Source organism: Pristis pectinata, chromosome 25 (assembly GCF_009764475.1).
Source record: "Pristis pectinata isolate sPriPec2 chromosome 25, sPriPec2.1.pri, whole genome shotgun sequence".
Classification (NCBI taxonomy): Eukaryota; Metazoa; Chordata; class Chondrichthyes; order Rhinopristiformes; family Pristidae; genus Pristis; species Pristis pectinata.
Genome location: NC_067429.1, coordinates 31,084,760 through 31,191,839, shown reverse-complemented (window position 1 = coordinate 31,191,839; position 107,080 = coordinate 31,084,760). Strand labels below are relative to the sequence as shown.

The 107,080-nt window shown below is 47.1% G+C and overlaps 1 protein-coding gene across 4 annotated transcripts; it reads right to left on the bottom strand.

Annotated features, from left to right (window-relative positions):
• Window positions 1–1,071: 1,071 nt before the first annotated feature.
• LOC127583128 (1-phosphatidylinositol 4,5-bisphosphate phosphodiesterase delta-3-like) lies at window positions 1,072–56,869 on the bottom strand. Of its 4 annotated transcripts, none has more exons than XM_052038908.1 (15): window positions 56,638–56,869; window positions 43,269–43,418; window positions 40,562–40,790; window positions 34,237–34,366; window positions 29,349–29,574; window positions 28,433–28,634; window positions 23,409–23,553; window positions 22,260–22,412; window positions 12,319–12,447; window positions 11,575–11,719; window positions 10,866–10,982; window positions 8,426–8,604; window positions 5,784–5,919; window positions 4,432–4,581; window positions 1,072–4,003 (listed from the first exon to the last, which is right to left on the bottom strand). In XM_052038908.1, the coding sequence occupies exons 1-15, from the start codon at window positions 56,717–56,719 to the stop codon at window positions 3,915–3,917; spliced, it is 2,262 nt and encodes a 753-aa protein (XP_051894868.1). In that variant the 5' UTR covers window positions 56,720–56,869; the 3' UTR covers window positions 1,072–3,914. The 4 variants fall into 4 exon arrangements, with proteins under 4 accessions (XP_051894868.1, XP_051894871.1, XP_051894870.1 ...); XM_052038911.1 differs by lacking the exon at window positions 56,638–56,869 and adding an exon at window positions 56,154–56,256; XM_052038910.1 differs by lacking the exon at window positions 56,638–56,869 and adding an exon at window positions 55,874–55,929.
• Window positions 56,870–107,080: the final 50,211 nt, after the last annotated feature.

Below are 107,080 nucleotides of genomic sequence, written 5' to 3'. Positions count from 1 at the left end.
TAGTAAGGGCGTCAAAGGTAACAGGGAGAAGGCAGGAGAATGGGATTGAGAGGGAAAAATAAATCAGCCATGATCGAATGGCGGAGCAGACTCGCTGGGCCGAATGGCCTAATTCTGCTCCCATGTCTTATGGTCTTATAGGAAGCAGCTTCCTAGATATGGATAGCAGTGTCCATTCTCCAGGCTTTGTTGTTGGAGGGCAGTGTTTTACAGAGAGGTCAGGTTGGTAGAGGACCATCATTTTGTGGATGCTGAATACAAGGCACATCCTTTCGTATACTTCAGTCAACAGCTTCAAGCTGGTTCTCTGAAAGTGCACGACAGCATCATCCGTGTACTGCAGCTCGATAACTGGAATTGGGGTGACCTAGGTTCTGAAGTGGTAATGAGGAAGGTTGAACAGTTTCCCAGGTGTGTGTGTGTGTGCGTGTGTACACGCGTGCGTCTGTGTGTGTATGTGTGCCTGTTTTTTGCCTGGTGAATGAGTGCATTGCGACCTGGTTCCAGGGCCAAGATTTCAACTTTAAATCATCATTACCAAGAGGTGTAAGTGAGCTCTCAGCACCAGCAGAGACAGCGGGAGAAACAGTGAAACAAAATATCAGATTCTGGAAATCTGAAAATGAACCCACAGCAACTGCTGAGAGTCAGCTGGTCAGGCAGAATAGAATAAAGCTGCCCTGGACTCTGCCTCAAAAAGGTTCTGATGTCTTTCAGCTTTTATTTTTTTAAGTAGACCAGCACAGTGAAATAAAACATCTGTTCAGCATACTAACATCAGAACTGATATAATGTTGGACTGCAGCCCCTCTGTCTGCTCATCTGCTTGTTCTGTGGTTGAGGTGAAGCTCTTCAGTGCCAGAGGTGCAGAGGTGAGAGGTGCAATCGTTCAGAAGCTCCTTAAACTGCACATCATCAACAATGCTTCCTTTGATCACACCCCACACCCTGCTCACCCTCCCAACCTTATACCTACTGCAGTCGAACCCCAAACTGCAATGCTTGGTGCGAGTAAAAGGCTCTGTGGAACTCTATGTAGTTGACAGATATCCAACACTAACAAGCCAGAAGTCTGGTTAATGATCATTTATTTTACAAAGAACAGTACTGCATTCCAGACTGCCGTGCACAGTCCAACGCTGCTCGTATTATTTACAGTAATATTTTCTTGCTTTAATCAATCAATGTTTTTCGTCATTTCCTCAGCACTTTCTTCACATGCTTCTTTGTGTTTCCCTGTCATGTACAAAGCCACAGTGACCATCCTCTAGAGCCGAAGGGCCTGTATTGGGCCGAAGGGCCGGTATTGGGCTGTATTGTTCTATGGTTCTATGGAGTGACCTTGGATATTTGATCCTTGCTGATTGGTGTCCTGTCCTCCCTTCACTATACTTTCCAGTAGGGGTTTGTTGAACCAGAGCCACTTACCATGTCCCCAGCTCCGGGAACACTACTTCCCGCCATGTGCCCCAATATCTGCTCCTTCGGGGATTAACCAACAGCTTTGTGTGTCAGAAGGCCCATTAACTCACCTGAACCATGAGGCAGCTCTCCCCTCCAACAGAAACCCCAGCTTTCTACCATGCCTGCCATGTTCTGCTCCCGAGGCTGTCCAGGGGAACAAAAGGAGACCACTACCTCCCCCAGCTTTCCTCCACATTCCTTAATAACCCTTACCTAACGACGTCTACCAATTATGGTTTTGGCATTTTCAATTGACTCCCAGCCACAAGAGCTTTGGGAGGAGGGAGTTCCACATTTTGGGCAAAGAGGGGCTTCCCATTATCACCCCTAAATGGCTCCGCTCCCATTTCAAGGTGTTCCCCTTGTTCTGAATTTAGTCCATCCTGAGAAATAGTTTCTCTGTGTCACTGGCAAAAGGACCAAAGATGAGCTGAGGGAAATATTTCCACGCGGTGAGTGGTCATGGTCTGAAGTATACAACCTGAGAGAGTGGCTGAAGTAGATCCAATCACGGCTTTCAAAAAGGAATTAAAGGTGTTCTCAAAGGAAGAAGAGCTGGGGATAGGGACTGACTGGATTGTTCTTACAAATAGCTTGTATGGGCTTAATGGGCAGAATGGCCTCCTTCTGAATTGTGCCGACACATCAAGTCCCTTAATCATATTAAACACCACCACTAAATCAGCTGTAAAGTTTCCATTTTCAAGCAAATTAAAGCCCAGTCACTACCACTGGGTCTTCTATCATCCTGTTGGATATCATTCTGGTTACATTTTCCAGTTACTGGGCCCAGGTTCAGGGATGTCTGGGAGAGGAAGGACAGGCATCCACTTGCCATGGTTTAAGTCTATGCCTTGAAGCCAAAGAGATTGTGGGTCCCAGCAGAAGATTTCAAAGCCTGAGTACCTAGTTATGGGAGGATGGTCACTGCCCTTTGAGGAGGTACACCGCTGGCAACAAAGGTCAATCTAACATCACGAGCTTCCACTCCAAGGAAAACTTCAGGAAAGTAAACATGGTCCTTTGAGGAAATACCAGAGAGATCCAGGTTTGGATTTCTTACGTTGAGAAGTGAATTGAAAACTCTTCCCTTTCTATCTCAGAAGATGTAGAATAAAATTAGGGAATTAGGAGGAAGAAGGAAAGTTAAGCAAACTTTTCACAGAAAGAGACAGTATGGTGGGTTACACGGGAGAGGGAATTGAGAAGTTTCCTGGAAATGGTTGCTCTGTGACTCCCGATCCATGATCTGAGGTGACAGCTACCAGCCAATGGAAAGCTGGAGACCTCTGGATAGGGAAGGCAAGAGGGGGATGTCCCTGGAGCACGTTAGTGAAACAGGATCAGGCTTTTCAGGAGACAGCATGGCTGGAGATGGACCAACAGGGAGGCCCACATGTGGGAATGATGAGGCTGCAGTGGGGGCAGAGCCTTACCCAACACACTGGGGCTGATGTATTTGGCAGATGCCTTGAAACCTTCACATCAACCCTTGGGATCAGAAGGGGCCCTCACTGAGAATCCTTGCTCTCTGCTGATCTTTGAGCCCCACATCTCTCCAGGTTCTACCTTGGCAAATATCCCCAACTCACAACCAGCCCCAATGGTCAAACACTCCAAACATTCCCTGACCACATCGTATCCTGCACACAGGTAGTTGTTCCCCTGCAGTGACAGTGAGGCAGGGTGGGGGACAGGATAGTATTGGTATTGACTTATTATTGTCACTTGTACTGAGGTCTTGCATACCGATCGTACAGGTCAATTCATTACACAGTGCAGATACATTGAGGGGGCAGGGCGCTCAGCTGGCTGGAGATTGGCAGCCTTTAGGTGAGGGTGGGTAGAGGGTCACCGATGGGGGGGGGGGGTTTGTTTGTGAGCCAAGCCCAATGCAATCACATGGCCAGACCTGGGGGAAGGAGAAGAGCGATCAGTAAAGGGCAGGGGGTGGGGTTGGTTGCTGGGACCAGGATAGTCACAAGGCGAGGATGAGATCGGTGGTACTGCAGGGAGTACTGCCAGTGGTCACGCCTGGAGCAGCTGGGATCTGATCTGGGATTCCTGCATCTGACCCACGGGAACAACTCACGGAGAGACGTTCTGATCAAACTTCTGGAGAGATGTGAAATGGGGGAGGTTGCTTTGGGAAATGCAACGAAACGCTTGGCGTTACTCACCCACCCTTCAGCCAGTACATTCTCGGACATGGGAGAGCTTTCAAAGTCTGCACCACCCATGCAAACAGAACCAGGTCCACTCGCTGTTCTGACCTATCAACGTACCTCTAGTTTAAAGCCTCTCCCCTGCGTTACTGTGTTACAATACGGACTCTATCACTGTATACATTGTCAGAAGGTCCCGTCATTTTGATTGCAGCCTCCACTGCCCAGCGCCTGGCACATCTGCACCAGTTCCTTCATTCAGTCCGTCTTTCAGCGCGTTCCACACTATACGCTCTTAATCCTGACGCGGACAAAGAGAGTGGCGGGTGAGAGGGGCGCGGAGTCCCTGGCCAGCAGGTGGATGTGGCGGTAACCTGCAGAGATGAACAGAACTCCCATTAAACCGGCCCCGGGCCCTGGGAAGGGGTGAGGGTGAGGGTCAACAGCCCTCGGTACCCTGGCTAGGAGTCAGATCTCCATCCCCTGCACCCGCCCCACAGCCGTGATCCAGCCTGGATCCCCCAAGCTACAAATCAATGGTCTGGAGCTGGGTGGTCGAGCAAGGGGGACATGACCCTACCTTCTGGAGCTGGGATCTGGAGCCTGGGTGGGTGAGGGTGGGGAGTGGGTGAGGGTGGGGGTGGGTGGGGAGTGTGTGAGGGTGGACAGTGGGTGAGGGTGCGGAGAGGGTGAGGGTGGGGGTGGGTGGGTGAGGGTGGGGAGTGGGTGGGTGAGGGTGCGGAGAGGGTGAGGGTGGGGGTGGGTGGGTCAGTGTCTATTGGGACAGTGCACCACTGTTTACCTTCTTTCACACTGGTGAACGGGACTGTGAACTGCCCAATGAAGTCGTTGCTGGAAGACGAGTCGTAATCTTCGACCAGGAATCGGATTAGCGCCAGCTCGGGAACGCTGATTGTAAACTGGAGCGTTTCATTCCACATCGGGTTAAAACCTGCAATTCCACAAAGGACACAGCGACCATTAACTGTTCCAGTTCCAAGTCAATGAACTACATCCGAATTCCAAAACACTGCAGCAAGGTTGCCCTGTGCCATCAGGAATGGTGGTTCAAACTTCCGTTCTGTTGTCAATTGGGAGAGGAACACACAACATTCCAGTGAGGTCAGCTCCTCACTCTCCCAGATGCAAGGATGAGGCTTCCCTTGTTGAGGTGTCCAGGACACCCAAAACAAGGGGTCAGCCATGCTGGAGAGAGGCAAGAGGCAGAGGAGATTTACCAGGATGTTGCCTGGATTGGAGAGCATGTCTTATGAGGATAGGTTGAGTGAGTTGGGGTTTTTCTCTTTGGAGAGGAGGAGGATGAGAGGTGACTTGATAGAGGTGAACAAGATGATAAGAGGCATAGATCGAGTGGACTCAGAGACTTTTTCCCAGGGCGACAATGGCTAACACGAGGGGGCATAACTTTAAGGTGATTGGAGGAAGGTATAAGGGGGATGTCAGGGGTAAGTTTTTTACACAGAGAGTGGTGGGTGTGTGGAACGCACTGCCGGCGGAGGTTGTGGGGGCAGATACATCAGGGACATTTAAGAGACTCTTAGATAGACACATGAATGATAGAGGAATGGAGGGCCATGTGGGAGGGAAGGGTTAGATAGATTTTAGAGCAGGATAAAATGTCGGCACAACATTGTGGGCCGAAGGGCCTGTCCTGTGCTGTAATGTTCTGTGTTCTATACGATGGGCAAACAGGAAGCGTTTGTTTGCTGATCTGGACTCCACACCAAGACACATGGGCTCACTGTACGCTCGAGGGCAGGGGCTTTAGCCTTGGGAATCGCAGCCCTGCTGGTTATAGAAGGCAGTGAAGGACCCCAGGTTTGCCAGCCCCTTCTTCCCCACCAGACAACGACAAACAGTCCTGCACAATCCATGTGATGTTACAGAGAGCTCCACGAGGTTCTTGCGCAACTCACCAACTATGAGCCATCAGCTGCTATAGCAGGTTGGTAGAGAATAGTTAACAGCCCCAACACATTGAGATCCTCAGACACACCACTGACAGTATAACTCGCACTAAAAAAGCCATAGAGTTATACAGCCCTCCAGCCCACTGAGTCTGTACCAACCATCAACCACCCAGTCCCACTAATCCTACATTAATCCCATGTTGTACACACATCATCAGCCTACCGTTATTTTCAATGTGTCTTGTCCTCTTTGTGGCGTTATCTTCAGGCACACCGTGCACTTCCACACGCACCAGGGGGTCCACTATGGAGTTCTTTTTGTCCTTATTCACTTTAGGGAGCTGCTGAGCTGTAATAACCTGAACACAAAGGGAATGAGCCAATTTTTTCCCAGCAGTGAAATATAAAATGATTTAAGAAAAGGCTAAGAGGGACTGGGAGATGATGAGCTTACAATAACTGTGACTTATAGATGAAAGGTGTAAAACATAGATAACATGTACCAGTTGGACTTGGCACTGAGGAAAAGAATCTAGTCACTGTTTTACTTGGAGCAAACAGTCCAATTATTGTGTTATACTCTGTGAAAGCCTAGTTATTGGTATGCTGCGGAGGAGGCATTGCAATTACACTGGAGTGAAAGTCCAATTGTCTACAATTGAATGAACCATGGCAAAAGCGTCCTTTGCTTTGTAAACTGGAGTGAAGATCCAATTCTTTTTATATGCTTAAGTCAATAATTAATTCTGCCCACAATGGAAGGATGAATGAAACTTCAGATACTGGAAATATGAAATAAAAACAAAAAGTTACTTTGAAGTTGTGGGGGTGGGAGGCATTTAAATTCTCTACTTTACACCTATTCTGACCCATCTGTCTGTGAGCCCTACAGTGTTACAACAAAGCCCAACCGAAGCTTGGGGAACAGTTTCTACATGTTCCTTTATTTGTGTTCCCTCTCTCTAAGCCCTCATTAACTTATCAACCAAATGGCTTTATCAACAGTTTTTCACCATGGCAACCCGGCCTCACCCTATCGATCCACCCACCGTTCCTGCAACTTAAAGCTAACTTGTTTTCTCTCTTTCCCAGTTCTGATGAAAGGTCATCGACCTGAAACATATACTCTGTTTCTCCCTCCACAGGCGCTGCCTGACCTGTTGAGTATTTCTAGCACTTTCTGTCACATTTATGTCACATTTTCAGCAAACAGTAAAGTTCTGGTAATCTGTTGTCCAATCATTCAGGAACCCAATGGTTCAGCATCCAGCTCACCAGGTGCTGTTTCCACTGCTCCCTTTACACTAATCGGGGCCCCTTTTCCAGCACTCACTGGGGCCCTGTTTCCAAGCTACTTTTAAACTCATCAGGACTCTATTTTTGTTCTATTCTTTATCCCAGGGTGGAAATGTCAAATACTAGAGGGCATAGCTTTAAGGTGGGAGGGGAAAAATTTAAAGGAGATTCATGAGGCCAGCTTTTACGCAGAGAGCGATGGGGGCCTGGAACACGCTGCCAGGGGAGGCAGTGGAGGCAGATATGACAGCAATGCTTAAAAGGCACTTAGACGGGCAATGGACAGGCAGGGAATGGAGGGATACAGACCATGTGCGGGCAGGTGGGATTAGTTTAAGTTGGCATCATGGTTGGTGCAGGTATCGTGGGCTGAAGGTCCTGTTCCTGTGCTGTACTGTTCTGTGTTCTGTGTTCTGTGCACTGAGCCCCTGCTGCTTTGTTTCCTTGCTCTCCTTAAACTCACCAGGTTCACTGAACAATTTATTTTGCAGACAGCTCTGTTATAACGTGATAGTCACGTTCCTAAGAAATCTCATGTTATAGAAAGTCGTGTTATAGCAGAACAGGCTGTCAAAGCACTGATTCAAAAAGGGTTTTCCTGATCACGGTTGCACTATAACCAATGCAGCCTGCATAACGCAAATAGTTCCCAAATCAAGCAATCAAGTTATAATCAATTTGTGTTAGGGAAACACACCTTAAAGCAGAACTACCTGCACTATTGTGTAATATTTTAAAAAGTGAATTAGAAGTTTGTTGGGGTATCAATAGGGGTAACACCTAATAGTTTGTAAATTTTGCCAGTCCAGAACCACCAAAGTCTCAAAGGGTGTTGGACTATCGGAGCTTGACTGTACTTGGTTTTGGATGAATGACCTGACCGTGTTGTCATGGAGTGAAGGGGCTGACTGCAGTGAAAGAGCCCGTTTTTTGTGCTAGAGTTCAGGGGGCCATTAGACCTTTGCTGAAATGGAAGAGTTTCTGCGACTGGGGGGTGCACTTTCTCAAACAGCAGAGGCAGCAGAACATCCAGTGATGTGCCCAAGCAGGAAGGCGATGTCCATCGAGCCACAGGACAGAAGCCACAAGCTGTTCCCACTGGGATGTCAGCCTCTTCAATCTCACACCTTGTATGCCTGTCATGACACCCATTAAATACTCACTGTTCTCCCAGTCCCTTGATAATATTCTGCCCTTAAGCAAAGACCACCCTTTTAATTCACTCACTGGGGACGGGGGCTGCTGAGAACATCCCATATTAACTTCCCTGGACAAGTGGGTGCTGAGCCAGAGTCTCGAACTGTTGCAGTGCGGATAACAGCACCCACAGTGCGTCAGGGAGGATTGACCCATTGATAATGAACAATCGGCAATTTGCTTTCGGGTCAGCAAGGTGTGTGACGTCTCGACAGAAGCCAGCACAAATCAGACTTTAATCTTCCACAGATAACAGTGCAAAGACAGTCAACTCGTGAATTTAAATGATCCAGTTGGTTTTTATCTTGGATTATGACTCCTCCAAAGCACTCACAGCTTTGGGTACAAGGAAACCAAGTGACATCAGCTTACGTCGATGATCAGCTGCTTCCTGTCGAGGCCTGACCCTTCCGTGGGCCGTGAGGGGTCAAACTGAATGCTCCTGTTCCTCATGAAGCTGGGCTTCAGGATGTAGCCCGACCGACCGTTCTGTCGAAACTTCCCCTTGTTTAGATCCATCTCCATTCCGGGCTTCTGGAAATTCAGGGCCACTGCAGGGGAGAAATACAGCAGCATTAGTATACAGAGATGTGGTAAGTAAACTTTCATTGGATGGTTTACAAGACTAGAACTGTTGTTTGAGATTCCATGTATTTCATAATAAAGTCTGCTCTTGGTTGTTAGTCTGGCATCCCTCATCAACAGCTTAAAAAGCATAGAGTCATACAGCACAGAAACAGACCTTTCAGCCAACCATGTCCACGCTGATCTAAGTCCCATCTGCTCTTATCCCATTTACCAGCACATGGCCAAAGTCGTCCATGCCCTGGAGTAGCGCTCACACGCCGCGCTCACACGCCGCTCTCACACGCCGCGCTCACACGCCGAGCTCACACGCCGAGCTCACACGCCGCTCTCACACGCCGCGCTCACACGCCGCTCTCACACGCCGCTCTCACACGCCGCTCTCACACGCTGAGTTCACACGCTGCGCTGAAGCATCAGCCTAGGGTTCTGAAGCAGGACTTGAACCTACAACCTTCCACCTCCGAGACAGGGTTATAAACTGAGCCAAGGTGATAGTAGTACATGTAAACTATGGATCCCAGGTACAAGTCACGTTGTCCTTCATGGATCGTAGACGTGACTAAACCACGAGCACCTCCAAAGTGTTGTCAAAGGGAAAACACGGGTACATCTGTGAAGGGAAGATCTTGCCTCACAAGCCTGATAGAGTTCTTTGAGGAGGTGACCAGGAATATTGATGAGGGCAGTGTGGTGGATGTGGTTTACATGGATTTTAGTAAGGCATTTGATAAGGTTCCTCATGGTAGGCTTCTTCAGAAGGTCAGAGGCCGAGGGATCCAAGGAAGTTTGGCTGTGTGGATTAGGAATTGGCTTGCATGTAGAAAGCAGAGGGTTGTGGTGGAGGGAGTGCCCTCGGATTGGAAGGCAGTGACTAGTGGTGTCCCGCAGGGATCGGTTCTGGGACCTCTACTTTTTGTGATATTTATAGATGACTTAGATGAGGGGGTGGAGGGCTGGGTTAGTAAGTTTGCGGACGACACTAAGATAGGCGGTGTTGTGGATAGTGTGGAGGGCTGTCGGAGCTTACAGAGGGATATTGATAGGATGCAGAGCTGGGCTGACAAGTGGCAGATGGAGTTCAATCCGGAGAAGTGTGAGGTGGTACACTTTGGAAGGACAAACTCCAGGGCAGAGTAAAAGGTAAACGGCAAGGTACTTGGCAGTGTGGAGGAGCAGAGGGATCTGGGGTTTCATATTCACAGTTCGTTGAAAGTTGCCTCACAGGTGGAAAGAGCAGTTAAGAAGGCCAATGGGATGTTGGCTTTCATAAGTCGGGGGATTGAGTTTAAGAGCCGCGAGGTTATGATGCAGCTTTACAAAACTCTAGTTAGGCCACATTTAGAGTACTGTGTTCAGTTCTGGTCACCTCATTATAGGAAGGATGTGGAGGCATTGGAGAGGGTGCAGAGGAGATTTACCAGGATGCTGCCTGGATTGGAGGGTATTGAATATGAGGAGAGGCTTAAGGTGCTAGGGCCTTATTCACTGGAAAGGAGGAGGATGAGAGGAGACATGATAGAGGTATATAAAATATTGAGAGGAATAGATAGAGTAGACAGTCAGCGCCTCCTTCCCAGGGCACCAATGCTCAAGACGAGAGGTCATGGCTTTAAGGTTATGGGTGGGAGGTTCAGGGGAGATGTCAGAGGGAGGTTTTTTCACCCAGAGTGGTTGGTGCATGGAATGCACTGCCTGGGCTGGTGGTGGAGGCAGATACATTGAACAGGTTCAAGAGCTTGTTGGATAGGCATATGGAGGAACGTGAGATAGAGGGATATGCGGGAGGAAGGGGTTAGGTAGTGTGAGGGTGGTCTGATGGACGGCACGACACGGTGGGCCGAAGGGCCTGTTTTGTGCTGTATGGTTCTATGGTTCATCTGGGCAGCTGTAGAATGGAATCATGAGTTTCAAACTACTGTATGCAGAAAGCTCAGGAGGAGTCTGAATGCTGTGTTATTTAAGAGGCTTGATGCTACTCTGGGAAGGTGACAAGGTTGATATTAGACTCATGATGACTTATTGGAACTGGTCTACTTGGGAAGCGGTAGAGAACACAGAGAGGTGACATCTTAGGGGCTATTTGATCAGCTAGAATTTGCAGAGCCATTTCCCTCTGCAGCACTAATCATCTCCAGATCTACAAGGGTTCCTTCGAGCGAAGGACCATCAGCAATGTCCAGTTGCACTCAGGAATAAGATACGCAGGTGGGAGAGAGGGCCTGACCCAGTTGACAGCCGCCATTCCACATCTCCTGAGGGTTGAAGTTGGAAGAATCGACTCGGGAACCCAGCGGGTAGACCTTGGACAGCTGCAAGGTGTTGTGAGTGACAAAACTGAACCCTGGAAAAAGAGGAAAACAATCTTCAGAGGAGCACATGAGAATAATAGAGATAATATCTGACAGACACCACTGAGACTTGGAGTGGTTTTATCAGTTGCATTACACCCTGGGCAACATGTGAGCACTGTGGCCAGGTCACACTATGTGGCTGCAGTTACAAGAGGGAATTTTCTGCGCAATGCCAGCATGGGCATTTTCACGAACAAGACCACACCCCTGGACTCGGTCGCAGTGGTTAGCAACCCCCATTCATACCCTGCACAAATGTCCGACCATTAATTCCCTCGATGACACATCCCTCAGAAGTACCAACTACATCTCAAACATGATGAATACTCGCTTCATTGAACATCAAATCGTGGGCTCAAAGCGCAATTTTGTTCTGTGCTGTGGGCAGGTACAGGCTCTCGGTTGTCCTTGCCCAGTCTGGTCTCCATCTGACTCCAGACCCACAGCAATGCAACTACCACCTGTGAGAGGAGCTGGAAGCACAGTGGAAGGTAACTCAGCACCCTCCTTTCCAAGGGAGTTAGGGGTGAGCAACAGATGCTGACGGTCATATCCTGGGAAACAATAAGAAACCAGGCTCACCATTTTCAGCAATCAACCTCTTGGCCTTGGTCTCGGAGAAGGAGGATGTCTCGTGACAAGTTTGCCGACTCCAGGTCTGCTCAAAGCTCTGGAAATGGGTACTCTGGCAATAAATCACCAGATCCGACAGCTCCCTCGTGAGTTTCTGCAAAATTAATGAAGTTTCACTTGAACCTGGCAGGGAGTCCACTCCCGGGCTCCATCTGTAAGGTGGTGTCTAACCAACCCAATTCAGGAGATACAGAGTGGTGCGACTGTGGAATGCACTGGTCAGGAGTAGTTGAGGTGACTTTAAGAGGAAGCTGGATAAGCGCGAGGTGGATACATGAACAGTGTGGGAGGAGGCGTGTGTGGACACAAACGCCTCTTGGACCAAATCCTTCACTGCTCTGTCAGCTGTGGTCACTGATGTATTTACAAGTTGTGGTCTAGTTGAGGTTACCCATCACTTTGAGAAGATGTTTGAAGGACTCTATGCACTTACAGTGATGGCTAGCTATTAGCCCAAAGACAGCGCAGGACCCATGCTCATCTCCTCAAGTCATCAGCTCGTACAGAAATGGGCCCTTCAGCCCAGCACATCCATGCTGACCATCATCTGCCTATCTATACTAATCCCATTTACCGGCACATGGTCCGTGGCCTTCTACACTTGGTGATTCGAACGAACAGGACTTCTGCCAATGCATGTGCCTCCTCATCCTCATTCTCCCCCAGCCTCTGCCCCAAAGTACTGCACTCTACCTTCTTGTTTTTCTTTTCGTTTTTCACATTCTCTTCTTCGCAGTCGTCTGCTGCTTCGTCCTGCGGCACTGCAGTGGGCCCAGAGTTCCTCAGCTTCTTCCCCTTTATCAGAATCTTCCGCTTGAGTTCCTTGCAAAGAAACGACACCACATTGTGACCCTGTGACTCTCAGGACGACCATTACTCCTCAACTCAGATTACAGGGAGTAGGACTGGCACATACTAACCAGGAGGGAGAGCAGACGACTCAGCCCCTCCAACCTGCTCCTCCATTTAATAAGATCAGTTCTGATCCAACAGTAACCACAATTCCATATTCCGGCAACCCTTCACCCCCTTGCTTATCAAGAACCTGTCTACCTCTGCCTTAGACTTTGCTCCCACCGCACTTTGAGGAAGAGACTTCCAAAGACATGTGACCCTGAGAAAAAAAATTGTCTCATCTCTGCCTTAAATAATGATTATTTTTAAACAGTGATCTTATTTGTAACAGTGACCCTTAGTTCTAGATCCTCCCACACAATGAAACATCCTCTCCAGATCTTTGATCAAAAACTACTCAGGATTATATAAAGTTCCATGAAGTTCTCCCTCACTTTTCTAATTTTCAGTGGATGAAAGCCTTGCCTGCCCGACCTTTCCTCAGAAGATAACTCACCCCTTCCAGTCTTGTAAACCTTCTCACAGCTGCTTTCAGCACATGGACATCCTCCTTTAAGGAAGGAAGCTGCACGCAATACTCTAGATGTGGTCTCACTAATGAACCAGAATCAGATTTATTATCATTGACTTATGACATGAAAGTTGTTGTTTTGCAGCAGCTGTACTGTGCAAATTCATAAAGACATAAAATTACTATAAAATATAATGCCCGGTATAACTGAAGCACAACACTTCTACTTTCATATTCAATTCCCCCCACGATAAACAACAACATTTCACCAGTTTTCCAAATTACACCTTTGTTTCACCGGTCATGGCCCAGGACACACAAATCCCTCTGTCCCTCCGACTCTGTCATCTCCCACCATTTCCATCATCTGCTTTTACGTCCTCCTAAAATGGACAATTCCAGATATTTCCAATATTATGTTCCATTTGCCAGCTCTTTGTTCATTCACTTAACCTATCCACATCCTTGTTGTTCATATCTTCTTCACTTGTTTTAAACAGTCATCAACAGAGGCTTAACTCTGGTTCATTGCAGGATGGAACTGGACTTTCTGATCTTAATCTTCTCAAGCTGGAAAGTCATATAAAGCATCACCTCACGTGTGCACTGTTGTAGCTGTCAGCTTGGATCAGCAACGGTATTCTTGCTGATGAAACAGCAGGCTCTGGGTTCAAAGCTCACTCCAGAGATGCAAGTCCACGATCTGGACAGAAGCTGAGCACACGAGCAAGAGAGCACTGCAGTGCTGAAAGTGCTGCCTTTCAGGTGAGATGTTAAACTGAGGCACCAGCTGCTCTCCTGGGTAAGTGTGGAAGAGCTTTTATTGCGGAAAGCAGGAGCGTTCTCACTGGAAACCTGGCCAGTGTTCTTCTCTCAACCAATACAGCTACAGATAATGAGCTCCCTGGACTCCTTTGTAAACTGCCTTGAAATCATTAATGCCCACATCCTATTTTACAACAGGGGCCTCATTTCAAAAACTGCCTTATTGGTTTTAAAGAACATTAAACCACGTTGGGATCACAAGAGATGCCAAAATGGTACAAAACATCTGTTGATAAAACACTGCCCATTCCCACACTGACATGTCCGTCCACGGCCTCCGCCACTGCCAGATTGAGGGTAAATGCAAGTAAGGAAAATATCTCCTCATATTCCACCTGGGCAGTCCCCAACCTGGCGGAATTACATCAAATTCCCAAACTTCCAGTAACTGCTCCATCTCTGTCCCCTTTCCCCTTTTTTCTTACCTCTCTCTTCCTGATCCCACTGGCCCCCATCACCCTCTCTTTCCCGTCCCCTCCCCTACCCTCTCCCTCTGCCCATCACCCACACACCCCTCCCACTGGTTCCCCTCCTCACCTCCGTCCCTCTATCCCATGCTCCACCTTCCCCTCCTATCAGATTCCATCATCTTCAGCCCTTTGCCCTGGCAGCTTCTGACACCATTCCCACTCTCCCCACTCCCTCATCTGCCTGTCAACCACCCCCCCCCCCTCACCTGGATCCACCTATCACCTGCCTACAGGAAAGACATCAATAAGCTTGAAAGAGTGCAGGGAGACTTTACAAGGAGGTTGCCGGGACTTGAGGACCTGAACCATAGAACCATAGAACACTACAGTACAGAAAACAGGCCATTCGGCCCTTCTAGTCCGTGCCGAAACGTTATCCTGCTAGTCTCATTTACCTGCACCCAGTCCATAACCCTCCAGACCACTCCCGTCCATGTATCCAATTTATTCTTAAAACTCAAGAGTGAGCCCGCATTTACTACATCAGATGGCAGCCCGTTCCATACTCCCACCACTCTTTGAGTGAAGAAGTTCCCCCTAATGTTCCCCCTAAACCTTTCCCCTTTCACCTTAAAGCCATGTCCTCTCGTACTTATCTCACCAAATCTAGGTGGAAAGAGCCTACTCGCATTTACTCTGACTACACCCCTCATAATTTTGTAAACCTCTGTCAAATCTCCCCTCATTCTTCAACGCTCCAAGGAATAAAGTCCTAACCTGTTCAATCTTTCCCTGTAACTCAACTCCTGAAGACCCGGCAACATTCCAGTAAATCTCCTCTGCACTCTTTCAATCTTACTGATATCCTTCCTATAGTTAGGTGACCAGAACTGCACACAATACTCCAAATTTGGCCTCACCAATGTCTTATACAACCTCACCATAACATCCCAACTCCTGTACTCAATACTTTGATTCATGAATGCCAGGATGCCAAAAGCCTTTTTTACAACCCTGTCTACCTGCGACGCCACTTTCAGGGAATTATGTATCTGAACTCCCAGATCCCTCTGTTCCTCCGCACTCCTCAGTGCCCTACCATTTACTGTGTATGTCCTACCTTGATTTGTCCTTCCAAAATGCAACACCTCACACTTGTCTGCATTAAATTCCACCTGCCATTTTCTGGCCCATTCTTCCATTTGGTCCAGATCCCTCTGCAAGCCTTGAAATCCTTCCTCGCTGTCCACTGCGCCTCCAATCTTAGTGTCATCAGCAAACTTGCTGATCCCATTTACTACATTATCATCTAGATCATTGATATAGACAACAAATAACAATGGCCCCAGCACAGATCCCTGAGGCACACCACTAGTCACAGGCCTCCAGTCTGAGAAACAATCATCCACTACCACTCTGTCTTCTCCCACACAGCCAATTTCGAATCCAATTTACAACCTCTCCATGGATACCCATTGACTGAACCTTCTGAACTAACCTCCCATGTGGGACCTTGTCAAAGGCCTTACTAAAGTCCATGTAGACAAGATCCACAGCCTTTCCTTCATCTACTTTCTTGGTATCCTCCTCGAAAAACTCTACAAGATTCGTTAAACACGATCTACCACACACAAAGCCATGCTGACTACCCTTAATCAGCCCTTGGTTGTCCAAATACTTGTATATCCGATCTCTCAGAACACCTTCCAATAATTTATCCCCTGCTGATGTCAGGCTCACTGGCCTGTAATTACCTGGCTCAATTTTAGATCCTTTTTTAAACAACGGAACAACATGAGCTTCCCTCCAGTCCTCTGGCACCACACCCGTGGCTAAGGACATTTTAAATATATCTGCCAGGGCCCCTGCAATTTCTACACTAGTCTCCCTCAATATCCGAGGAAATATCTTATCTGGCCCAGGTGATTTATCTACCTTTATTCGGTGTAAGGCAGCAAACACCTCCTCCTCTTTAATCTCTATATGTTCCATGACTCTATTGCTTGTTTCCCTTCCTTCCATATCCACTATGCCCATTTCCTGTGTAAATACTGATGCAAAAAAGTCGTTTAAGATCTCCCCCATCTCCTGAGGCTCCACACATAGACGACCACTCTGATCTTCTAGGGGACCGATTTTGTCCCTTACTATCCTTTCATTCTTCATATACTTGTAGAAACCCTTTGCGTTTACCTTCACATTATCTGCCAAAGCAACCTCATGTCTTCTTTTTGCCTTCCTGATTTCCCTTGTTAGTATTTTTTCACTTTTTCTATACTCAAGTACCTCATTTGTTCCCAGTTGCCTATACCTGCTATACACCTCTCTCTTTTTCTTAAGCAGATTGCCAATATCCCTTGAAGACCAAGGTTCCCTATGCTTTTTAACTTTGCCTTTAATCCTGGCAGGAACATGCAAACTCTGTACTCTCAAAATTTTGCCTTTGAAGGCCTTCCATTTACTGAGCACATCCTTGCCAGAAAACAACTCATCCCAATCCACTCTTCCTAGATCCTTTCTCATTTCCACAAAATTGGCCTTTCTCCAATTTAGAACCTCAACTTGAGGACCAGACCTGTCCTTATCCATAAGTAACTTGAAACTAATGACATTATGGTCACTAGACCCAAAATGCTCCCCTACACATACTTCTGTCACCTGACCTGTCTGGTTCCCTAATAGGAGATCTCTTCACTCAGAGGGTGGTGCGAGTGTGGAACGAGCTGCCAACAGAAGTGGTGGATGTGGGTTCAATTGTAACATTTAAGGAAAGTTTGGATAGGTACATGGATGGGAGGGGTTTGGAGGGATATGGTCCGGGTGCAGGTTGATGGGACTAGGCAGCAGATCAGGTCGGCATGGACTAGATGGGCCGAAGGGCCTGTTTCTGTACTGTAGTGCTCTTTGACCTGCCAGATCTTGCACCATCCCTTCCCCCCACCTTTTTATATTGGCTATCTCCTCTCTTTCTTTCATGAGGTGGTCACCCTGGAGATCAAGAGAGAGACCAGGAGTTTGCCCAACAAGTTGTTCAGGAGACCACCAAGGGCTCTTTAACCAGTACTCAGTTCTGAATCCTGAGGGGGCTCAGCCAGAGCCAGGACCCCAGCACCAGGGGTGGCTCAGCTGAACAGGAAGGAGAAAGATCACGGGGCAACTCCAGAGATGGAGGAGCAGACGGGTGTTTCTGTGATGGCAGATGCAGGATGGTTCCAGGATGGTCTGCTGTTGCCTCTGGTGCAGGGTGAGGGATAGTGCTGAGTGGCTGCAGGATGTTCTGGAGGGAGGGTGGTGAGAGGTCTAGGTCCATAGCAACACCAACAACAAAGGGATGATATCCTGCATGCAGCATTTAGGAGTTAAGAAGGAGATCAAGCAGCAGCAGCTGGAAGGGAGTAATCTCTGGATTACCCCTGGTGCCACGTGTCAGATGGTGCAGGTGATTGTGTGGCTGGAGAGATGGAGCAGGAGTGAGCGTTTTTGATTCCTGGGTTATTCGGGCCAGTTGTGAGGGAGGTACAACCTGTACGGGGAACTAGTGAGGCCTCGTTTGGAACACTGTGTGCAGTTTTGGGCCCCATATCTTAGGAAAGATGTGCTGATGTTGGAGAGGGTTCAGAGGAGATTTACGAGGATGATTCCCGGAATGAAAGGGCTTACGTATGATGAGCGTTTGTTGGCTCTTGGACTGTACTCACTGGAGTACAGAAGAATGAGAAGGGACCTCATAGAGACATTTAAAATGTTGAAAGGACTGGACAGAATAGATGTGGCTAGGCTGTTTCCCTTGGTGGGTGAGTCCAGGACCAGAGGGCACAATCTTAGAATTAGAGGGTACAGGTTTAAAACAGAGATGAGGAGAAATTTCTTTAGCCAGTGGGTGGTGAATTTGTGGAATTCCTTGCCAGGTACAGCAGTGGAGGCCAGATCATTGGAGGTGTTTAAGGAAGAGATAGACATATATCTAAATAATCGGGGTATCAAGGGATATGGGGATAAGGCCGGAAATTGGGGTTAGAATAGTGTAGTTTTTTTTCACCTGCCCCTACCCCTCCCCATTTCTTTTTCTTTTTTCCCTTTTCCTTGGAGCAGACTCGATGGGCCGAATGGCCTACTTCTGCTCCCTTGTCTTGTGATCTTGTGATCTTCACCACAGCAGGGACCAATATTGTCATGGGAAGGTTCACCAGTGCCGGAAGGATTGGGCACAGGAAGGTCACTTTGAAGAGGAGGAGAAAGACGCAGAAAGGATTAGAAGAAACAAGTAACAACCGAATAATAATCAGAGACTTTTGGAACAAAATCGGACTAAGAGAGAGTACAGGAAGGCCTAAGGCAGGGTTACAGGACATATATGTAAACCTAAGAAGCCACTTCAGCAGGTAGATGAGCTGTAGGTGCAGTGAATCACAGGAGATTATGATGTTGTCACAATTACAGACCTGGCTCAAGGGCAGGAATGAGTTCCAAATATTCCTGGATACAAAGTGTTTGGAAAAGAGAGAACAGGAAAAAAGGAGAGGCGACATTGATTAGGGAGAATACTGCAGTGCTGGAGAGAGGGTGTCCTGAGGCAATCAAGGACTGAAGCTATCTGGAATTAAGAAATATCAGGAGTGCAATTCCAGTCTATGCACCAGCCACTAGCGGGAAGGATATTGAGGAGCAAGTATGTAGGGACATTGCAGAATTGTGATAGACTTCAACATTCAAGCGTTGACTGAGATAGCAATACATGAGGAAAATGACGGGGAGGAGTTTCTCAAGTGTGTTCAGGAGAACTTTGTTGATCAGCAAGTTTCTGTTATAATGAGGAAGGCAGCACTGCTGAGCTTGTTCTGGGGAATGAATCCGGCCAAGTGGACAAATACCAGTGGGGAAGCATCTTGGAAACACCGATCACAATATCGCAAGGTTTAGGATGTCTTTGGAAAAGGATCTAGACCACTTCTGGGTAACAGTGGTCAATTGGAGAAGGGCCAGTTTTAATTGATTGAGTAAAGATTGGGCCTGAGTAAAATGGAATCAAAGCCTGGCAGACAAAACAGAAGCCTTCAAAATAAAAGGTTTTGGCCACAGTGCAGGTACATTCTTTCCCATGAGGGAAAAGGGTTGGAAAATTAAAAACAGAGCTCCATAGATGACCAAAAGTTGGAGAGTGAAAGAGAACAGAAAAAAAAGAGCACGTAACAGATGCCAGGACTGTAAACACATGAGAACCAGGCTGATTACCAGAAGTTCAGAGAGGAAGTATAAAGAAAAATAAAAGAGGCAAAGATAGAGAACGAGAAAAAGACTAGCAGCAAAAATAAGTGGGAATCCAAAAATATTCTACAGGCATGTGAATGGAAAAAGGGTTGTAAAGGAAAGTGCGGTGCTGATGAGAGGGCATAAAAGAAATCTCCTCATGGATGCAATGGGTTTTACCAAGCTATTGTCAATGCTTTGCATCAGTTTTCACCAAGGAGGCAGATGTTGCTAAAGCCTCAAAAAAGGAAGATGTATCAGTGTCTGGATGGGCTAAAAGTTGATAAAGGTTCATGAAAGACTAATGTGGATAAATACCCTGTTCCAGATGGGATACATGCTCGGGTGATGAGGAAGTAAGGAAGGACAGTACAGAGGCCCTGGTCAAAATCACCAGGACATCTGTGGATTCAGGGATGATGCTCAAGGACTGGAAACTGCAAATGTTACACCCTTGAACATGAAAAAAAACTGCAGATGCTGTAAACATGAAATAAAAGTAGAACATCTGGAAACACTCAACAGGTCAGACTGCATCTGTGGAAAGAGAAACAGAGTCAATGTTTCCAGATGTTTCCACATTCCCAGTTTTGACAAAGGGTTTTCAAACTGAAACATTAATTCTGTTTTTCTCTCCACAAACGCTGCCTGACATAAGATAAGATTTCTTTATTAGTCACATGTACATTGAAACACACAGTGAAATGCATCTTTGCGCAGAGTGTTCTGGGGGCAGCCCGCAAGTGTCGCCACACTTCCGGCGCCAACATAGCACGCCCGCAACTTCCTAACACGTACGTCTTTGGAATGTGGGAGGAAACTGGAGCACCCGGAGGAAACCCACACAGACACGGGGAGAATGTATAAGCTCCTTACAGACAGCAGCTGGAATTGAACCCAGGTCACCTGCACTGTAATAGTGTTATGTTAACCGCTACACTACTGTGCCTGCCCCCTGAGGCATTTCCAGCATTTTCTATTTTTATTTCAGATCCAGAGGTTGGGGAAAATTAGAAATAATGAGAGGTGGAATTAGCCTGGACAAGTGTGGATTGATTAGCGAAAGCTAGCATGTATTTGTTGAAGGGACGTGGTGCCAAATGTAACAGAAAGAGCTGATCAGAGAAACAGGGATGATTTGGTCTACATGGACTTCCAAAAGGTGTTTGAGAAAGTACCACATATTGGTCTAGAAGGCCATGGAATAAGAGGAGCTGCCACGGAGGGTAGAAAATTGGAAAACAGAGTAGTAGTGAAAGAAGCTTCAGAGAAATAGGCGGTGCCTCGAGAAGGCGGCATCCATCACTAAGGACCCTCACCACCTGGGACGTGCCCTCTTCTTGTTACTACATTGGGGAGGAGGTACAGGAGCCTGAAGACCCACACTCAACGATTCAGGAACAGCTTCTTCCCCTCCGCCATCAGATTTCTGAACGGTCCATGAACCCGTGAACACTACCTAATCATTCTGTTTTTTTGCACTATTATTTCTGCAATTTATAGTAATTTATAATTTTGTAATTCATGGTAATTTTATGTCTTTGCACTGTACTGCTGTCACAAAACAACATATTTCACATCATCTAAGTCAGTGATAATAAATCTGATTCTGATTCTGAGGTTGTTCTTCAGACTGAAGGGTGGCGTACAGTTGAGTTCCCCAGGAGTCAGTGCTAGAACCTTTTTAAATACATGTTGATAATTAGGACTTGGGTGTAAAGCACATAATTTATAAGTTTGCAGATGGCACAAAACTTGGAGGCGTAGTAAACCATGAGGAGGATAAAAATAGATTTCAAGGGGATTTAGACAGGCTGGTGAAATGGGCGGATAGGTGGCAGATGGTACTTAATGAGGAGAAATGTGAAGTGTTGCATTTCGCAAGAAAAAAAGAACAGGCAATGTAAACTAGAGGGCACAATTCAAATAGCGGTACAAGAACAGAGAGATCTTGGAGTTATACAGTACAGCATAGATAAGGTATGTTTCTTGAAGGTGGCAGTAAAAATTGAGAAAGTGGATAAAAAAGCAAGCCAGATTCTAGGCATTGAGTACAGGAGCAAGAAAGTCACAGTGAACCTTAATAAAACACTAGTTTGACCACAGCTGGAGGACTGCGTCCGGTCTGGGCACCAGACTTGAGGGAAGTTATGAAGGTTTTGGAGAGGATGCAGAAGGGATTTACCAAAATGATTCCAGGGGATGAGGTATTTTCCAGACTGGAGAAGATGGGGTTGTTCTCCTTGGAACAGAAGAGATCTGATAGAGGTTTTATTAAATCATGAAGGATATGAACAGAGCAGATGGAGAGAAACTGTGTCCGTTGGTGAAGGGGGTCAAGAACTGTGGGGCATAGAAGAAAAGTGATAAAAGAACCAAAAGTGACTGAGGACAAAACCTTTCCCTGCACACGGTGAGGTCGGAGTCTGCAGTACACTTCCAGGGGGAACAGTGGAGGCAAATTCAGTTGTAGAATTTAAGAGGGAGCTAGATAAACATCCGAAGGGATGGAATTTGTAGAATTGTGGGGCAAATGTGGACTTTCACATGGTACAGACCCGGTGGGCTGAGTGGCCTCCTTCAGTCATCATGCTGGTAGTCTGTGCCCACGATGTAACTCACTCAACAAGTGGCTCCTATTTTCATTCTGAGTTTATGACCACAGATAGTAAAGTAATGGAGGAGAAGTTGATTTACTAATAGTAGAGGGTGGCTCCACAATACCCCACTCACACTGCATAAAGTGACCACGCAGGAGAAACAACAGTCCTGGCCCACATGTTTACCTCAGGTGAGGGAAGCTCCTTTGGATCTTTACCATCGATCGTGGCCGTGACCAGCATGTCGCCGAGGATTCCCTTCAAGTGCCGGGCCATGACTGCCTGCTGCTCCTTGCCACAGTGGTTCTCCAGGGACAGGATGACAGGATACGGAGAGACCTGCGGAGAGGTGAACATCCCATTTAGCAAAGGCATGTTCAATATGCAATTCTACAGACACTGTTAACCTTCAGCAGGTTACCAGGGCAGGCACGGTAGTGTAGCGGTTAGGGTAACGTTATTACAGCGCCAGTGACACAGGTTCAATTCCCGCCGCTGTCTGTACCTTAGGGCCTTCCCTGGTAATTCCTGTGACTGAGGGTCAGTTGACAGAGACCGTGTCCAGTGTTAGAGCAGAGCGCTTGTTCCCTGAGCAAATGAATCTTTGCTGTGTGCATTACCATTTCTTATCCTATCAGTCCATGTAGGTCCAGACACACTTTATGCCATTACTGTGGATCATGCATGGAGCTAATATAATCATTGTACTCCAGTGAAGATATCGAAACATTGCACCTTTAGTTTGCAGTGGATGCCTCAGGAATTTGTACGTTCTCCCCGTGTCTGCGTGGGTTTCCTCCGGGTGCTCCGGTTTCCTCCCATATTCCAAAGACGTACAGGTTAGGAAGTTGTGGGCATGCTATATTGGTGCCAGAAGCGTGGCAACACTTGCAGGCTGCCCCCAGAACACTCTACGCAAAAGATGCATTTCATTGTACATGTGACTAATAAATCTCTCTCGTTACCACACAGCAGTGAGAAACCCAGTGAGAATCAATTCCTTCAGTACGGGCCTGTTCGCCAGTGACTATCAGCTCTTTCAGTGAGCTGAAGCATCCACTAAAGGTGCAATGTTTCGATATCTTCACTGGAGTACAATGATTATATTAGCTCCATGCATGATCCACAGTAATGGCATAAGGTGTGTCTGGACCTACATGGACTGATAGGATAAGAAATGGTAATGCACACAGCAAGGATTCATGTGCTCAGGGAACAAGCGCTCTGCTCTAACACCGGACACGATCTCTGTCAACTGACCCCCAGTCACAAGAATTACCAGGGACAGCCCTAAGGTACGACAGTCGGAAACCAGGACGCTCTCTGTCGTCTTACCGTGAAGGCGTAATCCCGGATCGTTGTGATGACGCTCTTGAAGAGGATTTTTGAGGTGAGGGTGTATCCATGGTAGATGATTGGCTCTCCGTTCGGCCCCTCCCAGCAGTCCAATTCCACACAGCGACAGCCCCTCAGCAGAGCTCTGGAAAACATTGAATGTCCACGTATTGCACACACTGAATTCACGTAACCACTTTATTCAACAATGGAGGCGTGGAGCCAGCTGGGAATGGTGTCGTTCATGGGATAATTGTCCCAAACGACCTTTCACTTTGGTGATGTGCACTTCCATGTCATCTCATCGCCCTGTCCATCTCTGCCCAACATCGTTCCACCACCCCAAACGGTCCTTCCATATACACCCACCCACCCATTCCATGGTCATGTCCTCCAGCCAGCCCCCTCACACGGCTCTCCACTCCCCGAAACCGCCATCGGGATCACAGCGCTGGTGCTGGATCCACCCATCTCCCACGTCTGCCTCTGAACCACATCCCCTAACTCACCGCTGCCGTTGTCCCTGGAGACTCTCCCAGCTTAAACACAATGACACCCTCACGTTCCCAAACGTCTCAACGCACCACGATATGTTCGCAGCCCCTGGTCCTGCTCCATCACACTTTCACCCTCTTACCTGGCCTCCGTCCTCAGTAAAACCCTTGCCTCTGGCCCAGGGAGTTGTGGACACAGCTCAGCACATCACGGAAACCAGCCTCCCCTCCATGGACCCTGTCTACACTTCTCACTGCCTCAGTAAAGCAGCCAACTCAATCAAAGACCCCACCCAGCCCAGACATTGTCTCTTCTCCCCCCTCCCATCGGGCAGAAGATACAAAAATGTGAAAGCACGTACCACCAGGCTCAAGGACAGCTTCTATGCCGCTGTTATAAGACTATTGAACGGTTCCCTAGTACGAATAGATGGACTCCTAACCTCAAAATCTACCTGTTATTGTCTACCTACACTGCACTTTCTCTGTAACTGTAACACTTTATTCTGCATTTTTCCCTTGTACTACCTCAATGCACTGTTGTAATAAAATGATCTGTATGGATGGCATGCAAAACAAAGATTTTCACTGTAGCTCGGTACATCTACCAATTTTCCAGGGATAGCCCTCACCTGCAGTTCTGGCTACCGTCTGATCTTGCTGAACCATATATTGGATCTTCTTGTCCTCACAGGAATCAACTTACAAAGGTAACTATCTCCCACTGTACTGAAATGGCTCTTATCAAAGTCACAAATGGCATCCAACCTGGCTGGCTGAGGCAAGTTCTACCTCTCACCACTGTCTGCAGTCTTTGATGGATTGATACAGTCCGTGCCAACCATCAAACTCCCACCTACACTAATCGCACTGTTCCCTCTCACATCCCTATCAAATGCCCTCAGTGCTCCTGCCACACACCCACAGTAGAGGCAACTTGCAGGAGCCGATTATCCTACCAACCCACTCGTCTCTGGGATGTGGGACGAAACTGCAGTACCTGGGGAGACTTAGGGAGAACGTGCAAACTCCACAGACAGCACCCGAGGTCAGGATTGAACACAGATCACTGGAGCTGTGAGGCAGCAGTGCTAATCTCTGTGCCACCGTGCCAACTGATTTAGTGACACATCCTCCTTGACTAGCTCTGTCCAATGTCCAGCTCAGCAGCACTGCCCTCACCTGGCTACACACTTACCTCTTTCACCTTACCAACAGAACAACCTGGAAAGACGTCTTTTTGGCCTCTCATTGACACCCAGCTCCTCAGTAACAACATCCACGGGACTGACAGCAGATTCCACAATCAAAACACTGACACCCTCATCCAATTTATCAGCCTTTCCCACCCTCCTCTGCCTCCATATTGTCTCCATATTGTTTGTCTGTCTCTCAACCTCAGGTGTACTGAAGACTGAAGCCATTGGCTTTGGCTCCATGGTATCACGGTCCCTAGCCATCAGCCTCACTCCCCATTCCCCCACAACTTTACAAAACGATGGTTAGACTGCATTTGGAGCATGGTCCACAATTCCTGCCACCGCACTATAGGAAGGATATAATTGCACTGGAGAACATGCAGAGGTGATTCACCGGGATGTTGCCTGGGGTAGAGGACTTTAGTTATGGAGAGAGATTGGACAGGCTGGGTTTGTTTTCCCTGGAGTGAAGGAGGCTGAGGGCTGACCTGATAGAGGTGTGGAATTTTATGGCAGGAACAGAAAGGGGAGATAATCAAAATCTTTTTTCCATGGTAGGGGTGTCAAACACAAGGGGGTGTCATTTTAAAATGAGGAAGGAGTTTTGAAAGGGATCTGAGGGGTGAGTTTTTTTTACACACAGTAGGTGCCTGGAACAGCTGTCAGGGGAGGTGGCAGAAGCAGGTATGATAGCAAAGTGTAAGAGGAATTTAGACAGGCAGATTAACAGGCAGGATATGGACCATGTGCAGGCAGATGAGATAAATTTAAGGCACAGACACGGTGGGGCAAAGGGCCTGTTCCTGTGCTGCACTGTTCTATGTTCTATAACATTCCAATGTCCTACAAATATTGGTAAGTGGAAGATGGTGTATTTTGGTAAAATTAAGGAGGCACCATATTCATTGGAAAATAATGCCTAGAAATTGCATATGCACCTTTTACAAATGGGTAAAGCATGCAAAAAATGTGCGGAAAAATTTCTTCTCCCAAGAGGTGGTGAATCTCTGGAATTCTCTGCCCCAGCAGGCGGTGGAGACCAGACCAATAGATATATTTAAGGTAGATGTAGACAAATATTTGAAAGATCGAGGAATTGAGGGTTCTGGGGAACTGGCACAGAAGAGGAGTTGAGGCCAGCACAGATCAGCCATGATCTTATTGGCGGGGCAGGTGTGGCCTTGTCCTGCCTCCTTGTGTTCTTTTGAAGTGTTTGCGCCCATTTCCTCTGTAGAACCATAGAACACTACAACACAGAAAAAAGGCCATTTGGCCCTTCTAGTCTGTGCCAAAACATTATTCCACTAGTCCCATTGACCTGCACCCAGTCCATAACCCTCCAGACCTCTCCTGTCCATGTATCTATCCAATTTATTCTTAAGAGTGAGCCCGCATTTACCACGTCAGATGTCAGCTCGTTCCACACTCCCACCACTCCCTGAGTGAAGAAGTTCCCCCTAATGTTCCCCCTAAACCTTTCCCCTTTCACCTTAAAGCCATGTCCTCTCGTACTTATCTCACCTAATCTAGGTGGAAAGAGCCTACTCGCATTTACTCTGACTACACCCCTCATAATTTTGTAAACCTCTGTCAAATCTCCCCTCATTCTTCAACGCTCCAAGGAATAAAGTCCTGACCTGTTCAATCTTTCCCTGTAACTCAATGCCTGAAGACCCGGCAACATTCCAGTAAATCTCTGCACACTTTCAATCTTACTGATATCCTTCCTATAGTTAGGTGACCAGAACTGCACACAGTACTCCAAATTTGGCCTCACCAATGTCTTACCAATGTCTTATACAACCTCACCATAACATCCCAACTCCTATACTAGGTCCTGCCCAGTGGGAACTTGGACCAAGCAATCCCTGTCGCCCTGGCACAGGCGTCACTTCCCCACTCTACTTCACATGCGTGATTGTGTCGTCAATGACCATGCCACTTATCAATTGCTTACGGACAGTAATTGCATCAAAAATCAGATCTACGGTCTTCATTTTTAATGGTCATTGACACAAGATGTTCACTGTGCTGAAAGTAGTGAATCCTGTGAGGTTTGGCTATTGATGGTATACATTATAGGAACCCCTGGTCATTTTACTGCAATGGAACTCTGATGCCAGCAGTGCTGAGAACAGATCGAAGCATCCATCACAGAAACCCCCAGGTCTCAAACACCTCAGTCAGAGGCAACCCCCCAGTACAGGGCACCCTCCTCTTCAGGGGTTCCCACCTGGGGATCCGTTCACCATTACCTTCCTTCCCCACCCCTGTTTCTGCTTATCTCCATAATTCTCTTTAAGATCACACTTAGAGTACTGTGTCCAGTTCTGGTCACCTCATTATTGGAAGGATGTGGAGGCGTTGGAAAGGGTGCAGAGGAGATTTACCAGGATGCTGCCTGGATTAGAGAGTATGGATTATGAAGAAAGACTAAAGGAGCTAGGGCTTTACTCATTGGAGAGAAGGAGGATGAGGGGAGACATGATAGAGGTATACAAAATATTAAGAGGAATAGATAGAGTGGACAGCCAGCACCTCTTTCCCAGGGCACCAATGCTCAATACAAGAGGGCATGGCTTTAAGGTAATGGGTGGGAAGTTCAAGGGAGATGTCAGAGGGAGGTTTTTCACCCAGAGAGTGGTTGGTGTGTGGAATGCGCTGCCTGGGGTGGTGGTGGAGGCTGACACGTTGGTCAAGTTCAAGAGATTGTTAGATAAGCATATGGAGGAATTTAAGATGAGGGATATGTGGGAGGAAGGGGTTAGATAGTCTTAGGAGTGGTTTGAAGGTCGGCACAACATGGTGGGCCGAAGGGCCTGTATTGTGCTGTATTGTTCTATGGTTCTATGGTTCTATCACCGACTTGCCTCCCAACGTGTGAAAGGTGCAGCGGGTGTTTAATTGCAAAAGTTGGGCCACCAAAAATGGGTGATCCAACTTTGAAGCATGTGTTGAAGTAGTGAAGCAATCAGCTGGGGAGGCAGTGGGATGTACACGTGGGGGGCTCACTGGAAGTGACGATGGGGGTTAAGCAACTAAAGCATCAGGGTTCACTTCAAATGGGAGAATATAAAACTCAGAGGAAATGTCTTCACTGGAGAATGGTGAGATTGTGGAACCCACCACACCAGAGTAATCAGGTGAATTGTAAAGATGTATCCAAGGGCAGGTTGGATAAATATATGAACAAGAAAGGAATAGAAGGGTATGTTGAAGGCATCCGATGAAGGAGAGTGCCGGGGGCTCTCATGGAATACACCCATAGGCCTGGACCAGTTGTGACAAACGTCCTGCTTCAGTGCAGTAAACTCATGTACTTTGTGATTACCTGATGTACGCCTCAGTACTGCTTGGTCCTCCCAGCTGGTCTTCCATCAGATAGGTGTTATGAGAGGTTGAAATGAAGTAGTGGCTGAGTGGTTGGGTCATGTCCTGGTAGACCTGGTCATGGTCGGGGTTAAAAATGTTCCCTTCAGGAGACAGCAAGTACATCATGAAGCCATCTAGGGTCAAGGCCTGGTTCAGTTTGCCTGTAGATAGGAAACAGTTTCCAGGTTACTACCTCTGAGACAAATGTTGCAGGGTCATGTACCGGTACTGCTGTACCTAGGTGTCTTAGGAATCCAAATCTAACTCTTCAAGGACACTGGGGTTCTGCCAGAACTCTGCAAACATTGACAGCAAATGAAGAGAGTGCCCCTGAACATTGCAGTAACGTGTTCCCCAGTTTGGAACCTCAGGAGTCCCATGGTTCTGCGATGATGGGAAAGTGGACTTAAGATTTGGAAGCATGAAGGATCTATACACTAGGACCTCATCGAATCCTCCCTGGCCCACCCTTATCACAACTGTGCAGTGAGCATTATATGTGAACAATTCACCTGTTTCCAACTTTCCATCTGATGACACTCCTTACCACCCCTCTCTGTGACTCATCCTCAATGGGAGGCAAGTCAGAGATCTCTAACCTTGACCCTTTCCTTATCATACAACAGAAACACAAAACTCAATCCTAGGCATCCCCCTCCATTTCCTACCATTTCAGGCTCAATCCTCCCATTATCAAAAACACCTTTCCCAGTTCTTCCTCACAATTAACAGGAAAGTAAAGCTGTTTAAAGGGACAAGGCCAATTAGCAATGAACCTCACATCAGTGCTCAGCTTCTCACAGCCCCACCAGAAAAGATGAGATAATGTTTGGATCAAGTTGGACACACACAGTGGCCTTCAACATTTGCCATACCGTTATCATGAAGTCCATATTTCTGCATGACGTTCAAACAATTTTCCTTCGTAACCATCTCCTTCTGTTCTTTCAGGAAAAGTTCCAGCCCATCAATGGTCAGCCTTTGCTCCTTGCCTGAGAAATGCTGGAAGATTTGTTCCAATTCTGGCCGCTGCATCAGGAGCTTGCAGAACTCCTCGATCTCATGTTCTTCTAGTTTGTTTGTCTTGGACTTGTCACATTGCTGAAAGAAGGTTTGCCCAGGTTTAGAGTGAGATATTGTCATTGGTACAGAGAATGTGACAGGAATATCAACTATGTTCCATGAATTATTAACACATAAAGATAAGGAACAGCTCTGCCAGAGCTTTGCTAAATTAACCAGCAGCTGACCTCTCTGATTCCAAATGGGTTTCATCCACCTTCTTCATGCTTCACTGACACAACATCGCTGTGGGTATTGCCCAAGAAAAGCAAGGATTGTAGCACACAGGTGCACGTGGGCGAGTTAACACACAACATACCCGAAATCGTCAGAGAGCAATGACACGCTGTCACCACGTTAACAAGATACTATTAAAAGCTATTATTAAAAAAGATGTTATTAAAAGCTTTTATCTATTCTTTCCCAGGACACCGGCATTGCTGGCACAACCAACACTTCCTGCTCATCATCTGTTGCTCTTGAATTAAATGGTTTGTTGGGTTATGAGTCAACACATTATGAGTCACATTTTCACCAGGCCAGCTAAGGATAGGAGACCTTCTTCACTTAAGGACATGGGTGATTCAAGTGGCAGTCCAGTAGTTTCTAGATAGTTTTAATTTAAATGTTTTCTGTTATGGTGGGATTTGAACTCAAAGCTTAGAAATGGGACCAATCTGTGCCAGTAATGTTGAAGAGTTAACTGTTCAGGGAAATTGTTCTCCTCATTTCTTAAAGTGTTTGCCCCCATTCTGCACTTATGTCCCACTGACCCAGACAAGTGCTGTGATCACTGACCCGAGTGGATGTTTCACCGCCTCATAATTTCACACACGTGTTGACACCAACACACTTCGGACTTATCATGAGAAATGACCAACAAACCTCACAACCTATGACCTGCGTTGTTCACTCACTGTTAAGCAAGGAGCAAATCACACAAAGGTAAGAAAAGTGATCTGAAGAGTTCCTCTGAGCACGCTGGTGGTGCCTTCACATTCGTTTCCAAGCACTGGCCTTCTGCACATGGCCAGCACAGAGGAAGATGACTACACCGAGTCCCTCAGTGCAACTCCAGTGTTAGGCATCCAGTTCCCCACCACCCCTCTCCCCTGATATCCCACAGATTCCCTCCTTCCCATCCCCACCCACCCCCCACCTCCGGGCGACCTTGACCTTCCCAATGTGGCTGCACTGGAGCATTCTAAGTGCAATAAAAACAGAAAACCCTGGAATCACCCAGTGAGTCAGACGGCATCTGTAGAGAAGCAAAGCAGAGTTCATTTCAGGTGGGCCACCTTTTATCTGTTCTCAGCTGCTTCACAACTCCAGCGACCCACATTTCCGCCTGACCCCCAGTGCTGCCTGAGTGGAGTTTGCACATTCTCCCTGTGACCCCACGGGTTTCCTTTGGCTGCTCCGGTTTCCTCCCACATCCCAAAGATCTGCAGGTTGGTGGGTTAACTGCCCACTGTAGATATCCCAGGTGTGTAGGTGAGTGGTAGGATCTGGGGGGAGTTAATGGGAACATTAGGAGAATAACAGGGGATTAGGATAATTGGGTGGCTGATGGTTGGCACGGACTTGGTGGGCCGAAGGGCCTGTTTCTGTGCTCTATGCCCATCCACAGATGCTGCCTGATCTGACATGTATTACCAACATTCCCTATTTTTATTCCAGTTTCCAGGATCTGCAGCTGTTTTGCTTTTCATGCACTTTATTCGAGCTGACCTGTGCTCCAGTGAACAACACACGCTGTAAATGCACAGCTCATGCTTCAGTGCTTTTGAATGGGAGAAAACCATTCCAGTGATCAGTTACAGCAAGGAACGCCCAGTCTCACAATTATTGCAGTGGCTGCCCACCCCACCCCCCCTCCCCTTCTGTCCCACCGAAACACAACATCCAGTCAACAACCCATAAATGGGTGAAATCCAGTTTCCAGCCTTGTATCTCCCAGGCAGCAGCTGAGACCAAACTACGAGACCAGTAAGGTTAACGCTGTGCTATCTTCTTACAAAAGACAGAAGCTCAAAGGGACATGAACTTCTTGCTTTGATCGGCATAAACAGATTAGAATTAAACACTCATAACATTTGCTGATAAATCCATCCCCTGGGATCTGTTGGTACCAGTAATCTCCTAGTCATTTTATGGACAGTATTAAAAAGCATTAAACAGTTTAACACCATTGCCTGGTTTTCAAGCTCATTTAAAGGGACCCAGATACAGGTTGTCCCATTAAAAAAAATGCATATTTAGCTAAACAGAGGCTAAAACCCTAACCAAGGCTTTGGCCAATCTGCTCCGTTAATCTGCTTCCAACTATATTCACTTTATATTCACTTATACCAAATGGCCTAAGAAGTAAAGTGAAGCCAATACGTAGTCACTGGTGCATGACAATGGCAATTTAACAAGGTGTCAGTTCATTCAACAGGTTAACAGGAGGGCAGTTCAGAGACAGCGATAGAGCAAGATCATCTCAACCGTGTGTCTGTAGACTGAAAACCAAGGGGGATAAGAATTCACCTGTTCAATCAAACTGCAAAGTTTGCATCTCACTGTGCCTCTCGGTGTACGATAGCATTAGTAACGATAGTTTGTGGGCGTGATGTTTTATGCATTTATTAATCAATATTCAAATATTCCCTTGAAACGCCAAAGTGTCACATCCAACATCTACCGGTGTCCTGGCATGGGTTAGAGAGTTATTGAGTTATGCAACATAGAAACAGGCCCTTTGGCCCAACTCGTCCATGTCAACCAAGGTGTCTTCCTGAGCTAGCCCCATTTTACTGCATTTGGCCGATATCCCCCGAAACCCTTCCTGTCCATGAACCTGTCTGAATGTCTTTTAACTCATCTTAGACCTACGACTTCTAGTTTTAGACTCTCCTACCCTGAGACAAGTCCGTGACCATCCACCTTATCAATGCCCCTCAGGATATTATAAACCTTTATAAGGTCATGCCTCAGCCTCCTGCACCCCAGGGAGAACAGTCCCAGCCCCTCTACCCTCTCATTAAACTCAAGCCCTCCAGTCCTAGCAACATACTTCTGAATCTTTTCTGCACCTTCTCGAGCTTAATCACATCCTTCCTACAGTATGGCGACCAGCACTGCACACAGTACTCCAAGTGCGGTCTCACCAATGTCCTCTACAGCTGGAGCACCACACCCCAACTCTTGTACTCAATGCCTAATGAAGGCAAGAATGCTATATGCCTTCTTCGCCTCTACTTATTGTCTACCTGCATTGTACTTCCTCTGTAGTTGTGACACTTTACTCTGTACTGTTACTGTTTTTACCTGTACTACAGCAATGCACTCTGTACTAACTCAATGTAACTGCACTGTGTAATGAATTGACCTGTACGATCAGTACGCAAGACAAGTTTTTCACTGTACCCCAGTACAAGTGACAATAGTAAACCAATACCAATACCAGTAGTGTCGCCACTTTCAGGAAACTATGTACTTGTACCCCTCTGTTCTACAACATTCCCCAGGGCCCTGTCATTTACCATTTAAGTTCTGCCGTGGACTTCCGGAGCCCTCCCACCGAGAGGACCAAGCCTCATCCCTCCCACCATTGAAGCAAGCACTTGTTCCTTGCCAACACTCCCCCTGGATGAGAAACCACTGGCTCTGTTGTAGTGCAACCTTTAAGGACTACTTCCTGAGGTCAAAGCTGTGAGGAAAGGTGGAGAATGTCTTAGTGTCAACTCTTCTGTCTGACGTCTCTCAATTCCAATCCGTTGAACATGGAACCACATCTCTTCATCCAGGATTTCTTCTGGCATTTCCAGCCTCCTCACTTCAAGGGGAACCTGCTGAAACCACCTGGGGGTGTGGTCCCTGGTTATCCCAGTCAGGGCTGGTCTACGTGAGGTCAGCTTTGCAGATGACTGTGCAGCACTCTGTCTACACTGCGAGAGAGCTGTGTTTGACCCCTTGAACAACGTTCAGTGTGAGACTTCAGCTTCATTAACAGCTGCTTCTTCTGTGGCTGAATGTCTGCAGTTGTGATTCTGACCAAATCTCACCAGAATCAATTTTGAGGGTCGCACAACTGTTGACATCATTTGGGGGATCTGTACACCAGTGCCAGGAAGTCAGTGTAAAGCAATGGTAAAGGTGTCAACCTGGGCTCCATGGGAGCACCTTAGCACTTAGTCAGAAGGCTGTCCAAGTCCCATTGCATTGTCAGCACTCCAGTACAGTACTGTCTCTCAGTTAAAAGGTTAAACCAAGATATGCCTGCTCTCTCAGATAGATGTAAACAATTCCATGATGGCCAATATTTATCACTTAAGCAATATTGCTTCAAAGCAAATACCTGGGCCTTACCTGATTGCCGTCTCTGTGGGTGTTTGGGCATTTACTTGGAACAAATTGGCTGCCCTGCCTCCTACATGACAGAAATACCTTCCCGTCTGCAGGATTTGGAGGTCCTGAGGTTGCGAAAGCACTATAGAAGAGCAAGTCTCTCTTTCTTCCATGCTGACTAAATGTATCAGGTAAAACCACTAACATTGCAGCTTGTTTTTCAAGGTCCCGATTCCCACCCATCCCCATTAGGTCAGTCCCTGGTCCAATATGCACTCAGGCTTACACCTGGGTTCTCCACAGACATCATTGGCTCCAATATCAACAGCAACACAAGCAATAGCAAGCTTTCACACTCAAAGGACTTACCTGAAAGAGAAAGTTGACATAATCATCATTTACTTTCAGATTGATCATTTTCAGCATATTTTTCATTTCCTTAAAGCTGATCTTGTTGTCATTATTTTTATCAGCCTTGTGCAGGTGTTGATGAATCAAGGTACAGCAGTTAAGGCAATAACTGAACAGGTAGTATGTATTTTGAAAATATCAAAAGGAACAGAAGCACACACAGCAAAGACACATCATCGCAAGGCTTGAAGCAAGGCAATGAACTCTGTATATCTGTTGGTACAACATAACGACTTGGGGAAACCCATATGTCCACATTTGCCCTGACCTCCAGCTTCAGCTCTCCACTCTAATCCCATGTCACTGCACATTCACCATTTTTCCTTTATTGATATGAATGCAATTCCTTTTTGATAAATATTTTAGTCCATGCCTTTGTGGATATTGCTGGTGAAGTAAATTATGTTCTAATATAATCCTGATTTGTTAAGTTACCAATCTTTTATCATTAAACATTTTCCAAACATGCTTAGATTTGAAAATCTCTTTTACATTATGTGAATTCCAGTGAAAAATCACCAATTTTTAAGCCTTTCTTCCTGTTTAACTTATTTCTCTGCTGCCCCAGTTCCCTGACAATGAATCTCTAATGCCCCAGTTCTACTCTGATGCACATCTGATGTCCCTCTAGGAGTCAGTCTCTGCTGTTTCACTTGCTTTGCTACCAGGACAGTTCCTAATATTTTAACTTGCCCAAATATCCTTTTTGCACAATTTCAATGCAACTTTACATTATCTTACATTCAAGTCTCTATGTTGAATACCAGATTCCCATTGTCTGTTAATGTAGCTTTGCCCAGATAAAATCTCTGCTTCAAAGATCTGTAATGTATTTGACCAGTGCTAATAAGTAGGCAGCTGGTCTAAGTTCTGAACTGTTCAAGCATTTACCCAAGATCCATAACGAGATGGGCACCACGATTGCCACTGAGCCTCCCCACCCCAGTGACCCCGGTTCGGCCCTGACATCAGGGACTGTCTGTCGGGGGTGTGCTTGCTACCCTTTGCTCACTGTATTTTTGCAAATACAGAACTGTCTGCAGATGTCTTTGTGGACAGAGTCAGCGGAGCCAAAAACATTACCGTGGGATAAATTTAATGCGTCAGTAAATCACTCTGCCGGCATCAACCCAGAATATTTATCCCATGTGTTCTTTCTAATCATCCTCCACTGAACTGACTGCTAATCACTTGAGGTGGGGGTGGAGAATGACCGGCGGCACATCTGCTGCCTGTGCTGCGTGATCTCCAGTACCTGGTTCACTGAGCTCAGGGATGTGTGGTGGGTGTCTTGCACCCCTCCCAAAGCTGATTTTCACCCCAGCTTGCTTCTGCACAGCAATTATTTTCTCCCCCGAAGCTGCCCTCCACAGCCTCTGGGAGACCATGTGGACTGAAATGTATTTGCTGGAGGGATGGGAGAAGATATGAGCTGCCCAGAACCCCATCCAGGTGGACATGGATCTGCATGGATCTCATTATATATCAGAGCCATTAACTCAATCATTGGAATCCCTCAAAGACAACGGTGATCGTCCTCCAACGAACACTTTGTGAGTGAGAGGATGGGCCTGATCCAGGAGTTGCACGCTCTGCAACATTCCTTTCCAGATGCGATGGGAGTGTTGGGGTTGCCGAGCTGGTCCCCAACGTTCTGCTTCCATTTCCTGTACTTTCAAAGTGCTGAGGTCCCTGTAACAGGCTCAACTGATCCGGGGCTGACCTGGGCAACAGTCGACTCTCAGTAACCCTAAATGAGTGACAAACAGCAGCTGCGACCTCTACTCTGCTCCCCAAAGTCTGGGTTTATGGACTTCAATGGGCCTGACTTTCAGAGACGGAGTACAACAGACAGCTGGTACAGTGTTGCCTATTTGTTCAACTGACCAAGAATGGAGGTCTTGGCTCCTGGCCCTTATAAGGAGGCAATGAAAACAAAAGCAAGGAAGTCCTTTGAACAAATGCTGTACTGTGGTTAAACATCCCGTGATATTCATAGACACTAAGGACGTCCTGCTTGATACCTCTATCTTCAATCCTTTCTTGCCAACATCCATTGAACCTAGTTCATAGAGTCATGCAGCACAGAAATAAAGTCCTGCAGCCACAAAATCCATGCCAGCCATCAACTATCTGTCTATAATAATCCCATTTTTGGACAGTCAGCCCATAGCCTTCTGTGGCAAGTGCTCATCCTAAACTTGGAACTGCTCCTCAGGCAATGGGTTCCAATAGAGTCATACAGTCGTACAGCACGGAAACAGGCCCTTCGGCCCAACTGGACCATGCAGATTCCAGATTCCATCAATAGATTTTCCTTAATCCTATGCCGTCTGGTTATAAACACATCTGCTCAGCAGAAAGGTTTCTCACTATCTATCCTATCCATGTCCTTGTAACTTTGCGTACCTCAATCAGGTCCCCCATCAGCACCCTCCATTCCAAGGAAACAAATCCAGCTTATCCATTGTCTTCTCATAACTGGAACGCTCCATTCCAGGCTACAGCCCGATGGATCTCCTCTGCACCCTCTCCATTGCTGTCACAGCCTTCCCATTGTGCCGTGATCTGTACTGCAAACACTACTCCAGCTGTGGCCTAACATTCTACAAAGTTGCACCATAATCTCCCTGCTCCTATATTCTACGCCCCAGATAATGAAGGCAATTATCCAAATACCTTCTTAACCAGATTATCTGTGCTACAACTTTCAGGGATACTTAGACATGTACGCCGAGGTCCGTCTGCTTCTCAGTACTTCCTAACATCTTGCCAATCATCCTGTATGTCCTGATCTTATTAGGGTCCTTCCAAAATTCATCACCTCGCATTTTTTCAGGACGAACTTCCACCTGCCATTTCTCTGCTCATGTTTACCAACTCATTCACGTCATTTACACCCGGGTTCAATTCCCGCCGCTGTCTGTAAGGAGTTTGTGTGTTCTCTGTGGGCCTGCGTGCGTTTCCTCCGGGTGCTCCGGTTTCCTCCCACATTCCAAAGACGTACGGGTTAGGAAGTTGTGGGCGTGCTATGTTGGCGCCGGAAGCGTGGCGCCACTTGCGGGCTGCCCCCAGAACACTCTACGCACAAGATGTACCTCTCTGTGAGTTTCGATGTACATGTGACTAATAAAGATATCTTATCTTTGTACCATCTGCAAATTTACTAATCATACCTTCTACGTTCACATCCAGATTGTTAATGTATATAACGGACAGCAAGGGTCCCAGCACCACTGGTCAAGGGCTTCCAATCACAAAATCAACCCTCCACCATCAAACTCTGCCTCTGTTTGCCAAGCTAATTTTGGATCCAATTTGCCAACTCGCCCTGGATCCCATGGGCTCTAACGTTTTGCACCAGTGACACATCTGGACAACTCGTCAAATAATTCGATCAAGTTTATGAGACAGGATGTCCCCTTGACAAAGCCCTGCTGGCCGTTCCTGATTGTTTCTCCAAGTGTAAATTAATCTTGTCCCTCGGGATTTTATCCAATAACTTCCTTTTCACTGGTATTAGATTCACTGGCCTGTAATTAACAGGCTTATGCCTGCTGTCCTTCTTGAATAAAGGTACGGCACTTCACCTGTGGCCAGTAAGCCGTTAAATGTCTCTGTCAGAGTCACAGCAATCCCTTCGCTTGCCTCCTATAGCAGCCTTGGATACGTCTCCTCAGGCTCTGGTGATTTACCTACCTTTATGCCCTGTAAAACATCTAATACCTTTTCCTTTTCAATAGTACTTGGTTCTAGAATTTCACTGCCCCCTCCCTGAATTCTCCACCACAACGTCCTTCTCCATAATCAGCACTACCCCTTTAAAACCACACCCTCTGGCTCCACACACAGGTTGTCACTTTGGTCCCTAATAGGCCCCACTCTTTCCTTGGTCATCCTCTTGCCCTTAATATACTTATAAACAGCTTTGGTATTTTCCTTAGTCTTGCTGACGAGTGATATTTCAGGCCCCCTTTCACCCTCCTAATTTCTTTTTGAAGTATCCCCTTACACTCCTCTACTCCTGTAGGACCTCCCCAGGTTTCATCTCGCAGAACCTGCCCTTCTCAGGACCATTCTCGGAATGGAGGCTGGTGACTAGTGGTGTGCCGCAGGGGTCGGTGCTGGGACCCTTGTTATTCATTTTTTAGGTAAATGATTTTGATGTGAGTATGCAAGGCTTGATCAGTAAGTTTGCAGATGACACAAAATTAAGTGTTGTTGATAGTGAAGCAGGTTTTCGTAGATTACAGGGGGATCTTGATCAGTTCGGGAAGTGGGCTGAAGAGCGGCGAATGAATTTCAATACAGATAAGTGTGAGGTGATGCATTTTGGAAAGTCAAACCAGCGTAGGACTTGTACTGTGAATGGTGGGGCAATAGAGAGTGTAATGGAACAGAGGGACCCAGGAGTACGAGTGCATAGTTCGTTAAAAGCAGCATCACAGGTAGACAGGGTGGTGAAAAAGGCATTTAGCACGCTGACCTTCATCAGTCAGGGCATTGAGTATAGAAATTGTGACATTATGTTGCAGTTGTATAAGTCGTTGGTGAGGCCACACTTGGAGCACTGTGTACAGTTTGGTCGCCCTGTTATGGGAAAGGCGCGGTTAAACTGGAAAGAGTGCAGAGAAGATTTACGAGGATGTTGCCACGACTCGAGGGCCTGAGTTATAGGGAGAGGTTGGCTAGGCTGGGTCTTTATTCCTTGGAACGTAGGAGAATGAGGGGCGACCTTACAGAAGTGTTTAAAATCATGAGAGGCATAGATAAGGTGGAGGGTAACAGTCTTTTCCCCAGGGTGGGGGAGTCCAAAACTAGGGGGCATAGGTTTAGGATGAGAGGGGAAATATTTAAAAGGGACCTGAGAGGCAACTTTTTCACGCAGAGGGTGGTGAGTTTATGGAACGAGCTGCCAGAGGAAGTGGGTGAGGCAGGCACAACAGGATCATTTAAGAAGCCCTTGGATAGGTACATGGAAGGGCAGGGCTTGGAGAGATATGGGCCAAACGCAGGAAATTGGGACTAGCTAGGTGGGCACTGTAGTCGGCATGGACTGCGTGGGCCGAAGGGCCTGTATCTGTGCTGTATTGCTCTATAAGTCTATGACCTGCCATTAGCAACATTGTTTTTCAATATCCAACCCTCACTAACCATTGGCACCCAAGGTTCCTTGGACTTGCTGGCCCTACCTTGCACCCTTAATGGGAAGACATTGGCCTGAACTATTTAGTGTTCTGAAGCCTGTGCATTCAGTATACTGCCCTTCACCCATTTCTGGATTTAGCCTGGACTCTAAACTGTTTAATTTGGATTTGTCAGGCCCACTGTATCCTACATAAAGACAAGCAGACTCTCTTGAAGAACTGGCAGTAGACAGACTTTCAGCCCCTTGAAGTCTCTGTACTTCATTGAGATCATGGCTGCTTTTTATCTTAATTCCATTGCACAGCCTTGTTTCTATATCTCCTAATAATGCTGCTTTACAAAGACGTACCAGCCTCCAGTACCAGATTCCCACCATCCTTTGTACTCCCTGACATCACATTTGAATGGCCGGTGTCAGGTTTTTAGGTCGTTTAGGATTACCCGGAGGAGAGGTGAGCACAGACAAACCGAGAGCAGATGAATGGCGTGTGAACAGATATCCACAGTCACAACATGCGACCGTAACCATGGTATCAGGAGGGGGTGGCAGGGAGCTACAGGCAAAAAGGGTAAAAGATAAGATAAGATATCTTTATTAGTCACATGTACATCAACACAGACAGTGAAATGTATCTTTGTGTAGAGTGTTCTGGGGCAGCCCGCAAGTGTCGCCACACTTCCGGCGCCAACACAGCACGCCCACAACTTCCTAACCTGTATGTCTCTAGAATGTGGGAGAAAACCAGAGCACCTGGAGGAAACCCACGGAGTCACGGGGAGAGCGTACAATCTCCTTACAGACAGCGGCTGGAATTGAACCCAGGTCACTGGCGCTGTAGAGTGTTACACTAACCACTACACTGGCATCAGCCTGGGCAATAAAAGTGGCAAAGGAAGATTCCAGATCTCGATTGGTCCTGGTTATTTTTATTTTTTGGCAGCTTTTCCAAATTGATGCCAACCTGGAAGTCATTTTTGGCTGCTATGGCTACCAACTTTGCCCTTAATTCAATGCACGTCAGTAACAGAGAGGTTAGCAGCATCCAGCCCTGATGTACATTTACTTTGCTGTATATTTACATTAAATTTACAACTGCTGCCCAGCCAAGCCCTTCCCCTTGTTGTCAAAGGATATTGTTCGATTTTGTCCTGCTGGCTCATGGTTGCCACTCTTCTGGTCAGTTTCTTCAGCCCCTGCACCCACCGCCTGCCTTCCTCCTCCGAGGCCGCCACCAGGTCCAGGCTGCTCCTGCTGCCCGCGAACACAATGGTGAAGCAACGTTTCTCCGAGAAGCTGCTGCCGTGTTTGGTCATCACCTCCGACTGGTGTCCCTCTTGGACATCCTGGATATCCATCACCGAGACTGAAACGTCAGACGGGAGATCAACAGTGGGGCCGGCGTCTGGAAAATCAGCTGGGTCGAGGCTCGACTCTGCGGGCTGCCAGGGGCTGCAGTGAAGGTCAGGGTGACTCTGATGGGCAGCTGAGGGCGAGTTGGAGGGCAGATGGACGGAACGCAAGGGTGAGCTAGCACTGAGTTAAGCAGCTTCCAGGCTTAAAGTGGACCAGGTGGGCATCCTTTAACTTACACTGAAGCCTTGGGCATTCTGCCTGGACCACTCTATCCAGTGTGCACCACATTCATATCATGGCATCCAATGTGCCATTGTGGACATGCAGACACCTCCGGGCACCAGTGCTTCAGATGCAGGGAAGACCCCAATGGAGAATCACAGACTGGACTTCAGGGCATGCCACGGCTTTCAGACTCTGCTTCACAAACTGTCTTATGTGCAAATTGCATTGCATGGTGTAGAAAGATGGTTGCACTGGGCAACAGAATTTCTAGGCCTAACAATCTCTACCCCTCTTATTTTCCACATCCTATAATACACTCTTTCAAACCTATTTCTTTGACCAAAGCTTTTAGCGATCTCTCTAATGGCAGCACCTCCTCAACTGTCCTGGGACAGGATGTTATTCAATGGTTCAAGGTGCAATTTAAAAGCATCTATGCTGTACTGCCTGACAGCAGCTTTTTTTGAGTTTATACCAGGTCAAAAATAATCCCTCAACATGAATCTTAGCTAGTTACCATGGAATGTAAAATATTAAGTAACTATTTGCTGTGGGGTCTCCATTGGTGCCACCCAAGCCCATCCCCATTCCTACCGAGAAAGACCTCTGTTCTTTAGGCCTTACTGTATCATTGATTGCTACTACACAGTCCTACACACCTAGTGTCAGTATATAGGTTACGTCAGCAGGCTAACAATCCAGAAAAAAATAGGGGCAATTTAAATTCTGTTAAAATAAATCTGCAATAAAAGTCCTGTATTGGTTATGGTGGATGATGAAAGCATCAGCTGCCCCAGTAAAACTCTGGTCCACAATTTACACCAAATAGGACCTAACAGGCAGCAGACACCAAGGTACTAGACACATCTCAGTGGATGGAGCAGCCATTTTCAGTCTGGATTCTGGATTAGGACAAGGCACATCCAGTTAACCCTGCAACCTCACTAACACTGGGGTTTTGTGCATAACTTTGGAAAACTGTCCCACAAACTAGCCACCTAACATGTTGACCTTGTTACAGTCATAGAATTGCTCCTAACATTCAACTTCTCAAAACCTACGTTACAATCCCTGGGCATGTGGGAGTGACTGCCAGGAGATGGCATTCAGTCAAGTGAGAATGACCATTGTAGTCAATATTGACCGCGAGCTCCATGGGATCAGGACAAACGTGGAGACGGAAACCTCCTCCTGATAACCCCCTCCCGTCCTCCCTTTTCTGATGAGGCAGTGTTCTTCAACGCTGACCAAAACTCACAAGAAGCACTGGAGGTACTAAGAGCCCCCCAGCGCTCGGATGGGGACTGGATGGGGACTTCAACACCTGTCACTAAGGGTGGCTCAGTATCAGTACCACTGGTTGAGCACCGAAGGACACAGCTGTCAAACTGAAGCTATAACAGGTGAAAGGCAACTAACACATGGGAAAACCTAATGGACCTCATCCACACAAATATATCTGTCACAGATACCAGTCTTGGTAGGAGACAGCATCACACAGTCCTTGTCAGGACCAAACCCCACAAGCACACAACAATTGATGACACCCTTTTCCAGCAAGTGGAACAAGGGCGACAGATGCCCAGGAATGCCATCACCACCCGCAGGTTCCCCTCGAAGTCACACGCCAGCCTGTCCTTCATCATTACTGGGTCCAAATCCTGGAACTCCCTGCCCAGCAACACTGTGGGAGCACCTTCACCAGAGAGACTTCAGCATCTCAAGGGCACTAAGGGGTCAACAATAAATGCTGGACATATGCTGTGGATTATTAATTATGCTTTATAACTAAAACAATTCAGATCCTACAAATTCAATATCTCAGCACTGTATAGATGATGCTAGCAACCCCTTGACTGATTATTGCTACACCCCTCTCGAAGTAACTGAGCAGCAAACCATTAATAGTGCTCACACTCAATGTTACCCATGGTGCCAGCAGCCCACTGGGACAATCCCTGGACCGCACGGGTGGCCAACGAGAACAATGCATCTCCACCAGACGGTGACGTTGTCTGACGTCTACAATGTGAAGTATCAGAAAACTGAAGGCAAGTAACACTGAAAGCCCTCTTGCTGCCTTCATTCATCAGTTCTCAATTCCCCAGCAAAGCCCACAGTGCTGTAGCTCCAGTGCTCCCACCGTGCTAACACTGCGGTTTTCCCACTGCGCTAATACTGCAGTGTTCCCATAGTATCAATGCTGCAGTGCTCCCAGTGCTTTCGCAGTGCCAATGCTGCTCTGCTAAAATGCAATACTCACATGTAGGAGGCTTATTCCTGGACTCATACCAGATGGACAGCCCGTCCTCCTGTAGTTTCATCTGGCGATCCTTCTTCCACTTACTGGACTTTACTTTCCTTAACTTGCTGCCTCTCAGCATGTATTTCACATCATCATCTTCATGCAGTCCTGGGAAAGAGAGGAGGACAAAGTTCTCTCAACAAAGGAAGTAAGCAAGGGAGATATAGAAGTGGCCACTGCAGGGTCCTGGCAGTGGGAGGAGAGGGATTACACATGCAGGCTCGGGGTGGGTTTTCACTGACAGGGTCCTGGAGGCTGGTGGGGGTAGAGACCACTGGATTTCCTGGGACAGCTGCCTCATAGTTTTGATGACTGGGCAGATTATGAACGCCCTCCCTTTCTGTGTGACCTCCAGGCTTTTCACTATTTTGTCTCGAGCTGAACTGGAGGTGGTCGCTGTGAGTCAGGTTCAACCAGGCAACTGCTGCTCCTCTCCACCAAGCCATTTCAGGATGACCCAAAGCATTTTGTAGCACTTTGGAAATAAAAAATATTGCAAGTACTGGAAATATGAAACAAATGATGCTGAATATTTATCAGCCTAAATCATGAATTCTGTTTTCACTTCCTGTGTTTTGTATTTCCACTCACAGACTTTGCTGGAATAGCTTCAGGGTGAAGTAGGAAATGCGCTCAAAGCAAATCCCACAGACTGAAGCCGACAGATCTTCCTCTCAGCTTTCCTCATCAGATGATGCTCAATGTCAGCAGGCAGCCCCTCCCACCAGCTCCAACCCCTTCCACTGCAACCCTTACCGAGCACCGACCCCTCCAACCCCTCCCCCAATTCAAATGATGAAAATCTGTGGTGTTGTAGAGAGAGGAAAATAGTTCTGAGGTCACAACATGACATTCATCAGCTGGACAGAGCAACAGCAGACGGAATTTAATCCTGACAAGTGTGAGGGGCTGCATTTTGGCAGGTCAAACAAGGGTAGGTCATTCACAGTAAATGGTAAGGTCTTTGGGAGTGCTGATGTACGGGGAACCTTGGCATACATATCCATGGACCCCTGAAAGTGGCAGCCACAGCCAAAGGCTTGGTACGGGAATTGCTCTGCCCGGGACCGCAAAAAACTGCAGAGAGTTGTGGACACAGCCCAGCACATCACGGAAACCAGCCTCCCCTCCATGGTCTATACTTCCCGCTGCCTTGGTGAAGCAGCCAGTATAATCAAAGACCCCACCCACCCGGGTCATTCTCTCTTCTCCCCTCTCCCATCAGGCAGAAGATACAAGGAGCCTGAGGGCACGTACCACCAGGCTCAAGGACAGCTTCTATCCCACAGCGATAAGACTATTGAACAGTTCCCTTTTACGATGAGATGGACTCTTGACCTTACAATCTACCTTGTTACGACCTTGCACCTTATTGTCTACCTGCAATGCACTTCCCTGTAGCTGTGACACTTTATTCCGTATTCTGTTTTTGTTTTTACCCTGTACTACCTCAATACACAGTGTAATGAATTGATCTGTATGAATGGTATGCAGGACAAGTTTTTCACTGTACCTCGGTACAAGTGACAATAATAAACCAATACCAATACCACAGGTAGACAGGGTGGTGAAGGCAGCAAACAGAACACTTTCCTTCATCAGCCATGGCTTGCAATACATGAGCAGCGAAGTCACGTAACAAGTTTGTAAAATACTGATTAGCCCACAGCTGGAGCACTGTATGCAGTTCTGGTCACCACACTATAGGAAGGAGATGATTGCGCTGGAGATGGTGTAGAGGAGATTCAGCAGGGTGTTGCCTGGAGTGGACCATTTCCATTATAATGAGAGTCCGGACAGAGCAAATTTGTTTTCCCTGGAGCAGAAGAGGCTTAGGGAGACCGGATAAAGGCATCAAGTCATAGAAAACATGGACACCGGCCCTTTGGCCAAACTCGTCCATGCTGACTGTGTTGCCCAGTATATATGAAATTATGCAGGGGAATGGATAGGGTAGATCGTAAGAATCTTTCTCCCAAAATGGGAAGTCTAACACAGAAGGGGACCTGAGGGAAAATTTTCCACACCAGAGCGGTTGGTATCTGGAACGCACTGCCTGGGGAGGTGGTGGAGGCAGAGAGTCTCACAATATTTAAGAAGCATTGAGACACGCACTTTAATCGCCAAGGCATGGAAGTCTACGGACCTAATGCGGGTACATGGGATAGATAAGTACAATGGTCAGCATGGACATGGTGGGCAGAAGGGCCTGGGTCTGTGCTGTACCACTATGACTGCAGCGTCTCTGGTGAAACCTCAGTGAGATGTTGGGGCAGGACCAGACAGCAGTCACAGTGGCCTCTCATCCAATCAACCGGGTCCAGTCCAGCGGGACACTGCACCCGGAAGTAGACTGGTTACACATTCAGTGAGCTGAGGCAGCTCATTGGTCATCAGCAGATCCAGCCCAATGCGATGATGACCCACTGAATTGATACACGTTGTTGGAGATACACCAGACATGGAGAACTAACCAGCTCCTTTCTGAAACAGTGTCATCAGATCCCTTACTGGGGCAGACTAGACCCTGGTGCAAGGACAGTTGAACCACCAGGGAAAGAACAGAAGACGAATACCACAAATAACCGTAAAAATGTTTAACTACGTCAAGAATCGCAACCACATTGGAAGCTAGTCTGTATTATGTTGCCAGGTTCACACCAATTAATCCACCATAGGTGGCCACTGCCATTATATTTTTGGTCATACAGTCAGTGGATCACATCAAAAGTGCTTGGGAGAGTGTATTGACCAATCAGGCACACTACAAACTGTTCTGTGAGTCTCGATTCCACATGGTAGATTCATCTGGGAATAGGGTTGTGCAACCACCTCAATCCTTAAATCATGCACGATGCGTCACTTGGCCAGGATATCCAGGAAACCTCTGGAATTTCCATTATAAAATGATCCCCTGGATCAATTCCATCAGAGAGATGGAACTTTGAACAATGTAGCAGTCTTTCAGAACTGAACCAAACTACCAATGCAGAGAAAGGGCCACTGTCGGACATCACAGGTAATCTGGAAAATTTAACATTCCCCAAAATCCTTGTGCCACAGGCATAATCCAACGAAAACCAACTGGCTATTTCAACTGGAACTCAAGCAGAATAAACACTCGACTGACCGGTACCCGGTGCCCTCTGGAATGGGGCACATGAACATCTGGCTGCCTTACTTTGATAACCTTCATCAAACAGCTGCCTTACAGGCTTCAACTGCCAGCAGCATCCTTTAAAGGAGGAGAATTCTGCCCTCCCTTCACTCCGTGTGAAGGACCTTTCATTCCCAGAGAGCCTTACTCCATGAGATCGCTACCTTTTATTCTCCAAAATCCCTATCCATGCCTGTGACCAGCGAGAGACTGCGGAGCATTCTGGAGGGAGGGAGTGTGCCCAGAGGTTGTGGTCCATTGCATTTACCAACAGGAAAGGGAGTAAAATAGATGATATCCTGCACGCAGAGTTTAGGAAATTAAGCAGCAGGGCCTGGAAGGCAGTAATCTCTGGATTACCCTGGTGCCACATGTCAGTGAGTTCAGGCAAAGGAGACCATTCAGCCCATTGTGTCAATGCTGGTTCTTTCCCAGAGCAGCTCACTAATTGCACCCCACCCCTTTCTCTGCCACTTTGTACATTTTTTCTCACCACGTTTATCCAATTCCCTCCTGAAGGCCACAATGGAACCTGCCTCCACCGCATCTGTCAGCAGTACGATCTAGATTCTAACCATATGCTGTGTAAAGAAAGTTGTTTATCACTCTTATTTGTCTTCCCCTTTATTTTTGACCTGTGGGCTCTAATCCTTGACTCTCTGCCAATGGGAAAGCCTCCCACTATCCTTTCTGTCCAGACCCCTCCTCATTTTATATACTTCTCCCAAATCTCCCCTCAGCCTTCTCTTCTCCAAAGGATCAGTGGCAGCTTCTCCAATCTAACCTCGTAACTGTAGGCCCTCATTCCAAGAACCAATCTCACAAATGTCTTCTGGACCCTCTCTAATGTTTCCACATTCTTCTATAATAAGGCAACTAAAATTACTCATATTGCTGTAGTTGAGGCCGGACCAGAGATCAACATGACTCCTCTGCTTTCATACTCTCTGCCTCTATTGATAAAGCCCAGTATTGTGGGTGTGCCTTCTCCACCTGCCCTGCCACTTTCGATGATCTGTGCATCCTTCACCCAGGCCCCTCTGCTCCTGCCCCCCCTTTGTTCTATATTTGCCTCTCCTCATTCTTCCTATTAAAATGCATCACCTCGCACTTCTCCACACTAAACTTCATCTGCCGTGCCTTAGCACTTTCCACCGGCCTGGTTATATGCTCCTGCAATCTATTGCTACCCTCACAGTTCACAACACTGCCAAGTGCTGTGCCATCCACAAATTCAGAAATTGTGCTTTGCATTGTCCAGTCTGGGTCATTGATATAGATCAATAATTGCAAAGACCCTAACACCAATCCCTGGGGAAGCCATTATTCATCTTCCTTCAGTCCAAGAAGCAACCATTCACTACAGACCTCTTTTCTATTACTCAGCCAACTTCTTATCCATGCTATCAATGTCTCTTCTATGCCAAATGTTTCAACTTTGCTGATAAAACTGTTATGCTGCATCTTATCAAAAGCCATCGTGTCAACTGCATTCTCATCAACTCTATTCATTACCTCAGTGTATGGAGTACAGTAAATGGGACAGACAAGCTGCTAGCACAGACACATTGGAAGGATTACGTAACTATTACTGACATGAGGTTTAAAGAGATGTAGAATGGCGGCATAACATTCCTGATTACAAGGCAGTGCAATGCTAATTAAAGACATAAACGCAGCCGCGAGAGAGGATGGCACCTCAGAAAGATCATCAAATGAGGCTGGAGAAACAAAGGACCGCAGATGCTGCAGTCCGAATGAAAAACACGACGACGCTGGAGGAACTCAGCAGGCCAGGCAGCATCCGTGGAGAAAAGCAGGCGGTCAACGTTTCGGGTCAGGACCCTTCTTCAGGACTGAAGATAGGATATTGGGCTTCCCCTTTTCCTATTTTCAGTCCTGAAGAAGGGTCCTGACCCGAAACGTTGACCGCCTGCTTTTCTCCACGGATGCTGCCTGGCCTGCTGAGTTCCTCCAGCGTCATCGTGTTTTTTATACAATGAGGCTGCATGGTTTGGACTAAAAAATAAATGAGTCGTAGTCATAGAGTTGTACAGCACATCCATTCTGAACTTTTTACCTATCAACACTAATCCCATTTGCCCATGTTAGGACCAGAGCCCTACATACCTTAAGACAGCAATGAAACAGTTGGGTAGGCACTGTGGACCCACATTCCCAGTGAGGTAGAAAAGCAAATACCTTGCCAATTGTCTGACAAGTGCAAACACGAGGACAGTAATGGTGGGAGGCTTTAATTACCCAAATATTAGCAATCAGTTGTTGGATTAGGGTCCAGTTTGTCGCTTTTCTAGTTTTTTTTTGTAGTTTTAGCTTTCTTTACGTTTGCTTATATGTTTGTATATCACGTGATTGTCTGTAAACTTTTAGTAACTTGTAGTATACTTTGCTCTATACTTCTGTAGTTTCTTTGTCTGAAAAACTGCAGTGTATGCGCAGGCTGTTACCAGAAGATTCCCTTATCTAACCGGTTAGACCGGTTTGCGGTAAAAGGGAGAAACATGAGGCCAAGTTCTGTTGTTACTTTTTTTTTCTCGCCTTACTTGCTGTTACAAGCTGACACTGTACTGTGACGAACATCTAATAAAACGGCTGTAACCATAAGTTTTGCGCCTCATTCTTGACTTCTGGAGAACCTTTTCAACAACGTCATCTCCAGATCGAACACAGTTTAAAGGATGGAGAGGACATAGGATTCCTTAGCTGCATTCAGGTGAACATGATTAGCCAATTTCTGGCATACACAATAAGGGGGTAAGCAAAGGAGACAGAAGGGACCAGCTTCATTCCCTGAAATCAAGACTCTGCAATCTTGAGTGAAATATCCTGATGCAGGGTCTTGATTTCAGGGAATGAAGCTGGGCAGGTGGTAAGGGCATCAGTAGGAGAGCAGGTTTGTGGCATTGATCATAACTCAGTCCATTTAGAAAAGGATAAAGGTAAAATCGAGTGAAGGTTCTGAACTTCTAGTATAATTTATATGTTATAATCTAGTATATATTTATACTAAATGTTCTGACGTTTAGTATAAATTGGCATCATGATCAGTACAACATCATGGGCCGAATGGCCTGTCCAGTACTGCACTGTTTCATGCTCTATGTTTAACTGGAACAGGTCAAGTTTACTCAACTGGGGAGTGATTTAACAAATAGACCCAACACAATGCAAGCATTTGGGAAGGAAAATCAAGAGGTTCAAAGATGTTCCCACAAAGGAAAATAGGGGAGCCCCTAAAGAAATTTGGCCTGTCCCCTTTTGACCTTCACCAATTTTTATAGGTGCTCCATAGAAAGCATCCTATCCGGATGCACCACGGCTTGGTCTGGCAACTGCTCTGCCCAGGATCGCAAGAAACTGCAGAGAGTTGTGGACACAGCTCAGTACATCTCAGAAACCAGCCTCTCCTCCATGGACTCTGTCTAGACTTCTCGCTGCCTCGGTAAAGCAGCCAACATAATCAAAGCCCCCACCCACCCCAGACATTCTCTCTTCTCCCCCCCCCCCTCCTATCAGACAGAAAGTACAAAAGCCAGAAAGCATGTACCACCAGGCTCAAGGACAGCTTCTATCCCGCTGTTATAAGACTACTGAATGTCGTTTAGTACGATAAGATGGACTTGTGACATCACAATCTACCTCATTGTGGCCTTGCACCTTATTGTCTGCCTGCACTGCACTTTCTCTGTAACACTTTACTCTGCATTCTGTTATTGTTTTCCCTTGTACTATGATCTGTATGGACGGCAGGCAAAGCAAAGTTATTCGCTGTAACTTGGTACATGTGACAATAATTACACCAATTAAACCAATTAAAAGGGGTGGAATGCAGCAAAAATGGAAAATGATGTGAGATACCAAGAGCTCACTGCAGCAGAAAGCCTGGGAGAATGTAGAAAGTGTCAAAGTGAAACTAGCAGAGAAATTAAGAGAGCAAAGGGTGAGAATGAGAAAACTACTGGTAAATCAAATGAAAGAACATCCATATTAAAAATGCTGGAAATATTCAACAGATCAGATAACAAGTGTAGAGTGAACATTCTACGTCAATAGCCTTTTATCAGAACCAGGAAAAGTTAGAAAATAATTCAATATGAAGTTACAGAGAAGGGAGAGACCAAGAGAACTGGATGAACAGGTAGTTCTGGTGCCGACTGAGAGAGGCGCAAATAGTGGGAAAAGAATAAGAATTGTGAGTGAAGAAAGTGCCAGAACCATGAGAACTGGTTGGTTCCGGCACCATCTGCAGAGGCCGGTTCATGAAGTGGTTAAATTCAGCATTGAGGCCCGTGGGCTTTACAGTGTCTGTTGCTGTTCATCGAGCTGGCTTCAGGCTTGGTTGGAACAGTGTAAGAAACCAATGACAGAGAGTGGGAGTGGGATGGAGGATTAACGAGAAAGGGCCACCAGAAGGTCTGGTTCACCCTTGTACACCGAACAGAGGTATTCTGTAAGGTGATCATCTAATTGCATTTGGTCTCTCCAGTGTAGGGGAGACCACATCATGAGAACCATGCGCTGGACTGGAAATAGCTACACCTGGAGGTAAAATGGTAGGTGTCGCATCTCCCCCAGTTGCATGCGGAAGTGCCACAAGAAGGGCAGTGGGTGTTGGTGGGATGGGAAATGTGGATCAGGCAGCCACGGTGGGAACTGTACCTTCAGAACGATGAAAGGAGAGGGCACAGGAAGCTGTGTCTGTTGGTGGCCTTTCACTGAGGTGGCGGAGCGTAGATTGACCGTGGAGGCTAGTGAGGGGTGAGAATAAGGGAAATCCATTCCTTCTCCGGCTGGGAGGAAAGGGGTTGAGAGCCAAAGTGTGGGAAATGGAACAGAATGAGCTTGCACAATGGGAAGCCACGGTTAAAGCAAGAGGAAGGTACTGGTGTGGAAAATGTCTCCAGTAACATTGTGTGCAGTTCTGGTCACCCACCAACAGGAACAATATCAATAAGCTTGAAAGAGAGCAGAGAAAGTTTACAAGGATGTTGCCGGGACTTAAGGACCTGAGTGATAGGGAAAGTTTGAATAGGTTAGGACTTTATTCCCAGGAGCACAGGAGAATGAGGGGAGATCTTATAGAGGTATACAGAATCATGAGGGGTATAGATAGGGTGAATGCATGCAGGCTTTTTCCCCTCAGGTTGGATGAGACTAGAACTAGAGGACATAGGTTTAGGGTGAAAGGTGAAATATATCAGGGGAATCTGAAGGGAAACTTCTTCACTCAGAGGGTGGTGCGAGTGTGGAACGAGCTGCCGGAGGGAGTGGTAGATGCGGGTTCGATTGTAACACTTGAGAGAGGTTTGGCTAGGTACATGGATGGGAGAGGTATGGAGGCATATGGTCCGGGTGCAGGTAGATGGGACCAGGCAGAAGATCAGGTTGGCGTGGACTAGATGGGCCAAAGGGCCTGCTTCTGTGCTGTAGGACTCTATGATTCTATGACTCTAAACAGAAATAACAGAGACAGAGAAACTGAGAGAATGGACTGGAGTCCTTACAGGAGGTAGGGTGGGAGCAGGTGCAGAGAAAGCTGCGGCGGTCTGCAGTCCTGTAAAAGATATTGTAGCTAATCTATCTCCTGAGAGGGAGATCGAGATACCAAGAAAGGAAGGAAGGGTCATTGATGGACCGTGAGAAAGTGAGATCACAGTGGAAACTGCCGCAAAGGTAATAAAGTTGTCATTCTGTCTGAGAGAAGTGGGGGTCTGAATAGGACCTGCTGCTCTCAGACAATCCAAAGGTGTTTAGTGGGTACAGAAGAGAAACATGTACTAGGGAAAATGTAGGGCCCATAGGAGAGCAAGAAGGAAGCTGAATACTTTGGGACTGTATTTGGAAGAGAGGCTGCCAATACTGTAGTTATTGTGAGCAAATGTGATGGATTGAAGGGGAGTAGCACTGGGAAACCTGCAGGGGCTCTGACTACAATATTTCAGTCTCCTCAGGAGGAGTGCCGGAGGACTGGAGGATTCTGAACTTCACAGTGCTGTTTAAATAGAGAGGAAGAGATAAACCAAGTAATTACAGGCCAGTTTGTTGAACTTCAGTGCCGTGCCATTTGTTGGAATCAGTTCATAGGAAGCGTACAAAGGCAGAGATTAATCAGGGACAATCAGCATGAATTAGTTAATGAAAGGTAAGTTCTAACAACCTTGTATGAGGTTTTTGAGGAGGTAACGAGGAGGGTGGACAAGGGCAGTGTGTTTGATGTAGTCCACATGGACTTTAGCAAGGTCCTCCTGCTCTTTATGTACTTCTGTACATTTTATACTGTAACCCCCTTTGGATTTTCTTTGATTTTACTTGCCAATATTTTCAGAGTCCTGCATGGTAGTCTGGTCAAAACAGTTCGAAGCCTATGGAATCCAATGGAGGGTGGTAAATTGCATCCAAAATTGGCTCAGTGGCAGGAAGCAAAGGAGCATGGTTGGTGAGTGTTCTTGTGACTGTAAGCCTGTAACCGGTGGGCACCTCAGAGGCTCCGGACTCGGACTTCTGGTAATATATAACAATAATTTAAACCTGCATCCAGAAGGCATGTTAAAGAAGTCTGCCGACGTTATAAAATTGTCCATGTGGTTGACAGTGAGGTAGAAAGCTTTTGACTGGTAACGAGAGGGAATAGATGGCCTGGTCAGCTGGACAGAGGAGCGCTGAGACAGAGTTAAATCAGAGAAGCGTGGGAGGTACAACAAGGCAACGCAATAAACGGTGAATGGGAGGGTAGTGATAGGTGGAACAAAGGCACCTTGGACTGTACGCTGGAGTGTCTTAAATGTAGCAGGGCAGATCAATAAGGCCCTGGTGCAGGGTCTCGACCCAAAAGGAGCCTGAGGGCACGTACCACCAGGCTCAAGGACAGCTTCTACCCCACTGTGATAAGATATTGAACGGTTCCCTTATACGATGAGATGGACTCATGACCTCACTATCTACCTCGTGGTGACCTTGCACCTTATTGTCTACCTGCACTGCACTTTCTCTGTAGCTGTGACACTTTACTCTGTACTGTTATTGTTTTTACCTGTACTACATCAACGCACTCTGTACTAACTCAATGTAACTGCACTGTGTAATGAATTGACCTGTACGAACGGTATGCAAGACAAGTTTTTCACTGTACCTCGGTACAAGTGACAATAATAAACCAATACCAATACCAAAACCAAAAGATCAACCATCCCTCTGCCTCCACAGATGCTGCTCGACCCGCTGGGTCACTTCAGCAGTTTGTTTTTGGCTCCAGATTCCAGCATCTGCAGTCGCTTGTGTCTCCATAAAATTTTCATTAGCCGACGCACAGGATATAAGAGCAGGGAGGTCATGCTGGAATTGCACACTGCTCACCACATAACAGGAAAGATGTGCATGCACTGGAGAGGGTGTGGAGGAGATTTATGAGGATGGTGTCAGGGCTGGAAAACTATGGCTGTGAAGGAAGATTAGAAAGGCTGGGGTTGTTTTCTTTGAAACAGGGGAGGCTGAGGGGGAGACTTAATTGAGGTGTCTAAATTTATGAGGAGCCTGTGCACATGAAATAGGAGGGATCTAATTCCCTGGATCACAAACCAGAGTTTTAAAGTAAATGGTAAAAGTATTAGAAGGGAGATGGGGACAGTTTCCGAACCAGAAGGTGGAGGGTGGGGTGGGTGGGGAAGGGGGGGTGGAGGTCCGTAGGTTGCTACCTGCAGGGGCAGTGGAGGCAGAGACCCTCATTACATGAGTGTGTACCCCAAGAGCTGAGACCTGCAGGTGGAAGTGGGCTGGGCAGCCCTTTACCAGCACAGCTCTGAGGGGCTGAGGCAGCTCCTTCTGCACCAGACATTTTCTCATTCTATATAAAGAGGTCCTCGCCCTTGCGAGTTACACTGGCAGCAGGCCAGACCAAGAGTCTGGAAGTGCTCCACTGCATCAAATCCTACTCAGCGTTTTTTTTAAGGTTTTATAGGTGTAACTCATGAAAATATTGACAATAGAATTTCTCGGCCAGTACTACTTTAAGCCATCACTTGGTCCAATTCTATCTCTGGCAATGATTTAACAAAGCTCCATGCTTTATTGAGGATTGCCCGGCTCCACTGAACAGAAGCAATTCGATGAGAAGGCTTCACACTGCAGGAACGTGACAAATGGGCTCACCCACATATAATTCTATTGGCTCAGTCCTGTAACTAAATAGTGCCAAATTTATTTGTTGTCCTCTCTTAACTTTACCGTCTTCTAAGCAGCTGTAATGTATTATTAACTTTAGAAACATTTTCCTCTAAGAACAGGAGGAGGCCATTCTGTCTCTCAGACCCATACTACCTTTTATTTGGAGTGTGACTGGTCTAACTATCTCGCCATCTGCCCACCTTGACTCCTTTCCCCCTATCTGAAAAGAATCCTATTAAAGAGACTTCAACATTCCTCTCAGGAAGCCACGACACCAGGCTACATCAACCTGCTGACTGATGGTCACAGTGTGCTTGTGGGGTGCTTTGATCAGGAGGGTTGCACAGCCAGACCCTAGTCACAGACTCACACCTTGCAGCACAAGTTATTGAACAGGACTTTCTACAGGAGCTGAAGCCCTGGGAGCAGTGAGACTGACAGGCCTGGGAACAAAATCTGGACTTTTCCCACCACTTTGCTCAGCAGCTTCTTCTAACTTTATAATAGTTATTTAGAATGCCAGTCACTTCATTTCAGCGTGTGATTGCCCTGAGCTAATATGGTCCAGTGATTCAGAAAGCACAATGAGTGCGATTCCCGTTTAACAATGTGCTGTGTAAATACTCAGACCTTGTCCGTGATCAGACTCACTGCCACAGACAGCTTCCAGTAACACAGCAAGGCCACTGAAAACAAGAGGCAGCCAAGGCACATGACACGTTATTTTGCAGCACTGTAACCGGGATGCATTCCGACCCTTGCCAGGCTGAAGCAGCCTCCAGACCTGTGGCCCTTTTCCCCACTGCACCTTCACTGCCTGCATGCTCCAGGTGTACTTACATCCTTAAAGCATCTGATTTTTCAGATGGCTCCTGTCGCGGGTACAGAACGTTCTGTTATAACTGGCCAGAGGGCACTCACCACATTCGCCTGAGACACAGCAAATCAGGCAGGGAAGCCCGCTTCAGTGTCGACTGTAGAACCACCCAGCATTCACTCATTCCGTCTATTTAATTTATACTCTCTCTCTCTAAAGAGTTTCTACTTAACCCCACCCTCGCCGATCTCTCTTTCTGATGCGGCTAATCATTCTTTTCCCAGTCCCTTGTCCTTATAACAAAGCTCTCCATCCAGACAGTTAGGGCAGTATAGTTGTGGATCTCTCTCCTAGAGTGAATGCAGTGTTACCGTCTCACGAGTCCAGGGTCCCGGGTTCAATCCTGACCTTGCCTACCGTCTGTGCGGAGTTGGCACGTTCTCCCTGTGACCAGGCTTCCTCAAGGTGCTCCCCTTTCCCCTCACATCCCAAACTCGGGCGGGTTGGTAGGTCAGCAGACTGCTGCAAACTCTCCCTGGTGTATGACTGGCAGGGTCTAGGCGGAGTTGAAAGGCTTGCGGAGGGGAGAATAAGACGGGTTAGGGCAGGGTTCGTGTAAGGCTGGGTGTTTGATGGCCAGTGGGGACTTGGTGAGACAAAGGCCCGTTTCCCTGCTGTATCGTCTTACACATCTCCTCTGGTCGCTTCGCGGCGTCCACCCAGCCTTTCCCAACAGTCACACCTCGCAGTTCTCCGGCACCGGCCGGGATTGGAATCAGTACCCCCCGAACTTCACCTCTCTGTAACTTCCTGACACAACTGGCGTCCCAGACCCCGCTCCTTGCCTTTGGGCTGTGTTAACTCTCCGTTTCTCTCCTCTCCCTCCCTCCCTCCCTCGCCTCCCAGACAGGAGAAGGGGAGGGGGTGTCCCACATGCGGGAACGGCGACCCAGAGAGAAGCAAAGCCGAGTGGCGACGGGCACCGGGGGCAGTATAGCTGCAGTCCCGGACTGCCCGGGCAGAGAGCCGCCACAAGGTTGGGGGGCAGGTCCTGGAGACTGTGTGCAGTGGGCAAGGTGTGTGGGGTGGGGGGTGGCTGTCTGCGGGCTGACATTGGGCACAGGGACAGTGAACCGTCCCGCCCTACGCTGGGCAGAGCCTGCCGTCCTTACCAACTTTCTGGAAGGCTTTCAGAGCGAGTTTCTTGCCGTCTCCGTCCTTCTGCGGACGATCCAAGGACCTGCAGCCGATCATGGTCCTCCTGCCCTCCGGCCGGGCTCTCAGCCCTTCCCGCAGCCCCGAGCCGCTGCGTCGCTGTGGGCTGGGCTGGGCTGTCCCGTCCCGTCCCGTCTCGACCGCCCACCTTCGTCCCGCAGTGAGCCCGCAGCTCTGTCTGGCTGCGTTAATGAGACGCCTGGCTCCCCCACCCTCTACTTATAAACCGGCTGTTTCAGCTCGCCGCCTCTATATAAGGAGCGGGCTGTGCTCCAACGGGGAGAGATTGGAAAGAAAACGTTCTCATTAAAAAAAAATCCACCCCCTTTCTCACTCTCCCCCACCCTTCCTTCGTACACCTCAATGCTCTCATTCACGCCGCGGAGCGGTTGCAGAACTCATGTTCCCCCTGCCTGGGGTGTCTACAGCAGGGGCCGGGGTCTCAGAGTCAAGGGCTGGTCGCTCAGGACGGAGATGAGAGAATATTTCTTCACCTTTTGAAGGGGGTGATTCTTTGGAATTCCCTGCCCAGGGTCCCTGTGGCTTCACGGTCACTGAGCACTGTGGTCATAAGGAGAGATTGAACGGGCTGGGTTCATTCACAATGGGAAGGGAGGAGGCTAAGGGGGTGACCTCATGAGGGACATAGATAGGACAGATAGAATCTTGTCTTATGAGGATAGGTTGAGCGAGCTGGGGCTTTTCTCTTTGGAGAGGAGGATGAGAGGTGACCTGATAGAGGTGTACAAGATAATAAGAGGCATAGATCGAGTGGACAGTCAGAGACTTTTTCCCAGTGCGACAATGGCTAACACGAGGGGACATAATTTTAAGGTGACTGGAGGAAGGTACCACAGAACCATAGAACCATACAGCACAAAACAGGCCCTTCGGCCCACCATGTTGTGCCGTCCATCAAACCACCCTCACACTATCTAACCCCTTCCTCCCGCATATCCCCCCATCCCACACTCCTCCATATGCCTATCCAACAAGCTCTTGAACCTGTCCAATGTACCTGCCTCCACCACCACCCCAGGCAGTGCATCCCATGCACCAACCACTCTCTGGGTGAAAAACCTCCCCCCGACATCTCCCCTGAACCCCCCACCCATAACCTTAAAGCCATGCCCTCTCGTCTTGAGCATTGGTGCCCTGGGGAGGAGGCGCTGACTGTCTACTCTATCTATTTCTCTCAATATTTTATATATCTCTATCATGTCTCCTCTCATCCTCCTCCTTTCCAGTGAATGAAGCCCTAGCACCTTAAGCCTCTCCTCATATTCAGCATCCTGGTAAATCTCCTCTGCACCCTCTCCAACGCCTCCACATCCTTCCTATGATGAGGCGACCAGAACCAACACAGTACTCTAAGTGTGGTCTAACTCGAGTTTTGTAAAGCTGCATCATCACTTGGCGGCTCTTAAACTCAATCCCACGATTTATGAAAGCCAACATCCCATTGACCTTCTTAACTGCTCTATCCACCTGTGAGGCAACTTTCAGTGAACTGTGAATATGAACCCCCAGATCCCTCTGCTCCTCTACACTGCCAAGTACCTTGCCATTTACCCTGTACTCTGCCCTGGAGTTTGTCCTTCCAAAGTGTACCACCTCACACTTCTCCGGATTGAACTCCATCTGCCATTTGTCAGCCCAGCTCTGCATCCTATCAATATCCCTCTGTAAGCTCCGACAGCCCTCCACACTATCCACAACACCGCCGATCTTAGTGTCGTCCACAAACTTACTAACCCAGCCTTCCATCCCCTCATCTAAGTCATCTATAAATATCACAAAAAGTAGAGGTCCCAGAACCAATCCCTGCGGGACACCACTAGTCACTGCCTTCCAATCCGAGGGCACTCCTTCCACCACAACCCTCTGCGTTCTACATGCAAGCCAATTCCTAATCCACACAGCCAAGCTTCCCTGGATCCCTTGGCCTCTGACCTTCTGAAGAAGCCTACCATGAGGAACCTTATCAAACGCCTTACTAAAATCCATATAGACCACATCCACCACACTACCCTCATCAATCTTCCTCGTCACCTCCTCAAAGAACTCTACCAGGCTTGTGAGGCAAGATCTTCCCTTCACAAAGCCATGCTGGCTGTCCCTAATCAGTCCATGATTCTCTAGGTGTTCATAGATCCTATCCCTTAGAATCCTTTCTAACAGCTTACCCACCACAGATGTGAGACTCACCGGTCTGTAATTCCCTGGACTATCCCTACTACCTTTGTTGAACAAGGGGACAACATTCGCAACCCTCCAATCCTCTGGCACCATCCCCGTGGACAATGAGGACTCAAAGATCCTTACCAGCGGTTCAACAATCTCCTCCCTCGCCTCTCGAAGCAGCCTGGGGAAAATCCCGTCAGGCCCTGGAGATTTATCTGTCTTAATATTATTTAACAACTTCAACACATCCTCTCTCTTGATATCTACAACCTCGAGAACATTACCCTTACCAGCACTCCCTTCCGCGTCATCAAGACCCCTCTCCTTGGTGAATACCAAAGAGAAGTATTCATTGAGAACTACTCCAACTTCCGCCGCCTCAAGGCACATTCTCCCACCTTTGTCTTTAATCGGACCTACCTTTACCCTAGCCATCCTCCTACCCTTCACGTATGTGAAAAAGGCCTTGGGATTTTCCTTAACCCTACTAGCCAATGCCTTTTCATGTCCCCTTCTAGCTCTCCTCAGCCCTTTCTTAAGTTCCTTCCTCACTACTCTATATTCCTCACGGGCCCTGTCTGAACCTTGCTGCTTATACCTTATGTACGCTACCTTCTTCTCCCTAACTAGTCGTTCCACCTCTCTCATCACCCACTGTTCCTTCACCCTGCCATTCTTTCTCTGCCTCACCGGGACATATTTATCCCTAACATCCTGCATAAGATCCCTGAACATCGACCACATCTCCATAGAACATTTCCCTTCAAAAAGGACATCCCAATTTACACTCCCAAGTTCTCTCCTTATAGCATCATAGTTCACCCTTTCCCCAATTAAATATCTTCTTGTCCTCTCTGCACCTGTCCCTGTCCATGACAATTTTAAAGGTAATGGAGCAATGGTCACTGTCCCCCAAATGCTCACCCACCAATAGATCCTTCACCTGTCCCGGTTCATTTCCTAAAACTAGATCTAACATGGCATTCCCTCTAGTCGGCCTGTCGACATACTGCATCAGGAATCCCTCCTGGACACATTTAACAAATTCTGTCCCATCTAAACCTTTGGCACTAAGCAGGTTCCAGTCTATATTTGGGAAGTTGGCATAGGGGGGATATCAGAGGTAATTTTTTTACACAGTGAGTGGTGGGGGCAAGGAACGCACTGCCGGCAGAGGTTGTGGGGGCAGATACTTTAGGGACCTTTAAGAGACTCTTAGACACATGAATGATAGAGAAATGGGGGGCTATGTGGGAGGGAAGGGTTCGAGAGATCTTAGAGCAGGATAAAAGGTCGGCACAACATTGTGGGCCAAAGGGCCTGTACTGTGCTGTAATGTTCTATGTTCTATGCAGGAGAGTCCAGAACTAGAGGGCACAGGTTTAAGGTGAGAAGGGAGAAATGTAAAGGAGATCTGAGGGGTAAGTTTTTCACAGAGCGGGTGGTGGGTGTACGGAACAAGCTGCCAGTGGAGGTGGTAGAGGCAGGTACAATTAGGCAGATACAAAAGGGGCATTTGGACAGGTACTTGGATAGGAGAGGAAGAGAGGGAAATGGGGCCAATGTGAGCAAATGGGATTAACGTAGACAGGTTCCACAATCGACACGGACACCATGGGCTGAAAGGGGCTGTTTCTGTCCTGTACACTTCTATGATTTTATATTCAAGGCAAAGATCGATAGGTTTTTAAATATTAAGGGAATCAAGGGATATGGCGTAAGTGCAGGAAAGTAGCACTGAGGTAGATCAACCATGGTTTAACTGAATGGTGGGACAGGCAGGAGGTGCCGAATGGCCTACTTCTGCTTCTATTTCCTAACGAAGGAGTGGCCCTTTGACTTGATCCCTTGCTTTGGTGAATTCAAGATATCCCAAACCTTAGATCAGTTCAAGCCAAGCCCTTTCCCACCGCCGCCACCTCTGCTTTGATCTCACAGATTAAACGCTAATTGTCACTTTAGAACTTTTTAAACATTTCTTTCTCAAGGTAGGCTCCACAAAGCAGAGCGGGTTAAATGAAGATTTGATAGAGGGGCTCCAAAGCATGAGAGGTTTTGAGAAAGAAGTGGTAGCAGGAGGACGATATTGAAGATAATTGGTCAAGGACAGCCAAGGATAGATGCAATTTTTTAATAACAGGTTGCTTTAATCTGGAAAACATTGCCTGAGAAGTTAGTGGAGACAGATTCAATAATAACTTTCAAAATCAAATTGAATATATTTGTACAGACCAACTCTGTAATTTTTCTTCTTGGTTTCAAAGTAATAGGAATCTTTAATGTTCATTTCTCTTTAGAAAAGGATAGGTTTGCACAGTGCAATTAGTGACAAACATTAAATGCAGTATCACTGTAAAATTACTGAGGATTGTCGCAGCTATGGAATTAGCAAAGGGGGAGCAGCAAAGGGGGAGGAACAGAATAAAACAGCAAGAGAATAAAACAGCAAGAAATCCTCGGAGTAAAGTAAGGCTTTCTCCAAGTGTGTAAGGCAGAAGGTGTGTGTAGAGTATTTCACCACAGTCGTCGTAACACAGGTGCTGATGCCAACATTGTGACTGAAGGGACAAACAGAATAAGAGAGGATAGATTAAGTACGGAACATATTTCAAAGCGGATAAATCCCCAGGGCCAGGTGAAATATACCTTGGGCTGTCAGAAGAAGCAGAGGAGGAGGCTCCCACCACTATCTTCCATTCCTCCCTGTTTACTGAAGAACTTCCAGAGGATGGGAGGAATGTTGCTTAAAAGGGGAAAAAGGGATAAACAAAGTAATTACAGGCCAGTTAATTGAACTTCAGTGGTGGAATATCATCAGAATAAATTCTGATGGACAGTATAAACCGTGTTTTAGAAAGGCACAGATTAGTCAGGGAGCACGTGTTTGTCAAGGGAGGCAAAGCACAGCTACGCAGCAGTCAGGAGACACCAGAGACTGCAGATGCTTGAATCTGGAGCAACAAAAAGATGCTGGAGAAACTCAGCGGGTCAGGCAGCAGCTGCGGAGAGAACCGGACAGTCGATGTCTCAGGTTGAGACCCTTCATCTGGATAGTTAGTGCTGCTGTCTCACAGCTCCAGAGACCCAGGTTCAGTCCTGTGACCCTGCCCGTATGGAGTTTACATGTTCTCCCTGTGAATGCCTGGGTTTCCCCCGGGTGCTCCGGTTTCCTCCCATGTGCTAAAGATGTGCTGGCTGGTAAGTTAATTGGCTGCTGTAAATTGCCCCGTGTAGACGGTTGGCAGAAGAGTCAGCTCGACAAGGAGGGGGTTGGGGTGGGTGGGTGGTGGTATTTATGGGGATGGAAGAGAGTAAAATGATATTAGTATGGATGGGTGCTTGATGGTCAGCATGGACGCAGTGGGCCGAAGGGCCTGTATCTGTGTGGTAAGACTCCTAAGGTTGTGTCTTAAGGATGTTTCCAGGAAGGTCGATGAGGGCAGTGTGATTGATGTAGTCCACATGGGTTTCAACAAGGCTTTCGACAGGGTCCCACATGGTGGGCTGACCACAAAGGTAAAAGTCCACGAGATCCAAGAGAAAGCGGCAAACTGGGTTCAAAACTGCCTCAGGGAGTGATTTTCTTTTGTTGTGATGGAAGATTGTTACAAGTCTCAGTATTGGTACATCAGTAATATAGACCCGAATGTAGGGCAGATGATGAAGAAGTCCACAGATGATACAAATCTTGGCCGTGTGGATGACAGTGAGAAGGAAGGCTTTCGACAGCAGGAAAGTGTAGATGGTCTGCTCACTTCGGCTGAAGAGTGACAGATGGAATTTAATCCAGAGAAGTGTGAAGTCATACCACAAAGCAAGGGAATATACAATGAATGGGAGGATATTGAGTGGTATGGAGGGACAAAGGGAGTGAACGTCTGCAGCTCAAGGTTAAAAAGGGATATGGGATGCTTTCCTTTGTTAGCCAAGGTTTAGAATATAAAAGCAGGGAGGTTATGCTAGAAGTGGATACCACACTTATTAGATCACAGCTTGATAACTGCATGCAGCTTAAAGGGAAGATGTTATTGCACTGGAGACGGAGCAAAGGATATTCATGAGGATGTTTCCAGGACTGGAAATTTATAGCTGTGAGAAAAGATGCTGGGGTCGTTTTAGTTGGAATAGAGGAGGCTAAGGGGAGACTTAACTGAGGTGTATAAATTATGAGGGGCCTGCAGAGTTAGCACAGGGCCAGACACCAGGAGGCAGAGGTTTAAAGTAATTTGTGAAAGGACTCGAGGGAAGATGAGGAAATACGTTTTCATGCAGAGTGTGGTGGGGTCTGAGACTCACTGCCTGAGACTGTGGAAGAGGCAGGAACCTTCATTACATTTATACAGGGGATGAGTACTTTGCTCAAGAGCAAGGAAAGGTATGTGGGGAAAATAAAGGACAATTTCCATTCCCATTTTATAGATCTAACTGCTCAAACTCCTTCCCACTTCCCTCCACTTTATAGAATGCCAATGGATCTAAAGCTATTTGCATTTTTTCCCATTGGACAGAATGGGTCATCGAACTTTGCTGGTGGGATCAGAGTATGCGTCATTAGTATTGGGCACTCACGCTGCTAGGGGAATGTCACTGGGATCTGCATCAATAAAGGTTGAGAGGCATAGTTTGGGAAGGGGATTCAATTTACCTCGCCCACACGATGGTGCACAGTGGCTAAATGACTCATAATCCAGAGGACTGGACTATCAATCCAGATATGTTAGTTCAAATCCCACCACAGCTGCCGTGGAGGTTAAATTCAGTTAACAATTTAGAAGTTAAAGAAATGAGGGTTGATATTGACCAAAAACCAATCTGATGGTTTATTAATGTCTTCTCAGAGGAGAATGTCTGTGGGACAGTTGTCCCACAAACTCATCAAGCAGCAGCCTAACAGAGCCATCTGACAGACATACTTTATAGACAGTGTGGCATACTCCTCCATCACAATCCCTGGGTCCATCTGGTCTCACCAATATGACAGTCCTACCAATTGGTGGTGGAAAACAAGTAGGGCAGAGTAGTATTGGAATCTTCAACATTGACTTCAGGCCCCAAGATGTCTCATGGTAATGCATCAGACATGGGAAAGGGAACCTCCTGATTACCACCTACTTGCCTCTGCTGAAGAATCAGTGCTCCTCCATGTTGAACAGGACTTGGAAGGAGGACTGGAAGTTGAAAGGGCATGGAATATACACCGGGTAAGGACTTCAATGTCCATCACCACGACTGGCTTGGCAGCATCACCTCAGACTGAACTGTGTGAGTCCCGAGGGACATTAGTGACAGACTGGGTCTGTGGCGGGTAGTGAGTGAACCAATATAAGGGATAAATCTGCTTGACTTCATCTTCACTGATCCACCTGCGGCAGATACATCTGTCTGTGATTTCACTGGTAGAAGAGACCACAAAGCGGTTCTTGTGGTGACAGAGTCCCAGCTTCACACCATGGACAATCTCCGTCATGTTGTGTGGCACAGCAAAAGTGGTAATGGGATAGACTCAGAGCAGATCTGGAGCCCAAAACTGGCCCAAATCCATGAAGCACTCTGGACCCAGCAGCAGCAGTAGAGGTGTACATCACTGCAATCTGTAACCTGACCCTCACTCCACCACTAAAACCAAGCCAAGGAATTCACCATCAGTCAAAAACAAACACAGAAGGCCATGCCGGGAGCAGATCTAAAAATGAAGTGCCAAGGAATGAAGCTGCAACACAGGAGCACTCGTGTGTTGAACAATTAAAAGAGCACACAATAGACAGAGCTAAATGATCTCACAACCAGATGAAAACTCTGCAGTCCCTTCACATCTGGTTGTGAATGATGGTGTACAATCAATCAGCTAATGGGACAAGGAGGTTCCAAGGACATCACTATCCCAACAATGGCAGAGCCCAGCATGTGAACGACAAAGAGGCTGAAGCATTTATAATCACGTTCATCCAGAAGTGCCAAGTGAATAACAATCTCAACTTCCTCCTGAGATCCGCCCCCCATCACAGGCGCCAGTCTCCAGCAATTTGATTCACTCCACAGGATACCAAGAAACAGCTGAGGGCACTGGATACGGCAAAGTTTGATATACCAGGCACCATCCCAACTCTAGGACTGAAGACCTGTGCTCCAGAGCTAGCCGTGCCTGTACACAGAGTGTTCCAGTACGTTACAGCACTGGCATCTGCCCAACAATGTGGAGAATTTCCTTAGGATATCCTGTTCACAAAAGCAGGACAAATCCAGTCTGGCTACTTTCCTTCACCCAGGGTAAGAGCCAGTTTTATCAACCTGCTCACTGCATCCAACTTGGACCTCTCAGCTCCAATGCAAACCTCACCACAGCCTTGATCCAATAATGAACCAAAGATCTGAATTCCAGAGGTGAGGTGAGAGTGACTGCCTTTGACATGAAGACAGCAATTGACTGAGTGTAGACTCAAGGAGCCCTGGTAAAACTGATGTCAATGGGTAGCAAGGGGAAATACTCCAGTGGCTGGAGTCACATGAGCACAGGGAAGGTGGTTGTGTTTTCCGGAGGTTAATCATCCCAATGCAGGGACATCACTGTAAGTGTTCCTCAGGGCAGTGTCCAAGCCTCAACCAGATTAGAAGAGGGGGTGTTCTCTGATGATTTTGCAATGTTCAATTCTATTCACTACTCCCCAGCAAATGAAGAAGTCCGTGTCTGCATGCAGCAAGACCTGGACAACATTCCGGCATGAACTCATAAGAACATAACAAATAGGAGCAGGAGGAGGCCATCTGGCCCGTCGTGCCTGCTCTGCCATTCAGTAAGATCATGGCTGATCTGGCCGTGGACTCAGATCCACCTACCTGCCTTTTCCCCAGAACCCTTAATTCCCCTACTGTGCAAAAATCTAACTGTGTCTTAAATATATTTAATGAGGTGGCCTCTACTGCTTCCCTGGCCCAGTACTGGCCCTCTACTGCTTCCCTGGCCAAAACTGGATTTGGGTCAGTTTTGGGCTCCAGATCTGCTCTGAGTCTATCCCATTACCACTTTTGCTGTGCCACACATCATGACGGAGATTGTCCATGGTGTGAAGCTGGGACTCTGTCACCACAAGAACCGCTTTGTGGTCTCTTCTACCAGTGAAGTCACAGACAGATGTATCTGCTGCAGGTGGATCAGTGAAGATGAAGTCAAGCAGATTTATCCCTTATATTGGTTCACTCACTACCCGCCACAGACCCAGTCTGTCACTAATGTCCCTCGGGACTCACACAGTTCAGTCTGAGGTGATGCTGCCAAGCCAGTCATGGTGATGGACATTGAAGTCCTTACCTGGAGTACATTCCATGCCCTTTCAACTTCCAGTCCTCCCTCCAAGTCCTGTTCAACATGGAGGAGCACTGATTCGTCAGCAGAGGCAAGTAGGTGGTAACCAGGAGGTTCCCTTTCCCATGCCTGACGCATTACCATGAGTCATCTTGGGCCTGAAGTCAATTCCACAGATTCACTACTCTGGGAATAGCAGTTCCTCCTCACCTCTGTCCTAAATCTACTCCCCCAAATCTTGAGGCTATGTCTCTAGTTCTAGTCTCACCTACCAGTGGAAGCAACCTTCTTGCCTCTATCTTATCTATCCCCTTCATAATTTTGTATGTTTCTATAAGATCCCCTCTCATTCTTCTGAATTCCAGCGAGTATAGTCGCTGGCGACTCAATCTCTCCTCATAGGCTAACCCCCTCATCTCTGGAATCAACCTGGTGAACCTCCTCTGCACCGCCTCCAAAGCCTCCTCAAGTAAGGAGACCAGAACTGCACGCAGTACTCCAGGTGCAGCCTCACCAGTACCTTGTACAGTTGTGGCATAACCTCCCTGCTCTTAAATTCAATCCCTCCAGCAATGAAGGCCAACATTCCATTTGCCTTCTTGATAACCTGTTACACCTGCAAACCAACCTTTTGCGTCTCATGCACAAGACCTCCCAAGTCCCTCTGCACAACAGCGTGCTGCAATCTGATAAATGAAAGCAACATTCATGCCACAAAAGTGCCAGACAATGACCACCTCCAACAAGAGAGTGTATAACAACCTACCCTTGATGTTCAATAGCATTACCATTACCAAGCCTTCAACATCCTAGGATCACCATTGACCAGAAAATCAAGTTAACCAATCACATAAATACTGCGACTAGAAGAGCAGGTCAAAGGCTGGGTATACCACAGTGAGTAGCTCCCCTCTTTCTACTCCAAAACATTTCCACCATCCACAAGGCACAAGTCAGTTAGGGAATACTCTCCACTTCCCTGGATGAGTGCAGCTCACCACCAAACTCCAGGCTCCTTGCTTTGTCCTGCGTGGCACTGAGCTTCTTGAGTGTTATTGGAGATGGACCCATCCAATGCCCTCCCCACTGGCACACAGTGCCTGTAGAGTGCACCATCCACAAAATGCATCGCCAGTAGTCACTTCCAACAGCACCTCCCAAATCAATGACCTCTGTCTCCAGGAAAGACAGGAGCTGCAGACACATGTGGGAGCACCATGTGGTCTTGCTCCAAGTCACACTCCACCCTGACTTGGAAATAAATCACTGGTCTTTTATCATCATTGGGTTTAAGTCCTGGAACTCCCTCCCCAACATCACAGCAGCAGCACCTTCGCCAGAAGGACTGCAGTGGTGAAGATGGTTCCAATGCTCACCACCACCACCTATAGCAAGGAAGTGGTCGCACTGGAGATGGTGCAGAAGAGATTCGCCAGGACATTGCCTGGGGTGGAGATTTTCGGTTAGGAGGAGAGTTTGTTTACGTTGCAGCAGAGACGGCTGAAGGGCACCTGATAGAAGTGTAAAAAACTAGGGGAATGGGTAGGGCAAGTAGTAGGAATTGGGAATAGTAGGAATGTTTACCCCCATAGCAGAGGTATCTAAAACTAAAGGGCAGAGGTTTGGGGCAGGAGGTAAGAAGTTTAGAAGGGAGCTAGGGAAAAAAAATGTTCACCCAGAATTTGGCTGGAATCTGGAACGCACTGCCTGAGGGGATGGTGCAGGCAGAGACCCTCACAGCATTTGAATATCTACACGAGCTCCTAAATCACCAAGGCAATGGATGGTCTTGGACCAAGTGCTGGTAAATGGGATTAGTGTAGATGAGCACTTGGTGGTCAGCAGGGGCCCAAGGGCCTGCTTTTGTTCCATTTGACTCCATGACGATAGAGACTCAACGGCGATAAGAGAAGGGCGATATATGCTCACCGTGCCAGCCGGCCCAGATCCCAAAAAATGAATTAATTCAGACAGGACTTCAACCACAGCAAGAATAATAGGTTTGAAGATTAGGACTAGACCGATACTAAAAAAATCTTCTTTATGAAGACCATGCCTCTGATGATATTTGCTGTGGATGGAAGACCCCTACTGATTCATAGTAAGAGTCAGGACCAGTATGACCACGTCTCAATCCACTTTCTGAGCCTTTCTTACAGCAGCCAGTTTGTGAGATTGATGACCCTATCCTGGGTTTTATGTGCCGAGTTCACACTGTTATAAATTAACTAATAAGGAGACAGGAACATAAATCCTTGCAATTTGTAACACTGTTAGTACACAGCAACCTTCTCAGTTCTCCCATACATTCCACAAATGTTAAAGTCATTCCTCTAAGTTATGACTGACCCGAGAAGAATCCTTTCAAGGTCCCCTGGACCAGCCATACTGACACTGAAACAGAGCTTGCTGGAAGTACTCAGCAGGACAGGCAGCATCCTGGAGAGTGAACCAGAGTTAATGCTTCAGGACATCTGAAAAGATCAGCTGCTGAATGGTTTAGTGTTTCTCCATCTACAGAGACTGCCAAACCTTATAAATGTCTCCAGCAATCACCGTTTTAAGTTAAACACATTGAGAGTTGGTCAAATTAGTCAGAAGTGATATAAATAATATACAGCCTCCCCTCCATGGATTCTGTCTACACTTCTCACTGCCTCAGTAAAGCAGCCAACATAATCAAAGACCCCACTCACCCTGGACATTCTCTCTTCCTCCCCCCCCCCCCCCCCCGCCCCCATCAGTCGGAAGATACAAAAGCCTGAAAGCACGTACCACCAGGCTCAAGGACAGCTTCTATCCCGCTGTTATAAGACTATTGAACGGTCCCCTAGAATGATAAGACGGACTCTTGGCCTTGCACTTTATTGTCTGCCTGCACTGCACTTTCTCTGTAACTGTAAAACTTTATTCTGCATTCTGTTATTGTTTACCCTTATGCTACCTCAATGTACTGTTGCAATGAAACGATCTGTATGAATGGTATGCAAAACAAGGTTTTTCACTGTACCTTGGTACATGTGGCAATAATAAACCAATTTACCAGTGTGTATTACAGTGTGTTTTCACAGTGTCTAACAGTGTGCCTCACAGTATGTGTCTTATAGTGTGTGTCACGTGTGGGTCTCACAGTGGTTGTGTGTGTCACAGTGTGTGTCACAATCTGGGTCTTACAGTGGATGTCAGTGGGTCTCACAGTGTGTGTCAGTGTGTGTCATAGTGTGGGCCTCACAGTGTGGGTCTACATTGTGTGTCAGTGTGTCTCACAGTGGATGTCAGTGGGTCTCACAGTCTGGGTCTCACAGTCTGGGTCTACGGTGTGTGTCAGTGGGTCTCACAGTCCGGGTCTACAGTGTGTGTCAGTGGGTCTCACAGTGGGTGTCAGTGGGTCTCACAGTGTGGGTCTACAATGTCTCTCACTGCGTAGTGCAAACTCACTCACATTGCAGTTCAGTGTGACAGAGACACTGAGTAGTGTCTGGCAGTGTGCTTACTGTCTGGCTCCTGCATTTACCTGTACTCATCTATTGGTGGAATTACTGCGCAGATGAGATGCTGTAATTAAATGGAATGGCATCTGCTGCAAAGAGGCACGTTATTAATTGTCCCTGCTACCCTGCTGGATTTAGCCGAAAGATTAGAGCCAGTCAGAAAGACACACTAATTAAAACAGCCTCTCTGTTTCAGCATTGAAGTGATTGCGTCAGGAGGATTTACTGTTGGCCGTTGGATTCACTGGCTGGGGTCTGAGTCAGGGGAGTGGGTGAGGGCCCGTTATATTGGACATGCTTATTGTGCATCCTTAACTCAGACCACAAACACAGTCCAAGGTTGCGACACTTTCCGCATTTGTGTATATTTTTAGACTTACAGGACAGGCAGTCTTTGTCTACTCCAATACCATTTGAATATTCCTGAACCTGAGAGCCAGGGTGGTCCTTTCAATTGAGTTAGTTTGAATGACCGTTCATCGTGCAGCCCCGGAGACATCAGGAGCGCAGTAGTGACCGAGAGTGAATACCAGAGGAGCTCGTTGACTGTGGAAGAAATGTTGCTGAGCTGATCCAGCATCTGTCTGCACAGCTTCAAGTCAGGTCAGGTCCAGTTTATTGTCACATGTACAAGGACAGTGAGGTAGAGGTTCAATGAAAATCTTACTTGCAGAAGCAGCACAGACACATAGATCAGCCAACACACAGAACATAAATATACATAAATTATACATTATGTATCAGTAGGGTTATCCAGTGCTGGAATTATTTCAGGATTTCACTCGCTGGAGATGAGATGTGAGGAATATCTGGCCAGATCCACAGCCCCCATCTGTTTGTGGCTTTCGTGGTGATGCCTTTACGTTGGTGGAGACGGCTCCTGAATATAGACCAGTGATGTCAAACCTCCTGCAGATGTCGACAACATCTCAACAAGCCTGTAATTATGGGAAAAGAAAAACATGAGTTGGGGAAAATTGAAATCCATCAATGGCAAGGCACTTTACATCAAAAGCACATTGTGACAGAACCACTCGGGAGTGGCTGGAGTGGAGCACTCCCTCCAATCCTGAGTCGGAGGGGAGGGCTCCCTCCGTCCCAGGGCCCTGGGTCAGAGGGGAGGGCTCCCTCCATCCCAGGGTTAGAGGGGAGGACTCCCTCCATCCCAGGGCTCCATGTCCAAGCTTCTTTTGCATAAACCTCCTTCTCCTTTTCTTCTTTCCTTCCCAAGTGTCGAATCCTTTGGAATATTTAGTTCCAAGCTTTGGTCATCCTGCAGCCACGTCACCTGGTTTTGGGATGTGACCTCATCACTGTTCCATTTACTGTGAATTCATTCAGCTTTTTCCCGGTCTCTGACCATACTTGGTCCTTGCCTTTGCTTCTGCTGCTCATTGATTTTGCTAACCTCCTCTTCTGGCCTTGTTGTTCTGCATTCTGACTCCCCACAGCCCCCCCACCTCACCCCACCCCCAGGTTCCCATATTGCTGCCGAGCTGGTTGAGACCCTCCCTAAAGCATCAACAACCACCTCCCCTGCCCCCCCCCCAACTCCCACCCCACAAAGACATCAGTCCTGGTGATGTATAACCTGTCCAAATTGTCAGTCACACACAAAAAAACACAAAACACGGGAAGAACTCAGTGGGACAAGCAGCGTCTGTGGAGGCAAAAGGTATAAGTCAACATGTCAGATTGAGACCCTGCATCAGGACTCAGAGGGAAGAGGAAAGATTGCCAGTATATTGTAGTGGGGGAGGGGGGTGGGATGATTGGACCAGGGAGTCACAAAGAGAGAGGTCCCTGCAGAAAGCAGGAAGGTGGGGAGAGGGGAAGATGAGATGTGGTGGGATCACATTGGAATTGTCAGCCAACCTGCTTCAGAAATTATCCTAAATTTTCGGAAATCTTAAGCCTTCGGAAACCAGCCTCCCCTCCATAGACTCTGTCTATACCTCCCACTGCCTTGGTGAAGCAGCCAGCATAATCAAAGACCCCACCCACCCGGGTCATTCTCTCTTCTCTCCTCTTCCATCGGGTAGAAGATACAGGAGCCTGAGGGCACGTACCACCAGGCTCAAGGACAGCTTCTATCCCATGGTGATAAGACTATTGAACGGTTCCCTTATATGATGAGATGGACTCTTGATCTCACGATCTACCTTATGACCTTGCACCTTATTATCTACCTGCAATGCACTTCCCTGTAGCTGTGACACTTTACTCTGTATTCTGTTATTGTTTTATCTGTACCACCTCAATGTACTCTGCACTAACTCAATGTAACTGCACTGTGTAATGAATTGACCTGTACGATCGGTATGCAAGACAAGTTTTTTCGCTGTACTTCGGTACAAGTGACAATAGTAAACCAATGCCAATACCTCCCTCCTGCACCATCTCTCTAGCCCCACATTCATCTGTTCTATCCTTCTATGTCTCTACATGTTATCACATGATGCTGGAGTAATGTCTACAGAGCTTTTTGCAGCTCTATAGAACTCTGGTTCGACCACACTTGGAGTATTGTGTTCAGCTCTGGTCGCCTCATTATAGGAAGGATGTGGAAGCTTTAGAGAGGGTGCAGAGGAGATTTACCAGGATGCTGCCTGGATTGGAGAGCATGTCTTATGAGGATAGGTTGAGCGAGCTGGGGCTTTTCTCTTTGGAGAGAAGGAGGATGAGAGGTGACTTGATAGAGGTGCACAAGATGATAAGAGGCATAGATCGAATGGACAGTCAGAGACCTTTTCGCGGGCGAAAATGGCTAACACGAGGGGACATAATTTTAAGGTAGTTGGAGGAAGGTATAAGGGGGATGTCAGGAGTAAGTTTTTTACACAGAGAGTGGTGGGTGTGTGGAATGTACTGCCGGCAGAGGTTGTGGAGGCAGATACATTAGGGACATTTAAGAGACTCTTAGATAGACACTGTGCTGTGTGTGTGTGTCTGTGTGTGTGTGTGTGTGTGTGTGTGTGTGTGTGTGTGTGTGTGTGCATCTGCTGCACCGTGCTCTGTGTGTGTGTCTGTGCCACACCGTGCTGTGCGTGTGTGTGTGTGTGTCTGTGTCACACTGTGCTGTGTGTATGTATGTGTGTGTGTGTGTGTGTGCATCTGCTGCACCATGCTGTGTGTGTGTGTGTGTGCATCTGCTGCACCGTGCTCTGTGTGTGTCTGTGCCACACCGTGCTGTGCGTGTGTGTGTGTGTGTGTGTCACACTGTGCTGTGTGTATGTATGTGTGTGTGTGTGTGTGCATCTGCTGCACTGTGCTCTGTGTGTGTGTGTGTGTGTGCATCTGCTGCAACATGCTCTGTGTGTGTCTGTGCCACACCGTGCTGTGCGTGTGTGTGTGTGTGTGTGTGTGTCACACTGTGCTGTGTGTATGTATGTGTGTGTGTGTGTGTGTGCATCTGCTGCACTGTGCTGTGTGTGTGTGTGTGTGTGTGTGCATCTGCTGCACCGTGCTCTGTGTGTGTGTCTGTGCCACACCGTGCTGTGCGTGTGTGTGTGCGTCTGTGTCACACTGTGCTGTGTGTATGTATGTGTGTGTGTGTGTTCAGCTGCTGCACCATGCTGTGTGTGTGTGTGTGTGTGTGTGTGTGTGTGTGTGCATCTGCTGCACCGTGCTGTGTGTGTCTGTGCCACACCGTGCTGTGCGTGTGTGTGTGTGTCTGTGTCACACTGTGCTGTGTGTATGTATGTGTGTGCATCTGCTGCACCATGCTGTGTGTGTGTGTGTGTGTGTGTGTGTGCATCTGCTGCACCGTGCTCTGTGTGTGTGTGTGTGTGTGCATCTGCTGCACTGTGCTCTGTGTGTCTGTGCCACACCGTGCTGTGTGTGTGTGTGTCTGTGTCACACTGTGCTGTGTGTATGTATGTGTGTGCATCTGCTGCACCATGCTGTGTGTGTGTGTGTGTGTGTGTGTGTGTGCATCTGCTGCACCGTGCTCTGTGTGTGTCTGTGCCACACCGTGCTGTGCGTGTGTGTGTCTGTGTCACACTGTGCTCTGTGTGTGTGTCACACTGTGCTGTGTGTGTGTGTGTGTGTGTGTGCATCTGCTGCACCGTGCTCTGTGTGTGTGTCTGTGCCACACCGTGCTGTGCGTGTGTGTGTGTGCGTCTGTGTCACACTGTGCTGTGTGTATGTATGTGTGTGTGTGTGTTCAGCTGCTGCACCATGCTGTGTGTGTGTGTGTGTGTGTGTGCATCTGCTGCACCGTGCTGTGTGTGTCTGTGCCACACCGTGCTGTGCGTCTGTGTGTGTGTGTGTGTCACACTGTGCTGTGTGTATGTATGTGTGTGTGTGTGTGTGCATCTGCTGCACTGTGCTCTGTGTGTGTGTGTGTGTGTGTGTGTGTGCATCTGCTGCACCGTGCTCTGTGTGTCTGTGCCACACCGTGCTGTGCGTGTGTGTCTGTGTCACACTGTGCTGTGTGTATGTATGTGTGTGCATCTGCTGCACCATGCTGTGTGTGTGTGTGTGTGTGTGTGTGTGTGTGTGTGTGTGTGTATCTGCTGCACCGTGCTCTGTGTGTGTCTGTGCCACACCGTGCTGTGCGTGTGTGTGTGTGTGTGTCACACTGTGCTCTGTGTGTGTGTCACACTGTGCTGTGTGTGTGTGTGTGTGTGTGTGTGTGTGTGTGTGTGTGTGTGAGAGAGAGAGAGAGAGTGGGTGTGTGCCACACCGTCCTGTGTGGGCGCCACACTGTACTCTGCGTGTATGTGATACCGCGCTCTGCGTGTGTGTGTGCGTGTGTGTGCACGCCACACCGTGCTCTGTGTGTGTGCACGCGCGCCGCTCCGTACTCTGTGTGTCTGTTCTTTTTTCAAAAACACTACAAACTACAACAATAATTAACACTAAATTAAAATATTCCCATCCTCAGCTAGGATGCAATTTATCCCTGTGGTGCCCAACAGTCCTGGAACACCTCTATTGTGCCCATGGACACTGCATGCTCTTTTTCCAAGGATAGCCAGGTGTCCGTGTCTCTGTGCCACACTGAGCTCTGTGTGTGTCTCTGCGCCACACCAAGCTCTGTCTGTCTGTGTGTCTCTGCGCCACAGAGGTCTGGTTCACACCAGTCTCTCCAGATGTTCTGATTCTTCTCTTCTCCACCGTCTCGGACTTGCTGTACAAGCCTCCGCTTCCAATGGATTGGCTTCCTTCCGTCCCAGCCATGTGACCTGCCCTGGTCACACTGCACAGAGTCCCGTGGACAGTTGGACACCTTCAGTGTGTGACAGCTTAGACACAGCTGCTCCCTTTGGCTACCATCACTGACTTTCACCCTCTACCTGGCCACTGGAACCTTGGTGTCTTACAGGACTGCTGGGCTTTTGTCTCAGCACACTCAGCAGGCTTGCCCCTGATTCCTCAGACGAGCATCCCTCTGCAGACACTGATAATCAATCCACCTTCTGGATGGTGCCAAATCCCTGCCCAGCTCCTGCTTCCAGGATGGGTTTCAGGTTGTGGGTTCACCCTCTGTGCCATTCTGCTGCCCACCAGTCATGGTTCCCGATCTCTGGCATCGCCCGCCGGGTCTTCGTACGTCTTGGCCACAGTCTTCAGGTGACTTGCTTTGATCAGCTCAGCATCTTTACCTGCGTCCCTGGTTCTATAACCCAGGATCGCTCCGATTGATACCTCAACTGTTGTAACTCCAGTCCTAATGCCCCATGGTTGTTGAAGTGGACAGTTTTTCACCAACAGCTCCAAAGTAACCACAGAAGCAATACACAAAAAGTGCCAGAGGAACTCAACAGGTCGGCAGCATCTGTGGAGGGAAATAAACAGTTGACGTTTCGGGCCAAGACCCACAAGCACAGCTTTGGTCGGCCTCAGTCCCAGCTCCACTACCCTCAATGCTTTCTGCAAATCTCTCAACCTGTGCACCTCCTTCAGCTCCCACTCCAACCACACCCCCTCACCCCTCAGGGAACACTCTTGTGCCATGTTACCTGGTGCTCAATGTATTCATGTCTTTCCCGAGCTCAGTCGATGGGCTGGCGTCAGAATGCTCTCCAGGCAATGTTCCCCTCATCCCTCTAAATCCCTCAGTCGGGCTTTGTTCTCTTCTGGAGTCTCTGCACTGCTAACTCGGCACACACGTCATTCCATACTCCTTCCCCACAGAGCCATGGAGTCCTGCAGCACAGGAACAGGCCCTTCGGCCCAATGTGTCCATGGCAGCCAACACCTATCCAACGGATTGTATCTATACCAGCCTCATTTCCCAGCACTCAGCCTGACGTCTTGGCGTTTCAAGTGGTCATGTAAATATTTCTGAAATGCGAGAGTCTCTGCCTCCACCACCCCCTCAGGCAGTGCGTTCCACATTCCAACCACCCTCTGGGTGAAAGAGTTCCTCAACTCTCCTCTGCATCTCCTACCCCTTACCTTAAACCTATGCCTTCTAGTCACAAATAGCTCTGCTGTAGAGTAAAGCCTCCTGCCGTCTACACCATCTGTGCCCCTCATAATTTTGTGCGTCTTCATCAGGTCCCCCTCAGCCTTCTCCACTCCAAATCCAGCCTATCCAGTCACTCCACACAAATGAAACACTCCGAGCAACATCCCAGTGAATCTCCTCTGCACCCTCTCCAATACAATCATGCCCTTCCCTTAGTGTGGTGACCAGAACTGCACACAGTAGTCCAGCTCTGGCCTAACCAGTACTTTATAAAGTTGTACCATGACCTTTTTGCTCTTATGTCCTATGCCCTGGCTAATGAAGGCACCCATCACGTATGCCTTCTTCACTATCCTATCTACCTGTGCTGCTACCTTCAGGGATCCTTGGACGTACACCAAGGTCCCCCTGTTCCTCAGTACTTCCTGGGACCTAACATTCACTGTGTATGTTCGGATTTATTAGTCCTCCCAAAATGTACCACCTCACATCTTCGATCTGCCATTGCTCTGCCCACCTCCCTGCCCGATCTGCCCCCACATCTGCTGTTGCCTCTGTGTCACTTCGATCGCATGTGGGTGGTCCAAGGGCTGATTCCCAGGCAGACAGCCAGGCCCTGTTGCTTCCCATTAACCATAGAATGAGGCTGCCTCCTACCCACAGCCCATGGTCCTTGGCCACTGGATTGTGGAACAAGCTGCCAGAGGGACAAAGGACCGCAGATGCTGAAATCTAGATGAAAAACACAACGACGCTGGAGGAACTCAGCAGGCCAGGCAGCATCCGTGGAGAAAAGCAGGCAGTCAACGTTTCAGGTCAGGACCATTCTTCAGGACTGAACATAGGAAGCCCAATATATAGGAGGGAAAAGCAGAGTAGTGATAGGTGGACAAAAGAGGGGAGGTGGGGTGGGCACAGGGAGGTGATAGGTAGATGCAGGTAAGAGATAGTGATGGGCAGGTGTGGGGGAGGAGGGGAGAGCAGATCCACCGGGGGATGGGTCAAAGGTAAGGGGATTACTTAAACTGGGAACGCCTCCGCTTCTTTCTTGACCAGAGACAGAACCAGTCCCCTTCCACTAACACCCTCCTCCGCCTGGCTGAACTTGTCCTCACCCTAAATAGCTTCACTTTCGATTCCTCTCACTTTCTACAGACCAAGGGCAAACATTGAACAGTCTCTGTTCCAAACCTACTCCAGCCCCATTCCTCAACTCTTTCTCCACTATATCAACGACTGCTTTGGTGCCACCTCTTGTACCCATGAGGAACTCAACAGTTTCATAAATTTTCACCCTGCTCTCCAATTCACTTGGACGATCTCTGACACCTCTCTCTCCTTCCTCGATCTTTCCATCTCCATCTCAGGAGATTCCTTATTCACCGACATCTCTGGCAAACCCACTGACGCCCACAGCGACCTCGATTACAGCTCCCCCCACCCTGTCTCTTGCAAGGACACGATCCCGTTTCCTCAATTTCTCCACCTCCATCTGGTCCCACGATGAGGCTTTCCACTCCGGGACATCCGAGTTGTCCAACTTCTTTTCTAACCGTGGCTTCCCCCTGACTGTGGTCGAGAGAGCTCACACCCGTATCTCTGCCATTTCCCGCACCTCTGCTCTCACCCCTACCCCTCCCAGACCCAACAGGGACAGGGGTCCCCCTTGTCCTCACATTTCATCCCACCAGCCTACGTATCCAACACATCATTCTCCACCACTTCCACCACCTCCAACGGGACCCCACCACCAAGCATATCATCCCCTCCCTACCCCTCTCTGCCTTTTGCAGGGAACGCTCCCTCCACGACTCTCTAGTTCATTCTTCCCCCCACTCATCCCGCTCCCACCCCAGGGACTTTCCACTGCCCCCGCCATAGGTGCAACACCTGCCCCTACACCACCTCCATCACCTCCATCCAGGGACCCAAACAGTCCTTTCAGGTGAGACAGAGATTCACCTGCACCTCCCTTAATATCATCGACTGCATTCGGTGCTCCGAGTGTGGCCTCCTCTACACTGGTGAGGCCAAACACAGACTAGGTGACCGTTTCGCAGAACACCGGCGCTCCGTCCGTAACCGCAATCCGCATCTCCCCGTTGCCAGTCACTTCAACTCCCCCTCCCGCACTATCACTGAGATGTCAGTCCTCGGCCTCCTCCACTGCCAGGAGAATTCCAAGCGCAAACTGGAGGAACAGCACCTCATTTTCCGACTTGGAACCTTACAGCCTAACGGCATGAACATTGAATTCTCCCACTTTAAGTAATCCCCACCCACCTTCCCCACACCCCCCCCCACCCCCCCCCACCCCCCCCACCATGCTTCTTCCCTTTCCAAGTCACTTTTTTTCTACCCCTTTTTTCCTTTTCTCTCCTTAACTTTGACCCATCCCCCAGTGGATCTGCCCTCCCCTCCTCCCCCGCACCTGCCCATCACTATCTCTTACCTGCATCCACCTATCACCACCCTGGGCCCACCCCACCTCCTCTCTTTTGTCCACCTATCACTGCTCTGCTTTTCCCTTCTATATACTGGGCTTCCCCTTTTCCTATCTTCAGTCCTGAAGAAGGGTCCTGACCCGAAATGTTGACCGCCTGCTTTTCTCCACGGATGCTGCCTGGCCTGCTGAGTTCCTCCAGCGTCATTGTGTTTTTCATCGAGCTATCAGAGGAGGTGGTTGAGGCAGGTACAATAACAACTTTTAAAAGACAGTTGGACAGGTACGTGGGTAGGAAAAGGTTTAGAAGGTTATGGGCCAAATGCAGGCGAATGGGGCGTCTTGGTTGGCATGGACCAGTTGGCTCAAGGGGCCTGTTTCGATGCTGTAGGACCTTCCCCAGTCACTGGCCTCCCTGGCTGCTGCTCCTGTGGGAGGTGTTACAGAGTCTGCACACCAATGGCTGCCCGGAACCTCCCCCTCCCACCAGCCTGGTCATTGTCAAAGCGAAGGTGACCTGTTCCCCCAGCTCCACTTTGTCAACTGACTGAACGGAATACATTCTTTCTCAGCCTGAGCTCCCACATCCAACCCACTGCTGACATCCAACCTCTGTGTGAGGGCTGTTTCAATTATCGGCAGTTCTGCTCCCTGGTTGGTGTGGACCTGTGTTGGAAACACCTCTTAATGTACGTGCACAGCAGGATCCCCCTCTTCCCTGGTGGGACTGGTCTGCAGTGAGTCCTATGAGTGTTGTACCCCATCACCAAGCAGCTGCTGCAGTGTCCACACCCCTTAATGTCCGGTCCCTTTAGCCGTTGTTGTGAACTCACTGCTGGTGAGGACATTGTTCCTCTAGGTCTGCATTAGTTCTAGGGGTTCTCACTCTCTGGGTGAATTTCCCTGCCTCCCAGCGATGTGAGCACCACAGTTCTCTCTGTCAGCTGCCGACTGTTTCTGTAGATTGGTGCCCAATGTCCAGGTTTATCACAATTCTATCAGCGGGTGGCTATAAACGGGTGGGCAGAGGTGGTGTCATGTGGTCATAGAGCTATACAGCACGGAAACAGGCCTTTCAGCCCATCTCGACCATGCCAACCAAGATGTCTATCCAGGCTATCTCCATTTGCCTGCGTTTGACCCATGAAATTTTTTTCTGTCCATCGACCTGTCTAAAGGTCTTGTAAACATGGTACAGCAATCTATAGCTTCCTCTGGCAGCTCATCCCATACACTCATCGCCCTCTGTGTGAAAAGCTTGCTGCTCAGGTCCCCTTTAAATCTTTCCCCTCTCGCCTTTTTAAAATGTGCCCTCTAGTTTTATATTCTTCACTGTATCTATGCCCCTCATGATTTTATAAACCTCTCCAAGGTCACCCCTCAGCCTCCTACGCTTCAGGAAAATGGTCCCAGCCGATCCAGTCTCTCCTTATAACTCAAGCCCTCCATTTCTGGTAACAACACACACGAAATGCTGGAGGAACTCAGGTCAGGCAGCATCTATGGAGAGAAATACGCCCCCTTCCTTTCCAGTCCTCAACCCGAAACATCGACTGTTTATTTCCCTCCATAGACGCTGCCTGACCTGCTGAGTTCCTCCAGCATTTTGTGTGTGTTGCTCCAGATCCCAGCATCTGCAGAATCTCTCGTCTCAAAGTTCTGGTAACATCCTTGTGAATCGTTTCTGTGCCCTTTACAGCCTCATGACATATTTCCTATTACTGGGAGACCAGAACTGCACAGCGTGATCTCACCGACATCTTGTACGTAAGTGTGCGTACAATGTCCTGGTGACTACCTCAGACTGACAATGTAATTCCTCCCACCTCCCCTGGTGTCTGGTGACAAGTACTGACCTCGTAACTCAGAAATGTCGTTGCTGGTGCTAGGTTGAAGTTTCTCTTTACCTTCTCCACAATCTCACCGAATGGGACATTTCTGAACTCCAGGGCTTGCTCCTGTTGCGTGAGCGTTGGAACCTGCCCCACTCATGGATCACTGCACTTTGTTTAACGTTACCACCCACAGCCTCTACAGTGTTGTTGGCCTCGACGCTCATATCCAAACACTTCCTGTGCTTCATATTTCCCGAGGTTCCCAATATATCCCAGTTGTGCCGTTTCTGCCGTCTCATCTTGAGCCCCCTTTCCGGGTGTGATCATTTTATTTTAGCTTTGATAATATCTTCTGTTTCCCCACACTTTCACAACTTTAGGAAACTCACCCCATCTTACTTCGTGCAGCCAGGGTTTCCAGACATCTCATCTCTTTTGCCAGTGCAGTGTGCTTTCCTGTCACCGTCAGCACCCATTTTCTCGCTCACACACAGAGAATCGAGCGAACGCAACTGTTTACTCTGGTGTTCTGACAAAGGGTCCCAGAACTGAAAAATTGACTGCTTCTCTCGTCACAGGTGTTGCCTGGCCGGCTGTGGTGTTGCTGGTGTTTTCTGATCTTATTTTGCTTATTCTAGCAGTTGGTTTTCAGCTGGGTCTGGAACAGGTGTTCACGTCTTCACAAGGATTAACCACTTGACATGGTTCCTTCAAGTAACAGCGACCCCACCAACCTTAAAGGTAACATTACTCAATACCTGTGTACATATATCACTGGATCTTTGAACGTTAGCATTTTCTTCATAAGGCATCTATAACTGAAGGATATCTTGTGTTCCTTTCCCAAATTTTCTGTTAAGTTTGATGGTGGACCTTCCAGATAATGACAATTCACAGGCTAAAACTGTTCTCTCATCTGTCCTTCTCCTGTCTGCTTCTTTGGCCAATTACTTCAAAAAACCCTTAGATCTCCACAACTTCCTGGCTCTGCCGGGTTGATGAATGGGCCGTGCCTCTTCCTGTAGCTTGTCATTACTCTGCATCATTACAATTTTCCCTTGTGAACGAACACATTTTTAAAAAGTCTTTCTGTCACGAACTGGTATTTCAAACAAGTGTTCTTATAAGGAATGATTTGCATTACTGTTCCCACATTCAAAATGATTCATCAAAAGCAAAACAAAACATTGAAAACTCCAGTGACAAAATGCCATTTTTCACAGACACTGTACTGTTCAGTTTGTTCCTTTGAGCTTGTGCTGAGTTACTTGTTATGGTGCCAGGTTAGCACTGCACAGCTAACAACCATGAGAGTGGGGGTTCAAGGATCACCAGTTTGAGATCTGAAATCTACCTTTATAAACCCCAGAAATAAATCTTAGTAACGCTTTTAAATTACCCATTATTGTCCTTTCAGATAGACAGCTGGGCATTCTTCACCACAACAGGCCCTGATATGACTCATACCCCACACCAGCACCTGAGTGTCCTCAAGGTGTCCCCGGGTATACTTGAGGCCTTGTCCTGACAACCACCAGAGAGATTGGAGTGTTTTGTCAACACAGAAATTGATTTTCTGACTTATTTAAGGGTTAGGTGTATATTTCTTGTGTTCCCTTTACAAATGGGCACTATTATTAAATAATCATGAAGGTGACCCTAGGGGAACCAAGTATCATTCTAGTTAGCCAATTAGGTCATAGAGTTATACACCATGGAAACAGGCTTGGCAGTGACAGAGTGCTGCATTGTTGGAGGAGCTGCCTTTTAAATGAGCCATTATGATGAAGTGCCAGTTCCCACTCAGGTGAACATGAAAGTTCCCTGGTCAATCCTTGAAGGATGCAAGATCTGGGAGCTTATATTAGACCTACCTACAGCAATAATTCACCCATAGCTTGGACACTGTGTACAGTTCTGACCACCACATTACAGGGAACATACAGTTGCACCGCAGAGGAGATTTATAAGGATTCTGTTAGTACCAGAAAATTGCAGCTATCAGAAAAGACTGGGGTTATTTTCTTGGGCACAAAGGGGATGACTAAGTAGTACAGAGAATTACATGGGGCCTAGACAGAGCTCCTCTTTAGACTGGCTATCTCCCCTTTACACTCTCAGTCCTGATGCAGGGTCTCAACCCGAAATGTTGACTATCCCTCTGCCTCCACAGATGCTGCCTGATCCACTGAGTTCCTCCAGCAGCTTGTTTTTGTTCCAGATTCCAACATCTACAGTCTCTTGTGTCTCACTTTTCTCATTTCTTATATCCTCATTATCAACTGTTTCAAAAGGTCACTAGAAATATCAGCATGATTTCATATTTCACACCACATATTTACTTCAACATAAAAAAATGCCAGCAAAAGTAGTTTATAACTAAGAGAGATTAAATTTAGAGACTTAGAGTATTACACTATCTAAAACAAAAAGTATAAAGGGATATGGGAGGGATATGGGGAATTAAGGCGAAATTAGATGGGCACTGCACTTTCTCTGTAGCTGTGACACTTTACTCTGTACTGTTATTGTTTTTACTACATCAATGCACTCTGTACTAACTCAATGTAACTGCACTGTGTAATGAGTTGAACTGTACAATCGGTTTGTAAGGTAAGTTTTTCCACTGTACCTCGGTAGAAGTGACAATAATAAACCAATACCAATACCAAAAAGAAAAGGAAGATTATATTTTTTTTATTCTGCAGCAAGAGTGGATACCTGTTTAACTCTCAGCAATGTTGTACATGAATTTAATAATCCTTTAAGAATTTCCCTGGTTAGCCCTCACCAATCCAAGACACATTTCAAGTGTGAATCTTCAGTCCCATCCATTACCAGAGGGTGCCTGAAGAAAATCGAAGGCACTGCAGATGCTGGAGATCTGAAACGAAAGCAGAACATTCTGGGAACACTCAGCAGGCCTAGCAGTGTCAGTGGAAGGAGAAATAGTTAACGTTTCAGGTCCCTTCTCAGAACTGGGAAGGAGAGAAATACAAGTTCGTTTTCAGTCAGACAGACGGTAGAGGCGGGATGTGTTGAACAATGAATATTTCTAATAGGGTGAGGACAAGTACATTCATGGGGCAGTTCCTGAACATTAAGCTTCCTTGTCCCTGTGAGGTGTTGTAAATGGTGCAGCTGTGGGACATGCCCAACAGGCCAGACTATACAAATAGAAAAAAGTCTAAATGTTGGCAGACAGAAACAGCCAGTTCTGATACAGACAGAAAGAACAAGTTACCCAAAGTTAGAGACTTGAGTCCAGACAGAAGATGAGGTGTTGTTCCTCAAGCTTGAGTTGGGTCTTGTAACAGAGTAGGAGGCCATAGACAGAAAGGTCAGAGTGGGAGTGGGTCAATGGATTAATGCAGAAGGTAACCAGAAACTCGGGGCCACTCCTGCAGACTTGGAAGAGGTACACGAGGGTGCCCAAGTTTGTTGGCAACCATTTGCACATACACCTCATAAACAGACAGATATTGAATTGTCTTCAGGACAGTCAAACTTCTCCAGCAGAACTGTGAAGCCAAGTACAACAACAGGAAATGCACAAAACACCACTGGCATCTGGAAACTGGTTCTTTGTCTGTGACTATTCATCCACATGGCTGTGCAGTTTCTGACGATTCATACATACCAGATATCTCAATGAAGCAGTCAAATCCAACATTGGTTCAAACGTTTGCTGAGAATTCTGCAGAGGGACCACGTTGGGGAAGTTTGATAACTGCTCTGAAGCTGAGCTCCAACGTCAATCTCTGCTTGAAAACAAAAAGCCATCTTTCTCACCTCTTCCTAAAAGCAGAACCTAAGGAGTTAGGGACAGCTGTGAATCAACAGAGATGTCCAAGATGCAATTAGCTGCCAACAGTCTTCAGAACATGCTTATTTGGACTACTGCCCCATGGGACACATCTGAGCAGTGGTGTAAAGCAGGTTAATCACCATCCTCAAACATTAACATCACAGACCCCAGACCATCATAAGCAGTTCCACAGGAACCCCAGTGGTAACAATCCACCCATTCATCTACTCTTACGATAATGAGCAACCAAATCCAGGGGCAATGGGGAAGTGTAGAGAATGTGTGATGTTATAATTTTACATTGCCCAAAGGGATGCTGGAAACAGATTCATTAATAAAGATAAGATACACATTTGGACAGAACATACAACAGAAGGATGCAAGTGACAGAAGAAAAGTCCCATGTCCCCGCAAGCCTCCTTCAACACGCAATAAAATCTTGACTGTTCCTTGAGATCCCCCACTTCCCTGTTCAATCCACAAATCCCTTATAGCCTAAAACTCAACCCATCTCATTGCTAAAATGACAAAGTGACACAGCCCCCTGGAATAACAAAGATTCAGTCTACTCTGTAAACAAATTTCTTCTCAGCTCTGCTGTGAAAGATTGACCCCTAATCCTGACATCATGGGCCCTTGGTCTAGACACTCCCTCCTGAGGAAATATCCTAACACAGTCCACCTGTAAATATCATAGGTTTCATTGAGATCACTTCTTATTCTCCTAAACTCCAGAGAATGTGGGCTCATTTTGTGCAATGACTCTTTAATGGACTACTTTCCACAGCTCCATCCTAGTAAACCTTCACCACACTATTTCTGAGAGATGAGCATCTTTATTTGAGACCAAACAGAGACCACACACTAGATATGATCTCACTAAAGCTCTGCACAGTTGTACCAAGACTTCTTTACTCTTACACTCCAACCCCTTTCAATAATTCCCAATAAACCCTTCTAATTGCTTAACATACCTGCATGTTTATTTTCAGTATCTTGTGAAACAGTGTATCGAGGTCCCTCTCTACACCAACTTGATTTTCACTGTTTAAACAATATTCCATCTCTCTAATGGAGGGCTGCAGTTATAAGGAGAGGTTGGATAGGCTGGGTTTATTCTCACTGGAAATTAGGAGGCTGAGGAGTGACCTTACAGAGATTTATAAAATTATGAGGGGCATAAGTAGGATAGATACGGTCTTTCTCCTAGGGCAGGGAAGTCTAGAACCAGAGGGCACAGGTTTAAGGTGAGAGGGTACAAATTTAAAGGAGATTTGAGGGGTAAGTTTTTCCACACAGTGGTGGTGAATATCTGGAACGGGCTACCAGAGGAGGTGGTGGGGGCAGAAACAATTACAACATTGAAAAGACATTTGGACAGGTACTTGGATAGGAAAATAGAGAAATACAGGCCTAATGCAGACAAATGGGATTAGTGTGGATTGGCATCAGTCAGCATGGGTGAGGGGGGTTGAAAGGACCAGTTTCTGTGTTGTGAGATTCAATATTTTTCCCACCAAGGTGAACATTTCACATTTGCCACCTTATACTCCAGCTATCAATATCTTTTTCAAACTGTACCCTGCTCACGGCTGACTTTTCCATCTAGGTATATGCTGCCAATTTGAATACATTCCTTCAATGAAGTCAATAATATAGATCAGGAATAATTGAAACCCAGAAATAACCCCTAGCCTCACTGGAAATAATGTACCAACCAATGAACCACCAATTCCAACTTGTAATTGAAAGTCTGAGGGATGGAGTTAATTGGAAGCCCTTTCAGAGAGCCAGAAATAGTCACTGAATGCACTGAGATACCACAGTCTATGCGTATGATTTGGTCTAACATCATGCTTGTACTTTGATACCAGCCTCTTACAGAATATCCTTGCCAGCGTGCAGATTTCCCAGCCCCGCGGATAGTTTAGTTACTTGTCAAGGTTCAGCAGTCTGAGAGATGGTTATGTGTTCACAAAAATATTGGTTGTTATCACCAAAGGATCTGTTGATAGGATTTGAGTAAATTGTCTCTGCCTAGTTCCAAGGAGGTTGAGTAGTGCCCAAGCCGCAGCCAGTTTAATCTTACATAATGGTCTACAGGGTAGGAAATGACAAGAACGTCTACTGATAGGACACTGCCTGGATTAGACAAGAGGTTGGACAAACTAGGACACTGCCTGGATTAGACAAGAGGTTGGACAAACTTGGGTTGTTTTGTCTGGACCGGCAGAGGCTGAGAGACCTAATAGAGCTTTATAAGATCATGAGAGGCATACACACACACACAGTGGTGGGTGGCTGGAATGTGCCGCCAGGGGTGGTGTTTAAGAGGATCTTAAGGCACATGAATGTGCAGAGAATGGAGGGATATGGACATTGCGTAGGTAGAAGGGATTAGTTTAGTTAAGCGTTTAATTAGTTCGGGACAACATCTTGGGCTGTAGGGCCTGTTCCTGTGCTGTACTGTTCTCTGTTCCATCACAATGCCTGTAAGTTGACAAGGAGAAGTTAAAGGAACAAAGGAAGGGTCACTGCGTTAAAACCCTCAAGTGCAAAAACTAAGTTGTTTACATCTGTCGCAATGATTGCTCTGGTGTGCAACACCTTGGGTTAGTCCTTCAATCTAACAAGCCTACTCAGCTAGCATTCCTTCATCAGAGGAGCAGGTGGCAGTCAATTGCTACGTGTCCCTCACTTCAACTGGTACCTTTCCTCACAGGGTAGCCCCCACACCCTCTTTGTCTACCCGCTCAGCGCTCCAGTTGTTCAGTGACTCAGGACCTCTCGTGTTCCTTGATTCCATCTGTCTCCTCAGTCACATCGTGCTCTTCCTTCAAATGTACCAGTCAGCTGACACCTCTGATCCAGCTCACTCCCTCCACCAGGACCAGGTTCAGAGCCCTCCACACCAGAACACTGGTGGCAAAAATGTGAAAATCTTCCACAAATGGCGATTGATGCCAAATCTATTGTTAAATTGGTGATATTGGTTTATTATTGTCACACATACCGAGGTACAGTGAAACACTTGTCTTGCATACCGTTCATACAGATCAGCTCATTACACAGTGCACTGAGGTAGTACAAGGTAAAATACAGAATGCAGAATAAAGTGTCACATCTACAGAGAAAGTGCAGTGCAGGCAGACAATAAGGTGCAAGGGCCATCACGAGGTAGATTGTGAGGTCAAGAGTGCATTTTATTGTTCTAGGGGACCATTCAACAGCCTTATAACAGCAGGATAGAAGCTGTCTTTGAGCCTGGTGGGAGAGGGGAGAAGAGACAATATCAGGAGTGGGTGGGGTCCTTGATTACATTGGCTGCTTTACTGAGGCAGCAAGAAGTGTAGACAGAGTCCATGGAGAGGAGGCTGGTTTCTGTGATGTGCTGAGCTGTGTCCACAACTCTCTGCCATACCAAGCCGTGATGCATCCATAAAAATTGGCGAGGGTCAAAGGGGACATGCCAAATTTCTTAAGCCTCCTGAGGAAGTAGAGGTGCTGGTGAACTTTCTTGGTCATGGTGTCGACATGGTTGGACTAGGACAGGCTATTGGTGATGTTCACTCCTAGGAACTTGAAGCTCTCAACCCCTTCCAATTAAAGTCAACAAATTTTTTTTTAAAAAACTGATGCTAGAAATCTGAAACAAGAACAGAAAATGCTGGAAAGAGAAACAGAATTAACGTTTCAGATCAAAGATCTCTCATCAGAACTGGGAAAGGGAGAAGACAATTTAGTTTTAAGCTGTTGCAAGGGTGAGGGAGGGACGGATGGGGCAAAGAGGACATCTCTGATAGGGTGAGGCCAGAGGTGTCATGGCAATAAGCTGCTGATGAACTTCTCTCATCAATAGGTAACTGAGAACAGTTAGAGAAAGAGAACACAAACAATGGGACATGAAAACTGAAATGCAGTATCATGCAGAGCTGTAGGAAACACCCTTAACATCTGAAAGGAAGAAAAAAAAGTCATTCAGAATGGCAGACTGTGACAGCCTTGAAATAGAGGGAGATGGTGCTGTAGCAGAGGTCAACTGCAAGCATGTGTATTAAGTGTTGATCTCAAGATGCAACAAGTACACCATCCTGAGAAACATTGGGTCATTTGAACATACCTGGGATTTGATCAGGTGGAATTTGAATGGGGATTGACATCGTTTGAGTTTGAGACATTTAGAAAGTCATGGAATTGTACAGAATAGAAACAGGCCCTTTGGCCCACGTGTCTATGCTGATCATCATGACTATCCATACTAATCCCACTTACCTCCATTAGTTCCATATCCATGCCCTGCTCATTCAAGTACCTGCCCAGATGCCTCTTCAAATGTTATAGACCATGTCTCCACCACTTCCTCTAACAGGTCATTCCAGTTTCCAACTACTGGTGAAAAATTTACGCCTCAGGTCTGATCTAAACCTCCTCCCCCTCACCTTAAACCTGTGCCCTCTAGTTTTAGACATCCTTACTGTGGGAAACAGACCCTGGCTATCTGCACCTCTCAGTTTTACATCCCTCTGTCATGTCATCTTTGCTCCAGGGAAAACAGTCCCAGCCTATCCACTCTCTCCAATCCAGGCAACATCCTTTCGATTCTTTTGTGCACCCTTTCTTGCTGACTCACACCTTTCCTGTAATGTAGCAACCAGAACTGCACACAGTACTCCAAGAATGGCCTAACATTTTATACAACTGTAATATGACATCCCAACTTTTGTACTCAGTGCTTCAGTTGAAGGCAAGCATGTCATACACCTTCCTCGCCACCTTGTCTACCCACTTCGCCACTTTCAGTGAACTACGTATTTGTACCCCTAGGTCTCTCTTTTCAAGAGCACTCCCTCGGGCCCTGCCATTCACAGTGTATATCCTGCCCTGGTTTAGCTCCTCAAAATGCACCACTTTGCCCTTGTCTGTTACATCTGCTATTCCCTTGCTCACTTTCCCGGTGGATCTGGATCCTTTTGTAACCTTAGACAATCTTCTTCACTGTCCACCACACCAGCAATTTTGGTGCCATCTGGAAACTCACTAACCATGCCACCTACATTCTCCTCCACATCATTAACAAAGATGACAAACAACAGAGGACTCAGCATCGAACCCTGCAGCATACCATAGATCACAGGCCTCTTATCAGAAAAACAACCCTCCACTACCAACCTCTGCCTCCTACCACCGGGCCAATTTTATATCCAATTTGCTTGCTCACACTGGATCCCATGTGCCCTCACCTTCCAGTCCAGCCTGCCATGCGGGACCTTGTCAAGTGTCTTGCTAAAGTTCACGTAGACAACATCTACTGTCCTGCCTTTCCAATCCTCTTGGTCACGTCTTCAAAAATCTCAATCAAATGCGCGATTCATGACTTCTTCTGCACAAAGCCATGACTATCCCTAATCAGTCATTGCCTTTCTAAATTCAAATAAATCCCATCTCACAGAATCCCTTAAATAACTTTCCCACCATTGACATAAGGCTCACTGGCCTGCAGCTCCCTGGCTTAATCTGCTGCCCTTCTTAAATTAAGCTACAACATTAACTACCCTCCAGTCCGGTACTGGCTAACTAAGTCACAGAAATCTCTGCCAGAGGCCTGGCAATCTCCCCCCTTGCCTCACATAACATTCTAGGATACACCTGGTCAAGCCACAGGGATTCATCCATCTTGATGCACTTCAAGACCTCCTCCTTCATAAGACACAAGAGATTCTGCAGATGCTGGGATCTGGAGCAACACACATTAAATGCTGGAGGAACTCAGCCAGTCAGGCAGCATCTGTAGAGGGAAATAAACCGTCGACATTTCCGGTCAAGACCCTTCATCAGGACTGGAAAGGAAGAGGGCAGAAGCCAGAATAAGAAGGTTGGAGAGGGGGAGGAGCACAGGCTGGCAGGGGATAAGTGAGTCCAGGTGAGGGGGGGGAAGATGGGGGTGGGGGAGAGTGGGAATGATGCAAGAAGTTGAGAGGTGATAGGTGGAAGAGGCAAAGGGCTGGAGGAGGAGGAATCTGCTGGGAGTAGACCATGGAATAAAGGGAAGGAGGTGGGGAATAGCAGGGAGGTAGTGGGGGGGGTGGGGGTGGGTCATGAGGGCAGGAATGAGGGGAAAAAAAGAGGGGGAAAAAAGAGAGGAATACGAGGTTATTCCCACACCGACGTGTCTGTCCACGGCCTCCTCCACTGCCACATTGAGGCTTGACGCAGGTTGGAGGAACACCACCTCGTACTCTGCCTCGGTAGTCTCCAACCTGATGGCATCAACATTGATTTCTCTAACTTCCGGTAATCCCCCTCCCCTCTGTCTCCCCCTACCTTTTGTTTTCCCTCATTCCAGTGGCCCCCTCACCACTTCTCTTTCCCCTCCCCTGCCCACTTCCTTCCTTTATTCCATGATCTTTTATTCACTCCCAGCAGATTCCTCCTCCTCCAGCCCTTTGCCTCTTCCACCTATCACCTCCCAGCTTCTTGCATCACTCTCTCTCAACCCCCCTCCCCCTCTCACCCGCCAGCCTGTGCTCCTCCCCCTTCCCTTTTATTCTGGTTTCTGCCCTCTTCCCTTCCAGCCCCGATGAAGGGTCTTGACTTGATACGTTGACTGATTATTTCCCTCCATCGGTGCTGCCTGACCTGCTGAGTGTCTCCAGCATTTTGTGTGTTGCTCCTCCTTCGTAATGTTGATATGCTCCAGGATATCACTGTTCCCTCCCTTGAACTCATGAGCTTCCATGCCCTTCTCCACAGTAAATACAGATGAGTAGCATACATTTAAGATCTCTCATTTCCTGTGGCTTCTCAGATTGATTACCACACTGATCCTTAAGGGTACCTACTCTCTCCAAAGCTACCCTTTTAACTAGTAATGTACTTATAGGCAGATGGAGTTCAACCCAGATAAGTGTGAAGTGATACACTTTGGGAGATTGAACTTGAAGGCAGAATACAAGGTTAATGACAGGACTCTTAGCATTGTGAAGGAACAGAGGAATCTTGGGGTCCACATCCATAGATCCCTCAAGGTTGCTGTGCAGGTCAATAGGGTTGTTAAGGCAGCATATAGTATGTTGGCCTTTATTAGTTGGGGTACTGAGTACAAGAGCTGCAAGGTGATGTTGCAGCTCTACAGAACTCTGGTTAGACCACACAGTATTGTATCCAGTTCTGGTCGTCTCATTATAGGAAGGATGTGGAAGCTTTGGAGAGGGTGCAGAGGAGATTTACCAGGATGTTGTCTGGATTAAGAGCATGTCTTATGAGGATAGGTTGAGTGAGCTAGGGCTTTTCTCTTTGGAGGGAAGGAGGATGAGAGGTGACTTGATAGAGGTGTACAAGATGATGAGGCACAGATCGAGTGGACAGTCAGAGACTTTTTCCCAGTGTGACAATGGCTAACACGAGGGGACATAATTTTAAGGTGATTGGAGGAAGATACAAGGGCGATGTCAGAGGTAAGTTCTTTACAGAGCGTGGTGGGTGCGTGGAACGCACTGCCGGCAGAGGTTGTGGGGGCAGATACATTAGGGACATTCAAGAGACTCTTAGCCACATGAATGGTAGAGAAATGGGGGGCTATAATGAGAGGGAAGGGTTAGATAGATCTTAGAGCAGGATAAAATGTCGGCACAACATTGTGGGCCGAAGGGCCTGTACTGTGCTGTAATGTTTTATGAATCTTTCAGGGTTCACCTTTATCTTATCTGCCAGGGTTATCTTTTGGCACCACCCCCCCCCCCCCCTCTTCTTGCCCTCCTGATTTCCATCTTAAGTGTACTCCTACATCCCATATACACCTCAAGGGACTCTCTTGATCCCAGCTGCCGAAACCTGACATGTGCCTGCTTCTCCTTCCTGACCAGGAAGAAACAGGCACATGTCCCTCATTAACTAAGGATCCCTAATCTTGAACTCTCCCCAACTCACCACTGAGCTCCCCACTGAAATGGAGCTAATTGATAGGACCAATGGGATCGTCTGTTTCTTCAGATTGCAGCATCTGCTGTCTCTTGTGTCGCCACTGCTGATAAAATGGTGATCAGAGAAGATAGAGTTCATTACATAACACACAAAACATTCCCCAGGAGGTTCTAAACATCGAGAACAATGGGGAGTTGAAATAAGTAGGTGTTAAGTGTTTCTGAATGTTCTTTGTTGAATTAATCTAATAAGTAGAAGCCTGGCAGCGTACCTCAGAGCTATGGAATGCATTTCTTGTACTCGAGGGTGATTTTCATTTATTCAGGCCAGCATTTATCACCTATGCCTAATTACCCTGGAAAGGCACAACAAACAGTCTGCTGCAGGACTTCAGCAGGTTGAGCAGCATCTGCAAGAGGTAAGGAATTGTTGATGCTTCAGGTCGAAACCCTGCATCAGGACTGAGAGGGGAGACGGCCAGTATAAAGCGGGGAAGGGGAGCGGTACGACAGGAGTCCGGGGTGATTGGTGGACTGAGGAGGGGAGCAGGTAGCACCAATTAGGGGAGGAAAGGGAGGGGAGAGTTGGGAGGCAGATGGAGTAAGGTGGGGAGAGGGGACGGTGAAGGTTGGAAACAGCTGCTGAAGAGGGATAAGCAGGAGACCAAAGGGCTACCAGGGATGGAATCTGATGTAAAAGTGGGAATGGGAACAATTAGCGGAGAGGTGGAACCGTTAGGAGAGAGGTGAATGGCAGTTGGCCAAGATCCTCAGTCTGGGAGTATTCTATAAACCCCCCAGCAGCAGCAGGGATACTGAGGAGCAGATTGGGAGGCAGATTTTGGAAAGGTGCAAAAATAACAGGGTTATCATCATGGGAGACTTCAACTTCCCAAATATTGATTGGCACCTGCTTAGCACCAAAGGTTTAGATGGGGCAGAGTTTGTTAAGTGTGTCCAGGACGGATTCCTGCCACAGTATGTTGACAGGCCGACTAGAGGGAATGCCATATTAGATCTCGTATTAGGTAATGAACCGGGTCAGGTGACAGATCTCTCGGTGGGTGAGCATTTGGGGGACAGTGACCACTGCTCCCTAACCTTTCGCATTGTCATGGACAGGGATAGGAGCAAAGAGGACAGGAAGATATTTAATTGGGGAAGGGCAAATTATGAGGCTATAAGGCTAGAACTTGAGAGTGTGAATTGGGATGACATTTTTGAAGGGAAATGTACTGTGGAGATGTGGCCATTGTTCAGGGATCTTTTGCAGGATGTTAGGGATAAATTTGTCCCGGTGAGGCAGAGAAGGAATGGCAGGGTGAAGGAACCATGGGTGACGAGAGAGGTGGAACAACTAGTTAGGAGGAAGAAGGCAGCATACATAAGGTGTAGGCAGCAAGGATCAGATAGGGCTCATGAGGAATATAGGGTAGCAAGGAAGGAACTTAAGAAGGGGCTGAGGAGAGCAAGAAGGGGCTGAGGAGAGCAAGAAGGGGACACGAAAAGGCCTTGGTGAGTCAGGTTAAGGAGAATCCCAAGGCTTTTTTCATGTATGTGAAGAGCAGAAGGATGACGAGAGTAAAGGTAGGACCGATTAGAGACAAAGGTGGGAAGATGTGCCTGGAAGCTGTGTAAGTGGGTGAGGTTCTCAATGAATACTTCTCTTCAGTATTCACAAAAGAGAGGGGCCTTGGTGACACTGAAGACAGTGTTGGTAAGGATAATGTTCTAGAGTATGTAGCTATCAAGAGAGAGGATGCGTTGGAGCTGTTAGAAAATATTAGGACAGGTAAGTCCCCGGGGCCTGACGGAATATTCCCCAGGCTGCTCCGCGAGGCGAGGGAGGAGATTGCTGAACCGTTGGCTAGGATCTTTAGTCCTCGTTGTCCATGGGAATGGTACCGGGGGATTGGAGGGTGGCAAATGTTGTCACCTTATTCAAAAAAGGTAGTAGGGATAGTCGAGGGAATTACAGACCAGTGAGCCTTACATCTGTGGTGGGCAAGCTGTTGGAAAGGTTTCTTAGAAATAGGATCTATGAGCATTTACAGAATCATGGACTGATTAGGGACAGTCAGCATGGCTTTGTGAAGGGAAGATCATGTCTCACAAGCCTGATAGGGTTCTTTGAGGAGGTGACCAGGAAGATTGATGAGGGTAGAGTAGTAGATGTGGTCTACATGGATTTTAGTAAGACATTTGACAAGGTTCCACATAGTAGGCTTCTTCAGAAGGTCAGAGGGCATGGGATCCAGGGAGGCTTGGGCGTGTAGATTCAGAATTGGCTTGTCTGTAGAAAGCAGAGGGTTGTGGTGGAGGGAGTGCATTCAGATTGGAGGGCTGTGACTAGTGGTGTCCTGCAGGGATCTGTTCTGGGACCTCTACTTTTCGTGATATTTATTAAATGACTTGGATGACAGGGTAGAAGGGTGGGTTAGCAAGTTTGCAGATGACACAAAGGTCGGTGGTGTTGTAGATAGTGTGAAGGACTGTTGATGATTGCAGAGGAATATTGATAGGATGCAGAGCTGGGCTGAGAAGTGGTAGATGGAGTTCAATCCAGAGAAGTGTGAGGTGGTACACTTTGGAAGGACAAACTCCAAGATGGAGTATAAGGTAAATGGCAGGATTCTGGGTAGTGTGGAGGAGCAGAGGGATCTGGGGGTTCATATCCACAGATCACGAAAAGTTGCCTCACAGGTGGATAGGGTAGTTAAGAAAGCTTAAGGGATGTTAGCTTTCATAAGTCATGGGATCGAGTTTAAGAGCTGCGAGGCAATGATGCAGGTCTACAAAACTCTGATTAGACCACACTTGGAGTATTGTGTCCAGTTCTGGTTGCCTCATTATAGGAAGGATGTGGAAGCATTGGAAAGGGTGCAGAGGAGGTCTACCGGGATGCTGCCTGGTTTGGAGAGTACGCATTATGAGGAGAGACTAAGGAGCTAGGGCTTTACTCTTTGGAGAGGAGGAGGATGAGAGGAGACATGATAGAGATATACAAAATATTAAGAGGAATAGATAGACAGCCAGCGCCTCTTTCCCAGGGCACCAATGCTCAATACAAGAGGGCATGGATTTATAGTAATGGGTGGGAAGTTCAAGGGAGATATCAGAGGGAGGTTTTTCACCCAGAGAGTGGTTGGTGCATGGAATGTGCTGCCTGGGGTAGTGGTGGAGGCAGGTACATTAGTCGAGTTCAAGAAATTGTTCGATAAGCATATGGAGGAATTTTAAATAGGGGGATATGTGGGAGGAAGGGGTTAGATAGTATTAGGTGTGGTTTAAAGGTCAGCACAACATGGTGGGCCGAAGGGTCTGTATTGTGCTGTATTGTTCTATGGTTCTCCACTGCCAGGGTGAGGAACTGTTCCCTTATACAATGAGATGGACTCTGACCTCACGATCTACCTTGTTGTGACATTAGAACCATAGAAAAGTACAGCACAGAAAACAGGCCATTCGGCCCTTCTAGTCTGTGCCGAAACATTATTCTGCTAGTCCCATTTACCTGCCCCCAGCCCATACCCCTCCAGACCGCTCTCGTCCATGTATCTATCCAATTTACTCTTAAAAGTTAAGAGCGAGCCTGCATTTACCACATCAGATGGCAGCCCATTCCACACTCCCACCACTCATTAGAAGGAACTTCTTCACTCAAAGTTCCCCCTAAACCTTTCCCCTTTCACCCTAAAGCCATGTCCTCTCATACTTATTTCTCCTAATCTAGGTGGAAAGAGCCTACTTGCACTAACTCTGTCTATGCCCCTCATCATTTTGTAAACCTCTATCATATCTCCCCTCATTCTTCTCCGCTCCAAGGAATAAAGTCCTAACATGCTCAATCTTTCCCTGTAACTCACCTCCTGAAGACCCGGCAACATTCTAGTAAATCTCCTCTGCACTCTTTCAATCCTACTGACATCCCTCCTGTAGTTCGGCGACCAGAACTGGCACACTATATTCTAAATTTGGTCTCACCAATGACTTATACAACCTCACCAAAACATTCCAACTCCTATACTCAATACTTTGATTTATAAATGCCAGGATGCCAAAAGCCTTTTTTACAACCCTGTCTACCTGTGACTCTACTTTCAGGGAATTATGTATCTGAACTCCCAGATCCCTTTGTTCCTCCGCACTCCTCAGTGCCCTACCATTTACTGTGTATGTCCTCCCTTGATTTGTCCTTCCAAAATGCAACACCTCACACTTGTCTGCATTAAATTCCATCTGTCATTTTCCCATTTGGTCCAGATCCCTCTGCAAGATTTGAAAGCCTTCCTCGCTGTCCACTACACCTCCAATCTTAGTGTCATCCACACCTTGCACCTTATTGCACTGCACTTTCTCTGTAGCTGTGACACTTTACTCTGTACTGTTGTTGTTTTTACCTGTACTACATCAATGCACTCTGTACTAACCCAATGTAACTGCACTGTGTAATGAATTGACCTGTACAATCGACATGCAAGACATGTTTTTCACTGTACCTCGGTACAAGTGACAACAATAAACCAATACCAAGGCAAACGAGAGGAACATCACCTCATATTCTGCCTGGGCAGTCTACAGCTCAATGGTAAGAACACTAAGTTTTACGGTGTTCGGTAACCCTCCCCCTCCTGTGGTTTTCTCCCCTCCCTCGAGATCCTCATCCTCCTCCGGTCCTCCCATTTTTGTCCCCTTTCCCTCCAGCACCCCCCCACCCCCCCCCCAATCACCGTTTCCCTCATCCTCCTGGCTCCACCCACCCACTACACACACAGTTCACCCACAAGCTCCAAGGAGAAAACAAAAGGTGCAAAAAAATGATGGGGAGTGATGAATAGTGCTAGAATATGTAATGGAAAGTTTTTAAGATGGAACCAGACTAAGAGAGAGTACAAGTAGGTCCAAGATGCTTTTACATACACACACACACACACACACACACACACACACACACACACAGAGCAAACCTCAGATTCATAGTTAGCAAGGTTGGTGAACAGCCAGTGCAATTATCCATCTGGGATTGTGATGTTGTGGTGGTAGGAGTGTTGGCTAAAGGAAAGGCAGGAATGGGTTCAAAATATTCCTGGATACAAAGTGTTTTGGAAAAAGAGGTTGGGAAGAAAGGAAGGGGAGTGGCAAAAACTGCTGTGCTGGAGAGAAAGTTCTGGAACATTCAAGGACAGAATCTGTTTCAAAGAAATAATAGAGATGTAATTCTATAGCATATCAGCTAAAGATACTGAGTAAACTTGCAGAGATGTGCAAAACCCACAGGAGCTGTGATAGTGAGGGACTTCGTCAGTATGAGGGGAAGAGGAGAAGTTTCTGAAGTGCATTCAGGTGAACTTTGACCAGCAAGCTTCTGGCCCAAGGTGGCATTGCTGAGCTTTTACCCGGAAAATGAACCAGGCTAAGTGCCAATGGGGAAGTAGCCAGGAATCAGCAGCATAAGATTGAGAATAGCTATGAACAGATCAGCAAGGATAAATTGGAATAAAAGATTGGCAGGCAAAGCTACAAATGAACAATGGGAGGCCTTTGAGGTGGAGATGTTTCCGTCTAGGTACATTCCCATGAGGGTGGGTAGGGAAATTAAATCCAGAACTGCCTCGATGGGCAAAGAAAGAGCAAAATAGAGCAGGATAATAAAGCACATGGCAACTACCAGATCACAACAGGCAGAACACAAAGCTCAGAGGAGAGGAAAGGGAAAAAAGGAAATACAGGTCCTCCCAGATTATGGCAGGGTTCCGTTCCTGTTAACTGTTTGTAACCATGACAGCTCCCAAGTTGGAAATGCGGCTGCGAACAGAGTTCCCAGGTGGCAGAAGATGCCCGCAGCCCCGTAGCAGCCGGCAGATCCATCCCGACAGTTTTCCAAATGCTCCTTCGTAATAACAGGTTGTACACAAGTTGGGTGTTTGTAACCTCAGGAGGACTTGTAAAGGAGGGCAAGAAAAGTCTGGCAGACAAAATACAAAATTATTTTACAAACATATGAACAGCAGTTAAGGAGGAAAATTACAGAGACCGAGGACATGATTTAAGTAGTAACATAATCACTTTACACAAGTCTTTTGGACTCAAAAGATTATGGAATTAGAACACAGAACTATGATGTTGTGCCAACCTATATAAACCTACCACATGATCAATCTAACCCTTCCCTCCTACGCAGCCCATAACCCTCCATTTTCCTTACCTCCACGTGCCTAAGAGTCTTAAATATCCCAATTGTATCAACCTCTACCACCACCCCCGGCAGTGCGTTCCAGGCACCCACCACTGTGTGAAAAAAAACACCTACCTCTGACATCTCCCCTAAACTTTCCTCCACTCACCTTAAACTGATGTCCTCTGGTATTGGCCATTGCTGCTCTGGGAAAAAGGTCCTGGCTGCCCACTATCTATCCCTCTCAATCTTATACCTCTCATCCTCCATTGCTTCAAAGAGTAAAACCCTACCTTGCTCAACCTTTCCTCATTGGACATGTTCTCTAGTCCAGGCAGCATCCTGGTAAATCTCCTCTGCACCCCAAAGCTTCAACATCCTTCCTATAATTAGATGACCAGAACTGAACACAGTACTACAAGTGTGGTCTAACCAGTTTATAGAGCTACAACATTACTATGTGGCTCTTGAATTCAATCCCCTGACTAATGAAGACCAACACACCATATGCCTTCTTAACAACCCTATCAACTTCCACAGCAACTTTGAGGGATCTATGGACTTGGACCTCAAGATCCCTGTTCCTCCACACTGCTAAGAATCCTGTCACTAAGCTTGTACTCCACCTTCAAGTTTGATCTTCCAAAGTGTATCACTTCACTTGTCTGCATCCTGTCTATATCCCGTTGTAACTTATGACAACCTGCTACACTATCCACAACACCTCCAACCTTTGTGTCATCTGCAAACTTACCAAACCACCCCTCCACTTCCTCATCCAAGTCATTTATAAAAATCACAAAGAGCAGGGGTCCCAGAACACATCCCTGTGGAACACCACTGGTCACCGACCTCCACGCAGAATACTCTCCATCTACCACCATCTTCTATGGACAAGCCAATTCTGAATCCATGCAGCCAAGTCTCCATGGATCCTGTGTCTCATGACCTCATTGATGAGCCTACCATGGGGAACCTTGTCCAATGACTAACTAAAGTCCATATACACCACATCCACCGCTCTACCTTCATCAATTTGTTTTGTCACCTCCTTGAAAAACTCAATTAGGCTCTTGAGGCACAACCTGACCCTCACAAACCCATACTGACTATACCTAATAAGACTATGCTTCTCCAAATGCTTGTCCCCAAGAATCATCTCCAATAGTTCACCCACCACTCATGCAAGACTCACTGGTCTATAATTCCCTGTATTATCCCTATTACCTTTCTTGAACAAGGGAACAACATTTGCCATGCTCCAATCCTCTGGTACCACTCCTGTGGCCAGGGAGGACACAAAGATCATTGTCAATGCCCCACCAATCTCTTCCCTCACTTCCCATAGTGACCTGGGGTATATCCCATCCAGCCCCAGGGTCTTACCTATCCTAATGTTTTTCAGAAGCTCCAACACCAGCTTTTTCGTAACCTCGACATGCTCCAGCACATTAGCCTGTTCTACACTGACCCCACATTTGTCAAAGTCCCTATCCCTAATGAACACTGAAGCAAAGTATTCATTAAAGACCTCCCCTACCTCCAGGCACATTTCCCCCTTTATCCCTGAGCAGTCCTACCCTCACTCCAGTCATCCTCCTGTTCTCCACATGGGTGTAGAACACCTTGGGGTTTTCCTTAATCCTACTTGCCAAGGTTTTCTCATGTTCCCTTCTAGCTCTCCTAAGTCCCTTAAGCTACTTCCTGGCTACTTTACAATTCTCAAGAGGCCTCCGATTTTTGCTTCCTAAACCTTCTTCCTCTTGACTATTTCACCCTACCATCCTCTCCCTGTCTCAGTTGGACAAACCTATCCAGAACCCCATGCAACTGGTGCTCCAGAAACCCATGTATGTGTGGGGGAGGTATGGGTTACCTGAAATTGGAACATTCAATGTTCGTACTATTGGGTTGCAAGCTGTCCAAGCAGAATATAAGAGTTTGTTCTTCCAATGTGTGTTTGGCCTCTCTGTAGCGATGGAAGTTAGTGTGGGAATGGGAAGGAGAGTTAAAATTGGTAAATTGGTTTATTATTGTCACATGTACAGTAAAAAAAAACATCGTTTTACGTCACCCATACAGATCATTTCATCACAGTGCATTGAGGTAGCACAAGGGAAAACAATAACAGAATGAAGTGTTACAGTTACAGAGGAAGTGCAGTGCAGGTAGACGATAAGGTGCAAGACCATGATGAAGTAATTGTGAGGTTCAGAGTCCATCTTATCGTACTAGGAGACAGTTCAATAGTCTTATAACTGCCAGATGGAAGCTGTCCTTGTGCCTGGTCATGTGTGTTTTCAGGCTTTTGCATCTTCTATGGGAGAGGGGAGAAGAGAGAATGTCCAGGATGGGAGGGGTCTTTGGTTATGTTGGCTGCTTTACCAAGGCAGCAAGAAGTATAGATAGAGTCCATGAAGAGGAGGCTGGTTTCCATAAACGTGCTGAGCTGTGTCCACAACTTTCTGCAGTTTCTTGTGGTCACGGGCAGAGTAGTTACCATACCAAGCCGTGATGCATCTGGATAGGATGCTTTCTATGGTGCATCTACAGAAATTGGTGAGGGTCAACGGGAACATGCCAAATTTCTATAGTCTCCTTAGGAAGTAAAGGAGCTGGTGCGCCTTCTTGGCCATGACATCTATGTGATTGGACCAGGACAGGCTATTAACATATAATGACATGCAGCCAGAAGCTCGAACCCTGGAAGGCCTACTACAAGGTCTGGATAGCGTGGATGTGGGGAGAATGTTTCCATCAGTTGGAGTCTCTAGGATCTGAGAGCACCTCCTCGGAACAAAGGGATGTCCCTTTAAAACTGAGATGATAAATTTCTTCATCCAGAGGATGGTGAATCGATGGAATTTGTTGCCACAGATGGCATTGGAGGCCAAGTCATTGAGTGTACTGAAGGCTGAAATTAATGGGTTCTAGATTGGTAAGGGGGTTATGGGTTACAGGGAGAAGGCAGGAGAATGGGGTTTTTAAAAAAAAGTCAGCCATGATTGAATGGCAGAGCAGACTCGATGGGCTGAATGGCCTAATTCTGCTTCTATATCTTATGGTCTTGAACTGGTCCCTAAACAACCTCCCCATTTCTGCTGCGCATTTCCCCGAGAACATCTGTTCCAAACTTACGCTCCCAAGTTCCTGCCTAATACCATTGTAATTAGCCCTCCCTAATTAAGTACTTTCCCATATCGTCTGCTCCTATCCCTGTCCACGGCTATGCTAAAGTTCAGAATTGTGGTCACTATCTCCGAAATGCTTGTCCATCGAGGTCTGTCACCTGACCAGGTTCATTGCCTAGTACTAGATCCAGTATGGCCTCTCCTTTAGTGAGCACGTCCACACACTGTGTCAGGAATCCTTTCTGGATATGTCCAACAAATTCTGTCCCATTTAAACATTTTGCACTAAGGAGGTGCTAATTAATACTAGGGAGGTTGAAGTCACCCATGACAACCCTGTTATTTTTGCACCTTTCCAAAATCTGCCTACTCATCTGCCCCTCAGTGTCCCAGTGGACATTGGGGAGGGGGGGGGGGGGGGGTCTATAGAATACTCTCAAGAGTGATTGCTCCCTTCCAGTTTCTGACTTCCACCCACACTGACTCAGTAGACGATCCCTCCATGATGTCCTCCCTTTCTGCAGCTACGATACTTTCCCCTGATTAGCAATGCTACTCCACCACACGCCCCCCCATCCCTTTTGAAACATCTGAACCCCAGAACATCAGCCAATCCTGCCCTTGCAACAGCCAAGACTCTGTAATGGCCACAACACCACAGTTCCATGTACTGATCCATGCTCTACGTTCATCACTTTTATTCTTAATAATTCTTGCATTGAAGTAAACACATTTCAACCCATCCAACTGCCTGCGTTTATGCCCTATCCACTGCTTATCCTTCTCCACAGTCTCTCTGCACAATGCATCTACCTTTAGACCAACTGCTCCATTACCTGACCTAACACTCTCGTTCCTATCCCCATACCAACCTAGTTTAAATCCTCCCCAACAGCTCTGGCAAACCTGCCTGCAAGGACATTGGTCCCTCTCAAGTTCAGATGTAACCCATCCCTTCTGTACAGGTCATACACCTTCCCCAGAAGAGATCCCAGTGATCCACAAATCTGAAAGCCTGCCCCTGCACCAACTCCTCAGCCACATATTCGTCTGCCATATCTTCCTATTCTTACCCTCATTGGCACATGGCACCGGCAGCAATCCAGAGATTACCACCCTCGAGGTCCTGCTTTTTAGCTTCCTTCCTAACTCCCTATATTTCCTCTTCAGGACCTCATCCCTTTTCCCATCTATGTTGTTGGTACCAATGTGTATCACAACTTCTGGTTGCTCACCCTCCCCCTTAAGAATGCTGTAGGCTCTGAGACGTCTTGGACCCTGGCAGCTGGGAGGCAACATACAACTGGGAGTCTCGTTCTTGTCCACAGAATCTCCTCTCTGTTCCCTTAACCAATGAATCCCCTATCACTATTGCTCTCCTCTTCTCCCCCCTTCCTTTCTGACCCACAGAGCCAGACTCAATACTAGAGACCTGTTCTCTTTCCCCTGGTAGATTTCTGCACCCTCCCCCACCACAACAGTATCCAAAGCAATATACCTATTACTAAAGGGAACAGCCACAGGGGTACCCTGCACTGACTGCCTCTTCCCTTTCCCTGTCCTGACGGTCACCCAGCTACCTGCATCCTCGGTATGACTGCCTGCTGGTAACTCCTGTCTGTCAACCCCTCAGCTTCCCAAAGTTCATCCAGCTCCAGTTTACTGTCAGGAGCTGCAGCTGGATACACTTCTTGCAGGTGTAGTCATCAGGGACACTGAAGCTCTCCCTGACTTCCCACATTCTGCAAGAGGAGCATACCACTGCCCTGATTGCCATTCCCACTGCTCTGTGCAATACAACACCTCACCATAGCCTCTGCTCACTGAAGCCTCCTGAACAAAAGCTGAATAGAGGATAACAGAATAAAACTTTACCTGTACTCACCTGTGCCTTCTCACTGAAACCTTCCCACCCCCATGATTCAGGATAGGTTAAAACAAAACAAAGAGTTTGAAAGGCTGCACTGAAAGTGGATAAATGACCCAGTCCAGATGGAATGCATCCTAGGTTGAAGGCTGGAAATTACAGAGGCCCTAGCCATAGTCTCCCATTCATCTGTAGATTCGGAGGTGCTACGTAGGACTGAAAATTACAAATGTTACACCCCTGCTCAAAACAAAAGGACATAGTGATGACCCCAATAACTACAGCTTAAGTTTAGTGGCAGGAAAATTTCTAGAGAAGATGAAATCAGGGACAGGATTATCAGTTAGACAACTGTGGATCGATTAAAGCCAGCATGGATTTCTTAAAAAGCAAATTGTGTCTAACTCTATAGATTTTTTCACAAAGTGATGAAGGATTGATAATAAAATGCAACAATGCGGTATACGTGGACTTCCAAAGACAAAATAGGCTCGATGTCAAAGTGCAGGGCCATGGAATGAAAGGGGGCTTTAGAACCAGGGATAGAAAATTAACTAAGCAACAGCAAGCAGTTGGAGCAAATAGTTTTTCAGACTGCAGGGAAGTATACACCAGGGGTTGGTACTAGATCTACTGCTTGAACAAATATTAATGATTGGAATATACAGGGCACAATTTCCAAATCTAAAGACACAAAATGTGGGGAGGATAGGAACGGGCAGATGGGTGGCTGATGCAACTTAATGCCAAGAAATGTGAAGTCTTGCATTTGCTGGGAAGAATGAAAAACAATATCAGCGAGAAGACTGTTTCAAATGGGTAAAAGAATGGTGATTGAGGTATATGTACGTAGTTCAAAAGAAAGTGGGTGGGCAGGCATCAAAAACAAGGCATAGGTTTAAACTGATAGGAAGGAGATCAAGGGGATTTGAGGAGTAACTTTCTTTTAAACAGAATGGTTGAAATCTGGAACATGCCAGGAGGTGGAGTCAGATACAGTCACATTGAAGACATTTAGACAGGCATTTCTATGGGCAAGGCACAGAAGGATGCAACCCTAATGCAGACAAATGGTATTAGTGTGGATGGGCAAGAAGGTCAGCATGAATATGGTGGGCCGGAGGGCCTGCTTCTGCGCTGTGCAACTCTATGACTCTATAAAGTGGTTCAAAACATACCGGAACCCAGGCTTCATTAATGGAAGCATAGGATACGAGAACGAGTCATGATGACCTTTTCATAAAACTGTGGTCCAGTGACAATTTTAGAAAAATACTTTTAGATTTGAGAGGGTGCTGAAGACATTTCTTAAAATGTTTCCAGGGATGAGGAACTTTACGTGGATAGATGTCGTTCCTGATCTGATAGGGGTATACAAGATCATGAATCAAGTGGATTGAGAGAAACTATTCCTCCTTATGAATTAGGAGACAGGTTGGCAAAGGAACAAAAAGTGGCTGAGGATTTTAAAGAACTGCAAGTGTTTAGGGTCTAGAATGCACTGCCAAGGTACTAGTGAAGGCAGATTCAATTGTAGTGTTCAAAAAGGAGCTGGGTAAATACCTGAATGGAAATAATTTGCAGTGCTATAGGAAGAGGGCAGGGGAAATGGGGCTAGCTGAATTGATCTTACATTGGCCTAGTAAAGACTCGACAGGCCAAAAGCCCTGTCTGTAATCACTAATAGCACGGCGTGCAAAATCTGAGAACTCAGATCTTGAATGTGTCACTAACTTTGAGCTGTTGCACATTTTGCACAAAATCTCATACTTACAAAGACAACCTAAAAAAGGCAGAGGACAGGAACTTTGTAACAAACATACTTGTAACCTCCTTACCTACTCTCACAAACTCCAATCAAGAGTCCCAACATTACCATCAGCAACCACTGCCAATCATTTGCATGTATGGGCTGTACATAAGTTGGGCATCGGTAACGTGGGAAGGACCTGTACCTTTCAAATCAGCAACACCTATGGAGAGTTACAATGAGGTTACGGTTGAGGTTACAGACCTTTCAAAAAAGATTCATTCTCTTTCTCTATATGTATATGCTCCCCGACCAACCAATTCAAGCATTTGATTTTACTTCAGATTTACAGCATCTATAGTATTTTACTACAAGTAACTTCCCTGAACAAGATGCTTGATTATACCCGGATAAGTACTTACCGTGGTCATAACCAGTCATTTTGCCTCTCGATCTCAGGAATACTAGGTCACGTTGCACAGGTGAAAATGGAAGCAAAATACAAGCACACCACAAAGAGATAGAAGAGCAAAACCACTGACGCACTTCAATATTTTTATTAAGAAAAAGTTAACATCTTATATATATTCCATTGTAAACAAACATTCTACAGTTCTAAGAAAGCACTCAGCTATGCATTCAATAATTAACAGAAACTGGACAAAATAAAAAAAACTGCACAATAAATACTAAAAGTGCCATTTACAGCTTACAGAAATGGACATACAGAAATTTGAAGACATTTTAAATTAAAGATGAATCTTCATTGCAAGATGGATTCTATGTCCAACTATAAACACACCGGCCTTGAAATTAGACCTTCGGAAATCAGCTGCAAGTGTTGGGTCAAAATTCAAATCCTCATAAATAGCAGAAAGCAATTCCATACAAACATGTCCAGCTCGCATTATGTCAAGGGCATATTGTTCATGTTTTGAGATCAAAACATGAGGAATTAAAAACACACAAAGATCCCTGCCTCTGTCTGATGTACACATCTGAATCAACTAAAAAAACAGGCAGCAGCTAAGCTCAACCAGCTGCAACACATTAAAGTGGAGGGGTCTTTAGAGTTACATAACACCTAACTTTCGGAAAAATGAAACGCAGGAGGAAAGATGTGGACTAGAGGTGACGTACGGGTTGTAACAGTACAACAACAGTGACAAGGGGGAAGGCTTTAGTTTAGAGATACAGTACACTACGTGGAGTGGGAGAGCCCAGGCTTGTAGACAGCTGCCTGATTGATCGAGTGGTGTTGATCAGACTGTGGGAGCCCAGCTCTCAAGGTGGGACAGCATGAGCAGTTAACGTGTCTGAAGCCAAGCACACGTGCAGCCTCCTGAAAACAAATGCCCCCACCGACCACTGGACACATCTAGACCCAGATGCCCCCACCGACCACTGGACACATCTAGACCCAGATGCCCCCACCGACCACTGGACACATCTAGACCCAGATGCCCCCACCGACCACTGGACACATCTAGACCCAGATGGGCGAGCAAATGGTGACAGCCTTCATTAACTGAATATCATCCCCACCAACAAAAATCTGCTTTGCCCCTCACAAACAGCATGCACTAATACTTTAAATATCTCAATACACACTAGAAATACTGTCAATATAAGAAAAACCCAGGTTGTGCTATACAAGTCTGAAATCTAAATGGCACAGAACAAAAGATACAAGTGATATAACTAAAATAGCTTCAAATGGAGAACCCAATCAGGTCAAAATACAGATAATGCCAGTCACTTAAATCTACCATGAGCTGACTGCCAACAATACACACTATTTGCACGACAAGATACAGGCGGGTCCTGCCAGTGAAAGTGTTCAATAACTGGCCTCTTTAGGGAGTGTCAGAACTAAGCATATTTTACACAGAGCAATAATCTAGATCCAGAAACAACTGCTGGACAATAAAGTCTTCCTAGCTGCTTCACATCACCTTTGGATTATCCTGCCCCAGCATCCCCTGTACCTGTAATGACACATCAGGAGAGCTTCATGCAAGGCAAGATTTTACCTGCCACATGTCCATTTACTGCACTTGAGCCCAGATAGAGCACCAG

Excerpts from the sequence above, each read along its gene's own strand:
- LOC127583128 (XM_052038908.1), bottom strand. The coding sequence starts at position 56,719 with ATGATCGGCTGCAGGTCCTTGGATCGTCCGCAGAAGGACGGAGACGGC. Across the intron at positions 34,367-40,561 it reads CAGCAGGACAAAATCGAACA|CTTGATTCATCAACACCTGC; the intron begins ATATCCTTTGAC and ends TAACTGCTGTAC. Across the intron at positions 29,575-34,236 it reads ATGTCAACTTTCTCTTTCAG|CAATGTGACAAGTCCAAGAC; the intron begins GTAAGTCCTTTG and ends ACCTTCTTTCAG.